This window comes from Podarcis vaucheri, assembly GCF_965113315.1.
Source record: "Podarcis vaucheri genome assembly, chromosome: 1".
Classification (NCBI taxonomy): domain Eukaryota; kingdom Metazoa; phylum Chordata; class Lepidosauria; order Squamata; family Lacertidae; genus Podarcis; species Podarcis vaucheri.
Genome location: NC_138759.1, coordinates 84,157,350 through 84,270,465, shown reverse-complemented (window position 1 = coordinate 84,270,465; position 113,116 = coordinate 84,157,350). Strand labels below are relative to the sequence as shown.

The 113,116-nt window shown below is 44.5% G+C and overlaps 7 protein-coding genes, 3 long non-coding RNA genes and 1 pseudogene across 12 annotated transcripts; 8 read left to right on the top strand and 3 right to left on the bottom strand.

Moving 5' to 3' along the window:
• Window positions 1-1,997: 1,997 nt before the first annotated feature.
• On the top strand, window positions 1,998-7,779 carry LOC309526779 (snaclec 3-like). The gene is made up of 6 exons (XM_082213016.1): window positions 1,998-2,154; window positions 3,579-3,694; window positions 5,612-5,758; window positions 6,014-6,128; window positions 6,639-6,711; window positions 7,060-7,779. The coding sequence occupies exons 1-6, from the start codon at window positions 2,103-2,105 to the stop codon at window positions 7,100-7,102; spliced, it is 546 nt and encodes a 181-aa protein (XP_082069142.1). The 5' UTR covers window positions 1,998-2,102; the 3' UTR covers window positions 7,103-7,779.
• A 756-nt stretch (window positions 7,780-8,535) lies between these two features.
• On the bottom strand, window positions 8,536-12,075 carry LOC309526818. Its single transcript, XR_014216956.1, has 2 exons — window positions 11,749-12,075; window positions 8,536-9,509 (listed from the first exon to the last, which is right to left on the bottom strand). It is a non-coding gene; the product is annotated as an uncharacterized lncRNA (long non-coding RNA).
• Window positions 12,076-12,210: 135 nt separating this feature from the next.
• On the top strand, window positions 12,211-20,052 carry LOC309526794. Its single transcript, XR_014216920.1, has 3 exons — window positions 12,211-12,225; window positions 14,728-16,801; window positions 19,656-20,052. It is a non-coding gene; the product is annotated as an uncharacterized lncRNA (long non-coding RNA).
• OSBP (oxysterol binding protein) lies at window positions 15,464-42,159 on the bottom strand. The gene is made up of 14 exons (XM_082211409.1): window positions 41,807-42,159; window positions 31,040-31,248; window positions 27,975-28,225; window positions 24,052-24,250; window positions 23,744-23,846; window positions 22,453-22,507; window positions 21,773-21,907; window positions 21,316-21,561; window positions 20,931-21,051; window positions 20,382-20,485; window positions 20,061-20,156; window positions 19,533-19,711; window positions 18,669-18,889; window positions 15,464-17,458 (listed from the first exon to the last, which is right to left on the bottom strand). Exons 1-14 carry the CDS (start codon window positions 42,142-42,144, stop codon window positions 17,316-17,318), a joined length of 2,400 nt encoding a protein of 799 aa, XP_082067535.1. The 5' UTR covers window positions 42,145-42,159; the 3' UTR covers window positions 15,464-17,315.
• Window positions 42,160-42,442: 283 nt separating this feature from the next.
• Window positions 42,443-44,916, top strand: LOC309526836. Its single transcript, XR_014216972.1, has 2 exons — window positions 42,443-42,955; window positions 43,201-44,916. It is a non-coding gene; the product is annotated as an uncharacterized lncRNA (long non-coding RNA).
• Window positions 44,755-63,957, bottom strand: PATL1 (PAT1 homolog 1, processing body mRNA decay factor). 2 transcript variants are annotated; one of them, XM_082211432.1, is made up of 19 exons: window positions 63,801-63,957; window positions 58,291-58,402; window positions 57,688-57,902; window positions 57,499-57,576; window positions 57,048-57,242; window positions 56,356-56,457; window positions 55,455-55,544; window positions 54,859-55,064; window positions 54,672-54,761; window positions 52,932-53,115; window positions 52,686-52,809; window positions 51,999-52,096; window positions 51,753-51,812; window positions 50,840-50,988; window positions 49,845-50,004; window positions 48,797-48,952; window positions 48,249-48,340; window positions 46,707-46,856; window positions 44,755-45,941 (listed from the first exon to the last, which is right to left on the bottom strand). In XM_082211432.1, the coding sequence occupies exons 1-19, from the start codon at window positions 63,813-63,815 to the stop codon at window positions 45,920-45,922; spliced, it is 2,298 nt and encodes a 765-aa protein (XP_082067558.1). In that variant the 5' UTR covers window positions 63,816-63,957; the 3' UTR covers window positions 44,755-45,919. The 2 variants fall into 2 exon arrangements, with proteins under 2 accessions (XP_082067558.1, XP_082067559.1); XM_082211433.1 differs by lacking the exon at window positions 55,455-55,544.
• A 13,848-nt stretch (window positions 63,958-77,805) lies between these two features.
• Window positions 77,806-78,747, top strand: LOC309517151 (olfactory receptor 10V1-like; the record flags this gene model as incomplete). Its single annotated transcript, XM_082196241.1, has 1 exon — window positions 77,806-78,747. The coding sequence occupies one exon, from the start codon at window positions 77,806-77,808 to the stop codon at window positions 78,745-78,747; it is 942 nt and encodes a 313-aa protein (XP_082052367.1).
• A 4,500-nt stretch (window positions 78,748-83,247) lies between these two features.
• On the top strand, window positions 83,248-84,183 carry LOC309517143 (olfactory receptor 10V1-like; the record flags this gene model as incomplete). Its single annotated transcript, XM_082196226.1, has 1 exon — window positions 83,248-84,183. The coding sequence occupies one exon, from the start codon at window positions 83,248-83,250 to the stop codon at window positions 84,181-84,183; it is 936 nt and encodes a 311-aa protein (XP_082052352.1).
• A 3,612-nt stretch (window positions 84,184-87,795) lies between these two features.
• LOC309517137 (olfactory receptor 10V1-like) lies at window positions 87,796-88,743 on the top strand (the record flags this gene model as incomplete). The annotated part of the gene is made up of 1 exon (XM_082196212.1): window positions 87,796-88,743. One exon carries the CDS (start codon window positions 87,796-87,798, stop codon window positions 88,741-88,743), a length of 948 nt encoding a protein of 315 aa, XP_082052338.1.
• A 7,562-nt stretch (window positions 88,744-96,305) lies between these two features.
• On the top strand, window positions 96,306-97,823 carry LOC309517131 (olfactory receptor 10V1-like; annotated as a pseudogene). The gene is made up of 2 exons: window positions 96,306-96,918; window positions 97,359-97,823. The product of its transcript is annotated as an olfactory receptor 10V1-like (transcript).
• Window positions 97,824-110,198: 12,375 nt separating this feature from the next.
• On the top strand, window positions 110,199-111,140 carry LOC309526889 (olfactory receptor 10V1-like; the record flags this gene model as incomplete). Its single annotated transcript, XM_082213243.1, has 1 exon — window positions 110,199-111,140. One exon carries the CDS (start codon window positions 110,199-110,201, stop codon window positions 111,138-111,140), a length of 942 nt encoding a protein of 313 aa, XP_082069369.1.
• Window positions 111,141-113,116: the final 1,976 nt, after the last annotated feature.

Below are 113,116 nucleotides of genomic sequence, written 5' to 3'. Positions count from 1 at the left end.
TTATTTGCAATTCCTCATTGCAAAACAGCGGTTGATATACAGCTGATTTTTTTGTTATTACAGTCCCCACCCCCTCACCTAGAAAAACACCACCTGTCAATTTTATCATCATCATCATCATCATCATTATTATTATTATTATTATTATTATTATTCCCCGCCACTCTGGGAGGCTGAAGCCCTTTAAGGCTTCCTTCTGTCCACTCTCTGTGAATTACCTGCCCGGAGCGGGTTTCTGGGGGGGGGGCGCTGCTGCCGGTGTCCTCCCCGTCGAGTCTCGCCTTGCCCGGCGCGTGGCGGCCGCCCTTTCCCACACTCTGCCGGCTGCGCTGCCAAGCCCCGCGGCTCGGCCTGTCAGCGTTACCGGGCTCGGTGGGCGGTAATTCCCGAAGAAAGCCGGCGGCGCTTGAAGAGCTGGCAAGCCCCCATTTGCATGTCTGTTTTCCGCAGCCCTTGGAGAGGATTAAGTTCCCTCCTTCCTGCCAGGGAACCTCCAAGCTTTGGGGGTGGGGGGGAGGAGGCAGCAAAGCGAGGCAGGAAGGAGAGCGCGGCTTGGCTCCTCGCCGCCGCCGCCCCGCCTCTCGCCGCCGGACTCGCCCACCTCCCTCCAGGCAACATCTCGCGGCACACCAGGCAACATCTCGCGGCACACTAGTGTGCCACGGAACAGTGGTTGGGAAACACTGTTCTAACCCACCACCCCATTGCTCTGTTCGCCATCTAGCCCGATGGTTGAACTTTGCACACTATTTTGCAATAGGTAAGCCTAATAATGGAATTGCCCTAATAAGGATGTGTGTTTTCCTTATGGTTCGGTGCCGCTCACTTTACTTTTACAATGCCTTTTAAAACAGGTGGCTAATCTGTGTCCCTCCAGGTTTTGCTGGACTACAACTCCCATCATTCCTATTGCCCATACTAGCTGGGACTAGTGGGGGATGTAGTCCAGCAACATCTGGAGGGACACAGGCTAGCCCCCCAGCCCCCCGTTTGAAAGCTGTCCATGTAATGCACCATATCAGAAGCACAAATCCCTTTCAAGGGGCTATTTCCCTCTCCTCCCCCTCGTGTTTTTTCTTAGTATCTGCCCTGAACAACTCTGCAACTCAAATGCTTGCTCATTCTTTTGAGACATTTGAGTTAGTCCCAATAAAGCATTGTTCAACTATTGGGCTGTTGTTGTTTTAATTAAATGGACCATTTCAAAAAGAAACTGATGTTCTTAGGCTGCAATTCTACACCTGCTTTCCTGGGATGAACTCCCGTGGAACTCAGTGCAGCTTACTTCTAGCAGACATGCAAAGGAGGACACAGTTGTTTAAGCACCGTCTCAGCAGCTCACTGAACAATGAGACACAATTTTCATGCTAACGTGAATACATTCTTATATTAATTCTCTCCTGCGATGTTGATGTATGGATCTTAACTTGTGTTTCTTTGGGGTGTTAGGAGGCACTGATATATCTCTTGGCTTAATCAAACTGAGAACACATCATCCAGCTTCTTGTTTGAAAGACGTGTTTGTTTTTTATTATTATTATTAATAATAATAATAATTCCTGAATACCTGGCACACCTGGACCGCAATAATCATATGGATATAGAAAAGCAGGGGGAAATGTCCTGGTAGCTCTATTGTGAATATCCCTGCTACGTAAGAATAGCCTTGCCTGATCAGACCAAAGGGTCCTGTTCTCCCCCCCCTCTTGTCCATCTCCAGCTAAGGTAGGGTCTTCCCTGGTTGGTTGGTTGGTTGGTTGGGTGTGTGTACCATTTTGTGGTTTGCCTCAGTGGCAAAATGTGGCCAGCTCTGGAAGGAGTGAAGTGTACTAATTCCTGGATTACACAGACCCTCTGATGTGTTGACTCTGCTGGGATAGTGTGGTTGTGAGATTAGGTAAGGGGAAAGAAACTGAACAAAAAACAAGCATTCCCCTGATTTGCATAGATCTAAAAAACGATTAAGAACTTCCTGAATCCGGTTCACTTTTTTAAAATTGCTCTTCTTGAAAGACAGCTGGCCAGCCTATAAAACAGGTCCCATTCCTCTCCACAGCACAGAGCAACTTTGGACTTCCACGCCTTCGCTCCTTCTTGCAGAAATGGGAACTTGGACTGCTCTCTGTGCCTTCCTTCTGATTGCCTTCATCCATGGTGAGTTTAGACTGATTTAGTGTTTTGAATAGGGAAAATAAGAATTCAAGGACTTTTAATAAATTGACAAGCTTTTTTACACCATGTACATCCTTAGCAAGTGTTAAGCACACAGGCAAATTAGGTTAAAACTTGAAGGTGATGTCAGTAATGATTGATTGCCCAAGAAAGTAATTAGGTGTTCATTTTCATTTGGATCCTGTGCATGCCTACCTGAAAGGAAGCTCCACAGAGTTCAGCAGTGCAATTGATTGGGGATGCATCCTGAAAACCTCTTAACTGTTGAATGCTTCTTTCTAACAATGGCAGGCCTATTACTCCACTGGTGGGCAACCTATTTGTTTTGTATTTGCTCTAATGGGCTGGTATATTTGCTCTCACCTTTCGGGAGAAACGTTTCTGAGCCAAACAGCAGCTCATAGCCAGAACAATATACCTTGTTCTTGTTTCTTGGAGGAAATCCAACAAAGGCTGCTGTGGGATGCTCTAAAGTACAGGATATCATGTCATCAGGGAGTGAGCTGGGCTAGATGGCATGTGGGATTCATTGGACTTGTGAATCAATAGCTCATAACTGACGTTTTTATACCATTTCTCTCCTGTGTGGAGCAATTCCTACAGTGCAAAGATTTTTAGCAGTTTGAGATAGCACTGGCTTAGCACAGGAGCCTTCAGTCTCTCAGCCTACCATCTATAGCATGGGAAATGATAATAGCAGACAGTGACCTATATTACAGCATTACCTCTAGTTCACACTCTACCCCCCCCCTTGTGCTCAGTTACTGTCCCATCCTGATTTGGGGAGTTTGCCCACTGTGTCTGAACTGGGGAAATTATGCTTGAAACCTCTCCAAAGCTGTGGTTTCTGATTATCCTTTGAAGGCAAATTATGATTTGTCCAAAGCAGCAAGGGAAACAACTGGAGCGTGAGAGATTTGTAGGCTTAGCACATTGAAAAGGAAGAGGGGGGAGGGGTTGCCACGGGTATGTTTACAAACCAGGGAAAGTATGAGTATTACATGCACAATGTACACGCATGCAAACACACACGGCAACCAAGCACATGCAATGTAATGACACAAATGCACGCTCACCTTCTCCCCACCAGCAGTGACACATTTCAGACAGGCAAGGGCACTCAGAGGTGGTGCAGGGATGGTCAGGTATGGGATGTGGCTTAAGGGGCAGAGATTGCCTGGAGAGTCTCTAGGACTAGAAAGACAACTGGAGGGCTGCATTTGGTCTCACTGGGGCAGAAGATAGCAGTGCCATTTGGTTTATGGCCACCATGTTCATTGGTACCCGTGCCTCTTTGTAAATGAAGAGAATAAGATTCTAGGAGTGTGCAAGAGTTTGAAAAGCAGGGGGCCAAATCATTCGACTTAACTTCTTAATTCCATCTTGGTTCCTTCTCTTTGCCTCAGGTACCTGTTCCCAAACATGCCTTTGTGCCCGTGGCTTTTGTGAGAGGGGCTGGGTGCAGTATCAGAATGCCTGCTATAAAGCTGTGACACAACCAATGACCTGGACCGATGCAGAGGCAAGTGATTGATGTGATGTCAAAGGGGACAGAAACAGACCGGTCACACGTCCTTGACTAGACCAGATTTGTAGGAGAAGTGGAGGCTGCTCTGTGGAAAAACATATTACAGAGGTCTTTGCTGTCCTTTTGGGGAAAATAAATAGTGATTACCTAGAAATACAATCGATTTGTCCACCAACCTTTTTATTTTTGGACATACTGTGGAAAACACAAAACTGAGGTCAGATTAAATGCCAACACTTATTTCCTGCCAGGCAGACACACAACTCTCTCTTTCCCCCTTGGCATATCATCTAGTGGCAATTACTTGTGTCATAATGATGCAATGCTCTGCCCCCCAGCTCTCCCCCCCCCCGAAGAGGACAGCCACTGATGTTTATCAGGGAGCAGGGAAATATGTCACCACGTAGCCAAGCACTGCCACATATTAACAGAAATTAAGCAGGAGCAAAGCAGGTACCATTCTCAGCCATGGATGTGCTCTGATGCCTTCACCCAACACTTCTCAATGAGATTTTCCCCACTGCTTTCCAAACCACAAAAAGTCTGTTTCTTCTTTCAAAGTTAATATGTTTGCATTAGTGCATTTTAGTCCACTTTAATTGTGCACACCTCAATACAATACAAATCTTTATTACGGTCATAGACCAGCATAAAAGGGTGGGATACAATCATTTAAAATCTGAAAAGTGTTTTGGAAAGCTAAAAGGTATTAAAACAGAAGGTGAATATAAAAGTCTGTAAGAATTTAAAAGAAGCTAAAAGAAGCTAAAAGAAGGGATAGGAGCACTGGGCAGGTGTGGAAGAGCATAAAAGGTTGATACATAAAAGACTTTAAGTATTAATTTACGGAGCATTCTGATATGTTCATTAAAACTGGTTTGTGGCATGGGTCATCCCCCGATGAATTCTGAGTGCTGCTGTGCAGAATCTAGCAACATTGTATGTTGTCACAGGATTGGTATCTGAGAGCAGCAGGGAGTTAGAGAATTGCCCTGTGAGCCCTGGGTACTTATGAAGTACTGGGGAAAGGCTACAGTAGGGAAATCAGGCTATATACCTCAATTGATGGCATGCGCTTGAATCCCTCCAGCAGAAAGGTGACAGTCTCCAGAGGCAGTCCTGAACACACAAAGAGCACCTCAATGCACATATACAAAGTGCAGGATTCCCCAAACACAAACACACGCAGTCACAGCACCCCTGCCTTTAAACCAACCACCCAACTACCCACCTGCTTCTGCTCCGCTGCCAGTTATTTTGCTCTGCACTTGCTAAACAACCGAGTGCTGAATGATTTGCCCTTCACAAAAGCATCTGATTAAAAGGTGATAGTTGAAACCATGTGAATACATGACGGATCTGCACCAAAGCAGTGAAGGGCAAGCTTTTCTAACATCCTTAATTTTGGGGGCAAAATTAAAAACAGCAAAATGATAAATGGGAAGCATATTTTGATGAGAGCAAGAACAGTTGCAACCAGAGGCGCTCTATACTTCATTACAAAGCAGTTATACAAATGAAACACAGATGTTCTACTTCATCAGATTGATCTGAAGTTTTTGTTGCTTCACCAGGTAACTTAGAGATCAGCGTGTAGAGATTTTAATATATTAAGTGGCTTATGAATGCCTATAAATAAATAACAAATAACTTCTCTCTATGTCAAGTTTCAAACTAGAAAGTTTTCAAACTATAAATAATGGAATTTTTTGAGCTTTCTAATGGTACTGTGCTGAGATACGCAGTTCCTATGGTTGTGGGGAAATGTCTGAAAGTATTTAGACACCAACTGCATTGATTTTCAAACTCTGCTTAAGAGGGAGGCATTGCACAGATATTTGGTTCTTGTGAAGCAGACCTTTTTTGTAATTAAGCAGGAAGTGAATTATTTCCCTCTGCATTTTCCCCCAGATGGCTTGCCAGAGGCATGACAGGGACTCTCACCTAGCCTCCATCCACAGCTCAGAAGAGAATGACTTCATTTTTCACCTGATGGGCAAGCCACTGGATCACACCAAAGGAAAGGCCTACTGGATTGGTGCTCATGACACTTTCAAGGTACACTATGCTGACTTAGCCATTCAGAATAGCCAAAAGTTCAGGTTAATTATATATATATTTATATATGCTGTTTGTGATCCACACTGGGAGGGCTTTGCCCTGAAAGGTGGCATATATCCCCCCCCATTTTTCCATGGCTTTTTATAGACCTAGTACAATATGCAATGTGTGTTTTTCCCCTCTTTTTTTTTACTTAGCAAGCCTTTCTTTCTGTGAATGTTTTAGCTCAAGATTCTGTTGATCTTTCCTTAGGAAGGAGACTTTGTCTGGACAGATGGTTCCAAATTTGATTACCGGACGTTTCCTCCTTCACAGCCTGATGGACTGGCAGGCGAACACTACTTGGGATCCTGGGTTTTGCAAAATGGTGAAAAACAAACTCCCCTCCCCTGCAAAGCGCTTTTTTGGGAGGGATCAGGGATTTGCTTAGGCATGTGTGTGTCTGTGTGTGCTCATACACTGGTAACAAGGATAATAAAATAGGAAGCAGACCCTGGGGGGGTAAAAGAATCCACAGAAGCTGAGTGGACAAAACATGAGAGGAGAATATTTTGTTAATGACATTGTGAAGATGCCCTATAAAAAGTGAGTGAACTGTTCTACAATAAATGTCCAGTATGGAAGCAGCCACGATTTCTCAGTAGTATCCTGTGGCTCCTCTGCTAGAAAACATGTGCTTCTTTTTTTTTGGGGGGGGCTCCTGTAAGAGAGTCTCATATATTAACTGTTTCATGGCAGGCTAGCATGATGCAGCAGTATGGATAATTAGTTGGAACCTAATCAAGTAACTCAGACCTTGGATCCATGCTTTGGAGTTGTTCATGGCACTGACAACATTTGTGACTTGACCATTCCTCCTTCTCTCTGTCTCTCTCAGGACTTGTGACCTGGAATGACTATGCTGTTTCCTGGAAATTCCTATCTGTTTGCAAATACTCCTTGGGAAGTAGGTGAGAACTGGGTTCAATCTCTTTGGAAGTTTGATCTACTCTTACTAGTCCAATGAACTTCTTGGGATGAGCACAGGGGAGCAAAACAGCTTCTAGCTAAAGTTCCTGCAGCACTGTTTCTCCAGTTAGGACAAGGGTCCCCAAACTGTGCTTCATTCAGGTGGTCCATGACATGTAACCCACCCTAGAACCTTATGGTGAAGTCCATTAAATTAATCGTAACCAGCACGAACAATAACTTTGGGGATTGTTTCTGTGTAAATATGTACAGGCTCTGGTTGCATACCAGGCTAAAGTCTGGTTGTCATGCTCTCATGTTTTGACCATCATATGTTCTTCTTCCTTAAGCCATGGGTGCTGTGCATCGGAAGGATTCGGAAGGGGAGACTGATGTGAAATTGCTGGTGTGAAAAAAGGCAGAAGGCGGAATCCTGGGATGTTTCTTCTTCCTGTTGCAACCTTAACTTGCTTCTTTGTTTCTTTGTCGAGCGTTGCAGCGTTATGCAAGGTCATTTTGAGATCAGAGCCCTGGCCAGTGGCTTCCATACAACAGGGAGAAATTGAGTTGTTGTAATTGGAGAACCTCTAAAGAAGAAGAAAAGGTTGCGGTCCAAATGAGCTTTTCCATTTGAGCCATGATCAGGGACCTGTCAGTGCCCTCATTTTGCTGGACTCAAAACTCCTATCATCCTTGATGCCTGCTGACTGAGTCAGATGGGAGCTAAGAGTCCAGTAGAATTTGGGTGGCTACAGGTTGCCCATTGCTGTAGTAGTAGGAGCCTCAGTGTTAGCGCAGCACAACAGGCATACCCAGTGGGTGATTTGGGTCAGTAGAAGTGTTGCACCCTGTCGACCCTGTCACATACTGTTTGGTTTCTGCCAGTCCAAGAACATTTGGAAAGAACCAAATCCCCCACCTCGGAAAAAGAACCATTTCTTTCCTTTCTCTGTTTACTTTCCGTCTTTTCCTCTTGCCATTTTGAAATGTTCATCTTTCATCTATGCGTTCCCATCCAAAACCAACACTGTATAATACCTATTCATTAAAGACCAACTCTTTTAGCACTGCTTTCTCTGAAAAGTTGTTTTCTGTAAATATGTACAGGGGGGGAAATGACAAAAGTGGAGCTGAGTTGAGCAACTTTGGGGGGAAGCATGACCGTAGCCAGGGAGGTGCAGGGGGAAGCAGCCCCCCCTAAATCAAGTAAATAAATAAAAATACTTAACTGACCAACTGCATCACAGATAACTTGGTTCTGCCCCCCCAATATAAAGCCTGCCCCCCCCCGCAATAAATCCTGGCTACACCCATAGGGGGAAGAGCTCTCATCGGAAAAGCTTAAAAGCTGAAATTAGTGGATGTTGTAGCCTTTTTAAGGATGAAACTTGGCACAAGAGGGTAGATCCACTTGCACACAAGATTTGGGTTTGCCTACAGAGTATATCCATAATATCCATAATGTATCATATTACAGCTTTAGTCCTCTGCTATTTGTAGAGCCAATCTGCTTTTTGATTTCTTCACCTTGTATCCAAGCTGATGTTCTTCACCACACAAGGAACTGAATGATTTTCTCAAAAAGGAGCATCCGGTGACTGATTTGGTCGGGGTGGGGAGTTGGCGAGCAATTTGAAGAGCAGCAGCAGCTCCCATTGGCTTCCATAAGATCCAACATTCTCTCAGGGGACTTTAGGGAGTCGGTGCTATTTCAGGAAGAGGAGTCCACGAGTGTTCCTCAGATACGTGCGAAGGATCCTGCACGAAGGATCTACAAGATGTGTAATTTTAAGTCGTTATCCACTGCCAATGAGAATCCAGCCATGCAACGTTTATGAGAAATTTATTTTGTGGGTGTGGGTGAGCGAAACATGACGGTCTCTGTAAGCATTTTCCTGCAACGAATAATTAATATATTTTGTAAGCGCAGCGTAGTAGCACGGGGAGAAAGAAACCATTTCAGCTGCCCAGAGGAACACTCTCCGGCTTTTCGCCGGAGTAGCTCAAACTCTTGCTATTTTATTTTTTCCCTCGCTAAATAATCCCACCCAGACTGCAGGCGCGGCTATTGAGCCTATGAAATCTTCCTTACCAGACTGGGCGCCTAGTGTTCTGGATAGCCGAGGGGTTCGGGCGCGGGGCTGCGGAGCCGAAAGGCGCCTCTGTCGCCGAGTTCGAGGTTCGCTGATGGGAGGATGCGGGCCCGCGAACGCCTGGCTTGACAACAAACCTGTGCAACCGCCGCACAGCCCAAACCACGGGAGAGATGAACCGCTGCTGCAGTTTCGTCACACTGTACCTTTCATAGGATCGAAGGGGGAGGGAAAGAACAAAGTGAGCTGGGAACCTCCCCCCCCAAAAAAAACCCCCCACAACATTAGATCACGCGTAAAAGTGTCCGACAGGCGACTTCCTGTGCAAAGCGAGTGAATTGGCAAAAGCAGGAAGAGCTCCGGATTTAGTTTTCCTTCAGGGCAACTCGCTCTATTTCAGCAGGAGACACAGCACAACGCGATGGGAAGTTCTCCAAGGGGTATTGGGATAGATCCGTGCGGGATTTGTTTTACGTCCTCAAAAGTGACTCTGGTGGGACTCGAACCCACAACCTTTGAATCGCTGCGCCACGCTAGAAGTCCAATGCGCTATCCATTGCGCCACAGAGCCGCGGGTCACGCTCTTCCCTCTGTCTCTTAAAAGGAGACTTACAGGTCACTTTAAGGAAATCCAGAACGTTTACATGGGGAGGCAGAAAGCACTTGCTTTGCGTTTGGAATTGCAGCCAAAGCTGGAGTGGCGAGTACTAGAACAAAAAAGAACCGACATGACTATTGGGGTTTTTAAAATGGACTAATAAGAGAAACAAAATCTGTGCACCAGAAGTGGGGTCCGAGCCCACGCAGGCTTACGTGTCGACTGGATCTCAAGCCCTACACCTTAGCCATGGTTTGCAGAGCGGCCCAGTGGCTAACTTTTATGACTCCTCAAAATAAGGTGAATACATTCAGCGTTCGAAATACGGGTTACTATGAAAGCGTCTTTATTTAACAAAGTTCACCAGCTATTAGCCAATGCTGAAATTCTGATGCCCATCTGCCTTAGTGAACCAGAAGTAGCAGCTGCTGCGCTTTCTGCCCTAATCTAGGAGTCAGGCAGACAGACAGGGGACTATTTCCTGCACCTGTAGATTTATTTATTTTTTGGGTGGATGGATCCATTTCTCCCTATAATACGCAGCTAGCTGAATGTTTCACTTTGAGCTCCCCCCCCCATGAAAACTTGGAAAGAGCTTTCCGGTGCCCCCTCGCGGGAAGCGGAGGAAACTTTCTCCGCCTCTTGCCGCGAGGAGACCTCCTTGAGTTTTCTCGCCGCTTTTGCTCTCTCCAGACCGCGGGATCAGATGCGGGGAGAGTTTCTGTCTTCCCGTCCGACCCGAGGCAGCAACAAATGCAAGTGAAAGGGGAAAAAAGCCTTTCCTCCTAGGAAAAAAATCCTTGTGCATGTATCCCCGGTAGCCGCTTTCCTGTGCTCGAGCCCGCCAGGGGGAGGCGATCATTCCCAGGTTCAGTCCCGGAAATCTCTGGGTAAAAGGATCAGAAAGAAAGCAGGGCGGAAGCCCTCTGGCCGTGACAAAGTAAAAAAAGCATCCCTGCCTGGACTCCATCGCAGGCCTTAGAACAAGAGAAAAGGAAGCCCAGGGGTCCCTGACTCTGAGATTCACCAGGGCTAAGAGACCTGCCTTCCAGCTTCAGTCCGCGACCCATCGGGGCAGCCACGTGGGCTCACACACCGCGAGAAGCCGCTCCAGCAACACGCGGCAAGGAGGCTTTTTACGCCACCTCTCCCAAGTTTCAACTGAGAACGGGCTGCCTAGGAAGGGCTTCCTCGCCCTCTTTGCCAGGACACCGCAGACCCCACGGGTCTCTAACCGCGGCCAAGTGGTCTTAGAGGCGCTTCTAGAGCCGCGGAACTGGTCCCGCTACTGCGGCTGCAACGCACCACTTCCGGTGGGCGGACGACGACTGCGCGGAGGACTAGAAAGAAACACCTATAGGGATCCAGCCAGTCAGTTGCCCTCCGGCCTGGCGTTCTATTTGTAGGGTTTTTCCTCAACCTGTGGGTCCCCAGATGTTGTTGAACTACAACTCCCATCACCCCTAGCTAGCAAGACCAGAGCTCAGGGATGAGTAGTGCTCCCCTCCCCTTTAAAAATGTTTAGGGGTCCTCTCATTTTGACTCAAGAAAATCGCCATTTCAGGAGTTCTAATCGGGAAAAATAAATACAGTAAATGGACAAAAGTACAAAGATTCACAAAATGTTTAGGGGAATGCGCCCCCCCAGAAAAAAGCACTGAATAGAAGATAATAAATACAATCAATATGGGGAACATTCGAACACGTGGGTTGCTCTTCTGCAACTCTTTTAAGTGCAAAAGCAGAAGCAGCAGACCCTGAGCCCAGACGGCGTCCCCGAGTGTTGCCTTCAGTCCTTTGCTCACTCCATCGCTGCTAATATATCGTAAAATGCCAGCTTCGTCCAAAAAAGGGATGCCCCCCCCCGGCCAGCGCTAGGTTCTCCGGCGCGTGATTGATACTGCGACCCTTCCATCATTGAAACCCTTTTGCCCCTTTTAACTCTTCGTAAGAACCCCCATTGCCAGCCCCGGAGCATTTCCAGCCTCACTGCCGCGAAGCAGCGGACTTTTAGTGCAAAGCCCGCAGGGGGGTTGGAGAGCTAGGGAGTTTAAGGAGATTCACGTTAATCGGACATTAGCTTAAACCACAACATAATGCACAAAATGTCTGGAATCAGCTCACTCGGAAGATATATAATAGCACAACTTAATGCAAATTCCCCATTGGATATTGGGATCTTTGGCGAATTTGTTTTCATCCTCAAAAGAAACCTGTGACTCTGGTGGGACTCGAACCCACAACCTTTGAATCACTTCACTACGCTAGAAGTCCAATGCGCTATCCATTGCGCCACAGAGCCGCGCGTTAGGTTTTCTCCTCTGCCTTAAAGGACACTTTTATGTTACCTTAACAGTGATCGCCATATGCCGGAAGTTTTCTTGGGGAGATGTAAAGCAGTTGCTTTAGGTTGGAAATTGCAGCTCCATCTGGGGCGGAGAGCAAGAAGAAAAAGAGTTAAAATGACTGGGGCGGGGGAGTTTAAAGCGGACTAGCAAACAAAAGCTCCTTCTCTTACCAGAAGTGGGGTTCGAACCCACGCAGACATATGTCTATTGGATCTTAAGTCCAACGCCTTAACCACTCGGCCATTCTGGTAATTATGGTCAAAGTTAAAAACACCATGAAATAAGCTGAATAACTTTAGCCTTTTGACGCGCGATACATCCGCCCCCCCCCCCCCCGCTGGACGAAGAGCGTCTCCATTCAAGAAGCTGCATCGAGTAGTAGCAGAAGTTCAAAACCCATCTCCTTGCTACCCTGTCTGCCAGGATTAGTGCGTACGACAGAGCACTACTGGAAGGGCACGTTTCACACGAACAAATGTAAGAGAATTCATTTAGCACTGACAACTATAGTTGGCTAACCAATAATAAATCTTACACTTTCACCAGACATGAGAAGGGTCTGTTTGGTGGGCGGGGGGGACTCAGATATGTTCTGCGGAAGCACGCCATTATGCTTGTTTGCTTTCATACTGGAACAATAGTAACAAAGTTTGATTTTCCCCCACCCCTTTTTCCCTTTACGTGTAGGTAGATGCATGCTCTCCGTCCCCCCTCGAAACATTCGTGCCATTCTCAAACGAGGCCGCAAGGTGGCAGCACAACGAGCTGCGTCAAAGGCAGCAGCGCGCTGCGGGCGATTCTTCCTGAACAGAACTTTTATCAGAAGCGAAGACAAAAAACATTGGGAAGAGAGCTGGTAGGTTTTCTTTCGCCCTCCACCGGAATTAGACTGAAATTCTAGACACACCTGCCTAGGAGTAACTACCGCTGAACTCAGTGGGGCTTACTTCTCAATAGACTTACATAGGATTGCAGTGGTTTTCTTCCAGAATCTTTTAAAACATACTGATTGCATTGTGCTTAATCTATTTTCAGTTATGTGCTTATATTTATCATGCTCGACTCCTTCCTTTCTTCCAAAGAGAAGAAGCAGAAGTCCTCGTTGCCTACCATGCAGTCCTGGTTAATTCAGAAGCAAGCCCCATTGAGTGCAGGGTAAATGTGCACACATAGGATTGCAACCTTGGTTAGCTGCTGTTGTTTGCAAGCAGGCATTATTCTATGGGGAGATTGCTAAGGTGCAGTGAAGGCACACCAGGAGAAATCATAAAGGATTTCAGTCTCATGCACAGGGTTCTTCAGCTTCCTGTGCCTGACTCTGACACTCCCACCTGTATTATCACATATCAGGGCCTGAGGTGGAAAACTCAAAAGGCACCTAAGTTTCATTTGACATAAAAGGAACCACGGTGGTCTAGTGGACTGCTGGGCAACCTTGCACCAGCCACTGCCTGCCAGCCTAACCTGCCATACATGGTGGGAGGGTCCAGAGATAATCCATAAAAAGCAGGTCTTGTAGGCACTAGTCCACAAGTCTTAAACCGCCCCCATCATTAATGTTCTGTGCTCATTGCAAATGCTATTTGAGATTTCCCAAATGGCTCCTAGTCCAGGGTTGGTGTGCCTGTTTTTCTTGCAACAGAAAAGTTAGCAAGTTGGATGTAAGAGGGTGGATGAAAGGAGGTACACACCACACTTTCACCATGTGCGTCAGTTTTCAATTTCCAGTGAAAACAACTTGCTTTGAAAAGTGCAAAAGCTACAGTTCCTGTGAACAGATTCAGAGCTGGGGGCCTGGATAGCTATCAGACCTCCTCCTCCAATACAGATCAAGTTGATCTTTAAGATCTTTTGGGGTGAGGGGAGACCCTCCTGTTTGCTATGTGACCAGAGCAGTATTTAGTCATTTGGTGAGAGTGCAGAAGCAGGCCTCCTTGATGATAGACCCCACCTTCTGCAAAGCCCTCTCAATCATTAGTAAACCAGACACAGGAAAGATCTTTGAAGAACCTTTTAAAAAATTGTTACCCAAATTTAATATTTTCTGTTTTGTACACTGCTTACCTGATAGCTTTGCTATTTATACCATTTTTAGAAAATTACTTTGCACTCATTTTTATGTATACCACTTTTTACTTTAAGCAGTAAAGGTAAAGGTATCCCTGACCATTAAGTCCAGTCATGACCGACTCTGGGGTTGCAGCGTTCATCTCGCTTTACTGGCCAAGGGAGCCGGCGTACAGCTTCCGGGTCATGTGGCCAGCATGACTAACCCGCTTCTGGCGAACCAGAGCAGCGGAAACGCCATTTACCTTCCCATCGGAGCAGTACCTATTTATCTACTTGCACTTTGACGTGTTTTCAAACTGCTAGGTTGGCAGGAGCAGGGACCGAGCAACAGGAGCTCACCCCATCGCGGGGATTCAAACCGCCGACCTTCTGATCAGCAAGTCCTAGGCTCTGTGGTTTAACCTACAGCGCCACCCACGTCCCTATTAAGCAGTATAAAATGTTAATAAACATATAGGTGGTACTGGCAAAGCACTGCTATTCTCTATCCTTCCAAAGAGGGTAAATTTCTTCAGGTAGCAGCAGGACAGAAATAGGGTAGCCAATTTGCAACCTAGAAAACCTCCCATTATTAATCAGCCATCCAGTGGAAAAGGAGAAAGCAGTCTCAGCTTTCCATTTTCCAAGCCAGCCACTCTTTGCACTTGGCTGGAGCAAACAGGTCTCTGTTTTTGGCCCCAAAGGTGGAAGAGGCCATAGATATGGGGCCAAAGAAATAAACTGGACTCTGTCAAATATTATACACAAGGAACCCTGATCAGCTCCCCAGACAAGATGTTAGGCACTGGAAGTATAAAGAGTAGGGGTGGGGAAATTCTTTTCAGTTTGGGGGCCACATTCTCTTCTGGGTAAACTTATAGAGGCCACACTAACATAGCCTTCTCCATCCTTCATCAAGGCAAGTAAGAGGCATCATCCAAGTTTGAGGACTGATTCCAGCCGGGCAAAAAACACTCAAGAAAGTTGTGAAGGCAAGGGAGTAGTGTGGACTGGGGAAGAGTGCTGGGGAGGGTGACTTTGAGAGTCCTGAGGCCAGTGACAAAGGTCTGACGTCCCACATCCCTGAGCTAGAAAGATACTCCATTTGTCATCCCTGTCATGCCATGGAATCAGTCACAACTGAAACAAGTGCTGCAAGCTTGCTTTCTAGGTATACTCAGTTTAAAAGCCTACTTTACCCTTATCCAGTCTAGAGTCCTAGCGTAGGGAAACATAAATGGTGATCATCCCCAGTATTTTCTCCACGGTCACTGATACTGACACACAGCACTGGGAGTGAAGGAATCCCAAGTCAAGTGAGATTGTTAGCAGGGTTCAACATTTAGCAGAAAGCAGGCGCTGTCTAGCTTCAGTAAGTAAACAAGGATTTTCTTGCCCCTGCAAGAAACAGGACACACGCCTGGTGAACCTTAGAGATTTCAGAAGAGCCTCGTCAGAACCAAGTCCAAATGAAAAGGCAGACCAACGTTTCAGGCCCTACTAAGGTGCCAGGACAGGAGGAGACAAAGGTTCAGAGGTATGTGTGTTCCCTTCTTAATCTTTGCCCCTTAGACCAGAATAAACTGACAAAACAAGGAAGAAGCTGAAAAGGACAAAGAAGTCAGTTCAGGCCTGATAGTTGAAGTGATACACACAAAAAGCACTCTTGGATATTTCGGGTTTTATTATTTAATTTAGTTTTCTTGGAAAAAAGACAATAAGGCAAAAAAAATAATCCAAAAATAGAATTGCAGGAATATTCTCTCTCTTAACACCTGTCAATATCCTATGCAAGGATGTGTCAGCCTCTACAAGCTGCAGAAAACAGGCTTCAGACAGGGACTGAGCAGCAAAGAGCGCAGAGACCCCACCCAAAACCCCTTTCCTTCCCACTGAGCAGCACTGTCCTTTGCTGCTGGGGATGGCAGGGTTCACGGCCTCATTTCTACCTGCCAGCAAGGTGATTCCATCCCACCCACAAGCATCCCAGGGCAGAAACGCCGCCACCTCTTACCCCTTCAGTGGCTAAAGTTTGGAAGTTGAAAGAAAAACACAGAAAAGAAAAAGAAAAAACGAGGATAGGAAACACAGAAGGAAGGCACCTCATTGTGTGATCCTTAGCCAAGGGCAGGGGCTGCCTTATAGTCCACACATACACATACACACGCACGCGCACCCCCCCCCCCGAGCGTTGGCTTGGCTAGGGCAGCCTCTGTGCCCTTGTCCACTTCAACACAGCGGCAGCACCTCTGTCAACCTTAGGATCCAGCTTTGGCAGCTGAGAGCAGAGCTGTCCCAAGGCCAGTTTGGGGAGTTCTTGCAGCCTCCTTATTTCACAGCGGAATCCATGGACACCTGGCTTGTGCCTGCACAGTGAGGAGCCTGATGCCAGTGAGCTCCAGCTCTGCATCAGATAGTGTTTTTTAAAATTTTATTTTAAAGAAGGCAAGGCAAGCAAACCATTGTTGACTGTCACGCTTTCTGCAGAGCGTCTCCCGGGATCCGGTGGCAGTGGAGGGGGACAGCTGGGGGCAAGTGTTACAAAATGGGGTCTGCAGGATAGGAGGTACAGGAGGGGAAAAACCAGAACAAAAATTATATCTCTTTTTTTCCTCACTCTCTCTCTCTACATATATATAATATACATATAAACAGGTGCGCATTAAGCCAGAGGTTGCTTGAGGCAGAGGGGAGGCTGTGTCCTGCATCGCCGCTTTCCACCCAAGTGTATGTGGGGAAAATCTGAAGCCTGCTATGGGGAAGGGAGAACAAGTAAGTTTTATTTCCTACCATCGTATGAACAGCTGGTGATGTCACAAAGGTGGGTTCCGCTGAAACCAGAGCTACCTGCACCCACCCACTGCCACCACCCTGTGCCCGCTTCTCTAGGGCACCATTAGTTGCTTTGCCACCTGTGTGAACAAAGAGACAGTGGCTCCTGGAGAGAACTGGCATCCACCTATCACCCTCCTCCTGCCCACCCGATGTTTCAGAAACTTCTCCTGTAGGTAGAGTGCCACACAGGGCTTGGGAAGGAGGAAAAAGAGAGCAACCCTTATGGTCAAAAGATCCCTGTATCTTCCCCAGCTATTCTCTTGGTGCATACATTCAAGGTCTTGACTACGGGCCCCTATCTGGAAGTAGAAAGGGAGGGCAATCCATGTAAGCATGGTGTGGCTCCCCCTCTTCCTCCCCAAAGGTGGGGGGCTGCGAGCAGAACAATACTCTCTTTTGGGTGGGGAAATGGAGGGCACAGTCCTCTATTTCTACTTGTCCCCAGCCATCCAGGAATCCAGACACCAACTTCAGCTTCAATCAGCTAAGGCAACCCAGCCAATCACCACTGCTGGATTCTGCTTTGGGTGATTGATTCAAAACAAGTGATTGGTTAAGACAGACAGATTCGGTGAGGAAAGCACTAGGCAGGAAGTCACATGATCAGCCGCTCCCCCTCCATCCTTCTTCCACTACCCTCTTCTTTCCCCTCCATCCTCGTTAATAGTCCTGCTGCTTCCAGCTCAGAAGATGTCAGGGCACATGCTCCAGTCCTGTTTGTCTTTGCTCTCCCAGTAGCCTCCCCTGTACACATGGGATACCTCCTTGGTGTCAGGATCCTTCTTCCGCTCAAACCACAATGCTTTGTAGGGATCATAAGGAGTTCCTGCAGGGGAGGAAGGAAGGGGCAGCAGGAGAGGGAGGGAAGGAGGGAGAGAGGGAGAATTCTCAAATTAACAACAACAAATGGCATTTGGCTGGCATTTTTGCTGGGAAGTCAGTGCTATGCTTTTCCCTTAGCGAGGGGCCATAGTTCAGTGATGGAGCAACTCTTGATATGTCCTCTGCCCTTGGAGGTTTGGAAGGCAAGGTGTGGCAGCCCAGGAGAGGGCCTTCTCTGTGGCAACCCCTAAACTGTGGAATTCCCTCTCTACAGAGCTGCACCTGTTCTTTTGATTGCAATCTGTTTTAACTGATTTTAACATTGTGCTTTTTACCCGGCTGTACACCCCCCTCCCGGGACCTTATGCAGAAGAGCTGGCAAGAATCCCAATAAAAAATCCCAATCATAAATAACGGCTTTGCAATGCAAGGCCCCAGACTCAATACCAGGCACCTCCAGCTAAAAAGGATCATAGGAAGCAGTGGACTACTGCAACGCGCTCTACGTGGGGCTACCTTTGAAGGTGGCCCGGAAGTTGCAATTAATCCAGAATGCGGCAGCTAGACTGGTGACTGGGAGTGGCTGCCGGGACCACATAACACCGGTTCTGAGAGATCTGCATTGGCTCCCAGTACGTTTCCGAGCACGATTCAAAGTGTTGGTGCTGACCTTTAAAGCCCTAAATGGCCTCGGTCCTGTATACCTGAAGGAGCGTCTCCACCCCCATCATTCAGCCCAGATGCTGAGATCCAGCGCCGAGGGCCTTCTGGCGGTTCCCTCATTGCGAGAAGTGAGACTACAGGGAACCAAACAGAGGACCTTCTCGGTAGTGGTGCCTGCCCTATGGAACGCCCTCCCATCAGATATCAAAGACATTCACAAGACAGCTTAAGGCAGCCCTGTTCAGGGAAGTTTTAATATGTAACGCTGTACTGTTTTTAACACTTGATTGGGAGCCGCCCAGAGTGGCTGGGGAAACTCAGCCAGATGGGCGGGGTATGTATGTATGTATGTATGTATAAATAAATAAATTATTATTATTATTATTATTATTATTATTCGCTCTGCCCAATAAGCTGGAGAGGCATTGACAGCCAAGAACAAACAAGACTCGGCTAGGAGGACCAAGCACCTCACTGTACTTAGGCTGCTTCATATGTTCCTGTTGCCTTTCTAAAAAATCAGTGCGGGGGCAAGATGGGCAAGCGCTTACCGTCCTCTGTCGCCTTCACGGCCTCAGCTTCACGTTTTTTGCGGGAGATGCGCTGCTTCTCCTCCAGGCGCTGCTTCTCTGCGTTGGCTTCATCCCAGCGCCCGTTCTCCATGAGTCGCTGGTCAGGCCGAAGCCTGCTGTCTGTGGGAGCAGTGCCACTTTCTGGGGCATTGAGCGTCAAAGCCAGCTCAGAGAAATAGTACATGTTCTCAGCGTTCTTCCTGCACCAAGGAAGGGGGGGGGGAGAGAGAGAACAAATTCAGATGGCAGAAAGGCTCTGAGTTGCACTGCAGTCTAAGTTCTGGGGTAGAAAGTGAGCTTAATCTTCCTCTTAGGGTGGCAGGAAAGATACGCACACATTATCTAAGACCCTAGGTCACCAACTCCTTTTCAAAGGGTCAGTATACTTGTACCCAGAGCTGTGTATTTCTTGTGACTACGCCACACAAACACAGAAGTCTGCAACCTGGAGGACTGTTTCCATTTTCTCTTAAAATAGGATTGCATGTGTGGACAATGCCTGATGGATAAGGGAGGAAAGGTGAGGCTAGATTTCCAGCCGCTTCAGTGTCCCAGTGTCCTCCATTCTTTAGCCCATGACCAGCAGCGGATTTCCTGCACCTCACAGGATCCGCACACTTGCCATAATTTATACAGGTCTCAACTCACTTTTTCTTGGGAGGAACACACACAGTACACAAAGGCATTGCTGATTACAAAGGCATGCTCTAAAAGCAACAACCATAACCATATTCTGCCATCCACAAAAGCCAGTTGAGAAGATAGTCATATTGGTTACGCAAAGGAGAGCATGGCCGTGCACCAGCTCCTCACGTGAGGAGTCAGGCTACCTCCCTTACTCACGGGAGTGGGTTCCTCTTCCACAGCATGACCCTGCTGTCCTCTGCTTCGTGCGCTCTCTGCCGGCTGTCGCCACCGTTCTCCAAACTGGTTGTCACCCTGAAACAGTCCATCTTCTCATCCCAGGTGCCCAGCAACACAAAGTGCACTCTTCCTGAGGGATCTAACACCTCTCCAGTAACCTGCCATAGAAAGGAGTTCAAGAAGGTCCAGCAAAGTTATGTACAAGCCCACCCAGGCGTCAGAATTGCATTATAGTCTCCCCACGGCTAACAAAGAAGCTGAAAAGCACCCAGAGCTGTTCTCAGAAGCTGGTCTGCTAGGACTCCAGAGTGCAGCTGCAATATTCAAAGAACATTCTCTAGAGGTACTGGCTTAGCTGCCTAGGTCACTGCTGTCCATGTGACTTTTCATCTTATGTAAAAGGCCCCTCCTACCACTAAACAGGCCTTTTACCTCTCTCTGTTGTAGAGGGGCTGACATTGTTCTTGCCATCCCCACAGTAAAATGCTTTAGTACAACATCTCTTACCTTTCTGGCCACATCTCTTGAAAAGTAGCTATATGGAACAAACTTGAGAATACACTTCTCACTAGTCTTATGGTTCAGAATTTCAATCTCACCAGACTGGAAAGAAAAAAAAGGGAGGAATAAAGTCAAGCAGGTTCAGGACTATTTATGCAGTCCACTAAAATGCTTCTGTAACAGCTGAGCAGATCATCAAGAGTAGCAACTCAATGGGAAATATGGAAAATGGACCTCTAAAGTCCTGGCTATCAGAACTACCCTCCAAGCACACTTTGGGCTGCAATGCTGCCTTCACAGTCCCCACCACCACCACTTTTAACTCACCTGGTCTATCCATAATTTGCCGACTATGATGTTGTGCACTGTGGTGGTAACCTTCTTCCATGTGTAGTGATTGCCAGATGCATGAAAGATACAGTGGATGGTACCTAGAAATAAGAATGTGCTTAGGATGATTTCACATTGATGCAGAATCCTTGCTAGGATGAAAAATACTTCGGTTTAGTGCACAACAGCATTTTGACTCAGCTTTGGTCGATCTAGGTACCAATCCCTGGTCAGCTAAGGATGACCTGATTTCCCCGTTCTCCACAAATGCCCATTTTATGAGCACCCAAGCTACGCATGTGTTCTTAATACCCCTGAGGGGCACACAGCAAGGGTGAATGTGCTAATGAATGCCCTAAAAGGTGCTGTGCATATGAGATGCCCATCGTAAGTGGCTCAGCTATGTCGCAGACAGCCTGACTCCAGGCTGGAGACCCTGGACTTTGGTAAAAGATGGGAAGCACAGATGGAATTCTGTCTGTCAATGGGCACCATTAGCTTTCCATGTCCCTTTAAAACAGCAGGCACCTCAAGGCAAAGACTCACCAAGGGGCATAATTGAGAGGTATTTGCCACGGAACTTGCTGGTGATTTTAATTTCCTGACGAAGGGTCCAGCCGTGCTTGGAATCAGCATGATGGGCAGCAGCTGGAGGATGGTGGCTCACCTAGAGGGCAGGACAGAGAGAAGTTAAGGAAGAAAAGTGTATTCAGCAGGCGAGTCACCAGGAATATGTAGAAGCAGGAAGAGCTGACAGCAGACATCCCCAACAGATACTGTCTTGGACCCTGAGCACACTGACTTGAAAGGAAGTGCTACTGAAACACAACATAACTTAATTTGCTTAAGACTGAAATGTATCTTCCATGCATCTGGAATCAATCAAGTATTCCAGCTCAAAGTCAGGCAAGGGATGTGCCCTGCTCGTCACCTGCTCACAGATGGAACGGTAGCCATTCTCCTCCAGCCGGTCTAGCTCAAAGGTTTCCCCTAAGAGAGGGTTGAATGGCTTGCTAGTGCGGAAGACTGTGGTGGAGTAAGACGATACGGTAAATGCAGCCACATAGCAGAGCTGCTCCAGAGAGCTTTCACACTTGGCTGCCCGGTCCAACAGCTCGTGATATTCCAGGTCCTCTGTGAGGCGCTGCAGCATAGATAAGGGCTCGTTGAAGTTCACCTGGAGGAAGAAGCAGCAGGTGTTAAGCAGGGCAGCCACTCTGGGGCAGAAGTATGCAAGGCAAGTCTGTATGCAGCAAGCACACTCCATGTTCATACAGAGTCTCGTTTCACAGAGCTTGTTGGGTTAGAGTCATGGCTTCCCACCCCTTTTCTCCACAGGACAGCAAGCCCCAGATCTTACTACTCAAGCTAGACTTAAGGGGACTCACTGGCATGGGAATCTTGGAGAGTTCCTTGCCAATACAGTTCTTCATGATGCTCCACAAGTTCAGGCTGTAATTTGGTTTGTGAGGAATTCGGGTTCTCTTCTCCTTCTTGGTGTCTTCCATAAACTGGTGTTTATACTTTGGGAGAGAAAGGAGACTAGTCAAGACAGGTGGGAAGGCATAAGCTGGACAGTGAATTCTATACAGTCTTGTAAAAGAGGTTCCCAATTTAAGTATAAGCCTTGGGAAAAGTCAACAACTCTTCCATGACTTCAGCACCTTCATCTATGCAGAAAGAGGTTCTTGGCCATGCCCAGAATCACGAAGCTCAGTGCAGGAAGACCTGTCCCAAATGGACAGAAACGTGGAACAAGGCAGATCCTGTGGCCAACATTACCCCTGCTTTCCCAAGCCTTCAATAAGCTCCATAATAAAGTATGCCTGAAAGTATATTGAGCACTTGTAGGCTTACAGGAGGACTAGTGAGACCCATCAACCCTCCAGGTGGTGCTCTGCATCCCATCGTCCATGCAGACTGTGGCTCATTTAGGGGATACACTGCTGAGGTACTCCAGAAGCTTGCGAAGGACCCACTTGTTCTAGCTATCTCCCTCTGCAGGGTCCCAACAGCATCTGGTGAAAAATATTGCTTCCCTCCCCCTCAGATCAAAGACATGGTCTACCTGCTCATCGAGGCTGATTTCACTGCTAGCACCACTGATGTTGCTTCCTGTTCGTCTAAAGGAATTACAGAAAGACACACCATGAGAAAACTAGGATGTTCCAGTTGAAATAATGTGCTATCAGGAAAAAAATATGCACAGAGAACAGTGCTGCCAAACACCAAACAGAGTATCTCGTTTGTCAGAGTTGGACAGCAAGTATAACCAGGGCCACCAATCTATGGATCTATTGATCTTTATTTATTAAGTTAAAAGGCAAAATAAAATTACCGAATGGTGCCCATGGACTACTTTTAAGGAGTCAGTGTAGTGTACTGATGTGCCAGGTCTCCTGTTCTACTTTCCTCATTACTATCCTGTCCCTTTACTAATTTAACCTGCAATTGGGGGTGGGGAATCACAGCAATTGTATGCTCTTACATCTAAATAACCTAGAAGCATGAATGAAACATGAGACTGTTGTCTGGTGACAGCTGTACATGTTGTTTGGGGGTGTGACAGAAATGTATTATTTCCATTTCTCTCTCCTTTGAAGCTATGCACTGCTTGCTTGAGCCTGAAGTCACTGGCAGCCATACCCAACTAAATTACTGCAACAATGTGTTCCAGAAACGTAAGCTGGCATGGAGCACAGTTGCCTAATTGCTGACAATGTAAGGTTGTCTGATCATGTTTCACCCACTCTGGAAAACAATGTTGTCTTAGCTTTCCTTGGGTGCAATTTCAGGTGCTAGCCTGGATCTTTAAAGCACAATGTCAGTGGCAACTAACCTGTGCCCCTCCAGATGTTGCTGGACTCCCATCAGCTCCAGCCAGCATGGTCAACGGCCAGGAATGATGTGAGCTGTAGTCCAGAAACATCTGTAGGGTCACAAGTTAAGACATCCCTGCACGAACTAATCTGGATCCTGAATATCTCAGGGAGCTCTCAGTAAGAGTGGACAGCATTGACTTAGGTGGACTAATCACTTTTATTTTATATTCAAGAGATTTCCTCTCCACCTTTTCCTCCACCCTCTCCATTCTCTCTTCCTTTTTCTCCTTTGAAGGCTGAGGCAGCAAGATGCCCCAGTTCTATAAAACACACTTAACAGGGGAGGAACACACAGAACCTGCTTTGGTATGTTGAATTTCACCCAGGAGGTTTGTCCCCCTCTAACCTATGGCACAGGCTATGGGAGTGGGAAAGCATTCAAGGTGAGGGCAACACCTCAGTAGATTCACAAGTTTGCAGTGCCAAAGGCTGATGGGTGCTAAGCTGTCAGCTGAATGGGAGAGGGGCGTCACTTACTTATGGCCCATGCTTTCAGGCATGGTGATGATTTCAGGAGCATCAAAGAACTCATTATCATCGTCTTCATCACTCATATCTCCCTTTGATGGGCAACATCGATCTGTAAGAGGAACACATGCTGATGTTATCTTTCTTGGTTTCAGTTACTAGTCCTTGATTCCAAATACTTTGGGACTTTGGGGCAAGCATCCCACAACAGAAGCAATTTTGAGTAGGAACCCACAAAGGAAAGGGCAATGGAGACTAGCAGAGGAGCTAGAGCTTGGCTGATAGAAGAGATGGAGGCCAAAGCCCTCCATTCCTACCTTTAGAAGAATCCATGCTGCCGGGGGCATTGGCTGGTAGAACTGTCGCTCCACGGAAGGCCCTTTCCAGGTGGTTGTGCTGCTTCGCCAACTGCTCCAGGGTCTCCTCTAAGCGGATGCGCTGGTCTCGCTCATACTGAAGGGACTTCTGCCATTTCTTGCTGTGCGTCTGGGCCAACATCAGGAAGTCTCGGCAAGCCTGTGGGGAGCACCAAAGGCGTGGGGAGGCGGCACTCACCACTCTGGCCTGTATGGGCCCCAGACGCTCGGCTGGCCCAAATGTCACTCCAGCTGTGAGGCCAACACTTCTTGTCTTGCTGTGCTAGTCAAACGCCAACTCCTGCCTTCATATAGTTCCCCCCATGGTGCCACCGGGTGATCACTTTGCTCTGTAGCATGGTAGGGCTGGCCCCGATTCTGGCCCAGATCAAGCTGCACTGCAGCGCTTCTTGCTGCCCCTGCTCTTAAAGTGGTGAGTGGGTCCTCTTGTGGGTTAACAGGAACTGCTGGGGACAGGTGCCCTTTCAGGACACTTTGCTCTTAACTGCCCCTCCCACTCGGAGACCCAATAAGCATTCACCAGTCTCCTAGCAACTTCACCATGGACACTCACTGAACAGAGATGCTCAGAGAGACATGGGCAGGGACACTCGTCTGCTAGAAGCCCAACCAAATATTCCATGCAAAAGGCTGCAAACACGCCTCCAGCAAATCAATCTGGGCAAATCCCAAAATACTGAAAATGTGACTCCTGGACCTTCATGAATTAAACAGAAGCTGTTTAAATGTTACCCCTAGTTGATTAATTTGTCCTAAGTGCAAAATGGAGCAGTAGTTACACAATAAAAAGGAAGGAAGGAGGGGAACTTCAACAACCAGTACTCAGGGGCAGGAAAGCTGAGACTGTGATCTGTATAGGGGGCAAGGAAGGGTCAAAAATGGGAAAACCTTCCCAGGCTCTGTTCTAAACTTGGAGACTTTAAGCGGACTGTTTTAGTTTGAGCATTTGGGATAAAATGCTGTAATTTAGTATCTGTCCAGAAGGTTTTGTGGAAAAGCACACACTTAAAAAGGCAAAATAAAAGAATGCTAAGAAATTTGCCTGTCTGATAAGATGCTCTGCATATCTGGCAATGGAAATGCATCAATACAAATCTTGCATCCTTGCTTAAGGCAGCAAAATGAACAGACATGTATGGAATACTGTATTTACTTGAATGTAACGAACATCTTTTTTGGCCATATTACATAGTGAAAATTAGGGTGCGCTTTAGATTTGAAGGTGCATTTATATTCGCCAGCAAATACTTTTCTCGCTTCAAGGTTTTGAAAACTGAGGTGCGCATTAGGTTCAATTGCACATTAGATGCGTGTAAATATGGTATTAATGTTGGTCAAAGAAAGGTAAGATTTTCAGACCAAGTAATCCTTTGCTCCTAAATATATACCAAAACAGGTCTTGCCTTCTTTTTGACTTCCTTTTGAACCCACCTAGAGGTTTGCTATATATCTGAGGGGCAAAGGTGGTTAACAACAGAATTTATAGAATGTAGTTCCTATTCAAATTCTTGAGTAATCCACAGTGGTAGGCTTTTGTGGTATAAAACTGTCCATGCTTAGTTAAAAACTTTCTGTTTAAAAGCTATTGTGATGTCATTCCATCTTCAAAGAAGTGTATTCCAGGTTTGTATTTAACAACTTCTGGTAGCCATAGGCAACCAGGAATTCCACATTGGCAAGGAAGTGCACAGAATTCCATGCAAACCAGTGAGTGGGCTGGTGGAGAAGGGATGGATTGTTCTGATCCTGGTATATACCCAGCAAGGAAGCATAGCCCACTAGCTTCTTAGCTGGCTAGTAAACAATTTTGCTAGTTGGTAATTCTTGTTGACATATGTCTAAGGCTGTCATATTCCCACTTTAAGGGAGGGCTTCACCTAGTGGTCAGCTTCATTGTTACAGTTCGCCAGTTGCTTCAAAAACACCAATGATAGCATCTACTTGCCTGAGCAGAACAAGCTATAGCTTTTCTAGGAATGACTTACAGAACTTTGGGACAATTTAAAGGTCTTCTCCATATTTCTGGAGTGTTTGCATAAATTTTTTGCTTTACAGTTTACTGTTTGCCCCAGGGTTGTACCATGCCCTGGTCAAAGCTTGAACCATACAGTGGTTGACCTGCAAAGGTGGGATGGTGTCACCTGATTTAGGCAAGGAAGGTGCACACTTATGTAAATCCCAGGAACATGGGATGCAGAAGGAAGACATGCAATACTGGCAGCGACCAGAGTTGAGTCCAAAGATAAACCCGTCTGCAATAGTCTCTACTGCATTAAAGTCATCCCAGAGTACAGAGTTTGAGGAGCAACAGTAGACCGGAATTTACCAATACTGTGAGACATTAGATGGTACTTTGCTCAAGTCAGCTGGTAACTACTGGAAACTGGAGAGAGGAGCAAGTTTAAGGACCAAGAACAATACTACACAAAGTGCAACTGCATGTAGCTGTTTGTTCCACTGTGCCCAGTTGAGCTCTCCCCCACAGAATTGTAGCTCAGAGCCTTTCTGGGATTCTGACTGCTCAGGGATCTCTTGCCCTCTTAGAGACACTTCTGGATAGATTGCTGCCACTTGAGGCTCAGGTGGCCTCGGTGGCATGGAGTGCCTTCCATCAGCTTCAGCTGGTGGCCCAGCTATGCCTCCATAAGGAACAGCCTAACTTCTCCATAAGGAACAGCCTAAATTACTGCAATGCACTACACATGGGGCTGTCTTTGAAGATGGTTTGGGAAATGCAGATGGAGCAGAATTCAATGGCCCAGTTGCTCACTGGGCAAGATGGTCTGAGCACATCACACCAATCCTGGCTTGACTGCACTGGCTACCAATTTAGTTTCCGACCCCAATTCAAAGTGCTGGTTTTGACTTATAAAGCCTTATGTAGCTCAGGACCCCAGTGCCTCCAGGACTGCCTCTCCTTATATGAATGAACCCAAACCCTGCAATTGTCATCTGAGGAGGTTCTTTATGTGCCCAACCTGCAGGAGGTCCGGAGGGCAGCAACACAAAAATGGGCCTTTTCAGTGGTGGCTCCTTGCTTGTGGAATGCTCTCCCCTTCATTGTGTATCTTTAGGCAGTAGGCAAAAACATTCCTTTTTTGTCAGACCTATGGCTTTTTTTGCATAGGTGAGATATTTTAATTTAGTTTTTTTAAGAATAGAATATTAAAAAGACTTTTTTAAAATGCTGGTTTAATGCATGTATGTGTTTGCTCAAAATACTTTAAGTCACATTGAGTTGCTGTGGCAAAAAAGCAACTAATAAATAATATTTATAATATTTATAATAATAGTAACCCCCTTGCAAAGTCCTCAAAGGCTGGCCTGATGGCAACCCCCAGTAGATGGGAAACAAAGCTACACCTGTGATGCCATGGGTCTGGTGATCAAGTCCGCAAAATCTCAGCATCCTACGGTCCTCAGCCCTTAATTCTTCTGAAGGCTTTCTCTTTACACTTCTCCTTTCTGGTTTGCTCCCCGATTGTAAAAATCTGATTTGATGTACTGTTTATGGATTACAATTCCCATCACGTCCTTTTCTTATACTGAGTCATGCCTTCAATGCAATTCTTTCGACTGGCCACAGTGTGGCCACACTGGGCTAAGAAAGCACAGCCAACTAACTACAGGGGATTCAGGACGAGCAGAAGCTTATATATTTTGCCAAAATGGGTGATGTCACAGACGGCTTATAAATCCAAAACCCACCAGATCACCTCTCTCTTCTCAAAAGAGGGAAATGCTGCAGTGGCTCTGAAAGTTCTACAATTAAAGCCTGCAGAGCCAATGATCTGGGAAACACCCAGCGGCCCCCTTCCCGCCAGCCGGCTCAGAGCCAGAGCGTCTGGCAGCAGCACACTTACATTGATCATGGCATTGGACGTGATGCGGAAGAGGGTGGCGCGCTCGTTGACCTGCTTGATCTTCTCGTTGCTCTCGGCAGGCAGCTTGAGGGTCTCCAGTTCGCTGAGCGAGCGCTGCAAGGCCGTCCCGTGCTTGGCAATCAGGTCGTTGCAGGTGCTGAGATCCTCCACCTTGCTGGAGAGGGTGCGCAGGGTGTTCTGCAGTTCCGTCTTGTCTGTCTGAGACACTGATTCTTCATCACCCGACTCGTCTGTGGGGAAAAGGCTGCAGCTGTTAACACCTTCAAGGCAAGGCTCACCCCAGAAGCAGATGCATTTCCAGGTCCTCCTTTATTCTCAGCACTGGCGCCTATCTTCAGGGGACTAAAGGGAGCCTGTTTCCTCTCCCCACCCCCACCCGCCATTATTATGTGATTCCTTCCCATAGTCCAGTGAAGATACTGGCCAATGTTGGGGCTACAGGGAGCTAACAGGGAAATCTCTCTTGCCAGTTCAGTGGTTTGTTGAAGCAAAGGACAGGATTTCTAATCCCACCCCTCCATTTTAGCAAGGAACTAAGGTGTAAATTGTGGTACTACAGATATTATTGATTTCAGGGTTGGTGGTGTTTTGTTTTTTTTAAATCCTTTTCTGAGTATATAGACAAAGCAGTGGAATCAAAGCAGAAATCTAACTTGCAGTGATAAAAAACAATAACCCCAAAGCTAATTGGGACCAATAAAGAAAGTATAAATATTCAAAGGGTAAAGATCATTGGGAACCTCTGAAAAGTAAGGTCTTAAGGTCTGATTTCACTATCTGTGCTCCTTAAAGCAGGCCTTAAGGTCTGATTTCACTATCTGTGCTCCTTAAAGCAGAAGTGAGAAATATATTGGCAAAACCAAGTATCCCACGCCTACTGTATGCAACACCTCCTAGTTGCAAGCCATGAGTCTATTTATAAGAGTTGTGATGTTTAAACACATTTCTCCACACTGCTAGATCATGCCATTCTCTGGAAAGTCTTACATTGTTCGGAGCCCAATCTCTTGTGTAACTTTCCTCCCTCCAACAGTGGGTTTATAATGTTAGGAATGCTCTGGCGAGTGTGTGGGTATAGGTCTTTCTCTTGCAATACCAGAACTCAAGGTTACCCTGTGAAACCGATTGGTGTTAAGTTCAAAACAGACAAAAGAAAAGTAGCTGTGTCTCTTGAAGCAGTTAACATATGGAATTCAAACACCGTAAGCAACCATTAAATAAAAATGGCCCCTTGTTTTTCTTTGAAAAAGACTGGACAAAATGAATTTAGAATGTGTCTTTTAGGTATTATTAGCAATGATACTTAAATGGAACTCGCATGCTCAGTAGCAAGATGTTGGAGATAAACAACAGAAGACCCATCTCTCTTTCTTTTTTTTTGGGGGGGGGGACATTGGAGGAAGACCATCACTTTTCATGCCCTGTTTGTGATCTTTCAGAGGCATATGGCAGGCTGCTCTTAAAATGAGGAACTAGATGGACTTTTGGTCCAACTCAGCAAGACAGTCCTTACATTCTAGTGATTAAAAAACACACACAAATGGTTGGCTCACTCTTGTGCTTCGTCACTACCAACAAGTAATGAGTCCCAAAGTAGAATGATAAGGAACTTACAAAAAACTATCCGATCGGATGGGGGAATGTCTGCTGCAAGCAATCAAGAGAAATACTATTCAACAATGAGACATGAAGTCGCTGAGAGGAAGAGCACATGAGAGCACAGTATCTAGACGGCAACATTTTGAGTGTCAACATAGCAGATAAATTAGATAGACACGCAAACAGAGAGAGAGAGAGCAGGTATTAACATTTGGGAGTCGGAGTTTCAGTATCATGAGCTTGGAATCTCGTGCTGTGGATAATGACGATGCACACAAATAAATGCCTCTCTCTCCCATTATTTCTTTAGCTTTAGGTTTAAAAGGGGATGGGAGACCAGGATAATGAAAATTCAACAGAGCTAAGAAGGGCTAATATTTGAAACTCTGATGCCTAAGTCACAACACAATCTAATGTTACTGGGCAAAGGACATTTTGTTTTGAAAACACTGAAGAAATTCTTTCTGGTAAAGCTGCCAGATACCTCTTCTTTTTCTTTAGAATTCTATGAAAATAAAACAAAACCCCCATCAGTAGCTGGTGGCACATTTTCCAATTCTTTCCCCTTCTACACAGAGCAAATATGTCCTACGGAGAAGAGACAAACATGTTTGAGACACCAGATGGGGGGACCCAGGAGTCGAGGGACCAAAACTCCTTCAATTCAATGCATGATTTATTCAATACAAAAATGGACATTGGGCACTTGCTTTTGACACTTATTTTACCTAATCAGATACATCAGCTACTGTCAGCTACTGACAGATGCTTTAGCTCAGGAGCCACCAGATTATAATGTGAGGCTCAGCTGATTGGGTAATGTGCAAAGCAGATTTGGTACTGACTGCTAAAATGCACTTTTGGTTTGGGAAACAGAAAGCTAACCATTCTGAAAAGCCTGATGCTTAAAAATATAGCCACATTTTCCAGAGGCCTCGTGCTATAAACCACAATGGCCCCAAGTGGCCTGTTTCCTTGGTATGTCACACGCACAAGGCAAAGGACACCGAGCAATTTGTATGAGTAACAAACATTTGGTGTTTGGCAGAAAACCTTGCCCCAAGGAGTTGGAGCTCTAAATAGGATGGAACAGGACAAACTGGAAGAGATGCGCCCTCATGTTAACCCCATGGCCTAGAATAGACTAGGAATTGTTCTCTGCAGGTATTTTAGCCTATATGCGTTTCACAGGTGAGGCCACCTACCAAGGGTAGCCCAAAATCACAAACAAACAGAGTTGGATGAGGAGAACAGAAGACTCAGCTACTTCCTGTTTGCCCCAGTGCTATTAGCCAACACCAAATCTGCTCAGAAGATCTCATTTCTCCATTTGTCTCCTTGATTTTCCTGGGTGTCTCCCTCCACAATAAGCTCTCTTGAGTTTCTCAGCGCTCACCCCCACCCACCTCCTGCTTCATTTGCACTGCCCTGAGCACACCCTTTACCTGATTCTGCCAGCATCTTGACAGCTTTGGCCTTGGCCAGCTCTAGAGCTGTGACCCAGCGCTGCCTCTCAACCTCCGAGTTGGCCTTCAGGTGGTAGGTCTGTGCCCCTCCGTTGGAAATGATGAAGTTGCAGGAGTCCTCCACTGTGATGTTAGCCGTGGCCAGGTTGATGGTTCCACGGCAGGTGTGTCGCATCTCTGCCTTCGATCTGCCGGAAGGACAAAGTAGGAGGGCGGTCACCAGGGCATGAAGAAGCACAAGCTTCAGAGGTCTAATCTCAAGACACAGAATAATGAGACAAGGGAACAGGCAGCAAGTGAGAGTCCTAGGTATCTATCCTTTCCAGGGCAATAGGGAATGATGGGTCAACAGCTACAAGGAAGAAACACCACTGTGTTTCCCTGACTGGTATGTAAGCTGTCTGCTGCTATTCCCACATGTAGGTAGCTGTCTGAGAATGTCCACCACAGCAGATTGCAGAATAGGAGCCACCTGATGCCATGAGATTCAAATAATAAAAAAGGCAGATGTCTAGTTCTTGGAACAATGGAAGTCAGCTAGAGGGGAGGGGGCAGAAATGTGCAGGTGGGATTTTTTTTCAAAATGTAAAGATTGAGAACAGGAAGGGGATTGGCTGGAAACTTAAGTGGACTGCGATAGTAGCAGAACGTCTTCTGTCTAGTGCAACTACCAATAAGAATTCTACTGTCTCGCATTTCTGATCCTTTTAACATATCTCTAACGTACAGGCACACCCTAAACTTCAGACAACCACTAGTTATCCTTTGTGCAGCACTGTTTTGATTTGCAAACGTTTTGGATGTGCTTTAGCTCTCTTGACAACCTGGAGAGGCAGCAATTTCCAGAAGGGCAGCAAAGACAAATACTCCTTTTGGTGAGGCAGGTGAATAATACTTTATGGATGGAAAAGAAACTAGCAACTTGGCTAATGGCGGAAATGGATTATGGAGACCTTAGTTTGACTCATTTAGGAGGCTTTTTAGATAAAAACAAACATGGCTGGATTATATACTACAGGTGATTGACATGGGAAGGATTCAGTCATATGATCTATGTATCTAGATATTAGCCTTCCCGCTGCCATATTAGTTTTCTTTGTGTAGGACTTATTGATGGTCCATGGAGGAACATGAAAATCAAGTGCAGACTGAGGTACTAAAGTCCAGGAACAGTTTTACCAGAGGGCTATTTGTCCAGAGCTGCCTCCTGCTTTCGACCGTATTAGCTGGGTTTCCAAGTCCTACCCCGTTTTCCCAAAATGATGCAGTGGTACCTTGGTTCTCAAACGCCTTGGTACTCAAACAGCTTGGAACCCAAACACTACAAACCCAGAAGTAACTGTTCTGGTTTGTGAACTTTTTTCAGAAGTCAAACGTGCTCTGTTTTGAGTGTTACACTTCCGTTTTGAGTGCCACACTTCTATTTGAGTGTTACGCTGAGGTCTGTCTGCTTTTGGTATTTATTTTGCGGTTTTGCTTCTGCGGCTCTTTTTTGTTTGTTTTTGTGACTGTGTGGAGCCCAGTTCAGCTACTGACTGATTGATTGTGACTGCAGCACATTGTTTATTGCTTTCATTTTATGGATCAATGGTCTCGTTAGATAGGAAAATTCATGTTAAATTGCTGTTTTAGGGTTTGTTTTCCAAAGTGTGGAATGGATTAATCCATTTTGCATTACTTTCTAAGGGAAGCGCGCCTTGGTTCTGGAATGCTTTAGTTTTGGAACGGACTTCCGAAACGGATTAAGTTTGAGAACCAAGGTACCACTGTATAACCAAACTGTCATTTGTCCAATGTATGGCAATCAGATACAGTCTGCACAAAGTTGTAGGCATCCTGTCACTTGCGTTGACTAATCATTAAACTGACGTGCTGAAAATTAGTGAGCAAGTTATTTGCCACTCACTTTCTCAAATGCTTGGCAATACTGCACAACCCAAATAGAAGTTGTTTCCTCACTTTACAAAATATGTAAAGAGATTCCCTGGCTGGGATTACCCCCTTGAGTGGGGCAGAAGGGAAGGGAAAAGTCTCCTCTCTGTTACTGTGATCACTAGTGGCAGGCATTTCTATTAATAGGGCAATCTCTTGAACTTTGCAGAGCGTCCTGATAATTTCAACAAGCTGGCCGTCCCAGCCACACACGCAAGAGCGGACAGGCCAGATGGTGGGGGATTTTACATTCAATATTGGGACTCGGCCAGACTTGTAGGAGTTTGGGGGCGTTAAAGCCAGAACTAGACGCAGACCAATGCATCTAAACTCAGAGAAAATGCTGGATTTTCAAGAAGCACATTCACAAGATAAGGGTGTGCATGCATGCGTGCGTGCGTTTGTGCACCACAGTCCTTCCCAAGCTACAAGACTCTTGTCTACATGCTCATTAATGCAATGCACACACACAAACATATGAATATTTATATTATGGTTTCATTCACTGATGGGTGTTTCAGATAAAGTGTAATGGTAATTCCACAACACAGAAAAATTCTCTGCGATTCCTTCAAATGTCCAGAAATTGGGCATTTTTACCCTCTCCCTCAAAACACAGGGAGAGATCTGTCTCAACACCAAACAATGAAATGAAATATTGGGCTGAGGGAATTACGGGGATAGACAGAATTTGCCGTAGCATCCAGAAAAACCAAGTTTAATATTGGGTCTACATGTAACCTATTGAACTTGAGCCACTCTACAATGGAAAACAGTAATATATCTATTATAGATATTATTATAGGTACAATTATTAAAGATATCATTATCTTTTATAGATATTATTCAACAGAGCAGACGCACTGCTCTGTTGAGTGTGTTATTTCAAGGGATCTACTCAGAGTAAAAGTTAAGTCAATTACCACCCAGCCGATTCATTTGCACATTTGTATACAGTATATGTGTATCACATATCCTCAAGACACAGGCCTACAGGGAATTCCAGAGCTTGCCAGGAAGTCTCATGGATGGGAGCCCAGCGTGAATGAGGCAGTTGGAATGCAAAAGGCCTCCAGACAGCCAGGCCACCATTCATTTCAGTCCCCAATTTTCTCAGCATTCCCTCTGCCCAAGGCTGCGCTTACAGCTTTCCCAGTTTTGCAGAAATGACTAAGTATACATTCCGCCTACCTTAAGGCTCGCCAAATCCCTCCCCACTCTCAGCCCAAGACAAGAACAAAGTTCCCTATGTATTGACCTGGTACAAGGCAGAGCCATCTCCTTTCCACTGCAAGGCTGAGTAGCACATAGGCAACAACAATGCACACACACAGCCCGCTTGGGGCTGGCACAGAGAAACTGCCAGAATGCTTCATCGCAGAGGCCCCGAGTTTACTGCTTCCTCCTAAAGCTTGGACAGAGGGTAACTTGGCATTCCTTCCTTCCAGCAGGCTGAGTCCACTGGGGAAATATGAGCCTGGCTTGCCAGCTATTCTTATCCTCCAGAGTCCAGTTACTTTATGAATAATACAGACCAAACTATAGGAGAGGGGCTAACAAGTCAGCCATCTCTGCCTAAGGCATGGCTCCCTCAAAATACCGTATTTTTCGCTCTATAACACGCACCCGACCATAACACGCACGTAGTTTTTAGAGGCGGAAAATCCGTAGGCATGCCACCTGTAGGCATTCCCTTCATAACACGCACAGACATTTCCCCTTACTTTTTAGGAGGAAAAAAGTGAGTGTTATGGTGCAAAAAATGCGGTATATGTGTGCTGGCTAAAAGCCAGGATGTCTACACAGGGGCAAATTCCCAAAGAAGTGGCACAGGGTGATTTTAATACCGTTGGCTAGATTTGGTGTGAGGAAAGGAAGGGTCTGCACTAACAATATAGGTTTGATGTCATTCAAAGATGAGTAGACAACACACTGATGGAGTCATTAATAAGAAGGGGCTGCAGACAGTCATCCATAGTATGTTTGTCTGGAGGCAGCAGACCCCGAATCTCAGCACCAATAATCCCATGGCATTCCCCTGACAGTAGCCAGTACTCCTGGATACTGGCTATTTTAGTCTTCCTTGGATGTTTGTACAAAACATTCCTTCCTATAGGATCGCTAAAGCCACCCTCCTTGCCACCCTCACAAAATATGGATCAGGAGATAAGTAGAGCACAACAAATAGTCCAAGTGAACATCACTATTGCAAGTACTTTACCAAAACCTCATCAGAAGGGACTTTGTGTCTCATTAGCACATTCTTATAGCAGAGGGCAGATGAGACTCATAGGAAAAAGACAAAGGTCACCCTACTACCTGTGCCTACAGCACTGCACAACTGATGTTGTGATACATTCAACCAATCAGTAAATATGTCATATATCCAGGCACGTCAGAGAGAAATAGTATGTAAAGTAGGCCAGGATCTGGAGGGGTAGCAATAACTCTGGAAAGGGACATGTCTCCACTACAAATTTAAATTGGTTTAACTATCACAATTCCTAACCAAGGGTTCCTGGAAATTATAATTATGTCCAGAGGCACCACCTTCCGAAGTACATTGAGGGGGTCTGATGCAACATCCTGACATCACTTGAGCCCAGCTGTGTTCAACCTCAACAATGCGAGCCTCGGCCCCCTCAAAAAAGTTACAGTTCAAAATCCTTTGCAGAAAAATGTGAAAGCTAACTCAAACTATTGCAGAGGTGCCTCGGTCCAGTATACCTGAAGGAGCGTCTCCACCTCCATCGTTCCGCCCGGACACTGAGGTCCAGCTCCAAGGACCTTCTGGTGGTTCCCTCACTGCAAGAAGTGCAGTTACAGGGAACCTGGTAGAGGGCCTTTTCGGTAGTGGCACCCGCCCTGTGGAAAGCCCTTCCACCAGATGTCAAGGAAATAAACAACTATCTGACTTTTAGAAGATATCTGAAGGCAGACTTGTTTAGGGAAGTTTTTAATGTTTGATATTTTATTGTGTTTTTAATATCCTGTTGGAAGCTGCCCGGAGTGGTTGGTGAGGCCTGGCCAGATGGGTGTAGTATATGTAATAAATTATTATTATTATTATTATTATTATTATTATTATTATTACTAAGTTAGAGACTAACTCTCTTACGTTTCTGAGGAGCATACAATTCACATCAGAAAGAAAGATAAAACTGGCCATGTATTAGATATGCATAATTTACTGTTTACTATCAGTCAGAAGCCACAGCACCACCCTCATAATCCTTCTTAAACATGGAAGTGGCAATAAGGTATGTATGGTCCATTAACACAGGACAACCCAAACCTGGCAAAAGCATAGGATATTAACTGCAACACCCCAATATATGTGTCACACCATCACATATATAAGCAAAAAGCACCGTCTTTTCCTTTTCACTTACGGGTTTCTAAACCACCCCATGGATCTAATAAGACTAATAAGACCCCATTCCAAAGTCTATAGCATCCAATTTAACTGATCAAGAATAAGAGCCTCAGTTTGGCTGTACTGATTTAAATCAGTATTGCCATTTTTAAATGTATGCATTTCTTGAACAAGCAGGTAGTAACTAAACAGAACCTTTGTACAACCTAGGATCGACCAAAACCTTTGATCCCGAAGACAACATGCCTTTTGCACTGCAGAATTATATCTGTTCAGAGAGAAAAAAAGATTTCTGCTTGGCCTTCTCTGTTCAAATGCCAGATCACTTACCTGAAGACTAAAGGCTGCAATCTCTATGTAGATTTACTTGAGATTAAATTCCACTAAACACAATGGGCACTTACGTCTGAACAGACATACAGTGGTACCTCGGTTTAAGAACAGTCCGGTTTAAGAACGATTTGGTTTAAAAACTCTGCAAAACCGAAAATAGTGTCTTGGTTTGAGACCTTTACCTCGGTCTAAGAACAGAATCCGAATGGTGGAAGAACACCGGTGGCGAGAGGCCTCATTAGGGAAAGCACCCCTCGGTTTAAGAATGGTTTTGGTTTAAGAACGGACTTCCGGAAGGGATTAAGTTCATAAACTGAGGTACCACTGTACATAGGTTTGGGTTTTAATGCTGTAATCCTACTCATGCTTATTTGGAAGCGGGTCCCATTGAATCAAGTGAGATTTCCTTCCAAATAAACATGCGTACAGTTGAGGTATAATGGTGTCCAGAACTTTCCAGGAGCAAGAGCTGGTACTTAATGGACAAAACAGTGTTTCTCCCTGCATTAGAAAGAAATAATATCCATGCTGCTTCCTTAAAGCCCTAAACATCAACATTTAACTGAACATGCCACAGGACTCATGATGTTAGGAGGGTAGAAAACAGTACAATCCAACCCGTAAGGGTTCTGGATATTTGTGGTGTTATACAGTATGACATTACCTAGATCCTCATGCATTGGATAACTGGACTCCAATACCAACAGGAAGACACTGCAATGTATCACGTTTATTGCTTGATCTCTGATGTTGAATAATTTTCTAATAGACCTTGTTTTTGCATAGAAAAGCAAGCTGCAAATCAGAGGGCTTAATAGATGGCTATGATGAAGTTTTAGAGATTATGTGTAAGCATTCACTTGCTTGTTCGTACGGGCACATCTCAACTTACACAGGGGTTAAGTTCTGGGGATAGTGCATAAAGCCAAAATTGCATATGGTCAAAACACATTGGGTTCAATGGTGGGTGGGATTGCCAAAGTATTTTTCCCCAAACACCTGCCCTTCTCCACTATATATACCATACCAGGCATGTCCAACAGGTAGATCGTGATCTACCGGTAGATCACTGGCTCCCCCCAAAGAAGCTGAACAACTGTGGCTCCCCTAAAAAAAAGCTCAACAACTTTAACCTGAATCTCCCAAAAGGGGGTAGGTCACTGCCAGTTTTTAACTTTGTGAGTAGATCGCAGTCTCTTGGGAGTTCGCCACCCCACCCATGATATATACAGTCATACATTAGAACCCGAACAGAATCCATTCCGGAAGTCCGTTCAACTTCCAAAACATTCAGAAACCAAAGTGTGGCTTCTGATTGGCTGCAGGAAGCACCTGCAGCCAATCAAAACTCACGGAATCCGCACCGGACATTCGGCTTCCAAATATAGTTTGCAAACCGGAACAGTCACTTCTGGGTTTGCGGTGTTCAGGAGCCAAAACGTTCGAGAACTAGGATGTTCGAAAACCAAGGTACAACTGTATATATATGTATATATCATGTAAACCTGCATGTGCACAATTTAAATGTGTGTTCAGTTAATATTTTCTTTAAAATCCAGTTGCTTTAAAAGAGAAACACTATAAATTAAATATTAAAAAGAAAAAAATGATTTGGCAATATCCAACAGTAGTCATATTTAAGAGACGACCCATTGAAATCTTGGGTCTACTCAAAATTCAAAGCAGTTGGATTTTTCTTCTCCATTTTTAGCTGCTCTGAGCTTCAGGTTTCCAATTATGGGCTCTCTGATGTTCCTCAGCTGCCTGGTCTAAAGGCATTTATGACCTACTATGTGATACCAGAACAGATAAGCTAATGGCAGCCAGAAAAGCCATAAACCCCAATGTGTGTATCAGAGCAGATCAACCAACAAGATGTCACTGGTTGAAGAGGACAATGAAATAAGTTGCAAGGTCAGAGGACAAGATTTATTGGGTGAATGAGTACACAGTCTATGAGTGAATGAGAACACAGTTCAGATGGGCCCTTAGCTAGTTATGAGTGAATAACAAGAATTTCCTAAACCTGGGCGAATAATCTTTCCTGTAACCCACTAGTGAAAAGGGGCTCTTTCTCTGTCAAACTGGTCACCACCATATATTAGTCTGTTGTAACATACACATCAAAGTCTTGTGGCTATTTAAAGACTAATGGATTTATTACAACCTTGCATTTTGCAACAAGGACTTCCATGCAGGTAAGTGAACAGGTTGGTGGAAGAAGGAAATGTGCTACTCCTCCTTCACTAACCTGCTGCATTTCATGCTGGCCACAAACGAAGGGGTTACACACACACACACACATACACATGCCTGCTAAGATGCCACTAGCCTATTTTCCCATGCTGGCCATGGAGGAGGAGCTTCTAGCCTCTTAGCAGGCATTTAACAGGCTGATTTATTATGGCAAAAGCTTTCAAGGTTGGAGTCCTGATGCATTTGACAAAGTGGACTCCGATCTACGAAACCTTCCTTATGCAACAATAAATTTGTTGCTTTTAAGGTGCCACAAGACTCCTTATTACTATTTGACCACACTCTTTATTCCCTTTACTACTGCACCTTCAAGGTCTGTTTCTGAAAAAGCATACTTTTAGTTCAAAATGTTAAGTTAACAGAGGCCCCACAAAAAATGTGCAAGGGGAAAGATGTTGAAGGAGCCTCATTCGCACTCCAGACTTAACAGCAATGCAAAAGAACATCAACAGAGAAGAAAAGATGCATATGGCATAGTAAGGCAACACCTGCTACACAGCTAATTATTACAGGACACTGGATTAGGCTCCACCCACCTGTCAACCTTGACCCACAAGAGGTGGGGAAAATAACAATCTGGCTCATTGGCCAAATCTAGTTCTCCACCCATGGATTAGGGCTGCTATCCTTGGATGCAAGTGTCATTGACTATAATGAGAGCAAACATGCGTAAGATTGGGAGCCCAGATTCCAGAAACACTTCTCATTATTCCATATCTCCATTCACCCTCCCACTACTTAGATTTCCGTTCTCTTTAGGAAATAACACAGCCGAAGAGCAAAGCAGGGGCAAAAATGAGAACTTGAGCTCTCTCCCTAAAAATCTCAGAGGCATTCCATTAAGTTAGTTTCAACATACTTTTGATTAGTAAGGTAGCTGGAATAATAGTTTTTCTCCAGAAGTTCTGTTTGATATGCTGCTTGACAATCCTCCTGTTTTATGAGTGGAATACAATTAGTTGAAGTAAGCATAACAGGTGCAAGCTTGGGCAGTGTGTATGGAGATCCTGGGCTGCCCAGGCAACAAAACCCTCCTCTTAGCCTCACTGCTGTGGTCCAAAGGAAAGCAGAGCAGTATGTTTGGCACCAGCTGGGCTGCAATTGTTTGAAGAGATTTGTCTAATTCACAAATATATGTTCACTTAACATGCAGAGGTAGCTGGAATAGGAATGCACATAGAGTTTGGAAGAAAGTAGGTGAAAACTGCTGGGGCTTTACTATTCATCAGTGATATGGAGTAACATTTATGTGAAAACACAAGGGTGGCGCAGACATACAACACAGCACTGAAAGCTATGAAGGGTTGCTTAGAGAGACAGGCAACATATAATGCTAAGTATTTGTTTCTGCATTTGCAGAAGACTCATGAAACTGAAGCATTTGAAGAAAAGTTTTGAAGCACGGATGGTTTGGGAACTCACAGTTTAAGTAAGTAACTCAAGGTAGGTTTCGTCATAAATAAAAGGCCTCATTGTTTGGTTTCGTTACATTTGTAACACAGCCTTCCTTTATGGAGTACAGCAGCCCCCCCCCAACTCGGCCCTCCATATGTTTTTGGGACTACAACTCCCATCATCCCTAGTTAACAGGACCAGTGGTCAGGGATGATGGGAACTGTAGTCCCAAAACATATGAAGGGCCAAGTTTGGGGGTGCCTGGAGTACAGGGTTATCCTAATTTTTTTCACAATGAGGATGATTAAGTTGAGAGTTAAGTTACTTGCCCCAGGCTACCTGTTGAGCTCCACAGCCAAGCAGGAATTTGAACATAGCTCTCAATCCTAACAAGGGAAGGATGCATAGGGCAAATACAGCTTATGTGCAGCTTCTAACCTGCTGGGAAGAATTTCTCTCCTAACCAAGGAATGTTAGAAGCAGTGATTTCAGAAAAGCTATTTCTATTCCCAGCTTACATGGCCCCACCGCTACCATTGCCTGTGATAGTTACCTCTGCCAAATCCGCCACACCCAGAACACAGGTCTTTTGGAAAGATGGCTTGTGACCATCATAGCATTATATCAACAGGCCTACATTTTTTGCATTTCTTTTTAAGTATCAAGTACTGTACACCAAAACACATCACAGAGGATGTATCTCTCAGACTGTGTGTTGCCCATGCCATTGGCTGCAACAGAGAATCAAAAAGATGTGGCCCAGAAATGCTGCCAAGGATGTGGAGGAGGAGGAGGGTGTCTTAGAACACATTTGGCTTCTCTGCTGGCTGGCATCAAGGGAAGGAGAAAGCCGCAGAATGTCGCAGGTGTGGAGAAAGGGGAAATAATGCGGCTATCATCACCCTCATCTTCATGTCAGAATGCAGTACAGTGGTACCTCGGGTTAAGAACCTAATTCGTTCTGGAGGTCCGTTCTTAACCTGAAGCACCACTTTAGCTAATGGGGCCTCCTGCTGCTGCTGCCAGAGCACGATTTCTGTTCTCATCCTGAAGCAAACTTCTTAACCCGAGGTACTATTTCTGGGTTAGTGGAGTCTGTAACCCGAGGTACCACTGTACATGCCATGCATATCTGAGGTGGGGGTAGGAATGTAAAGCAGAATAGCTGAGGGGAGACTTAGAGGTGTGGAAGCCCCCTGATGCTTCTCAAGACGTGGCTAAGCCGTGACACCCTCATGCCACGTGGCAGTGAAGTGGCTGCTCCACACAGAGGAGGCTACTGCTGCTGCTCCTGCCACGCAGGCTTGGCCAGGGGGAGGAATGCCCAACCGGGTGCAGGCCGGGCAAAGGGAAAGAGGGTCACAGGCCTTGGGAGGCGCCCTGGGTGTGACCGGAGCAGGAAAGGGGCGTGGCCGGCCACCCTGGCAGGGCCGGCAGACGGGGCGTGGCCTCACCTGTAGTAGCTCAGGAGCCCGTTGCTCAGCACGAACCAGCGCCGCTGATACCCTTTGATGTAATTGGTCCATTTGAAAAGCCAGCCCTCGCGGGCTGACCCGGAAGTGGAGCTGGTGGACCCGGAAGCGGAAGTAGAGCTCCCCCCTGGAGTGCCTGTCACCCCCCCTGGGGCCGGTCCCCCAGGGCCCAGGGTGCCTCCTCCGCCGCCAGGCCCGGGAGAGGGTAGCGGGGGCGCTGGGCCGGGCCCACAGGTCGCTCCTGGGGCGGAGGCGATGGGGCCGCCCGCTCCGCCAGGCGTCGTCGCTGGGCCGGGTCCCGCCGCTCGTAACTCCGACATGGCACCGCGCAGCACCGCCGCCGCCTTCGCGAGCCCCGAACTGCCTCGGCCAACGAGAGACCAGGAACCGCCGGAGGCTGAGCGCCTCCCTCCTTCTTGGCTTCTCCCTCCCCCCAAACGATGGGCGTCGCGCCGTCACCCAACCCTCCCCATTAGCAGCGACGCCCACTCCAGGGGCCGGAGTCCCGCTTGGCACCGCCTCCGCGGCTGCTAGTGGTCCAAATATGCCCAGGGGGCGTGGCTTGAAGCTGCATTGGCCGGTGAGGCGGCGTCGTTCGCTTCCCAATAGGCTTCTTTCTCGCCGCTCCTATTGGCCTCTTCTCTTGTCCTTTGCAGGTAAAAACCAGTAAGCAGCTCATGGAGGGGGGGCGTTGCAAAGACGCTGTCTCTGACGTCATCGTGGAACGGGAGCTCGGTTGGCTAGATGGCGAATGACATTTGAGAGCCAACGGTAATGGGCGCTTGTGAAGAGGACGAGCCAGAGCTCCAGACCCAATGCCATTTGCACCCTAGCTGCCCAATCCTGTTCCTGTTTACCAGGACACACGTCTAGCGGGTTCCAGGGGCGCGCATAAGATTCCAGCCTCACTTAAGGTTCTGGCCCCAAATTGCCTGACAACTCCGTTTTAAGAACTTAACTTTCAAGCAAATGTATTTAGGTCTTATTCCTCCAAAAATTGGCTTAGGTAGGAGCTCAAATATATGGCTGCAAAAACTTACACTGAAGGGGTACTACAACACGTTATGGGATAATCCTGCCGGCATTGGGCTAACAGGACCAGCTCCCTTATGGATCAGTAGGAATAAAATGGTGAGTTCTTGGCAAAGGAAAGTGGGGGCCCCCAAGGATCTCTTGAGGTTGGTGCTTTTTACACAATCTAGAGTTAGGGATAACCGTGTTTGCTTTAGACATCAAATTATTCAGGGTGGTAAAACACAGATTGTGAAGAGTTCCAAGCAGATTGCTCCAAACTGGGTGACTGGGTATTGAAATGGCCAGTGTGATGAACTCTTAAGCTGGCAGTGACAATCGTTGCGCTTTCTCCTCCTGAACAGATTACCAAAACCTTGAGAGATAAACTGCTGGGTTGCTCCATCTTTCCATTTTATTATTTGTTTTAAGTTATTTCAAATGGTTACCACCTCAAGTGCACACAGAAAGGCAACATAAATGCAGTAATAAACAATTGTTCAAATGTATTTTTCTTACGGCTGTTGTTGCCCTACCACTGTTAATAAATCTGCACCTGAATTTCTTACAAGAAAAACCATTTAAAATCCAACCTTGTTAATCTTAAATGGCAATCTCGTTTGCTCTTTGCTGCAAGAGCTGGCTAACATGTTGTGGAAAAGGGCTGATTTCCCTTAAGCTTAGTAACTGTTGCCCCTCACAGTATCTTAATCCTAACCTAGCAATGTAACATTTAGAAGGAGCTCAAGAAATGTTAAGATAGCTCGTTTGTTTTTTGTTAAAGGTAGCCAAGAACACAAACTGAAAAACACTAATGGGGGGAATATGAAAAGCTAGCATTGTCTACATATAACTAGTCTTAGAGCAAGGCCTAATTTCATGCAGGTGGCAAAAGGAAAATCCTGAAAGCAGAAGAGGATGGTACAGGAGAAGGGGGGGGGGCGGGGAGAGAAAGGGTATTCTGACCACCCTGGCTCTCAGATTTCTCTCAAGGGAATGCAGCCCTCGACAGAAAAAAAAAAACCTTTACATAGACCAGGGATAGGGAACATTTGGCTCCCCACAGTGCTACTTTTCTAACAAAAGAGGTGCCGGAGCTCACCATGAACTTCTCCCTTGTTCTTTTAGAATGGCAGTGGCACCCACCTAAGAGATACTAGAGCTGAGCTCTGGCTGAAAAAAAAAACTCTGGTTCTCCAGATGTTAAACTACAGCTCGTCGTCCCTGGCCATTGGCCATGCTTGCCAAGGCTGTTGGGAGTTGTAGTTCAGCAAAATCTGGAGGGGGCAAAGGCTTCCCAGCCCTGACAGACAGCTGTACAGTGGAACCTCGGGTTGTGAATGTGATCCGTGCCAGAGGCACGTTCGCAACCCACAGCGCCGTGTCTGTGCACGCATGGGTTGCAATTCAGCGCATGCACAAAGCCCGATTTAGTGCTTCTGCGCATGTGCGAGCACCAAAACCCAGAAGTAGCCCGTTCTGGTACTTCCAGGTTTGGCGTGGTGCGCGACCCGAAAACACGTAACATGAAGCAGCTGTAACCCAAGGTACCACTGTACCTGAGTACAATTAAGCATAGTGGATATGGCAATGGATAAAACCCTGAAGTGCAGCTCCAAGGGATATGCCAAATTCCTGGGCCAAGGTGTGCTCTAATCCCTGCCAACAAGCCATTCCATGGCAATGAGGAAAAATGAAGAGAACTGATGTGGGGTAGTACCACCTAAGGCAATGTACTTAACTGATTCATGCAAAATGTTTATTTTTTCTTAGAGGCTTTATTCACACTTTACTACTATATTAGATTTGTCAAGCATCAGCAGCCCATACGGAAACACCTGCTGTTTGGGCCTGAATGAGACAGCCCCCTAGTTTATAAAAAGCAAAATCCATACACAGAACACTATGCACACTCCCCACAAGTATAGAATTTTTTTTTATTTACAATACCCTATAAAAATGTAAATTTAGAAATTTCATTAATCATAACCAAACCAAAAAGTAAAAGCACAATAATAATAATAATAATGGACCACTTGATCGTGTTTATGGAGAGGAGTAAAGAGTAGAGGAAAAGGATTAAGAAAGGTTGAAAGGATGTAGGAAAAGGGAAGGTGTGAGAAAGTAAGTTAGAAATCTGGATTTAAGGGAGGTGTAAGGAGAATACTGTGGAGAGGCAGCCAGTTAGTAACAGGCGTTTACTGGTTGTAGAATACCTACATGTGCAAATTGTTTTTAAAAGCAAAGAAAGAATAAAAAAAAAAACCTCACCACATTCCAAAAAAAAGGAGCAAGAAAACAGCAGGACCTAGCAGTGTATGATATTGAAACTCACTAAGATTAATCTGTTCCAGGAAAATTCATTCCTGGTACCTTATTGGTTAGTCTACAAGGGATCTTGGCCAGCTGGAGCTTGAAGCAAGGTGTAGGTCAGACAAAAAGCTCAGGTAGAAAGTGAGTCTCAGGAAGACTAGACAAATGTGCAAAGATGACATTGCTTCATCACAAGGTTCAGAAAAGGCGGATCAGTTTGCAGGACTGGGTGACGCCATACTGAGGCATGTGGCACTGGAAGAGGTGGGGAGACAGAGTCACCAGTGGGCCAATCAGAGGGACTTCCCGTCATTTAAAAACACTCCCAACATAACGGAGACACCAACAGGTCTCTCCATTTCCACAATAAATGTGGACTATTCACTTCCTCCTACCCAGGCCGGTGTTCTTAGTGACAGGAGACAGAAAAGCGGAACTACTTTCCTTGCTAGTCCATCAGTAGTGCGCTGAGGAGAAAGGGGTCTGTGTAGGGAGGGAAAGCTATTGTGAAAGTGCTGAGGGAAAAGGGGGGGGGCTTGGGGTGATTCAATGCAGCAAGGACATGCAGAACTGCAAACTAGCAATGAGGGGCGGAGAAGGTAAGCACATCCCCAGCCAAGCTCAGAGCAAGAGAGCAATCTTCTGTGCTGGACCAGAGACACAATCCCACAAGGATTTATTCTGAGAAGGCACTGCCTCCTCTTCACCCTCTAAAATACTCTGGAGGTGGCAGCAGTGATGGAGACCAGTGTGGCAGCAGTTTGAGGCCTTCTATCGTATTCCTTGAATTAACCTGAAACAGAAAAAAGCAGCAAGAACTGTCAAGAATGTGTACCCTTTCTAGCCACTGCAGCCAGATTCCTTTTTCCCCCAGCTCAATTTTGTTTCATATCCGTATAAAAGGGGTGCAGAGCCTGTGGACCTCCAGGTACTGCTGGAATACACCTCTCATGATTCATGACAACTGGCTATACGCCAGCTTTTCTCAACCTTGCGCCGCCAGATGTTCTTGAACTACAATTGCTATTATCCCTGATCACTAACCATTCTGGCTAGGAATGATGGGAGTTAAAGCCCAGCAACATCCAAAGTTGAGAAAGCCTGGGCTATGCCGGCTGGAGCCGATAGGAGTTGGAATCCAGTAACATCTGAAGAACCACAGGTTCCCCACCCGTGCCAGACAGCTTCCTCAAAACTTAAATATTACAAAAAACTACTATATTACAAAAAACTACTATATTACAAAAAACTACTATATTACAAAAAACTACTATATTACAAAAAACTTAAATATTACAAAAAACTTAAATATTACAAAAAACTACTACTAGTCTCATTCCAGCCAGTCCTTATTAGTGCACTTCCAACGATTAGTCCCACTGTGGAACTATTGTGAGTGTGAGAATCAGTGCCACAGCAGTATCTTCTCCACTTTTCTCCATTTTAAAATTTTTATTGGAGAAATCGTGTCTCCAATATATATATTGGATTTCTCCTTCCCGTTCTCCATTTCCACACCTGACTTCTATTAATGTGTGGATAACATGACAATACTTACTGCAACTTTGTCTCTAGCACATTTAGTTTCTGCTGATCAACATAGCGAGAGAAGAGAGATAGGAGATTAGAGGGGGTGGACACTGGCTTGGCCAAGGCTGCCTGAGGGATCCGGAGAAGCTCTCTGGTTGCCATGAACATCAGTTCCGTCCTGCCAGAGACAAGGAAGTAATGGTCATTGTAAGAATGGCTTGCAGGGCATGGAAGTGGAGGTTTGTCAAGAGAGGCGCTTGAGTTTACATGCCTACCACATCATAGGATTTAATCTGTAACCCACTCTAGAATTGTATTTGCAATGTAGAGCAGGTAAAATGTTTTTTACCGTAAATAGATGGGATTTACTACTGGGAGATAAGAGACAATTACCCCATGTTGACAGATATTTTAGGAAACAAGGATGGACACAGCAAGATTGACAGTACTTCACACCACATGACACTGTTCTAAAATCAAACTTGATCAATTCAGCAGGGGCACTGCTCTCAGAACATTTGTCTTTGGCCACAACTTAGATTTGACTACCAATTGGTGACCATTTGGTACATGAGACCATTTCTGGAAAAGTTGTTTCCTTAGCACGATCCCATTTGATATTAAAGGAGGCTGAAAGGGCAAAAAGGAATACGGTGATCCAAGTTTACGGAAGACAGCTGAGAGTCCTCTGGAGCTACAATTATAATCAGGAAGTAACCTTGACAGCTTTAGCAGACACTAAAAAAGCCATGATCAATATTCCAGCTACTGATCTTTTGCAAGGATGAGACAGGAGGAGGAGGAGGAGAGAGGTCTTGAACCTATCAATGTGGGTATTTACAATAATTGGTTACAGTGCTAGACTTTCAGAAGAGGATGCTGCGGCTTTCTGCCTCCCCCTCTACTCTTTCCAGCAATTTTAAGATAAAAATGTTCCTTCCCCTTGGGATCCTTCTCAAGGAAGGTTCATAAATGTAATAAACTATGGCTCTCACATGCTATATGGCTGAGATGAAGAGAACAGGTCCAAGTATACTTAGTCCTTAAGTTGTACAGTACAAGATCACCAGAGCTGCAAGCTTGCTGCCCTACTCCTAGGTGTAATTTGACAGACTCTTAAGCACATGGTGAGCCATCTCTGTGCAAACTTCAAAGCAAGGACTACCAGCCTCAACTTATCAGCTAAAGAACCTGCTTTGAGTGTTTGAGTAAATACAGAGTGCTTTTCCCTCACCAAGCAAACACAGCCAGCATGGTGGCAAAGACAAAATGTGCACTGAAAGAAGGGCAATAAACAGATGAGCAATCAAATGTCTCCACACTCCACCCCACATGCAGTACAGCAATGGCAATTGTAACAGTATGGAATCAAGGGGGGAATTGTGCAAACCTCTAGAGCTAAGTAACTTGCTTCTCATGTGCTACCAACATGTACCAGAAACTATGCAAACTACTCTTCACTTACTGTTGTGGATTATCTGCATTCGTCTGAAAGCAGACGAATTCATTCATTTTTGAAGAAATACATTTGAAAAGTAGACACAGCAAATGCCAGGCTGCCCAGACTCACCACTGGTTGTCTTGCAAGAGCTCTGTAGTAGAATCTGAACTCTGCAGTTCCTCCCCACGGCTCAAGACCAAGTACAGCAAAGAGAGGCCAAACTTAAGTGGAAGGGGGGGGGGGGAGAGAGAACAGAAAGGAAAATTAATGCTGCAACCCTGTGTGCACCTCCAGGAAAAAGTTATTCCCCAGTTAAGTCCATCTTACTTTAAAGAATGACTAAATTTCCATTTAGAATTAAAAGGGCCAATCTGTTTTTTTTTTAAAAAAAAAAAAGTAAAATGGTCAGCTGCACAGAAGAGACAAGGCAAAAGAAAAGTAACTGATATCAAAAATCAAGAGATGTGAGAGCAGCTGCCTAGGAACAAGATAGTGACTCCAGAGCTTCATTCAGGTGAGGGAGCAAGGGCACTCCTTGCATCCTAGCAAATCTTTGTAAGCAGCTGTGCCTTTAAAGCCTCATCATTAACACCTCCTCTATCCTGAAGCAATGTCTAGCCATAAAAAAGTCTAGTGGTACACTAAGCACTGATAAAAGTGGAGTAGAGAGAAGAAACCTTGTTCTGGAGCACATTTGTGAGGTGCAGGTTGGCTGATGCTGTCGTCGTCGTGCTCTGAGGTAGGTTCATTAGCTGCTGCAGGATGCTGGCGACAGTTCCCAGCGGAAGATGATAGAGAACAAGGGAGAAGGGCCTCAATAGGCAGGGTAGCACCTGAGGAAAAGGTTTTTTTAAATGCCATGCTTTTGTCACAGGACAAGCCTATTCCACACCAGAGACTGACATCCTAATTTCTGAGTCTAATCATTAATATATTGCAGTAAAACTCCTTTATGCTGAGTGCTGTGCATAGCATTGCTATAGCACTGTGTTTGTTTTTGTTTTAAAATGCTGGTTTATTGTTCATTGTATTGTATCTGGTACTTTTTATATTTTATTATCAGGTGGAAATGGTTTTTATTGGAAACTAAGCTGCTTTCTGGAGGAAGCTCCTCAAACATTGGGGTATAATGGATAAATATAAGTTTAAAGTGGGAGAAAGAGACTCTCCATCTTCATTTTCCTACCCTTTCAAGAAAGCCACTTTCTAACTGGTTTCTTGAACTTTTATCAGCCTTTGTCTTGATAAATACAATACATTCTCAGGTTTATGCCTCTGGTACTTAAACATGTTATAAACTTTCTTACAAATGCTAGTTAACACCCCACTTTAAAAGACTAGGAAGGAAATGGAACGACTGGAAGAAGAGATGTGCTCTATTTGTGGTTTCGGCCTCTCCAGATTATCAAGGGAGACTGCCAACAGGAGCTGGAATCTGTCTGTAAAACCATGGCTGTCATGGTTTACAGAGGATTCCTATGTTTAAGTCTTGCTAAGTCCAATGGGGCTTACACCCAGGTAAGCATGCACAGGACTGTAGCCTTAGTCATTTTGTTGAAATACCCTTGTCAATTCCAAAAAAAGACTAATCCTAACACACACAAACAGGACTACTGTACTTTCCTCTTACTTTAGTAAGAGAAGGCATTAGTTATGCAAGTGAACTCTTCCATTCCTGTAACACTCAAGACAACTCCTTAGTGGCCTCTCTTCAGCAGTGTTTACCTCATCCTGAGCATCCTTCTTAATTAGGAATGGCAAGTTCCTGGCTGTGGCCATAAGTATATCAGCGGCTTGCTCAGTGGACAAGAAAGGTAGGATCCGGGCAACCAGACGTTTTCCTTTCCGAATACACATGATCTGCACAAAAGCATCATCACACAGCCTGTCAGAAAAGAGCACACAAATCATTGTTAGGTGGCGCCAGAGCATGTGATTCTTCTGCCCCACCGAACTTCCTCTCTAAGTGGCATGCAGAGCTGGGGTAGCTTTGAAAGTCACAGCCTTGCTCACAGTCACAACACTCTTCATGAAAGGTATAGCATCTAGCAACCTATGCAGAGTTCTTCCAAACACCAAGAAAGTCTTTGGAAAAGCAGAGACCATTTCATCGGGAGCAGTAACCTCATTAAGGTCAAATAATTATTTTGAGCCAAAACAGCTTTAAAATCATATTGGGTTGGCAACTAGGGGGCTCCCTGGGCCAGGAATGGCACTCTAAGGGGGAACATCCACTTCACAACCTAGAAGTGAGGGGTAATTATGGAGGAGGCTACAGTTGTGTCCCCACCTCAGGCCAGCAGGCTGCTAAAACAAGAAGCCTAGGTGAGGAAGCGGGGAATGACACTAAGTTTATTACCAAATAGTCTGTCCTAATATCTTGGAAACAGGTTGACAAGTATGGTTTGCCATCCCATTTCCCTCCAGAAGCAAATCTGTACCAACTAGTTTTTGAAACTTATTCTTGCAATGCTTATTCCATCAGCCCCAATACTGCCATTATCAGTAAGGAAACACAATCCTGCCTATCTAGGCTTCGGCTAGTGGGGCATCCCGCTTAGCAGAGTTGTGTTCATGTGATGCTCCCCCGTCTGTGGAATTGGGGGAGAGGCCAGTTGTCACTAATTCCCCCTACAGCCGCTTGTGCTCCTGAGTATCTGCTCTGTCACATTGGGAGGAACTATTTTCTTTTGGGAATTGTACAAGAATCTTACTCTTACCTTTCCTGGTTGGGCGTTTTCCCCTTCAGGTTGTCATACATGTCACAGATCTTCTGCTTCCTCTCCTCCATCAAAGCCAACCTGTCGCCCTCAAGGCTCAAAAGGTAGCGCCTCTCATAGTCTTCTACATCCAGGAGGAGGCTGTATGTCTAGTAATCAAGAAATGGGCTTTAGACAGGCATCTAAACTCAATGCCCTATGTCACTTCTTATATGACTACAGTTCTAATGCATGAATAACACTGCCAAATGGATAGGCTGGGCCATCCCCCCACCTTCCCCCAAAACTTTAGACTAGGCCAAGTCAGATAATTAGAATGATAGAATTGTAAGTTGGAAGGGACCCCGAGGGCCATCTAGTCCAACCTTCCGCAATGCAGGAATCTCAACCAAAGCATCCCAGACGGATGGCCATCCAACCTCTGCTTAAAAACCTCCACGGAAGGAGAGTCCACCACCTTCTGAGGGAGTCCATTCCAGCTCAGTGTCAGAAAGTTCTCCCTTCATTAACTTCATTTAAAAGTATCTGAAGAAGTGTGCATGCACACGAAAGCTCATACCAAGAACTAACTTAGTTGGTCTTTAAGGTGCTACTGGAAGGATTTTTTTTATTTTGACTATGGCAGACCAACACGGCTACCTATCTGTAACTGGATTCATTTAAAAGGAAACTACACTAAGTAGGAAACTGAGACCCCAAATAGAAGCAGTAATCATGGCTAAACCACCAAAAGGATGTACAAGTGATTTCAACAGTAGCCCCTCTATTCTAAATCCAAGATGGCATAACCCATCATGCTTAAACTGCGCTGCCACCAGTTTAACCACTAAGGGCTGAGTTAGTAGCTCCCCTTTCACCTTGTACTGGATGATTCCCGCTTTCCAGGGAAAACGCACCAAAGACTCAGACTTACCTTCTCAATAGTGAAGAGAGTCTGACGCCTCTTATCTCGAACCTGCTTCTCCTTTGTCTCCTAAGGAAGAGTGCAAGACATGCTAAGAAAAGTTCCCACTGAACAGGAAAGTTCCCCTCTGCAACCTGAGCAGGAGCAAGGTTTGACAACGGCAAGAACCCATATTTGAGAAGAAAGATGACAAACCCATAGCATTATGCTATCTATGGAAGGGAGCCCCAAGTAATCCTAGCCAGGGAAACTTACATCTTCTTCCCCTCGTAACGTCACAACAGCATCAATCATCTTGCGGGGGTTATTCACACTGGAGACTGTGAGCTTCCCCAGTGAGCCTTCGAACTGCACTGCAAACATAAATAAAAGGCAATGCAGGTGAAATTGCATGAGCGAACCTACCTGCCCTAACATCTTGCTATTGCTACACAAAATTATAATGTTCCCATCCCTTCCCAATTACATTTTCACTCCATCAACCAACTGTGCTTTCCTAATCAACCATCTAGGAAATGAGGCTATATTTTGGGCTCAAATACATGCAGACCTACAAGGAAATCTGTTCCTTGTGTCTAAGCTTGCCTTCCTTTACTCCCCAGCCCTAGAATAGTATATAGGGTGAAGTTTTCATATGCAGCAGAATGAGATGGTAGAATCCTGAGGGAGCAGAACAGGTTAAATCACTCCCAACAAGTAGCGGGAGGGAGGGGAGTATGTTTCTAATGATCCTCCATATTAAAGACACCACGTGAATAGAAGCTTAGCACAAGGAACACATCTCCCCATGTGCTATTTTTCTATTTGCAGGGCATTCTTTGCCTACCCCACCCCACCCCATGCAAGGCTGAAGTAGCACAGTCCTCCCTTCCACATCTGGATTCTAGTTCCTCCTCCTGCTACATGCACTCAGATCAGTCCTTGGTGCACAAGGGTACTTACCTGGCTTGTAGGCATGCTCTAACTTGGCAACTTGTGGGGTGATTAGTTTGGTGCGCTCTTTTTTGGGACCATCACCATGCATTTCCTCAGCTGCAGATAATTTTTCCAGCTTCTGAAAATAGTTCTAAAGGAAGAGAAAGCTGGTTAGAAACCTAGAGGCACAGAACCCTTTAACCCAAGATTGGAAACTTGTCCCCAGCAAGACAAGAAGCAGAGTGCTACAATGGGCCTCCATGAAGCACCAACCTGATAGTAGAAGTCATCTAGGTATGGATCAGTGCTTTGCAGTTGCATCATCTGGATCTTGGACACCCAGTCCTTTTCCCGCTGCAGCATGAGATTGGCGTAAGGGTCCTTCCTGATCTGCTCCTGGTGGCTATTCCGGTGGCTCCCTCTGTCCCCTGCTGACCCATTTAGGCTCCGGTGCTGACTGAAAGGGGTGCCACAAAATTCAGGAAAAGTACAGAGCAATTACAGTGGAACCTTGGTTCCCGAACGGTTCAGTTGCTGAACACATTGGCTCCCAAACACTGCAAACCTGGAAGTAAGTGTTCTGGTTTGCAAACGTTTTTTGGAAGCCGAATGTCCAACGCGGCTTCCGCTTGAGTGCAGGAAGCTCCTGCTGCCAATCAGAAGCCGCGCCTTGGTTTTCGAACAGTTTCAGGAGTCAAACACTCCCAGAACGGATTAAGTTCAAGAACCAAGGTACCACTGTACACAGTAGGACACAGCGTGCAAGTGCTCCAGGACAGCGGCCTGGGATTTATACGAAGTCTCTTGGCACAAGACAAGTCTGAGAAGAACAGATGCACTCAAGCAAATTCCTTCAGCTGTATTTTTACATGTCCCAAGAAACAACCTGGGGTCAATCCAGCATGCAAGTTCATGGCTCTGAGCTTCCAAACTTAAGAGCAGGTAAAAGAGAGGCTAAATTTCTTCTGAATAAGCAAATTTCACCCCAGTCACCAGTTTGCTCTGTTGTGACAGGCCATGAAGTTACTTGCAGGATGTTCCTTGAAGGGGTGACCAGAATAACCACAGGATGTTGAGAAATACCTCCACAGAGAGGCACAGTACTCAGGGGTATGATCACTGTGCCAAAGACCGCATCAGAAAAACTGACAATAGCCCTCTTTAAAAAACAAAATTCTCATCCTGGTTACAGAGAGAAAGCCAATACACGCAAGCAGATTTGGGTGAAGGCTTAAAACAATAGAAAAGCAATAGATAGGGAGTTAGCTGCATAGGATACTGAGGCCTATCATCCTAAGAATTGTCTTGCAAAGTAAAGCTAAACATCTGTTGAGTTTGCTTCCAGTGGCAAACCAGATGTTCCAAAAGAGCTTAGTGGCGATAGGTATCCCTTTTTGGTCTCTGCACCTCCTCCCTGGAGATACACTGCCCCCAACATATGGAGGTTCAATTTCCAGCCATTTTGGCTGTAGTGCTATCAATACAGACCCATGAACTGTCTAAATTCCCTTCCATCTAAACTAGCAGCTATCTTCCACTTGAGGCAACTAATTTTGTTAAGATTATGAACTGCCTGAATTAATCATTCCTTTTCCTATTCCTACTTCTTTTTGCCACTCCAGCTCCATTCGGAAGTCCAGGACAATCTCCAAGTCCTTCACAGAATCAGAGTGGAAGGTGTGTCAGAAGGCCATCAAGCCCAACCTTCTGTTGCTGCAGGGAATCCACTTCTGTAGAATCAGTGGAAAATGAGGGCTCCAATGAACAGGAATGAGTTGGATGCCCACCAAATTATTCTTCCAAAAAAATCTGATTTTATGTAGATTTTTTGCAGCAGACATACTGTAGGCACTTGATATATATTTATATACAGGCTACATCAGACACAGAAACAGCTTTTCCTTGACACCAGGTATACACAACCTTGGCAGAACTTTGCTTCTTGTGCTGGGAAGGCATTTAAGCTTTCCCTCCCTCCACCAGCAGAAGCACACAGATTCACTCAACACTCACTTCCTGTTCTGCTGCTGCCTCTGGTGCAAGAGCCGCCGGTGCTGTGGGTGAAGGTGGGTCGTATCAGGCCGGAACATCTGCGGTTGAGGCCTAGGGAATAAAGTTCTCTCAGGAAAGGGCAATGAAGAACCCACACGCAATTCAGCTTAGCTGTCTTACTGGAAGAAAGGTGAAACAAATAGGATACCTTAAATTCTGCAGGTGGGCTCCAGGACATGGGGAATGGTGTTGCGATGAAGGGGCAGGCGGTGCCCCAAAGTAGGCACGAAATCCACTAGCTGGAGGCATCATCTGCCCAACTCGGCCCTGGAGTAGTTTGGGGTTCATGGATGCAAGAGGGTTGCTGACAAGTCCAGAGACACGTGCAAACTGGCTGGGAGACAGCCTCCCTGCCTGTAGGGAGAAGCAGGAGAAAACAGCACCATCACTGCAAGAACTTTATCTGCTAGGGTATGCAAGAGAGAGAAGCATACCAATGCAACATTGCTGATGGCTCCTCTGAATATATGATCTGGCAAATGAAGCAAACACAAGAAGCAGGTATACGGAGGAAGAACTTGCATAGTAGAGCAAAAGCCCATAGGCCAGGAGTGAGGACCCTGTGGCCCTCCAGATGTTGCTGAACTCCAACTCCTATCATCCCTGAGCATTGGTCATGCTGGCTAGGGGCTGTTAAGAGTTTGAGTCCAGCAACTTCTGGAGATTCACAGGTCCCCCACCCCCGCTGTGGAGGATGCAACCACAAAAATGCAAAGGAGAGCAAGACAGTAGTCAGATGTTTACCTGCGCTCCTCCTAGCAGCTGTGCTCTTTGAAGGTGGGTGAGAACAGGAGTAACATTGGGAGGGAATGGGTGGCCCAGGAGGGAGGAGTTCTGGAAAAAGGAAAATAGAACACACCGACTGTAGAAACAGTCTGACACAACATGAACATTCCTATGTTCCTCCTTCTGGATATTACTGAGATGACAGAAAACAGAAGGCAGGAGCAGTGCAGAAGCTAGAAGCGTCTGAAACAAGCAAGACGAGGCGTTTAAATAACTGGTCATTCCTATCATACAGGACAAGACAAAATAATTCATTCTAGCATTAGGCAAACAGTATCATCATCACATCTCAACACTGGAGAGCCATACTGAGGATCTCTTCTGAAGGATATTACAAGCTGCAATACTGCTAAATTGCTTTATGATTAAAAGGGTACACCAGACCACTAAGGAGCAGGAGCACTAAATTTCAACTGTTGTATGTGCTGTCCTTTCAAGGGCAAAACCCAAGTATCTTAATACATGAAATTGGGTGTCATGAAAATTAAACAGAAGACAGGAGATTTGAGCTCTTTCTCCTTTTAGGCTTTTTTGTTTTAGGCTTTCTTGTCTAACAATGAACAATTATACCAAAAGCCAAACTGAAGGTCAAGTAAACCTTACAAACACACAAAAGTGCACTGGGAATCTCCTGTAGTTGACAGGCTCTGTGTTGCCCCCTAGGGATTCTGAATGTGTTCAAGGCCAGAAGGCGGTTTATTTCAGAACTAAGCAATACAGAAGAGAGACTGAAGGTTACATTGATGAGTAAAGGCCTTCATGAACATTTTTAAATAGCGAGGAATGTTGGGGGAGAGTTAAGGGCAAGAACAGTTGTTAAACCACAAGGCAACACAGAGATTTGCTCAGTCAGAACTACCGTCATATTGCAGAGCTGGTTTGGAGACATTCTCTCACTGAAGGGGCTTGGGTAACGCTGCTGAATGGGGACTCTAATGTGAACAGGCTTTGGACATAGGATCTATTGAAAGAGAAGAAAAATGAAAGCAAAATAAGCAAATCAGTAGAGTTGAGATTAAACCTCACCACCAAATGCTTCTTTCAACTCCAGGTACCAGACTGCATCCTAACCATTAAGATAGCATGTTTCTAGCAATCACCTTCATTGCATTTGAAAGGGAACAACAAAAGCAAACAAGAGCACTTCTTTCAATAGCAGATTGGACCCACATTTCACTGAACATTCAAAACGCCACTGAAGAGAAAGTCACATCCTTGAAAGGGCATCTGTGTTACATTTTTATGAAAAGTTTCAGATATTTAATTAATGCTGTTTTCCCATTTTGTCAGAGACAGGCAGATGGAAGACAAGCTTCTATCATGGGAGAGTTTGACATCTAGAGCAGCAAAAGGGCAAGTAAGCAAGCATTCCAAGGGGACAAGGGCGCAGGTGGAAAATAGCATTAGCCTTTGCAGATGCTAAACTGAGACCTCTGTGGCAACCTCTGTGCTACACAATGCAGCAGAGTGCCTTTTGCTTTCATTCTGTTCTTTGCTGAAGCCCCCATCCCAGATCCACACACCCTCAATTCCAGAAGGAAGAAGCAATACCTGCTGGTTAAAGTTGGGCATGTTGGGCTGCTTAGGTGGCGTCCCAATAGGAACAGCACGGACAGGAGGGCTGCCAATAACTGGCGAGGATGACCGCCTGGGCAGCGCCCGCTCCGAAAGGTCCTGCTCCTCTTCTCGGGCCTGCGGAGGTCTTTGTGGAAGGGCATATTCCAGCACTGACACAGAGGGGACCTCCTGCGCAGAAGGGGAGAACACACCAGCAACTTACTTTAAATATTTATATATTTGGGGAAGAGACACAGGCAGAATGTAGGCTATTGAACTTAAGTCTGCAAGTCTCCCATGCAAAGACAGTGTCATTATCTTCTGTACAGTGCACTAGAGAAAACATTAGATAATGGAAGCCGGAGGGTGGGGTGAGAGGCAGGAGGAAGACAGTCACCTTTACGGAAAAACCAAGATTCCCTTTAGATGAAACAAAGCACTGCACCTGATTAAGAAGCGGTCCCCTGATGCGCCTGAGAACTGAAGGCCCGTCCCAGATGCTCGAGTTGAGCCCACCTTGTTGCTGGAAAGAAGGGAACACAGGGATTAAAAGTCACATGGAGGTCCCTCCACCTATGCAAGCTACCAAAGAGATGAGATTGCTCTTTCCCCACCACTATCACTTGCTGCACACCTGGACAGGAGGCCGAGTTTGCACAGCCTGCATGATGGCTGGATCTTCCAACTCATTATCAATCACCATCTTGCTGAGCCTCTCTGCCAGGTTCTCTTCGTGGTCTCCCAGCAGGTCCATCTCATCGGCAACTCCCGGGTCCACTTGCTCTCCTCCTGGTGCAGGCTTCTCTTCCAGCTCTGCCAACCTTTCATGAGCTTCTTGCCAGTCATCATCTGCAAAGGAATGACAGGAAGGATATTTATTATTATTATTATTATTACTGCTGTTGTTGTTGTTTTATTTTTATACTAAAATTTGTATACCGCCCTACACCTGCAGGTCTCAGGGCAGTTCACGGGATATATTTCTTTAAGATCCTGCCATTCTTGCCATATCACTCCCTCCTTTTTCTACAGCTGCAGCAGCATCTGCCTACAACTCCAGGGGCAAAAGATTGGAACATCAAAGGGATTTAACAAGCAGCCAAAATATCAGCAGTGCAACTTTGGAAGAAATAAGGATATTTCAGCACAGTAAGGATATTATTTTAAAAGAAGTATATATAAAATAGCCTCCGGCATATGAATAAAAAGGCAGGGTACACTTGTTAGACAAACTCACCAATTGCACCAGCTCCAAATGTGTCATCATTAAACTGGTCGATATCTTCATCTTCCTCAGCCAAGTTATGAAAGCCTTCTTCATCCTCATCCAGAGGGCAGTCCTCAAGGGACTTAACAGAAAAGAAACCCACAGCATTGATTTCAGGAACTAGAAAGGCATCTCAACATCCTCTTTAGTATTCCAAAGCATTTCCCCACAAACTCTTCCCCCTCCTCCCCAGGCATGAGTCATAATTTCAGTAGATGGGTCCCCATCTTCATCCTTCCAACAAGTTCTTCCTTCGCCCTTCCAAGACATATGCAACCACTATCCCTTCCACCCACCACCAAAGCACCAATTCTGAATTAACTAGGCACAAAATCCCCACACAAACCATCACAGCCTGCAGCTTTCTGAAAGCCACTTCCTATGTTACGAGGCAAAATTAAGTACTCATCCATTTGCAGCTTCAAATGCTACGGTGCAGCACTGTTATGGCAAAAAGCCTCTCAAAAAGATCAACTTGTGCCAGATCATACCAAAACTCACCACTTTTAATTTTGCTACCCCCACAGCAACTTAACTCTTCCACAGTGATTTCCTCCCACTCCTTCCCGTGTTGTAATATTGCTACACCAACTCCTTATTATGAATATAAAATTCTGTAGGTGTTATGAGATTCAAAAAGGCAAAGGGGGCTGTTGACATGTGGGGGACACCTGGTCTTGAGCTGTGTGCAAAAGTCAAGTGTCTTTCTATTCCTGTTTGGAACAAGCAGATAAGTAGTGTAGGCTGCAGCACACTCATAGTTCACTACCTGTATTTTCAGAGAACTATATGAATGTCAGAGAACTATATGAAGCCATTGTGCTATCCTACAAGAGGCTGCATCCACAATCATTTACTCTGCTTTAAAACTGCAGAGTTAAGTGGCTCAAAGACCGAAGACTGACTATACCATGCTTTCCACATTGATCTTCCCTGTAACAAGAAGGGTAACACACCTTGTGCAAACGATTGCATAGTTTTGGTATTCTCATGCTCTCACTTCCTTTCTGGCATGCCAGAAAGAATTTCATCCAGGGAGTGGTTTTACTCATGAGTCAGTTCAAGCTAAATTTGGACCGGAGCACCTTTCAAAGCATAAACCAGACTTTGCTCTCTAGTTAGGTAAAACAATACGACCCGAATTGTGTCGGATACAGAAAGAAACTAAACAAAGTATCTGCACTGAGCAGAAAACAAAAGTAATAGGAAGAGGAACAGAAACCAGCCAAGAGTTTTTTTCTGAATGAAGAATCATTTCACATGGTTTACTTTACAGACAGATCCTCTGGCAAATAAGCCAATGTGTATGAAAATCCAGGATAAGAAAAGAAAATGTCTATCCAAATAAGTATTCCTCCAGGATTAAGCATTTGAAAGAGGCAAAACATATTTGGTCAACTCACCAGTCAAATACTCATTTAAATATTGTCAAGTAATGGTAAAATATCTTAAGAGTACTAAATTTATTAGAAAAGGAAATGGAACACTTTAAACAGATTTGATGCTTAATTACAAGAACAAAATAGTTGACTGTTTATGACCTGGTTCACACATCACAGCAAGCCATACATAGTCTGAAATACTCAACTCAGCTTACTGCAAATGGGCAAGTGTGCTAGTGGATGCTGCTCAGTTATGCCGCCAAGAGACAAAAACATGGAACTGACTTAGCAGTAGGTGCAAAGCAGGACTCGTGATTTGTTTCTTTTCAAACAATCCATGAGACGAAGCCAAGTTTTGTTTTTGGCTTACTGCTCATAGTTTGTTGGGAAGAACAAACCACAACTGCTGGCTTGCATGCATCACAAAGCCATCCCCTCCCTGATCAGTTTCTCAGCTCCAAGGTGGGTAGGGCAAAGTGATCATGACTGAGCAGCATGAAGCAGCACACTGTTCATTCATGGTGAACCATTGCTTTGCTTTTATCTATGACTTAATGTTATGTGCAAACAGAGCCATGGTGAAAGGATGAAATAGTTTTTTTTTTAAAAAAAACCACCACCCTATTTTAATAACATTAAACAAGTTTGTAAAAATCTTAATATTCACATAATATCAGATATAGATTCTTTATACGCAGTCAAAGAACAAAATAAAGCCAACAACTGTACAAGTAAAACCTGGTAAACACATGAAATACATTAGAGAGTTTTGTAACACATAGATGATTATACATTATCAGGAATATTTAAAATATGCCCAATATTAGATAATAGATCTTCTCTGACTTTTATCCAGAACTTTGAAACCAGCAGTTTTTTGTTTTTGTTTTTCAAAAATGATCTTGCAAGAATGAAATTAAAACAGAAAGTGAAGTGAACTTTTAAAAAGCCGTTGTAGAGGTAAGATGCCACCCAGACAACAGCATTCCTGGTTTTAAATATCTTTACCGTAGGGACCAATATTTGACTGGTCAACGGATTTGCATGGCAACCCATTACCTACCAGAGCATACTAATACATTTGGGCTTAATGCACAGTAACTACAATTCTATCAGCCTTGTTCAAGCCCCTTGTTGCTCTATACCAGTCTATATCCTGTCTCCAAAGGTTACTGGGTTGGAAGAGCAATGGTCTGTTGCCAAAACAGCAGAGTCTGCTTGGAAGTGAGGGAAAACAGCAAGATAGGAAGTGCAATTTACTTTTTCTGGCCAAAAAAGAAACTATCAGTTTCACTTGCATCAGCAAAAGAGACTGAGAAATGAAAGTGTGGTTTATTTTTTTAAAAAATTGTTTGCAGCTTCCCGATGATTCCAGCTTAAGACTCTAGGAAAAGTCTGGAGAGCTTTTTGACTGTTATACCTTGTGTAGCCAACAGCCATTAAATCACATAAAAACTCACAGCATAACAGAGGAGGGTGGACAGTAGTAGTGTGTCCATTTAGTGGTGATAAGTTAAGAGAATATGGAAGAAATCTAATTTCCCCCATAGTCTGATTTAAAAATGAGACATCTGTCAAACAGTAGTGAAACCTCAAATGTGGATTTATGCAAACGAGTAACAACTAAGCAGTTCTTCCACACACAAGAGCATGTGGAAAAGGCCTTCTCTGCACAGTAATAAAACAAGAACATCTCCCTTGATTCCTACATGGTGTTCAGAATGTGAAAAAGAATGCCTACCCAATGCTCCCAGTGTCCACGCAAGCTAGGAGCTTCTTTTCGTTTTATTTCTAGTCACTTTCTTGTACCATACACAAGATGATACTCTTGCATTTCATGTTGACAAACTTAAAAGAATTAAACTCAGCCACCTAATTTCAAGCTTTCAATCACTTGTGTAAATTGGAATTGCTAGACCCTTGTTTTGAATCAAAAGTGAACTATTCCTGAAGCTCTGCAAACACCATCTTGGTAGTCAAGATAACCCCACAATTAATTGATACCTGTAGTTGTTTTAGCGATGAGTTCATATGTTTATATTCACTTGCTTTGATTTAGGCTAATTGGCTTACTTTTATGTTATCCTTATCTGGGGGAGAGGGGGGGCCTGGGGGGCTGGGCTCCAAGCCCAGAAAGGAGAACTATCTGTAAGATTTGGGTATTTGCCACCTATGCCATCATCTTAGTCAGGTGGAATGATGGGGAGTCCTGGCCAGAGTGTACTATGCTGCTTTGTGTATAAAGAACATAGGAATGTTTGCTTGGGTGTGGACAAGCCATCTCTTTGCTGCAGTGTCTGTCCTGTGTCTGTAAAGGCTGGAAGACCTGGCAGGCTGATTTGCTCTAAGTCTACACCTTTTATTTAATAAAGCAACAGAACTGATCACTCAAGCATTTTTTAGTCCTCCTTTGGGCCTGCAGTTCAGAACCACCCTGAAAAGAAAGGAGCTGTGCTTTTACCATCTTTGCCGCAAGACAAAGTACTAAAAGAAGATTAATGGGGTAACTATCCCAAGTTAGGTACCTTGACTCTGCACTCTTAAACGACTATCCCAGGGGTGTTAAACTGCTGCTTAAGCCACCTAAATGTAACACAAGAAGAGCCTGCTGGATTAGGCCAATGGCTCATCTAATCCAGCAACCTGTTCTCACAGTGTCCAACCAGATGCTTGTGGGAAACCAGCAAGCAGGATTCCGGCACAAGGGCACTCTCCCCTCTTTTCCCACTGCACAAAGGATAAAGAATCACATCTGTTGTCCCGCCTGCATTCAGTTCTTGCCCTGCCCATCACTGGCATGCAGCCCCCAAAAGGTTTGTCACGAGAGAATGAGGCCCTCAGGCTGAAAAAGGTTCCTCACTCCTTGCTTAACTACTTCAGATTTTGTCATGGGAGGAGCTACACTGGAAGAAAGATGGAGAAGGAGCTCCAGCCTATTAAGTTCCCCATAGAAAAAAACCTAGCATACTTTAAAAAGGACGTGGAACCGACATGCCTGAATCACAGAACACAGTCCTTCAAATGAATGCTGCAGGCTACTGCCTCAGTGCAATCCAGTATGCCTGTACACTAAATTACATGACATTTTTCACACTACTCTATCCTAAAAGTCTCACAGTGATCTGTTCCTCGGAACACAGTATTCTTCAGTTCCTATCAACAGCTCTATCACACGTTCTGTCTACGAGCAGAATCCAAATGTAAACACTGCACAGAAAATATGCAAGAATTCTCAGTTTCTGCTTTTTTACCCTCCTTTGTCAGTTTTTGCAGACAAAGGAGAACTCCTGTAACTTTGCAAGAATATCTTACTGAATAGATAATATGTGCAAGCCCAATTAAATCCCCCAAAGCACATGTCCAAAAGCCAATCAATTATATATATTATTCCTTAATACAATGTAGTTTTGCGCGCAGTGATGCGAACCTCCATTGCATCCCCGAATTTCCTTCTATAGTTCAAACCCCAATGTCTCACTGGGGCAAGTCATTCCACATTCACCTGGTACATTCTTCCCACATGACTTTCCTAAGGGATTCCCAGAATAGCAATGGATTTGTGGGTGCTCCATACACAAACTCCATCTATGCTGCAGATGACTGACCCCCCTCCCATGTTTCTGGCATGGAAAGGGCCCTCAGGAACCGAAAACACAAATCAGCACCTCAGAACAGACCCTTCCCCAAAGGCCACTCCACATGAAAGCAGCTAGTTATTCGCTTGTTTAGGGCATAGGCAGCAGAGTTGGGGAAAGGATGCCACTCTCCTTCGCACATCCTAACAGGGCACCCAACTGGGAGACCCGCCCCCCTTGAGCTGAGGGAACGGGAAGGGGCTGCTCTCCCCCCCCCCTCACCCACAGACTAGATCAGCCTCCACCCAGGGGTCCTCCTGGGTCATTGTCCACAGACTCCTAGAGCGGCCCCTCTCTTCCAGCACGCGGCGCCGGACAGCTTGGGGGAGGGGGGAGAGAAGAGAGCCGAGAGTTCCAAATACGGGTCAAAGGTCACGGCAAGGGTGGCCCTGGGCGCTTCCGCCCGCCCGAGCGAGGGAGGGAGGCCCGGCAGCGCCCACACCCCGACAAAGCGTTTCCTCACCTGGTAGCGGAACATGGTTCGCGGGGCGCGGAGGCTCCCTGCCCCCCGACGCCCCACGCAGCGCCCGGGAGGCTCCGCGCGGATCCTTCTCCAGCTCCGGGACCCCGCCCCCTGATGCGTGCCCTGCGTCTTGACGTAGTCCCATGAAGTCCACCACACAGGTTTCCTCTTGCGTAGATCACCGAGGCGCGCATGCGTGCAGGGAGTCCCGTTCTATTCCCGGTCCCGCTATGAGGAGGAGGACGCTGCTTTATTCCCTCCCCTGCGTAAGGAGGCGTTGCCCTCTTAAAGGGCCAGAGCGCGGTTATTCTTGCAGAGGAAGCGGGCGCTGAGTTTTATTTCTTGTTATTTTTTATTCGAAAGCAATTGGTAATGTTGCGAATCATTCCTGTGCATACCTTGTGCACATTTGAGGTTTTGCAAAATAAATAGAACCTCTGAGATGCTACGACCACAAGATAAATAACTCTTTGCAGTTATTTATCAAATTTAACGATATAGCCATTTGTTTGCTTATTTTAACTGCTAATTTTATATATTCTTTATTCATTAAGCTGCCCCAAGAGCAGAGAAAGCTGGTGTTTAAAGTTCACTCCTCCATGATGTGCACTTAAAGTAGCTTCCAGATTAAAAAAACACAAATCAGGAAGTAAACACAATAAAACACAAACAACAGCACCACATAAGCTGTCCCAGCAAAGAGCACCTTTAAAAAAAATTAATTCAGAATACTGGAAGTTCAGTTTCTATTGTTCTGCAACTTGCATTTACTTATTTCTTACATTTCTATCCTACCCTTTCTCTCAAAGACATCCATAGGAGCAAAAATCAAAAAGTTAAAGCAATACAGTTCAAAAATTAAAACATTTAAAAACAAACTGAAAACAGCTAGAACCATTTAGAACATTTATAAGCAACAGCATAATACCATCACAGTCACTAATCTCAAAGTTGCCTTGGCCAGTGTCTTTCAGCCATCAAATGCCTGGGTAAACAGGCATGCTTTTAAATTTCAACTACAGTTAATGAGAGAGACTGATACACCACAAGAGGAAGACCATTCCTCAAACATTCCATGCCCCTTTCACAAGTCAAATCAGGCAGCAAATCATGCAAACTACAGATCATGTATATAAATAATATAATATGATTTATGTCTATTATCTCTATAGGCTGCATAATTTTATTTCTCAGTGCCAAATATCTCATGGAGTTGCCACTGCCCCCTACATTACCCACAGGTCAACAATATCTATTTTACTTGACTTCAGCCCTGTGAAATCCATTACAAGTATATAGCCAGTGGCGTAGCGTGGGGGGTGCAGGGGGGCGCGCTCACACTCGCAGCTCTCTGCCCCTACCTGGCTCACCCACGGGTTAGGGGGCACAAATTACTTGCCTTGCCCCGGGTGCTGACAACCCACGCTACGCCCCTGTATATAGCCAATAACTAAAAAAGGAGCCTGTTTATGCAAAGTCTGGCCTCAGTAGGAGAGGGGAAAACATTAGTTCACCAAGAAGAACCCCCACCCCAGACACACACTGACTTCCCAAATTTAGATTTTTGTAGCTTTTGGCGCATTAACATAAAGCCCTTAGCTAAATTTGGATGGACAATCTGACTCCATAATCTCATGTACACATTAACAATGGATAGAGTTTACATCCACTTCATTAACTGGAATGCTGACGAGAATAAAGCAAAAAGCATATGACGAGAATAAAGCTACTATGTTTGTGCTACAATATTTGTTTGAAAGATCTGCCATACTTTTCCGTGTATAAGACGAGGTTTTTTTATTCTAAAAGAATGTTTAAAATTGGGGATCCTCTTATACATGGGTAGTGCATAGTGGGGACGTGGGATTGGTTGCTGCCGTGAGCAGGAGATTGTCAGCGGCGATTGGGCAGTTTATTGGTGGCTGAGGCAAGGGCTTTTGTCGTTTTGCTGTTGCTGCGGCAATTGGGCGGGTGAATAATTTTCGGCAATCCCCCCAAATGTTCAACAACCCTGGGCAATCGCCTCCCATTTTCTTAATTAGGAGTCTCCAAAAATTGGGGGCGTCTTATACACGGGGGCGTGTTGGGCATGTTATACACAGAAAAATATGGTATGTCCCCTCCTTCAAAAATGGAGCACATGACAACTTACAGCAATAGCTGTGGCTCATTGGTAGGGCATCTGCTTTGCATGCACATGGTCACAGGTTCAATCCTCAGCATCACCAGGCAAGGCTAGGAATGGCCCTTGGCTGGAAACTCTGGTGAGCTACTGCCGGTCAGTGCATACAATGCTGAGCTAGATGAACCAGCAGTCTGACTCAGTAAGGCAGCTTCCTATGTTCCTAATGATAAGAAACACAGTCATAATAATTCTTAAAGTCAACAAACAAAATTGAACAGCATCATTCAGAATAAACAGGCAACCCAGAGGAACTCATAATTGATCATTGCACCCCCCAAGAATCCTTGCACTGTACAAATAAAGTTCTTCATCCATACAACAATTATGTACTTTTTACTACTTTCTGCCTACTAATCTACCAAAGACAGGTCCAGAATGGCAGGGAAGGGGGACAGTATATGTTGGAAGCATTGCCAAGACCCATGTTCAGGAGTGAGGAGAAGGGCAGAAGCAGCACAGCGCATTATAGGGCTGTCAGTTACATGTTGCCAAAAAGGAGGTAATGCATCAGGAAAAAAGGATGTAGAGTTGCATATGCTAAATGATATATATATATAGACAAGCACATTTAGTAATAATTATTATGACTTAAATGGAAACACAAATGCAGCTGCTGGTTGGGGCATGGAGAAAGAATAATTCCTTTTCAAGGCCAAGGAGAGTCTAGGGTGACATGGGAACATAGACAGGCTTGAAGAAAAAGGATAGGCTCTGACTGTTGCTCTGGCCATGGCCTCTGATGAGACAGGATGTGTGGAAGAAACAGAAGAACCCTCCACTCTTAGCTCCTTGTCCTCCTTCAACAGCCATTGCCATGGTAGCAAGTTGAATGAGGTGGGACAAGGGAGTAAAATAGGACAGTGATGAGTAGCTTGAACTTGCTATCCTTTATTCCATCAACCTTACCAAGAGCCCTGCTGGATAACACCAGAGGCCCATCTAGCCAACATCCCATTTTCCCACAATGGCCAACTGGACATGCCTCTAGGAAGCCCCAAGAAGGAGAATCCTCTACTGCTATTGTCCTCCAGCAGCTGCTACTCAGAAGCAAATATAGAAATAGGATGGCCCAGTATTTCCAGCTCCGTCTAGTGTCCTCTTCTTCTGCCATTTGTCCAGTATACTGAGAAGTGGACAACAGCCTTCTTTCTTCCTTTTACTGAGTGATGGCAGTTAATTGGGGTGGGGCAGCAGCATGGCCAAAGCACAGCCGAGGTCTCCCCCATCACACTCTCTTTCCCAAAGCCAGCTCACCACTACTGCCTGCCCCTTCCCACTGCACAGCCAGATTTGGGTAGGCAGTAGATGGGGACAATAAGCTGTGCTAACGAGGTTTGGGGAAGGTTTAAAGTAGCAAAATACACAGCATTTCATAAATAATTTAAAAAGAAACCCGAATTACAGCACTACTTGGAAGTCTGCTCCACTGAACTCAGCAGTACCTACCTCTAAACAGACACAGAGAAGAGTATGCCATTGGGCATCAACACAAATCCCCAGCACTGCTGCATCTGCAGCCCTGAAACACACCCCTCCCAGGGCAAAAAGCAAGCTAATGCCAGATCCCATCGAGAAAGCTAGCCAGACTTACAGGACCACAGACAGCTCTAGGTGAACAACTTGCTCCAGTAAAGGTTAGGAGCAGACTGAGCCTATTTAAGCTCTGCACTCAGTGCAACTTCTCTCAGACTCCACCCACTTGTGAGTAACTCTAGATTCTTAAAAGGGCCATGCCTCTGGCCTGAAGACGAGCACTCCTCCATTGTTCTCTCACTTCCAACTTGTATAGTGCTCCCTGTATTGCTGGACTAGTGAGGAGGTTCTGGGGGAGGCATTTGGTTCCTCAGGGGAAGGCGCCCAAGAAGGTACCCTGCAGATACAGGAGATTCTTCTGGGGGTTCATGTTCCTCAGTCTCCAGCAGCTGCATCAGAGCTCTGCGCCTGATCTGATCTGAGCTGGAAAGTGTGCAGCCTCTTGGCTGCTGCTAGCCTGAAGCTGCCATGTGGGGCCACCTTGGGATCCATCAGATTTTGGGCTGGCTCAGCCCCTTCCCACTGCTCTTCTGGAACACTCCTTTGGGACTTTCTGTGGACTGTCATTGCAAACTCAGTAGGTATAACCTTGAATTCTGTGTTGGCAGAATGGCAGTGGTGTCACATTGCAGGTAGAAGCCAGCAGGACTGGGCAGAGGGACCCTTCTACCCAGTACACACACACCTGCATGCCCAGGACAAAGGGGGGTTGGATTGCAGAGTTGGACTGTTACCCAAAACATATTTACTAGGGAGTAAGGAAAGATGCATTAAACATTAGGAAGAACTTCCTGACAGTAAGAGCTGTTTGACAGTGGAATTTGCTGCCAAGGAGTGTGGTGGAGTCTCCTTCTTTGGAGGTCTTTAAGCAGAGGCTTGGCAGGGGGTTGGACTCGATGGCCCTTGTGGTCTATTCCAACTCTATGATTCTATGATTCTGTGATTCTATTCTATGCTTAGGATTACATTGTAAGAAAGCACTGTGAAATTTGTGCTGAATGCACCCTGTGCCTTTAAAGCACATTGAAGCATGCATTACCCCTCTAAAAACTTTGGCCACTGCAGTTTGTCAAGAGTTAATCAAAACTCTGGGAGAAGCAGGGCTAACTTTTTTTCCCTCCATAGACCTAACTCTAGCCTCAAGTGAGGGGCAAATTAGACCAGAAAACAGCTTGAGGAAAAGGATTAAGCAATTCCTTCTTCAGCACCACTGCACAAATCAAATTTGAAGATTATTGCACTTATTTTAAAAGTGGTTTCAAAAAGTCAGGAATCCTGATCATGGGTTTCATGCATCATGTACAGTGGTACCTTGGGTTATAGACGCTTCAGGTTACAGATTCCGCTACCCGGAAGTAGTACCTCAGGTTAAGAACTTTGCTTCACGATGAGAACGTGCGGCGGGAGGCCCCATTAGCTAAAGTGGTGTCTCAGGTTAAGAACAGTTTCAGGTTAAAAACGGACCTCCAGAATGAATTAAGTTCTTAACCCGAGGTAAAACTGTATGGTCTGGGGCTGAGAGAGAAAAGGAAATCAGTTTGTAAACAAAATATTTGAAATAAGCCTTAGTGGCAAAGTATCATGTTTGGGTAATCCTGAAGATGTCATATTTATTCCCATTACACTGAAAATACAGTTTGCCTTTGGGATGAATCTGTCTTTACTTTATACTTAGAGCAAGAGTTGGGCAGACTTTAATCACATAAATGGCTTGCAGGAAAGAAAATCTCCCTGCCATTTCTTGTATACTTGGCATCCAAATTGCAAGTGCTAGAAACTGTCATCTGGCACCAAAAATGTGTTGCTGCATGCAGAACATGCCAAGTGACTGCAATGTAGGAGTTCTGTTTTTCAAGCATTTTCAAACCTGAGGGTTACCTCACTTTTGACCCTCCATCCAGCTATTCTTTTTTTTAAAAAAAATACGATCACTGTCTATGTGGAAGAGAAATCAGAGGGTTGTTATTTGTAATACAGCCAAGCATTCTTTCTGACCAATACGTTTCACAATCAAATTACAAATGTGTCTGGAACAAGAGCAGCTTTAAGCTTCCCTTGTGTAAAAACAAATGCCGGCTTTTTATTTAATGATGTAGTACAGCAGAGCCAAATTGCTATGACTGCCATCTGCTGGACAAGAAATACCCTTCAGAGAAATCTGCAACGCTGATGAAGACCTCTTTTAAAACGAATCTCTGTGCTGTATTTAGCACAATCTGTAAGAGATGTATGTGATCTATCTTGTCCAGTGGCAAAATCCAGACTCACATGATTTGAGAGCACAAAGCACACTACCCCCATGTCAGCATCCTAGAGAAGGCCAATTCATTGCCTCTGAAATGAATGAGAACTTTTTCTGCAATGCCTCTGCTGCACATAGATGCATATTGGAGCCGCAGGAGGGTGAAAGAATTAAAGCCTGCAACCCCCATACTAGGGTCCTGATCTGGATCCTGCCTCCCTCTAGTATACAGCTATTCTAGCAAAATACAGGACAGAACACAGTGGTGGGCAGGTGGTGTTGGGGTGACCCCCCCCCGTGCTGAAATAACTTCAGAGCAATCCATTACAATCTATTGCTGCCTAACCAGATGGCCCCTCTGGAATTTCTTTCTTTCTCTCTCACACACTAAAATGCCACAAACCTTTTAAGTTTTATTTAGTGTGTGTGCATTCAATATGGGATGTGGCTATTTTAAATATACGTAATATAAGTCACCTTGAGCACCAGGACCCATCAAACATTTAGTTTTTATTTTCTTGATATTTTTATTATGGAATGTAACAGTTTTAAATATGGCTATAAGTCTCCACAAGCATAGGATGTGGCTAGATGATCTATGTTAAAACTCTCTCTCTATCTCTCTCAAATTCATAAGGGTTTTTTTCTGCCAACAGTTCAATATTGACATGGTAGCGGGATAAAAATAAAATAAACGCACCACTAGAGGGCAGTGAAGGATAAAGAAGAAAGGTGATGGATTATATCATCACAGTCGCTAGGTGCAGGGCAGGTAAAGAGACGGCTGAGCCAAAGGGAGTTCGCAGGCACTGCAGATCAGCTGATGCTCTGCAAGTCCCAGCAATCAGCTGATCACCAGGATTTGCATACTCTGCAAGCCCTAACAATGGGCTGATCATTGGTGCTTGCACAGCATTGCACGTGGCACTTTGCAAATCCTGATAACCAGATGATGGTTGGGTCTTTGCAGGAGCTGCCAATCAGCTGATGGTTGGAGCCTGCAAACCCCTTTGGTTCAGCTGTATCTTCACCTGCCTCACCTCTGATGTCAGAGGGTGTGGCTTGGTCAAATGGCCCAAGTTTACAAAATGCCTGAAGCAAGGATGTGTGAGGATATGTGCATCAAACAAAAGCTCTTCCTTCAAAGCTCTTTCAATTTGCTGGAAAAAAGGGCAAAGTGGTGTTAGTGACCAGCAGCCTATGGTCTAAAAATTGTCTCCAGCAGCTACGGTTATCAAATGACAATTTCCTGCTCAGCCCTTCACTAGAATTTAGGCCTTAGTTCTTTCTCGTTTTCTCAATTATAACAACAGCCATGGCATAGGACAGGCCTTTGCTGTGTCATACTACAGTTCCCAGAATTCCTGGAGATTCATTCCTGTTTTCTGGTATTAGTTTTGTCCTTCACTTTATCCTGGAGAACTACGCCTTGAAGAAGACTCAAGTTACAGGACTAGACTTCTGGAAAGTTCAGTTCAAGAGAAGGCAGCATCTCAGAGAGAATCCTTGGCTGAGACAACGATTTCTTCTGCTATGTCCAACAGACTGACCTAGCTAGGCTCAGATGCACAAGATCCCCAGACAAAGGGGAGGACAGGCAGATGTATTGATATTAATCAATATATTGTTTTAATAAGTGTGTCCTGGACCTTATTCTAGACAGAGTTAGAATGCATGAGTTAGAGGCAACCAATACACGGTTTTTGAGCAGTAATTTTGTGAAAATCTCCAGTAACTATGAGTAGACCATAACAGCGAATAAAATATTCAATATATTTTACAGGGATAATAGCCATTTTGTAACTGAAGGGAAATCCTAGTCACAAAAATAATTTGGAATATGGCCTCAGCTTTATAGTTAATGCTTTGTGGTGGAATCTCAGTACCCATATTTGTTACGATATAGAAGCAATGCAGCTGCAAGCTGCTAGCTTGAAAACATCACATGATGGAATGTTGGGACTGTTCCGTGGGAAACAGAGGGACAGTCAATTCACAGGGCAATGCACCGGAATTAGCTCAGAGTGTAATATGAGCTCTTCCTCTTGTTCCTGTACAGGAAGTGTTGGTCTCTCGACTGCTGGAGCTTGAAGAGAGCAGTCATGTTTTCTGTAATGCTGCAAAGACAGAAATAAAGGAATGTAAATATGTTTCTGTCTATCTCTTTTCCCTGCCGGGGGGGGGGAGGAGGAAAGAGGGGGGGTGTTCTTCTCACGCTGAGAAGAATCGCCTATTGCGACCTAGCCTGGATCTTGCTGGGGAATGCAGCCAGGGAGGTCAACAGGAAAGCAAGCCGGGTGCCTGGGAGTGCTGCCAGTTACTCCTGATATAGGCTTGATTTCCGAATCTCAGTACCCATATTTAGGTTAAGGAAGGGCACATCCTTCTCCCTTACTGTCTTTTTCATTTCCTGTGTTTCTGTATTTCTTTGTCACTTTTTCTTCCTGTCTCTTCCTTCTTCCTCCTTTTAGGTTCAGGGGTGAGCAGTGTGCTGGTTTCTTGCACAATGCAGGTGGGGGGGGGGAGAGAATAATAGAACTGTACAGTTTGATGAATCCCAAGGGCCATCTAGCCCAACCCCCAGTGATGCAGGAATCACAACTCAAATGTCCCTGACAAACAGCTGTCCAACTTCTGCTTTAAACCTCAAGTGAAGGAGAGATTGTCAGAAAGTTACCATGCATAAGTGAAATCTATGCCAAATCTCTGCTTATTAAATTGGAAGAATGGATGCTGACAAAAGGTCTACCTGGTAAAGAGCAGGCTGGTTTTAAGGCAGGCTCGTCAACTCTTGACCAGTGTCTAGTGTTAAGTCATCTTGTGGATAAATATGTCATGAGAAATAAACGAAAACTCTTTGTGGCATTTGTGGATTTAAAAAGTGCCTTTGATTCGGTCGACCGCAACAAACTATGGACTAAACTAGAACACCTTGGTATCGACCCATATCTACTTACATTGATTCAAAGTTTACATTCAAATAACCAAATATATTTTAAAGTATAAAAAGATGGTAGACCTGCAGGTCCTATTCTGAATAATTGAAGAGTTAGGCAAGGCTGTATCTTGGCCCCTATCCTATTTAATCTTTTTTATCTGACCTACCAGTATTTCTTCAAAACGCAACCACTCATACTCCTTATTTAAACAATAGCCCACTCTTTTTATTACTCTATGCAGATGATGCTGTAATTATTTCACTCTCTGTTTTGGGTTTTAAAAATTTATTTAAGAGTTTCTCAAACTACTGCTCTCTCAATAATTTTAAAATTAATTATGATAAGACAAAGATTATGCAATTCAGAAAGAGAGGGAACCCAAAAGGCTGTATAATTAATGGGCATCTAATACAGGAAGTTAAGCACTTCAATTATCTGGGAATCACATTTAAAAATAATATGAATTGGAATACACATATATGTGCTGCAATAGTTAAGGCCAAAGTGACAGCCCACCATATCAAATCCTATTTTTTTTCCCTCCAGTAGGAAACAGATTTATTCCAGCTGTATTGCAAGTGATTGACATGAAATTTGTGCCCAACTTCTATATGGCACACCAGTGTGGATTTCAGGTGACCTCAAGAGGTTGGATAAATTTCACGCATCCCTTCTGAGGTCATTATTAGGACTTGCAAACTATGTAAAATATGAAACAATATGTTGTGAGCTGGGAATATTGCCTTTATCAGTAAGAGCATGGTTGAGGACCTTGAAATATTGGATCTTCCTCCATTATAGAGCCCTATCTCCTAATTCTCTACTTTACGATCTTTTAAATGATAGTGTAATCTACAATCTATCATTGATCTGTAGGAGAAAACTGGATTCGATAGGGCTCACTCTAACTGACTTTGAAATCTCTGATCCCAAAGAAACATGGGAAATTACCAGGAAGACTCTCACAGAAAAAAGTGTTCTCGCCATGCTTGAGGTTGCAAGGCACAGCACCTGCTCTCCTATCTACTTAAATCTCCCTTTGTGTAGAGATTTCCAAAAGGGATACATGACAAATCTGAAGAAACATGAATCGTGTAGGCTGTTTATGTTGGCCAGATTTAACATGTTTCCCTCGGTGGTAGTGAGAGGAAGATACTTAGCTATCCCAGAATCAGAGTGTCTCTGCAAATGCAGAAAACAGGAACCCGATACTCTAGAGCATATATTCTTTTCCTGTGATTTCGGCAGTTATGCCAGAAAACAATTATTTGAGGCCCTAAAATTTAATAGACAGATTTTTAAACAACCAACTGTTCAGGACCTGCTGGCGGACAGCGATGACCAAATTACTTTAATTGCGGCTGAATTTTTAAGTGCTGTCCATGAAGAAAGAATGGGCCGTGATAAAGAGACTTAGTGGTTTTTAATGGTAGGTGATGTTGCTGTGTTGTATTATATTATCTATGTACATTGATTTATTTCTTGGAGTTAAGAATAGGACTGGGATAAATTGTGTTCGCTGAGCCCGTATTTTATACAGTCTGTATATGATGTTTGTTTGTTAATGTGTGGTATGCTATGCCTAATAAAGGATTTTGAATTTAAAAATTTGTCAGAAAGTGATTCCTAATCTTTAGTCAGAATCTCCTTTCTTGTGAAGCCTAGAATAAATCCTGATTCTTTCCATGTTTATTGTAAACTATGCTGTATGCTGTTCTTTAGCCCAGGAAATGTGGCATATGTTTGTCAACATTGTTGTAAAAGACTGGAAATTTGGGCACAAGGAGATCAATAGAGGAGGAGGAGAAGAGGAGAGGAGTTTGGATTTGATATCCCGCTTTATCACTACTCCAAGGAGTCTCAAAGCGGCTAACAATCTCCTTTTCCCTTCCTCCCCCACAACAAACACTCTGTGAGGTGAGTGGGGCTGAGAGACTTCAGAGAAGTGTGACTGGCCCAAGGTCACCCAGCAGCTGCATGTGGAGGACTGGGGAAGTGAACCTAGTTCACCAGATTACGAGTCTACTGCTCTTAACCACTACACCACACTGGCTCTAAAGCGGAGAGAATAACACACACAATTTTTTTTGTATTAGTATGTGGCAAAGTTGCTAAACCCCTTTGATTACTAGCTATGTGGGTAGGATATATCTGAAGTGGGACATGCCTTACTCTTCTCACACTTGCAGCTGATGACAGAATCAAGTTTTGTATTCATGAAAAAAATTAGAGACCACAGTTTTCAAATGGGATTGAGACAAATATGGAGCTGAGTTTGGGCTCCAATTAAGAGGATTATCAGAGCACTGGTTGCCTCTATAGAGATCACATGTGGGAGCAGTCAACTCTTGTAATATTTAAGTGGTCTGGCAAGATACCTATGCTCAACCTGTATATTTGTAAATATTATGAAATGCTATAAGCCTCCTGTGGCATTCCCCCAAAGGTATCTAAACCCAGGTCACCACTGCATCTCCCAGAACTTCTCGCCACTCAGAGAAGTCATGTGAGTATACTAATAGTTAGAGTCTTACTTTTTTATCTCCAAGTACTTCACACTTCCTTCTGTTCCTTTGTAAGAGCAGCCACAAGAGAGTTGACACTCTCATATAAAGCCTAACGCCTGCACTTCAGGAAAGAAAGTTTCCCCCCTCACTCTCGCTTCCTTAAGAGTCTTGGCATGCTTTCTAAAGGAAGAGCTTCAGAACCAGGAAAAAAGATGGATGATCAAAAGTGCTGTTCTCTTAGCCCTTCCTTCCCTACTTGTGAATTTTGCCACTATTCGTTGTGAAAGGAGCAGTTGTGAACTTTGCCACTATTCGTGGTCCATCACCACCACTCGCATTTCCCTTTCTGGTTGAAGAGCAGAAGCAAATGCCTTCAGATTTCCCTTGGCAGTCCAGCATCAGGAGTATCCAAGTAAGTCATTTCTGTGGATGTGGATTCTGTTCACTTGCCTACTTCATAAGCCTTTCATTCTCTATTCAGCATGTTTTCTATTCAGCATGCGTTCTCCTTTTCCCCCCTTCATCCTTAGTGTATGAGATTCCAGACTCTAGAATCAAAATGCATACGTTGCATAGACATCATGCATGTAAAGGGCATTTATAGCATGTTCCCCACCATCCTAGGAACTGCAGTTTAAGGGTGCTGGGAATTGTACCCCTGTGATGGGTAAAATGTACAGTTCCAAGGATTCTTTTTTCTGGGACATGGGGAATGTGGTTAAAATGTATGATGTGTACAAAACCAGACTGTGCAGTGAAAAAGAAAAGGGAGAAGAAGCTTCAGATTTTTCCTGATCATAGCCAAAATACTGTTGAGGTTGTTCTGAATAAATGGAAAAGCAGATACTTGTTCATTCTTCAGCTAACTGCAATTTGTTTTCTAAATTTCTTTTCCTCGTGAACCAAGATTTAACCATAAACTCATTGAGATGGCAGTACTGAATCGGTGACCCATGTCCTTCTGGCTTGCACACTTTATAAAGATTTGAGGAGTGAGGTTACCACCCCTCTATTATTGTCCATTCTGGGTCGTCCAACTACTGTTATAGTGTAGTTTCTTTTGGCAGATCAAGATGAGCAGATGACAGCAAAGGTTGCAAGGTTTTTAGCTGGGGCAATTAGAATGAGATCCAGTATTTGACTATTGATCCAAACCCCCAAAATGTATTTTATATAATTGATTTTTTACCTTTATCCTCTGTATACTGCATTCTGTTTGTTTTATTGCTATGGCTGGTGGCTGATTCAAATAAAGATTCAATCAATCAATCAGTCATAAATACATTAAATGGAGCAGGTGCTTTCAGCCATCAGTTCCTGTTCATTGACTTTCAGTGTTTTGATTGAATAAGATCCTTAACATATCCTAAACTTGACAAATGAATCCATGCGGATTTCACATCCAGTGCTTTTCTGAAGAGGTTTGGCTACTTTATTTTATTTTTTAAAGTGTGATCTACTTCCCCTACAATCAGATGCATACTCCATTGGAACGGCCACATTATCAGAGCCAGAAGACTCCCCATTCCAGCTTAGATGAGCATTAGATGCCATGAACAGAATAGTCTGGAGATTTTTCTTAGAGTACATTGGTGCTTTGCTGTCACATCTAATGTGCTTCAAAATTACTTGAGCCAAGGTTCTAACCCAGTACACATTTCCCATTGAACTCAGTCAACTGAGCTACATGTAAAATGCCTATCTGCCTTTATTAATTGGGCATTTTGCCTAAAAAAATTATCCTAAAATGAGTGCTATAAACCTGAATGGTTACCTTTGTACGTTTCTCTGTACAGTTATAGTGGGATAAATAATCATACTGTACTCCTCAGAGAAGTATAAAATATAGAGGGTTAAATTCAACTCCATAAATTTAGCTTGGAGTACTAACACCCACATCTATTGATAGAGCAGAGCTTCCAATGCAAAGTGAAAATTTCACAAGTGGAAACAATTAAAAAGAGTCCAGTTTGTCACATGGCATGTTGCCTTCAGTGCTGTGGATGAAGCATAGCAAGAAGCACACACAGATGAAGCACAACACTCCAGATAGCATGTAAAGTCAATTGCAGTTTCCCTTCTAACTTATAATGGCAAAAAATTGATTGGCTGATGCCAAGAACCATAGAAGTGTAAGTAGCTCATGTCACTGTCTTCCAGTCATTATTACACATATCTTCTGTTTTGGTCCAACTTGAATTTGTATTTTGAAATCAGCCATGATATGCAGACTTAAGTAAAATACTATTTTGCCATTTAATTGACAAGAGCAAATGATTCCTTTGGACAATAATGTGCAAAACATTAACCAAGCATACTTATATTTGAATAATGTCTGCAAAAAGAGAACCAAATTTAATATATGAATTGTACCAGTACAGGAATTCGGTCCTCTGAGGAAAAATAAAATGGATTGCTGAAGGAATGCTCCCCATCTGAATGCTCTACATAACCTTGTAATAAGAACTGAAAAGAGTTGGTGCAGACACTTTATTTTAGGAAGCCAGGTTGTGCAGTATGAGCGTATCCTCACTGCTGGGCTAAGGAAACTCATTGACTCAGATCTTTATTTTCCCTTCAGGTCCTCTTTACCATCTTCATGGGATATGAAAATCATACTGAATTCTATTTCCGTCCCTTCTCAACCTTGCTTGAGACACAGCTGCTCATTTTCCTTCTCTTTCTGCTCCTCTACGTCCTCAGCCTCTGTGGGAACGCTGCTGTCGTGCTTATTGTCCATGTCGACCACTCTCTCCATAACCCCATGTATTTTTTCTTGGGCAACCTGGCAGCTCTGGAGATCTGCTACTCTTCTGCCATTGCTCCATTGGCTTTGGCCAACCTTCTGTCCAGGAAAAGTGTCACCATTTCCTTAAGTGGCTGTGGAACCCAAATGTTCTTCTTTGTTTTCCTGGGAGGAGCTGACTGTGTCCTACTGGCCATCATGGCATATGATAGATATGTGGCAATTTGTCATCCACTGCGCTACATGCTCATCATGAACAAAACAGTATGTACTTCCCTCGTAGCGGCATCCTGGCTGCTGGGCTTTCTGTTGTCTCTACAGCTGACAATCCTTATTTTCCGTTTACCATTCTGTGGCCAAAATGAAATCAATCATTTCTTTTGTGATATCCCAGTCATTCTGCAGTTGGCTTGTAGTGACACCCACATTCACCAAGCTGTTCTCTTCATAGTTAGTGTTGTAGTCCTCACCATACCTTTCCTTCTAATCTGTATCTCATATATCTTCATTGCAGTGGCCATTTTGCAAATCCGTTCTGCTGAAGGCCAGCAAAAAGCTTTCTCCACATGCTCCTCCCACTTGATGGTTGTCCTCTTACAGTACGGCTGTTGCAGTTTCATATACTTACGGCCCAACTCTAGCTACTCACCACAGGAGGGTCGAGTGGTGTCTGTGGTCTACACCTTTGTCACTCCCCTACTGAACCCTCTGATCTATAGCATGAGAAACAAGGAACTGAAAGAGGCACTGAGGAGAGCCTTTCGAAGAAGAGTGTTTTCCCCCAAAAGAGTTTGACAGCTAGCAGTCTTCTTTAAAGTTAGACCATGGGGATGATAGCAACAGGCTAGGCAGCAGAGGTAGGTAATGTACAACCCCCAGGGCCAGATTTAGGTTTGATGAGGCCCCATAGCTACTGAAGGTAATGGGGCCTTTTATATGTCCAGCTGTCCTTTGTCAACAACAAATTGTTGCTGTTTTTTGTGCTGAATATATGCTAAATGGTAATTTATGGACCTACACAACACAACACAAAACAAAACATTGTTGCTGTATGTAGGTTTTATTTTCTTTGTTTTTTATCTTATATTTTGGAAATGCACATCCAGTTGTTTTTTTCCTTTAATTTTTTTGGGGGCCCCCAAAAGAGTGGTATCCTAAACTATAACTTGTTTAGCTTATACATAAATCCGGCAGTGGCAACCCCCATGCAGCATCTGGCCCCATGGTCAGTGCTTTTTTTTCTTAAAAAAATGTTTAGGGGTACTCTCATTTTCCTACTCATATTGAAATACTGCCCTTCAACGAGGCCAAATTTAGATTCACAAAATGTTTACTGGTATGCATACCACTGTGTCCTCCCAGAAAAAAAGCACTGCCCATGGTAATACCTATAGGTAGGGGGTGTCACACAAGATTGTAACAAGGGAGAGGAAATCAATGCAATTCTACGGTCGTCATCATTACCACCATTCCTTTCATTTCTATATTGCTTTATATTTTCAAGCAAATAATCTCAAAGCGGTTTACAACACATTAAAATATCAGACAGAACAATCCAGTATAAAAGATTACCAATGAAAGCCACATATAAAAAATATATTTTCAAAGCAACATAATTAACAGGAAACTAAGACATTATCTTAAAGATTTCAAAATAAAACATTACGAAGGAGGTCAGAATGAATGTCTAATGCAGCAAAGTTTACAAAAAATACCATAAGCATTTCAAAATTAAATGTTAGTAAAGGAAGTCAAATATAAACCGCTTAAACCAGTACAATTAACAAGAGAATAGAATATTATCTTAAGCATAGAATGTCTCTGCTGCAGTTTCTACCAATCCCGTCCGTGGTGGTTCATGACAGGCGGTGGCTGTGGAAGCTGAGGCTGTGTCTGCCAAGATGGCCATATCATTTAATGAACCCCACACCTTATGCAAAATGGTGAGAGAGGTATTTATACATTTTCTTACAAAACTATACTAATACTGCCTGTGTGGGGATCCACACACATTGAATCAGATTTATTCAAATGCACAAAAAATTCTAAAGATGTAAATGCCTCCAAGCAGACTGTCCAATAATTCAGTTTAAGTGGCAGACAATTATGGAATTTAATAATTAATTGGAAATTCAACATCACATGATCTCAAACGCCTCTTACTAGGATATTTGAAAAAACATAGCCCTGAGGAAGATTTAGAAGTGGCACCAAACTATTTGGCCGCAAAAATATGTATTGCTGGGCGGGGGGCAGACCACAGCTCATTTAGTCTCTCACTGGTTTGAGAAAATCTGGGATGTAAACAGTGATTAAATTGATATGTTTCAGAGTAACAAATAACAAACTATCACATAGATTTGTAGAAGGGTAGTCTCTTTTTCATTCTGGAACAACAAATTCCAGCATAATATGAATCCTTGGAACCTTTTTGCTTTATTGTAAAATGTATCATATATGTAATTATTTTTGGTATTAACTTATTTTGTTTTATTTGCTTATTCTGTATTTACTTATAATCTGCCTCTATTCTAAGATTCTGTATGTATGTATATATTAAATAAACTGAAATGTCATGAAGCGCCATAATTCTCCTGTGAATTATTACCAAAGGCATCTAAACCCAGGTGAACACTGCATCTCCCAGAACTTCTCAGAGAAGTCATGTGAGTATACCAATAGTCAGAGTCTTACTTTTTTATCTCCAAGTACTTCACACTTCCATTCCTGTGTAAGAGCAGCCACAAGAGAGTTGACACTCTCATATAAAGCCTAACGCCTGCACTTCAGGAAAGAAAATTTCTCTCCTCACTCTCGCTCCCTTAAGGGTCTTGGCATGCTTTCTAAAGGAAGAGCTTCAGAACCAGGAAACAAATGGATGAGCCAAAGTGCTGCTCTCTTAGCCCTTCATTCCCTAGTTGTGAACTTTGCCACTATTCATTGTGAAAGGAGCAGTTGTGAACTTTGCCACTATTCGTGGTCCATCACCACCACTCGCATTTCCCTTTCTGGTTGAAGAGCAACAGCAAATGCCTTCAGATTTCCCTTGGCAGTCCAGCACCAGGAGTATCCAAGTAAGTCATTTCTGTGGATGTGGATTCTGTTCACTTGCCTACTTCATAAGCCTTTCATTCTCTATTCAGCATGTCTTCTATTCAGCATGCATTCTCCTTTTTTTCATCCTTAGTGTATGAGATTCCAGACTCTAGAATCAAAATGCATAGGTGGCATAGACATCATACATGTAAAGGGCATTTATAGCATGTTCCCCACCATGCTAGAAACTGCAGTTTAAGGGTGCTGGGAATTGTACCCCTGTGATGGGTAAGATGTACAGTGCCAAGGATTCTTTTTTCTAGGACATGGGGAATGGGGTTGAATTGTATGGTTTGTACAAAACGAGACAGTGCAGTGAAAAATAAAAGGCAGAAGAAGCTTCAGATTTTTCCTGATCATAGCCAAAATACTGTTGAGGTTGTTCTGAATAAATGGAAAAGCAGATACTTGTTGATTCTTCAGCTAACTGCAATTTGTTTTCTAAATTTCTTTTCATTGTGAACCATGATTTAACCATAAACTCATTGAGATGGCAGTACTGAATCGGCGGTCCATGTCCTTCTGGCTTGCACACTTTATAAAGATTTGAGGAGTGAGGTTATCACCCTCTATTATTGTCCATTCTGGGTCGTCCAACTACTGTTACAGTGTAGTTTCTTTTGGCACATCAAGATGAGCAATGACAGCAAAGGTTGCAAGGTTTTTAGCTGGGGCAATTAGAATAAGATCCAGTATTTGACTATTGATCCAAACCCCCAAAATGTATTTTATATAATTGACTTTTTACCTTTATCCTCTGTATACCGCATTTTGTTTGTTTTATTGCTATGGCTGGTGGCTGATTCAAATAAAGATTCATTCATTCAATCGAACAAACAAACAAACAATCAGTCAGTCCGTCACTCAATCATAAACACATTAAATGGAGTAGGTGCTTTCAGCCATTAGTTCTTGTTCATTGACTTTCAATATTTTGATTGAATAAGATCCTTAACATATCCTAAACTTGACAAATGAATCCATGTGGATTTCACATCCAGTGCTTTTCTGAAGAGGTTTGGCTACTTTATTTTATTTTTTAAAGTGTGATCTACTTCCCCTACAATCAGATGCATACTCCATTGGAACGGCCACATTATCAGAGCCAGAATACTCCCCATTCCAGCTTAGATGAGCACTAGATGCCATGAACAGAATAGTCTGGATATATTTTCTTAGAGTACATTGGTGCTTTGCTGTCACATCTAATGTGCTTCAAAATTACTTGAGCCAAGGTTCCAACCCAGTGTGCATTTCCCATTGAACTCGGTCAACTGGGCTACATGTAAAATGCCTATCTGCCTTTATCCATTAATTGGGCATTTTGCCTAAATTTTATCTTAGCATGAATGCTACGAACCTGAATGGTTAACTTTGTATGTTTGTCTGTATAGTTATAGTGGAATAAACAATTGTACTGTACTCCTCAGAGAAGGTTAAAAAGATACAGGGTTAAATTCAACTCCACAAATTTAGCTTGGAGTACTAACACCCACATCTATTGATAGAGCAGAGCTTCCAATGGAAAGTGTAAATTTCACAATTGGAAACAATTAAAAAGAGTCCAGTTTGTCACATGGCATGTTGCCTTCAGTGCTGTGGATGAAGCATAGCAGGAAGCACACACAGATGAAGCACAACACTCCAGATAGCATGTAAAGTCAATTGCAGATTCCCTTCTAACTTATAATGGCAAAAAATTGATTGGCTGATGCCAAGAACCATAGAAGTGTAAGTAGCTCATGTCACTGTCTTCCAATCATTATTGCACATGTCTTCTGTTTTGGTCCAAGCTGAATTTGTATTTCGAAATCAGCCATGATATGCAGACTTAAGTAAAACACTATTTTGCCATTTAATTGACAAGAGCAAATGATTCTTTTGGACAATAATGTGCAAAACATTAACCAAGCATACTTATATTTGAATAATGTCTCCAAAAAGAGAACCAAATTTAATATACGAATTGTACCGGTAGAGGAAGTCCAGTCCTCTGAGGAAAAATAAAATGGAATGCTGAAGGAATGCTCCCCATCTGAATGCTCTATATAACCTTTTACAAAGAAAAGAAAAGAGTTGGTGCAGACACTTAATTTTAGGAAGCCAGGTTGTGCAGTATGAGCGTATCCTCACTGCTGGGCTAAGGAAACTCATTGACTCAGATCTTTATTTTCCCTTCAGGTCCTCTTTACCATCTTCATGGGATATGAAAACCATACTGAATTCTATTTCCGTCCCTTCTCAACCTTGCTTGAGACACAGCTGCTCATTTTCCTTCTCTTTCTGCTCCTCTACGTCCTCAGCCTCTGTGGGAACGCTGCTGTCGTGCTTATTGTCCATGTTGACCACCCCATGTATTTTTTCTTGGGCAACCTGGCAGCTCTGGAGATCTGCTACTCTTCTGCCATTGCTCCATTGGCTTTGGCCAACCTTCTGTCCAGGAAAAGTGCCACCATTTCCTTAAGTGGTTGTGGAACACAAATGTTCTTCTTTGCCTTCCTGGGAGGAGCTGACTGTGTCCTACTGGCCATCATGGCATATGATAGATATGTGGCAATTTGCCATCCGCTGCGCTACATGCTCATCATGAACAAAACAGTATGTACTTCCCTCGTAGCGGCATCCTGGCTGCTGGGATTTCTGTTGTCTCTACAGCTGACCATCCTTATTTTCCGCTTGCCATTCTGTGGCCAAAATGAAATCAATCACTTCTTTTGTGATGTCCCAGTCATTCTGCAGTTGGGTTGCAGTGACATCCAAATCCACCAAGCTGCTATTTTCATAGTTAGTGTTGTAGTCATCACAATACCCTTCCTTCTAATCTGTATCTCATATGGCTTCATTGCGGTGGCCATTTTGCAAATCCGTTCTGCTGAAGGCCAGCAAAAAGCTTTCTCCACATGCTCCTCCCACTTGATGGTTGTCCTCTTACAGTACGGCTGTTGCAGTTTCATATACTTACGGCCCAACTCTAGCTACTCACCACAGGAGGGTCGAGTGGTGGCTGTGGTCTACACCTTTGTCACTCCCCTACTGAACCCTCTGATCTATAGCATGAGAAACAAGGAACTGAAAGAGGCACTGAGGAGAGCTTTTCGAAGAAGACTGTTTCCCCCACAAAAGTTTGACAGCTAGTGGTCTTCATTAAAGTTAGACCATGGGGATGATAGCAACAGGCTGATAGCAGGAGAAGTAGCGAATGTACGACCCCCATGCAGCATCTTGCCCCATGGTAATACCTATAGGTAGAGGGTGTCATGTGAGATTGTAACAAGAGAGAGGAATCAATGCAATTCTACTGTCGTCATCATAATCATAATTCCTTTCCTTTCTATATTGCTTTATATTTTCAAGCAAATAATCTCAAATGGTTTACAACACATTAAAATATCAGACAGAACAATCCAATGTAAAAGATTACCAATGAAAGCCACGTTTAAAATATACATTCAAAGCAACATAATTAACAGGAAACGAAGACATTATCTTAAAGATTTCAAAATAAAACATTACGAAGGAGGTCGGAATGAATGTCTAATGCAGCAAAGTTAACAAAAAATGCCTTAAGCATTTCAAAATAAAATGTTACTAAAGGAAGTCAAATATAAACCGCTTAAACCAGTACAATTAACAAGAGAATAGAATATTATCTTAAGCACAGAATGTATCTGCTGCAGTTTCTTCCAATCCTGTCCGTGGTAGTTCATGACAGGCAGCGGCTGTGGAAGCTGAGGCTGTGTCTGCCAAGATGGCCATATCATTTAATGAACCCCACACCTTATGCAAGATGGTGAGAGAGGTATTTATACATTCTCTTACATAACTATACTAATACTGCCTGTGTGGGGATCCACACACATTGAATCAGATTTATTCAAATGCACAAAAAAATCTAAAGATGTTACTGCCTCCAAGCAGACTATCCAATAATTCAGTTTAAGGGGGCAGGCAATTACGGAGTTTAATAATTAATTGGAAATTCAACATCACATAATCTCAAATGCCTCTTACTAGGATATTTGAAAAAACATAGCTCTGGAGGAAGATTTAGAAGTGGCACAAAACTATTTGGCCGCAAAAATATGTATTGCTGGGCGGGGGGCAGACCACAGCTCATTTAGTCTCTCACTGGTTTGAGAAAATCTGGGGTGTAAACAATGATTAAATTGATATTTTTCAGAGTAACAAATAACAAACTATCACATAGATTTGTAGAAGGGTAGTCTCTTTTTCATTCTGGAACAATAAATTCCAGCATAATATGAATCCTTACAACCTTTTTGCTTTATTGTAAAATGTATCATATATGTAATTATTTTTGGTATTAACTTATTTTATTTTATTTACTTATTTCTGTAGTGTGTGAATAAACAATAATCTCCCTCTAAGATTCTGTATGTATGTATATACTAAATAAATTGAAATGTCTTGAAGCGGCATAATTCTCCTGTGAATTATTACCAAAGGCATCTAAACCCAGGTGAACACTGCATGTCCCAGAACTTCTCAGAGAAGTCATGTGAGTATACCAATAGTCAGAGTCTTACTTTTTTATCATCAAGTACTTCACAGTTCCTTCTGTTCCTTTGTAAGAGCATCCACAAGAGAGTTCACTCTCTCACATAAATCCTAATGCCTGCTCTTTAGGAAAGAAAATTTCTCTCCTCACTCTCGCTCCCTTAAGGGTCTTGGCATGCTTTCTAAAGGAAGAGCTTCAGAACCAGGAAACCAGATGGATGTTGCAAAGAGCTGCTCTCTTAGCCCTTCCTTCCCTGATTGTGAACTTTGCCACTATTCGTTGTGAAAGGAGCAGTTGTGAACTTTGCCACTATTCGTGGTCCATCACCACCACTCACATTTCCCTTTCTGGTTGAAGAGCAACAGCAAATGCCTTCAGATTTTCCTTGGCAGTCCAGCACCAGGAATATCCAAGTAAGTCATTTCTGTGGATGTGGATTCTGTTCATTTGCCTACTTCATAAGCCTTTCATTCTCTATTCAGCATGTTTTCTATTCAGCATGGATTCTCCTTTTTTTATCCTTAGTGTATGAGATTCCAGACTCTAGAATCAAACTTCATAGGTTGCATAGACATCATACATGTAAATGGCATTTATAGCAGGTTCCCCACCATCCTAGGAACTGCAGTTTAAGGGTGCTGGAAATTGTACCCCTGTGATGGGTAAAATGTACAATTCCAAGGAATCCTTTTTTCTGGGACATGGGGAATGTGCTTGAATTGTATGGCATGTACAAAACCAGACTATGTGCAGTGAAAAAGAAAAGGGAGAAGAGGCTTCAGATTCTTCCACATCATAGTCAAAATACTGTTGGGATTGTTCCTAATAAATGGAAAAGCAGATACATGTTCATTCTTCAGCTAACTGCAATTTGTTTTTTCCTCTGAACCATGATTTAACCATAAACTCATTAAATGGAGCAGGTGCTTTCAGCCATCAGTTCCTGTTCATTGACTTTCAGTGTTTTGATTGAATAAGATCCTTAACATATCCTAAACTTGACAAATGAATCCATGTGGATTTCACATCCAGTGCTTTTCTGAAGAGGTTTGGCTACTTTATTTTATTTTTTAAAGTGTGATCTACTTCCCCTACAATCAGATGCATACTCCATTGGAACGGCCACATTATCACAGCTAGAAGACTCCCCATTCCAGCTTAGATGAGCACTAGATGCCATGAACAGAATAGTCTGGAGATTTTTCTTAGAGTACATTGGTGCTTTGCTGTCACATCTAATGTGCCTCAAAATTACTTGAGCCAAGGTTCCAACCCAGTACACATTTCCCATTGAACTCGGTCAACTGGGCTACATGTAAAATGCCTATCTGCCTTTATCCATTAATTGGGCATTTTGCCTAAATTTTATCTTAGCATGAATGCTACGAACCTGAATGGTTAACTTTGTATGTTTGTCTGTATAGTTATAGTGGAATAAACAATTGTACTGTACTCCTCAGAGAAGGTTAAAAAGATACAGGGTTAAATTCAACTCCACAAATTTAGCTTGGAGTACTAACACCCACATCTACTGATGGAGCATAGCTTCCAATGGAAAGTGTAAATTTCGCAAGTGGAAACAATTAAAAAGAGTCCAGTTTGTCACATGTCATGTTGCCTTCAGTGCTGTGGATGAAGCATAGCAAGAAGCACACACAGAAGAAGCACAATACTCCAGATAGCATGTAAAGTCAATTGCGGTTCCCCTTCTAACTTATAATGGCAAAAAATTGATTGGCTGATGCCAAGAACCATAGAAGTGTAAGTAGCTTATGTCACTGTCTTCCAGTCATTATTACACATATCTTCTGTTTTGGTCCAACTTGAATTTGTATTTCGAAATCAGGCATGATATGCACACTTAAGTAAAATACTATTTTGACATTTAATTGACAAGAGCAAATAACTCTTTTGGACAATAATGTGCAAAACATTAACCAAGCATACTTATATTTGAATAATGTCTGCAAAAAGAGAACCAAATTTAATATATGAATTGTACCAGTACAGGAATTCGGTCCTCTGAGGAAAAATAAAATGGATTGCTGAAGGAATGCTCCCCATCTGAATGCTCTACATAACCTTGTAATAAGAACTGAAAAGAGTTGGTGCAGACACTTTATTTTAGGAAGCCAGGTTGTGCAGTATGAGCGTATCCTCACTGCTGGGCTAAGGAAACTCATTGACTCAGATCTTTATTTTCCCTTCAGGTCCTCTTTACCATCTTCATGGGATATGAAAACCATACTGAATTCTATTTCCGTCCCTTCTCAACCTTGCTTGAGACACAGCTGCTCATTTTCCTTCTCTTTCTGCTCCTCTACGTCCTCAGCCTCTGTGGGAACGCTGCTGTCGTGCTTATTGTCCATGTCGACCACTCTCTCCATAACCCCATGTATTTTTTCTTGGGCAATCTGGCAGCTCTGGAGATCTGCTACACTTCTGCCATTGCTCCATTGGCTTTGGCCAACCTTCTGTCCAGGAAAAGTGCCACCATTTCCTTAAGTGGCTGTGGAACCCAAATGTTCTTCTTTGTCTTCCTGGGAGGAGCTGACTGTGTCCTACTGGCCATCATGGCATATGATAGATATGTGGCAATTTGTCATCCACTGCGCTACATGATCATCATGAACAAAACAGTATGTACTTCCCTTGTTGTGGTATCCTGGCTACTGGGCTTTCTATTGTCTCTAAAACTGACCATCCTTATTTTCCGCTTGCCATTCTGTGGCCAAAATGAAATCAATCACTTCTTTTGTGATGTCCCAGTCATTCTGCAGTTGGGTTGCAGTGACATCCAAATCCACCAAGCTGCTATTTTCATAGTTAGTGTTGTAGTCATCACAATACCCTTCCTTCTAATCTGTATCTCATATGGCTTCATTGCGGTGGCCATTTTGCAAATCCGTTCTGCTGAAGGCCAGCAAAAAGCTTTCTCCACATGCTCCTCCCACTTGATGGTTGTCCTCTTACAGTACGGCTGTTGCAGTTTCATATACTTACGGCCCAACTCTAGCTACTCACCACAGGAAGGTCGAGTGGTTTCTGTGTTCTACACCTTTGTCACTCCCCTACTGAACCCTCTGATCTATAGCATGAGAAACAAGGAACTGAAAGAGGCACTGAGGAGAGCTTTTCGAAGAAGACTGTTTCCCCCCCAAAAGTTTGACAGCTAGTGGTCTTCATTAAAGTTAGACCATGGGGATGATAGCAACAGGCTGATAGCAGGAGAAGTAGCGAATGTACGACCCCCATGCAGCATCTTGCCCCATGGTAATACCTATAGGTAGAGGGTGTCATGTGAGATTGTAACAAGAGAGAGGAATCAATGCAATTCTACTGTCGTCATCATAATCATAATTCCTTTCCTTTCTATATTGCTTTATATTTTCAAGCAAATAATCTCAAATGGTTTACAACACATTAAAATATCAGACAGAACAATCCAATGTAAAAGATTACCAATGAAAGCCACGTTTAAAATATACATTCAAAGCAACATAATTAACAGGAAACGAAGACATTATCTTAAAGATTTCAAAATAAAACATTACGAAGGAGGTCGGAATGAATGTCTAATGCAGCAAAGTTAACAAAAAATGCCTTAAGCATTTCAAAATAAAATGTTACTAAAGGAAGTCAAATATAAACCGCTTAAACCAGTACAAGAGAATAGAATATTATCTTATGCATAGAATGTCTCTGCTGCAGTTTCTGCCAATCCCGTCCGTGGTGGTTCATGACAGGCGGCGGCTGTGGAAGCTGAGGCTGTGTCTGCCAAGATGGCCATATCATTTAATGAACCCCACACCTTATGCAAAATGGTGAGAGAGGTATTTATACATTTTCTTACAAAACTATACTAATACTGCCTGTGTGGGGATCCACACACATTGAATCAGATTTATTCTAAAGCACAAAAAATTCTAAAGATGTAACTGCCTCCAAGCAGACTGTCCAATAATTCAGTTTAAGGGGCAGACAATTATGGAATTTAATAATTAATTGGAAATTCAACATCACATGATCTCAAACGCCTCTTACTAGGATATTTGAAAAAAACATAGCTCTGGAGGAAGATTTAAAAGTGGCACCAAACTTTTCTGCAGCAAAAATATGTATTGCTAGAAGAGGGGCGGACCACAGCTTATTTAGTCTCTCACTGGTTTGAGAAAATCTGGGATGTAAACAATGATTAAATTGATATGTTTCAGAGTAACAAATAACAAACTATCACACAGATTTGTAGAAGGGTAGTCTTTTTTTCATTCTGGAACAATAAATTCCAGCATAATATGAATCCTTACAACCTTTTTGCTTTATTGTAAAATGTATCATATATGTAATTATTTTTGGTATTTACTTATTTTATTTTATTTACTTATTCTGTATTTACTTATTTCTGGTGTGTGTGAATAATCAATAATCTGCCTCTAGTCTAAGATTCTGTATGTGTATATTAAATAAACTGAAATGTCATGAAGCACCATAATTCTCCTATGAATTATTACCAAAGGCATATAAACCCAGGTGAACACTGCATCTCCCAGAACTTCTCAGAGAAGTTATGTGAGTATACCAATAGTTAGAGTCTTACTTTTTTATCTCCAAGTACTTCACACTTCCATTCCTGTGTAAGAGCAGCCACAAGAGAGTTCACTCTCTCACATAAAGCCTAATGCCTAATTTCTCTCCTCACTCTCCCTCCCTTAAGGGTCTTGGCATGCTTTCTAAAGGAGGAGCTTCAGAACCAGGAAACAAGATGGCTGTGCCAAAGGGCTGCTCTCTTAGCCCTTCATTCCCTGGTTGTGAACTTTGCCACTATTTGTGGTCCATCACCACCACTCGCATTCTCATACTGTTAAGTTGTGGGTGAACATATCAGACGACACAGAGATTCTTGAAACAGCTCTTGTTTATTCACAGGCCAGAACAGAACAGAACAGAACAGAACAGAAGGGTTCAGTCAGCCTGCTTATATAGAGCTCCAGTACAACGTAACTGTAAAATTTTTCTAAAACTATCCAATCACTGAAAGTCACTTTCGATCCCTTATTTGCATAACTAACTATAGTATCCCCCTGCTGGCCCAGGGTGAGAACTTCAGTACATAACACATACAAAAGCCAGGCTCCTACACTTTAGGAAGGAAGAAATTTGTGCTCCTGTTTCTCATTCCCCATAGCGATCATTAAGAGTAAAGAAGGCCAAAACTTTAAAGATCAGAGAGCAGCAAGTCTCAAGCTGCTTTCATACTGTGGTGCATGTGCTTCAGATGGTTTTTGCAGAAGATGAACACTTTATGAACTAAAAAGTTTGTTTGAATGAATGTGAGCAGAACTAGTTTGTCTTATGAAAGGATGAACTTGAAATGAAATGAATTTTCCCAACTCCTCAAAGTGACAGCTCCTCTTCACTGGCTACCAATATTTTGTGATGGGCCAGGTGTTGGGTTGGGGGCTTGGAGGGAGAATACCTGAACATTGTTGCAAAGAAGAAAAAATGTAAGAAGATGAGAGAAGATGACAAATGCAAAGGAAAATAATAAATGTAAGGAGGAGGAGCATCTGAAAAGAAGCAAATAAAATGAAAGCAGGGTTGTGGATGGAAGGTGAGTGCAAATGAAAGGAATAAATTTTAAAATAAATGCAAGGGTTTTTTGGGAGCATCTCCTTCTGTACCATCTCCATACTATTTGGGAGCCTGGGGCTTAATGCTGACCTTAATGCTGCCTCTAATACTACTGTGTATATCAGAGGGGAAGTTCAAAGTAGGTTGGGAGGTAATTTTGAAAGCTGCTTCACTTCTTGACCTGTTTTTATCTGAACCTGACCACTTTTTGTGCTTCTGACCGCACCTGCAACAGTTTCCCCAGCACCAAATGCTGCCTGCAACCCAAATAGGGCTGGCAATGGCTCTCCAGCAATTGAAACAGGGATCCTTCCCAGCTGCAGAAGCCAGAGAGGGACCAAAACTGTCTGCATGCTAAGTATGTGCTCTGCCTCTGCCCCTAAGCTATGGCCTACCTGAATCGCATATATAGTGATCATTATAAAGAGGATCAGAGAGCAGCAAGTCCCAAGCTGCTTTCATACTGGGGTGCATGTGCTTCAGATGGTGGTTGAAACACTGGAAGGAGAAATGGTGCAAGTAAAAGCATTTACTTTTAGGGTGTTATAAATTATTCTTCTATGCAATAATAGTAATCGCCAACCTTCACAAAAGACCAGGTTTCTGCTGGATTATTATTGGGAAATGGGTTGCTGGCCCTGTTCATTGGAGACCAACCTTTGTTTGGGGGTGCTTTTTGAGGGGGGTGACTGCTATTTATCCATCAGAATGTTTAGTATAGACTGTCCCTCTTCCTCGATTATAAGACAGTAATTAGTTCTTTCAAATTCTAATATATTACATCTCTAGGGAAAGTGATGCTAACAAACGCTGCAACAGCTACTGTTTTCTTTAAGGATGAGAAATAACCTTGAAATTAAATTTTCCCTCTCTTAGGACCTTGAGATTCTTTCTCTTATTTTGGGAAGTTCTGTAGAACTTTTTAAAATATAAATAAGTAACATCCTATTGGGATTTATGGATAAAATGGTGATAAAAGTTGTTAAGGAGGCAAACGTTCTCTCTCCGCACCCCCCGCCCTCTGTTCAGACAAATAATTTCAAGACAGAATGCCTTAGAGGCTTGTTAAAACAAAGAGATCTCTTATGAGACATGCACAAATTAACATAATTCTCTGATGGCCATGAAAGATGCTTTAGGACATTACAAGTTCATGCATCAGAGAAAGATACTTGGTCCCCCAAAGATAAAGTTGTCCCTTAAGAGGAGGCAATTGTTGATCTGGGCTAAGAGTCTTGCACATATATGCTTCAATTCTCAAGGCATGTTCACCCTCAGAGAACTGGCTGTAAGTTTATAAAGTTTCAATTCTCCAAGGACAATTCTGGTGTAAGTAAATATTTACACTGCCACTTTCAGACTCAACTCCATATCTAAGTGTAGTTCAGTGGAGAAAATGGTTGGCTTGCATATGGAACACCTAGGTTGAAAGCTCAGATTGAGTAGTATTGGAAAGTCATTGTTAACTTCAATTCCTCATAAGGAAAATACATATAAATACATATACAACACATATCAAGTCATGCCGTTAGTCCATCTAGCTCATAAGTGACCAACTTGTAGCCTGTGGGACATGTAACTCTTGCCCTTTCGGCCAGCTGATTGCTCCCCCACTGCTGCTATTGTCCTTGAACTTAACTCCACTTCCAAAACTGCCACCAAATTTGCTCAGGCTATGCAGAAATTCCACCACCCAAAATCTTAATTTTCAATTGGTTTTATCTTTCTCCATTGCAGCACTGAACTCATCAATGATTGCTTTCCCTTGCTGGCTCTTGCTGCTGCTTTTCTTTTTCCACCTATAGACACGCCAGGTGGACAATCTACTCATCAGCGAAACTCTACCTTGCACACTCCAAGGTCACCTCTTGCCACTACTGCTCTCAGTACTGATCTGCACTGAATTGAGAATAACAAGATTTTTCTCATAAAGGTTCTTATTTCTGGCCTACATATGAACCTAGTGCTCCAAAGTTTCTCAACACATATCCTGCCCCTTTCTTCTTATTTATTTCTCTCAGCCTCTATGGATCCCTAATGCTATTTCAAGACTACTTTGCAGTGCCATACATCTTATAAAAAGATTCTTTTCGTTCATTAACATGGAACAATACCTTTCCTTTTTGCATATTTTAACTGTATTAAAATCTGGAAACTTCTTCAAAGATGGTGACAAAGAGGGCAAGACTTGATTTAAAAGGATGGATTCCTCTTGGCCAATCCAGAATGAAGGTGATACACGGGAAGAGGAGATGTAGAAGTTATTACTGGATAATTAAGAGCTGTTTCATCTTCAGGAAAGAGCCCCAACAGCAACCAATAACTAAACTATGAAAAAATACAACAAATACAACTGCTGGATTCACAGGTGGCCTATATGTGCAGCAAATCCAAACCCTCAGTAAACTTCCAACCAGTGCTTAGAAAGTTCATTTCAGTTCAAGTTCGTCCTTTTATAATACAAACTAGTTCTGCCCACATTCATTCAAACAAACTTTTTAGTTCATAAAGTGTTCATCTTCTGCAAAAGAACAAAAACCTTCAGCATTCAGAATGTTAGAAGTTCCTGAGCTGAACTACAGGGTAATCAGGGACCACACACAAGATGCCTAATAGAGAGAATGTTAAAAGATGAACCTTTCCACATAATTGTATTTCCATACTACAAATGGCTTACTCTGCTTTGTGCCAACAAAACATCATTTGCTTTGTTCCTTTGCTTTATTTGTGCTTTCTGCTGCAAGCTGCTCCTGTTGGAAGAGAGTGACTCTCTTCAGCAGAGAAGATACAGAAAATGCCATGCAATCCTTTATTATGGTTGCTTAGCAAACGTGGTTAAGTGACCAAGCATTCTTAGCAACAGCAGCACCTCTATATCCACCTAATAAGACTTTGGACATTGCTTCCACAGCTTGCTTGCTTTGTAGATGTCTGATGGACTTTTTTTAATGAAAGCTAGGAGTCTGGGCCTATTCCTGGAGAAGAGGAGGGAATAGACAAGAAGAATTGGAGATTGAAAAATGGAGAGATCTCCTTATGTGGAGATCTGAAGACCTAAGGATTACAAACTTGCTTAAGTATCTGAAGAAGTGTGCATGCACACGAAAGCTCATACCAAGAACTAACTTAGTTGGTCTTTAAGGTGCTACTGGAAGGAATTTTTTTTATTTAAACTTGCTTAAGGTGGAAGTTGGAGCTTTGGGGACATTTGGACTTGAAAGGAGTAAGAAACAAGATTTGGGCTCCACTTTTAAGTATGGAGGCCTGGCTGGAAGAAACATGGATCCCGTTGGGCCAGAGCTTCTCCGAGATTTGGTGTTCAATATTAAGGACTATAAAAAAAAACCGGCAGAGAGGAATTGAGAGAGAATTAAGAGCCTTGGATGTGAGATCTCCAGGCTGATAGCAGATTAAGACTGATAGACATTTATTGGGGACTGAAACCGGGAAAGGGGAGGGTGGAGTTTGGGAATCCAAAGGGTACATAATTATAATTTGTTTGGTTTTTATTTTGTTTTGTTATTTGTATGGAAATTGGGAAATTCGTGGAAGGGAATTTGGATCGACTTTAGAAAAATTGTTTTAAGAATGTATAAGTATTGATGTTTAAGTTTGGATAAGGTAAAATTGGTTTTTTAAAATGAACTAAATTAAATGAAAATAAGGTTAGCAAAAATAAATTGAGGAAATGGATGAAAGAGAAAAAATAAAATAATAATATGTTAAATTAAATTATTAAGTTAAAGTTGAGAAATAAGTAATAAGGATTTGCTGAGCTAATAATTTGAATTGTAATACAAGAAGGGAAGGTGTGAGGAGGTCTGAGAAATAAGTTAAAAGAAATAAGCAATTGAAACTTTATGTGTTTTTAATTGTTTTTAAGTTTTATATTTTTGTATGTTTGTTATATTTTTTTCCTCTTTTGTTGTGGTTGTTTATTTTTGTTTTTGTTTCATTATAGAAAATGCTAATAAATATATAATAAATAAATAAATAAAAGTCTGGAATGCCGGGAGGTGTGAAGAACAGATAGCAGCTGCTGATGTCAATGCAGTTAAGAAAGACACACACATGGAAGCACAGATCTTCTAAAACGGCTGCATGTGTTGACCCCAATGAGAGTGTTTTACAAAGGAAAAAAGGGAAGGAAGGAATAATTTTGAATTTAACAGCAACAATAGGAAAGAAATATTCATATCCAGGTTGCTGCTCATATGTTAAGCCAACTGAAGAAGAAAAGAGAAAAAGATACTTCATTTAGCAAGTTTTCTTGACTGTACCAGGGTAGGAAAGTAGGTAGATTTTTTTTAATGTACTAATAAATGCCTATCCCTCCAAGAAAGTACAAACAAAACAAATAAAATATGTACAGATATGTCAAATGCACACAAACACCATGCAGTGAGAGTTAGGGAGAGAGGGTAAAAAATAAGCTTCAGGCTTCTTCTTTTTTTGGGGGGGGGGGAATGGAGACAGACTATCACATGCCAGAAATCAAAAACCAAAACCTCACCCTATATCCAGAATGCAGGAATTGCATAAAGAACACCCTAACCGGAGAGATAAACCATGATATGCTGTTGTACTTTTCCATGTATAACACGTCCCTGTGTATAAGACGCCCCCTATTTTGGGGGACTCCAAATTAGGAAAATGGGGGGAGATTGCCCAGAGTTGTTGAGCTTTTTTCTTTGGTTGAGCTTTATTATTTTATTATTTATATCCTGCCCATCTGTCTGGGTTTTCACAATCACTCTAGGCGGCTTACAGCACATAAAAAATGTAAAACATTTCAGTATCAACCTAGCCATTTAGAGGCAGTCTAATAGTTGCTCGGTTTTAATGGATGTAGACACCTCAGTGAACAACCTACTCTAAGAACCTGGTCTCATTCTTGTTAATAGCTGCCTACAGAAGTCTGAACTTCAGTATTAAAGAATATGTTGATCAATTACTTTTTCACTATCAGCCAATTTTGCAACATCTTCCCTGTTTGTTGCAATTCAATTTATTTCTGTTACCTAATTTCCTGGTTGCCCAATGCAGGCTTCTCAGTAATGTTCTCCTCTCTCCTCTTAACCCATAGCAAGCTGATGTGCAGGTTTATATGGAGACTGAAAACCAAACTGGAATTATACAGTTCCACTTCCAGCCATTCACAACGCACCCAGGCATGAGGCAGCTGATTTTCTGGACTTTTCTGCTTCTCTACTTGCTCAGCCTGTTTGGGAATGCTACCATTGGTCTCATCATCTACACCACACATTCTTTTCGCACCCCAATGTATTATTTCTTGGTTAACCTGACATGTCTGGAAATTGCTTATTCTTGTACCATTGCACCCCTCACTCTGGCCCACGTAGCTTCTGCAAGAAAGGTCTCCATCACCTTGGCTGGCTGTGGGACCCAAATGTTCTTCTTTACCTTCCTGGGAAGCTCTGACTGTGTCCTGCTAGCAATCATGGCATATGACCGCTATGTGGCAATCTGTCACCCGCTCAGCTACACTGTCATCATGAACTGGAGTGCGTGTGTGAAAATTGTTGTTGGGACCTTGGTCATGAGTTGTTTCTTTGGCATTCAGCTTTCTATCCTGATATTGACTTTGCCTTTCTGTGCCAATAAGGAAATCAATAATTTTTTTCTGTGATGTCCCTGTTGTCATGAAACTGGCATGTGGCGATACCCATTTCCACCAAACTGCCCTTTTTATTACCAGTGTTATCATCATCTGTTGGGATTCAAGCCATTATCAGGAGAAACTGGCCACTCTCCAGGCACCTGGCTTGAATCACCGGTTGACCTCCCTGTCTGCATTCTCCGGCAGGATCCAGGCAGAGGTCACGATCGGCGATCCTCCTCAGCGTGAGAAGGACACACCACTCTTTCTTGCCCCCCCTGTGGGCAGGGGAAAGAGATAGACAGAAACGTATTTACATGTCTTTATTTCTGTCTTTGCAGCGTTACAGAAAAACACATCTGCTCTCTTCAAACTCCAGCAGCCAAGAGACAAACTCCTTCTGTACTTCCTGTACAGCCTGTACAGCTCATATTACACTCTGAGCTAATTCCGGTGCTTCGCACTGTGAATAGACTGTCCCTCTGTTTCCCATGGAACAGTCCCAACATTCCCATTTATGTTTTGCTTTCAAGCCACCAGCTCGCTGCCGCATTGCTTCTATATTGTAACATAATCACCATCCCTTTCCTCCTAATCTGTATCTCCTATGCCTTCATTGTGGCTGCCGTCTTGAGGATCAGCTCGGCCACAGGCAGGCAAAGGGCTTTGTCCACCTGTTCCTCCCACTTAATGGTCGTCCTTCTACAGTATGGCTGTGGCAGTTTGATATACCTTCGCCCAAGCTCCAGCTACTCACCGGAAGAAGGCCGGGTGGTGTCTGTGGTCTACAACTTTGTCACTCCTGTGCTGAACACCTTAATCTATAGCATGAGGAACAAAGAGTTAAAGGATGCACTAATCAGAGCCTTAAAAAGAGCTGTGCTGCCCCGAAGAAATGACAGCACTGAATCGCAGCCAGGGAATGGTACACCGTCTACTGCCATCTGTTGTAATGGTATGGTGGAACTGAAACCACAGCTCAGTGATGGAAGGATGCATAGGTAGGCTCTATGTCTAAGCTGCAACTGTGCCTCAAAAGGAATGTTCTTTGCCTGTAGCAGAAGTTGCATTGTGTGGCCAATTGACCTGAATTCGGTATAGGTATTCTTGAAGGAAATGAATCAAATGCCCGATTGAAAGCAAGCAGATCAACAGCTACACTAGCGACACTGAGTTCTGTTTTGATGGGCAGGAGAACCTGGACAAGTTTCCAGCCACAGAGAGAACTAATACATTTCATTCAGGGGCCTGAAGATATTGTGAGGTAACAGAAGAAAAAATACCCCAAGAAGAGGCTGGAATGATGTCATCAAAGGAGGGTAGCAAATGAGGCAGACATTAACCTCAAACCAGACTAGCCAGAAATGCCTGATGGGACTGGCACGGGGATTTTGGACCTCATATTCATCGGGAGACAACTTCCACTGATGAATTGGACTGATGATTCTGTTTTTTGTTAATAAATGCACAAACAGACATGCACCCAAAGAGAGTTTATGATGTTGTTGTTGTTGATTTGACCTCTGAGCAGAATGGGACAAGGAATGACACTTTCTGTGTGACATTCCAGATTATAAAAATAAGAAGACCACAAAAATTATCGATTGCTGTTCTAGTATACAATACACAAGGTTATAGTAACACAAAATTCCCTAGTATTTTGGGCGAAAGTAGGGTGCACTTTCAGCAGAGACACGGAATACTTCACACTGCACACAATTTTCCCTACACAAGATGTGATATGAGCACCAATTTTAATGCAATTAGACATATTCATGGTTAAGGTAGCAGTGGTGGTGATGACATGTGGATGTACCAGAAACATCATTGTTGGTCCATTTAGATGTACCTCCACTGCCCTCCTGTTGAAGTGATTTTCTGCCCACCCAAGATGACACTAGCAGGCTTTAGCCTCATAGGACATGATCCCATAGACCAGAGGTGGCTAAGCTGTAGCCCTCCAATGGTCTTGGACTCCAACAACCAACAAACCCATCAAGCATTGCCAACAGTAAGTGTCGAAGGATGGGAAGGGTCATCCAGCAATGACCAGATGTCCACAGGCTTCCCAGCCCTGCCATAGGACTAGCACTGATATACTAACATTCCTTGGGTGAGTGAGGCTGGGGGTCATGCCTAGTAAGGCGTAAACAAGGTCCTATATATGCAGATTAAAACAAAACATGAAAGCAAACGCTCATGTATATATCTAAGCTGTGGCTGAAAGTGCTGTGTGTTTCCAATGGGCAGACAACATTCTGCTTGAGATCTGCTGCAGAGGCCCTGCTGATAGTTCCAGTTTTGAGCAAAACGTCAGGGTCGATTACCTATTGGCCTTTATAGTGCCATACCTACTAACTACCGATGTGATGTGATATTTTCATTGTTTTTTTATGTATATGCTTGCTGTAACCTGGTCTAGGTCCTGCAATGAATGATAGGGTATACACTTTTAAAATAAATAAATCATGTTCATGTCAGAGAATGTTCCATGTGTATAACATCAGTGCCCCTGGATATGCACTAGAACCATTGGACAAGGAAAATGAAGAGTGGGTTTTGGGGGGAGGGAAGGGGAACCAATGGACAAAACGTCTTTATAACTGGCCTATAAATCTAATTTACTTTTTCAAAGGCAAAAATGTAGACCTGCAAAAATGTGTAGCTTGTGTGTGTGTGTGTTCTGCGTCAGTTCCTCACTGACATCTTCACTCCCTCCCTCCTCATCAATTCAAATTCATACCACCATTCTCAATGCTGCTAGTGAAGTCATCCAATTGCTATCTTGCTTATAACTATATTTATTTATACAAGAATCAATTCCCACGAGGCATCCTTACGCATATTAAAAAAAAAATTTAAACACACATATAAAAACTGTTAAAACTGTTGTATATATTAAAAAGCAACCATACTTTCCCGTGTATAGCATGCCCTCATGTATAAGACTTGAGTTTTGGGGGACTCAAATTTAAGAAAATGGGGGGGAGGGATGACCCAGAGTTGTTGAGCTTTTGTGAGGGGGGGGGGAAGCATTGCCCAGGCTGGTTGAGCTTGCTTCGGGGGGAAATCAGAAAATCACTAACCCAAATCACACATCGATTGGTGCAACCAATCACGCGTTGTCCCCCCAACCCACTATCCGTGTATAAGATGTGCCCCCCCTTTGACATTATTTTATAGTAAAAGACCCTCATCTTCTACACAGAAAAGCACAGTGCTTCTAAAGCCATTATATATTAAAATCACTACAGGTACCAATTGGTACCTGCATGCACTAAGAATATGAGACACCATTTATATTCTTACTAACTTGCGATTCTGGTGTGAGGTGAAATTATTATTATTTAAATTTACATCTCACACTTCCTCTCTAAGGAGCCCAGGTGTGATGGCCTGGGATTCCGAGTCTGAGAGCGATCCGGAGGAATCCCAGCCGGCACAGGAGTCCCCGCCTCCAGGGCCGGCTGAACTGGGGCAAGGCCTAGATGCTGAGGAAACTCAAGAGCAGGCACCAGGTGAAACCATTCTGGCCCCAGAGGTGCTGGATGACTCAGTGGCCACAGGTGAGCCTCCTCCAGGGCCCAGTAACCCTTCGGCCTCTCCTGATCTGCAGAGGCTTAGGGCAGAGAGGCGAAGGGAACTGGTTGCCCCCAGGAGGAGTGCTCGCCTTAAGGCCAGAGGAGGCGGGGCTCCTGGGGGTCGGGACCGCCCCTGACCTTAGAAGAGGATAAAAGCCCAGTCAGGCCGGCCCCAGGTTGCGGGAGCAACGTCGTTGTTGGCTACGGACCTTCCTGTGTTCTTGATCCCTGCTCGGCTTCCTGTTCCTGACTATCCAGTACTCCGGTTCCCTGCTCGGCCTCCTGTTCCCGACCATCCGGCGTTCCTGTTACCTGCTCCGCCTTCTGTTCCAGCGTTCCTGTTCCCCGCCCGGCTCTCTGCATCGGACCTCGCCCCTCTTCGTGTGGACTCTGCTACACTCACGGTACCTTACCCCTGGGACCAGCACAGTTTGCTCCCGCCCCACCCGCACTCCCCCTTCGTAGGGGTGTGTTCGGGAAGAGTCAGAGGCCATGGCCGACCAAGTGGCTACACTGTTGGCAATAGCCCAGGAGAACCAGGCTTTGAGGCACACCGTGCAGCAGCTCAGTAACGTGGTTACGGCACTGCAGCAGCGTTTGGACGCCCTACCGGCTCCTGGGGCCGACGCCCCGGCTTCTGGCAAGTACCCAGTGGCTTTGCCTGAGAAATTTGATGGGGCCCCGGCCAGCTTTCCCATGTTCCTTGCCCAGGCCAAGCTGTATATTCAGGGGCGCGCCCGGAATTTCCCTGACGACCACACCAAGATGCATTTTTTTATTAGTTTGTTAAAGGTCCAGGCGGCCAAGTGGGCGTTGCCGCTGCTCAGGCAAGACTCCCCCTTGCTGACAGACTACGGGGGGTTTTGCAATCTGTTGGAGGCCGCGTTCGGCAACCCCCAGAAGGAGAGTCAAGCCAACCGGGCGATTCGGCGGTTGAGGCAGGGCAAGACCACGGTGGCCGCATACACCACAGAATTCCGGCTGCTGGCACAGGACTTGACCTGGAACGACTCGGCTCTCCGGGACCAGTATCTCGAGGGGCTTTCAGATGAGATACTGGACCAGCTGGCCACAATGGAACGCCCCACCACGCTAGACACTCTTATTCATTGGAGTCTACAGATTGACGATCGGCTAGAGGACCGGCGTCAGGCTCGGGACCGCCGGCACCTCCAGTTCTTGGCCCCAGTGTCTACCAGCAGCCCCACGGGCCCAGCTAAGTCATTGGAGGAACCTATGCAGCTTGGGGCAGTGCGGCCACGCCTCTCCCCCGCAGAGAAGTCGCGGCATCGGGAGGGGAATCTATGTCTCTATTGTGGCGGAAGCGGACACTATGCAAGGTCCTGTCCTGAGAAACGCCAGCCGCAGGGAAACCACCAAACCCCAGTAGCTGATGACCCTGGCTACCTGGGGTCCCAAACAGCACAGAATGGGGCCGCACCAATTGAATTACAACACCTTATGGTTCCGGTACATCTATACCCTCCAGGAGGGCCATGGATTCTTACCCATGCGCTGGTGGATTCGGGCGCAACCCGCTCTTATATGGACGCTGCTTCTGCTGCCCAGCATCGGGTGCCACTTCGGAACAAGCCAGAACCGGTGCAGGTGGAGGCAATCGACGGACGGCCCCTGCGTTCGGGTGCCGTCACTCAGGAGACCCAGCCCCTGGTCCTGTGCCTCCAGCAGCACCGGGAGATGCGAACTCTGGATATTGCCTCCATGCCCCGGTTCCCCCTGGTGCTTGGGATGGACTGGCTGGAGGCTCACAATGTGCGGATCGACTGGGTCAAACGGACTGTACACTTCCCAGACCCCAGTTCTCCTGCTGAGACTGAGATGCTAGCAGCTGCGCCCACTGAGGAGGTTGCTGCAACGCTCCCCGCTGAATACCGGGAATATCACGACGTGTTTGAGGAACGGGGGGCAGACCAGCTGCCGCCGCATCGGTCCTTTGACTGTGGCATAGACCTCCAGCCCGGAGCGCCTCTACCGGTGAGTCGCTTATACTCGTTAACAGAGCCAGAGCGCGAGGCTTTACAGGACTTCTTGCGCAAGAACCTGGAGCGTGGGTTCATTAGGCCTTCTACCTCGCCCACTGCTGCGCCAGTGCTCTTTGTTAAAAAGAAATGTGGGGAGCTCCGCCTTTGCCATGATTACCGGGCCCTGAACAAAATTACCATCCCGGACCGGTACCCCTTGCCCCTTATTTCGGAGTTACTGGAGCGGGTGCAAGGGGCGCAGGTGTTCACCAAGCTAGACCTCCGGGGTGCCTACAATTTGATTCGGATCCGCGCCGGGGATGAGTGGAAGACGGCATTTGGGACCCGGTACGGACAGTTCGAATACCTGGTTATGCCCTTTGGTTTGTGCAACGCACCTGCTGTGTTCCAACGGTACATCAACCACGTGTTCCAGGACTTACTAGACAAGTACGTGGTGGTGTACTTGGATGACATTCTGGTTTACTCCCGTGACCCGGCATGCCACGAAGGCCATGTCCGGACCGTGCTGCAGCGCTTGCGCGAGCATCGTCTGTATGCAAAGCTCAGCAAGTGCGAGTTTCATCAGCGGTCAGTGGACTTCCTGGGTCACCGACTCTCACCAGGTGGGGTGCAGATGGATCCTGGGAAGGTGGCAGCGGTTCGAGAATGGGCGGCACCTCGGAACCGCAAGGACCTACAGCGTTTCCTGGGGTTCGCCAACTATTACCGGACTTTCATTGTGGACTATGCTCACCGCACCACCCCGTTGACCCGACTACTGCGCCCCAAGACGCCGTTTTCCTGGGACAAGGAGGCGGAGGAGGCGTTTCAAGGGTTGAAGGCCTGTTTCCAGAGAGCGCCAATCTTGCAACATCCGGATCCTTCTCGACCCTTTGTGGTAGAGACTGACGCCTCCAGTACGGCTCTCGGTGCCGTCTTGTCTCAGCAGCACGGACCGGAAGCGCCACTTTTACCCTGCGCCTTCTATTCCCGCCAGCTCCTCCCAGCGGAGCGTAACTATACCGTGTGGGAGCGGGAACTACTGGCCATCAAGGTGGCCTTTGAGGTTTGGCGCCATCATCTTGAAGGAGCACGACACCCGGTGGAGGTGAGAACCGACTACCGGAACCTGGAATACCTCCAGACCACCCGCAAGCTGAACCAAAGGCAGATCCGGTGGGTGTTGTTCTTTTCCCGGTTCCAGTTCCGGATCCGCTACATCCCTAGCTCCCAAAACCAGAAGGCGGATGCCCTGTCCCGGAAACCCGAAGACAACGTAGACACGGTTCAGCAAGCAGCACCCACCACGATCCTACCACCAGCGGCATTCCTGGCCACCCAGGAGGTTGAGCCACTGCAGGCTCGGGTGCGGGAACAGCAGCGGGTCGACGCTTGGGCCCAGGAACGACTCCGGGAACTGGCTGAAGGATCATGCCCTCAGTATCCAGGGCTGGTCTCGCATCAGGGTCTTCTGCTGCACCACGGGCGCCTGTACATCCCATCAGGGCCGCTGCGGGCTGAGATTCTCCGGATGACCCATGATGCGCCAGCGGCGGGGCACTTTGGGCGGTATCGGACCACCCATCTGGTAAGCCGTGAGTTTTGGTGGCCCCGTTTGAAGGCCGACGTGGCTCGCTACGTCGCTGGTTGTGACGTCTGCAGGCGGGCCAAGGGGCCTATTGGGCGACCTCCCGGCCTCCTTCAGCCGTTGCCGGTTCCACCACGTCCTTGGCACACAGTTTCTTTGGACTTTGTAGTGGAGTTACCCCCGTCTCGTGGCTGCACCTGCCTTCTAGTTTTCTCCGACCACTTCACGAAGATGGTGCACTGTGCCCCCTGCCCATCCGTACCCTCAGCTAAGGAAACCGCGCAGCTGTACCTTCAGCATGTCTTCCGCCTGCATGGCCTACCTGAGCGTGTAGTGTCCGACCGTGGCGTTCAGTTCACGTCCCGGTTTTGGCGTGCTTTGCACCAGGCCCTTGGGACAGAGGTCTGTCTCTCATCTGCTTACCACCCACAGACTAATGGCCAGACGGAACGGGCGAACGCGGTCATGGAACAGTACCTCCGGTGTTACTGCAGCTACCAGCAGGACGACTGGGTCGACCACCTAGCATTGGCGGAGTTCGCTTATAACAACGCGGTGAATGCGTCCACCCAGCAGACCCCGTTCCAAGCCAGTTATGGTTTTCATCCACGGTTGTTTCCGGATGTGCTGCCGGCATCTGCGGTCCCTGCGGTGACAGAGTGGCTTCAGGAGCTCCAGTCCCAGCAACAGCTGTTGATGGAGCAGCTGCGCCAGGCCAAGGAGGCGTACAAGGTCCAGGCCGACCGCCACCGCCAGGTGGGGCCGGAACTTCACGTCGGTGACCTGGTGTGGCTTTCCACTCGCCACCTCCACCCTTCTCGACCTTCGCGGAAGCTGGACGCCCGGTTCACCGGCCCGTTCCCTATCGTGAACCAGGTCTCGCCTGTGGCTTTCCGTCTCCGGTTGCCAGCACACCTGAAGGTTCACCCGGTATTCCACAGGTCCCTTCTGAGTCCGGTGGCCCCACCCGATGAGTTCCACCCGAACCGTCCCCGACCGCAGCCAGTTTTGGTGCAGGGAGAGCCTGAGTACGAGGTGGAACGCATTCTGGACTCCCGATACCGCAGGGGAAGGCTGCAGTATCTCATTGACTGGAAGGGGTATGGGCCAGAGGACCGTTCCTGGGAACCAGCGGCCAACGTCCACGCGCCTGCCTGCATCCGAGAGTTTCATGCGGCGTACCCCAGCAAGCCGGGTCCGGACCCTCAAGTGAGGGGGGGCCTGGGAGGGGGGATGATGTGATGGCCTGGGATTCCGAGTCTGAGAGCGATCCGGAGGAATCCCAGCCGGCACAGGAGTCCCCGCCTCCAGGGCCGGCTGAACTGGGGCAAGGCCTAGATGCCGAGGAAACTCAAGAGCAGGCACCAGGTGAAACCATTCTGGCCCCAGAGGTGCTGGATGACTCAGTGGCCACAGGTGAGCCTCCTCCAGGGCCCAGTAACCCTTCGGCCTCTCCTGATCTGCAGAGGCTTAGGGCAGAGAGGCGAAGGGAACTGGTTGCCCCCAGGAGGAGTGCTCGCCTTAAGGCCAGAGGAGGCGGGGCTCCTGGGGGTCGGGACCGCCCCTGACCTTAGAAGAGGATAAAAGCCCAGTCAGGCCGGCCCCAGGTTGCGGGAGCAACGTCGTTGTTGGCTACGGACCTTCCTGTGTTCTTGATCCCTGCTCGGCTTCCTGTTCCTGACTATCCAGTACTCCGGTTCCCTGCTCGGCCTCCTGTTCCCGACCATCCGGCGTTCCTGTTACCTGCTCCGCCTTCTGTTCCAGCGTTCCTGTTCCCCGCCCGGCTCTCTGCATCGGACCTCGCCCCTCTTCGTGTGGACTCTGCTACACTCACGGTACCTTACCCCCGGGACCAGCACACCAGGGTGGCAAATGCATAAATCCCAAAATACCGGTAACTAAAACATCTAAAAACAATTCCAGCATAGATGCAGACTAAGGCCTGAGCACACACAGCACTGTATAGTTCATTAGGCTAGATCCCCAACACAGGCTATCAAAATCCATGCTCTCATGGCCCTAACACTCTCCCCCTCCTTGTCACTGATCTTCTGGTTTACACTTGCCTTGGGACAGGAGAGAAAATGGATAGGGGGGCCACCAGGTGGTGCGTTGGAAGATGGCCGACAATAACATCTCTCTGACCCATACGAGGTACTATGGGGCTGCTATGGGAAGTATGCAGCCTTCCTTTTGCTCCCCCAGGATGTGGGGGAGTGCTGTCCTGCCAGCGGTGTTCACAATGCACCCCCTGAAACGAGTGATGGGGGTGCTGAACACTTGGCACAGGCCCTCGGTGAAGTCAGCTCTTCCTGAAGCCGATTCCAATTAGCGCGTGCTGGTTGCTGCAGCTTGGAATTATAATTGGAAACATACGATTGGAAAGGAAGCTGAAAGCACATACATCAAGTAAAGCTCGACCGATAAGGCTGCTGATTTATGGATCTCTGCGACCAGGAGTGACGGATGGATAAGTAAATCTTCTGATGAACTACCATAAGGAGACTGTATGTTTGGAACAAAGGGGGGGTGGAGGAAAAAACTCTTTCCCCCCCTGCATGATGTGACATTAATAACCCTTCACCCCAGAAAGAAATAAGATCGTCACGTTTCTATGAACCACAGGCAGGATTTTAAGAACTATGTGGGAGGAAAGAAGACTGGAGAACGGTGAGAAAAGAGGAAAATTTTTATGACGCAGTTAAAAAATGGCGTCTCGCCAGGACAGGTCTGCCGGAGGAAGAAGGACTGGGGGAGGAGAATCAGGATTGTTTGATGAGAAGGAATGTTGGAATGGTAGTTTGCCCTGACAGAACCCCCAGACTCATTTGATTTATTTGGTAAGCCTGAGAAAAATAAAGGACAGATCGGAGATTAATTTTGTTTATGGAAGCGTTGTACGGAGGCTGTCCCGGATCGATATGATTTTTGGAAGAGTATAAAACCCACATAGAATGCCAGCTTTCAACCTGCTTGTGAAAATCATCAGAGATCGCAAAGAAAGGAATTTATGATAACAACAAGAAGAGAAAGGAAGTAATAAAGCTGTATCCGGATCAAACTGGACAGAACTGTTTAATTAATGCAGTAAGAAAAGTGATGCTGTTTTGGACTCAAGCCGAGCTTGATGTATGGGTACCCCCAACAAAATTTAAAATTTGGCTGTATAATTTGGAATCAATGTGATATGGATAATGTGATGTGATTGGCCTGTTAATAAAAATTATTTTTTTTATAAAAAAAGGAGAGAAAATGGCTAGAGCACAAGTGGTGAAAAACCTGAGCTACACTGAGCAAACGTGGCAAAAAGGCTCCTTGGTTGGTGGAGATGGCCACGATGAAGTATTTTTGCATGCTGAGAGAGCAATTGGTATTGAATGTCCTCCCCTCTAATGGAGCAGTGAGTTGACTCCTTGTCTCCCTCCCTCTCTGCTGCCCTTTGTCCTCAGAGAGCAGGGACCTCTACTCTTGTTGTGATATACTTTTATGGGGAATTTGATGCACCACTGAGGGATTGGGATTACCTTGCTCCTCTAAGGATCTTGCAAGGCTTATAAAGCCCTCAGAGCTAGAGTTCTCTTGTGGAAAGGGCAGCGGCATCCAATATCAGCTTGGACAACAGGTTAGTAAGATTATCCCAGCCAGTCAGCCAGTAAAAACTGTTCTACCCTTCTCACAATAAAAACAGTTGGGCATACAGTTGAAGTAAATCAGGGCCAGAATGGTACTGCTTGCAATTGTCAAAAGAGTTTAGACAACATGTCGGGTGTGGACATTGAATTAGTTGTGAGCAAGAATAATGACCACAACGTTGAGCATTGTTCCAGGCAAATGCTTTCCTAGGAGTGGTGCAAGGTTCTGAATGGGAAATATTCTGGAACATTTCCTTCTACAGAAATGTTGCGGTTCCCCTTTGTGTATCAAGAGGTTTAAGCCTAAATGGAAGTTGCTTTTGCCATCTCTTTGTATCACTTTCGTTGCCTCCTAATGAAGCCAACACTGAAATAATAAATAATGCTCAGTTATTTACATTTGACATTCCTATTTGCAGGTGATGTGGAAAGTGTTTCTAGACTATGGCTGTGCCATAGCATACAATTTCACAGGCACTAGAACAGGAATAGACAACACAATGCCCTCTAGATGTTGTGAGACTCCAGCTCCCATCTGTCCCAGCCAGCATGGCCAGTGATGAAGGGCAACAGCATCTGAATGGCACCACGTTGGCTACGCCAGTGCTAAAAAGACAACTGCTGTCTTTTAAGGACATCCAAATCTTATTTTGCAAAGAGGGAGGCTTCCACCTTCCAGTCGAAATGTAGTTTTCTTGGCCATTAAAATGAAAAATGCATGCATACTCGCCACCTGTACTCCAAAATAGTGAGTAGAAGAGGATGGTGTGGCAAATTCTGCATTGTCATACTAACAATAGCTTAAACAATAACAGCAAACACAAAAGTAGTAAGACAGTAGAATTAAAAATAGAAACAATTAAAAACATCAAAACACGTAGAGAACATCTAAAAACATAAGAAAAAATTATAACACTAGTAGGAATGTTCAGCAAAAGTTAGTCAATCCTTCTTTTCCTGATGCTCAGGCATGAGAGATGGTGCATACATTTCCAAAATGACACCATCTCCACACAAGGAAAAGGAAGTATCAGTAACCTTGTGGGGACAGCAAGACTTTTATTTTAAAAATAAGATTTTATTAAAGCTGTTTCATAATACAATAAGATAAATAAAGTAATCCAGACAAAAACAAAAACAGAGAAAGAAAGGGAAGGGGGACCACAAGATTTTGCAGAGGGGAACTAAGGGGAGAACCTTCCCCAACAGTCCAGTGAATACTGGTAGACACAGAATGCTGATTGTTGTGGGTGGCAAACAGAAAACCAGGGTGGGACTGGAACACATTATCCTAGAAGACAGCATTGCTGGCTGGCTGGAAACCTGAGCAGGACCACTCTACACTGCAACATTTTGTCATGGGTCCCACTTGTCACAACCGCTTCCATTCAATAAAAACAAAATAGGATTTGAGTACTTTTGGATGGAGTGTCTATTTAATTTTAATGGAGTAAAACCACAGGAACTCTGACATGCAATTGTTTTGCAATCCCTAGCTCAGTAAAGCAAGAGCAATGTACAGTGCCAGTGTAACGGCTATTTATTGTTTATCTACGGTAATTTTGTACTGGAAGCAAATACAAAATACACAAGTGACACAGCTTGCAATCTAAGCATCTGATTCTAAACACATTTCTCTGGAAATTCCATTGATTTCCATTGAACTTCCTTCTACAGAAAATCCGCAAATAAAATTAACAAGGCAACAGCATAGGGAGAGATGGGTTTCGTAAAAGATTTAGTGAAGATAGTTCAGGGAACCGTTAACTGATAGCAGAAGGAGCAGGAAAAGTGAAGCTACAGTGGTCTGTGAAAGGATTGCCAAAAGACGTGCTTGCAGCATGTGAAATGCTTTACAGTCCTGAAGTTTAAACTTACTCATTATTTGCAGAAGCATGAACTGAAATGCCTTCTAGATTATGCCTGTGCTGTACAATTTCATGCAAGCCAGAAAAGAGGATATTGACAAGCTGGAATGTGTGCAGAGGAGAGCAACCAAGAAGATCAGAGATCTGGAAACCAAGTCTTATGAGGAATGGTTGAGGGAATTGGGAATGCTTAGCCTGGAAAAGAGGAGACTGAGAGGAGATATAATAGCTATCTTCAAATATCTTAAAGGGCTGCCGCATGGAAGATGGAGCAAGCTTGTTTTCTCCTGCTCTGGAGACTAGGACCCAAACCAATGGTTTCAAGTTACAAGAGAAGAGATTCTGGTGAAACATCAGGAAGAACTTTCTGATGGTAAGAGCTGTTCAACAGTAGAATGGATTCTGTCAGAAGGTGGTCTTTAAGCAGAGATTGGATGGCCATTTGTCCTGGATGCTTTAGTTAAGATCCCTGCATTGCAGGAAGTGGGACTAGATGACTCTTAAGGTCCCTTCCAATTCTATGACTCCATGATTCTAAGACAGCTGTTGTCTTGCGAGACGGAGATCTTTTTTTGCAAAAAGGGGGAGTCTGCCCTCCAGTGGCTGCTTGGTTTATTGTACATGTTTAGAAATGGAAGTGGCCTGTTGATATCTTGGTGGTGATATCACTTTCTCCGTCATCGGTCTCTCTTTTTATCTCGTGCCAGGTCATATGTACCAATTCCTATGGAGAGTGAAAACCACACTAGCCTGACCCATTTCTACTTCCACCCATTCTCAACAGTCCCAGAGATGCAGCTGTTGCTTTTCTGGACTTTTCTGATCTTGTACCTACTCAGCCTTTTGGGAAACTCTGTGGTTGTGTTCATTGTCCGTACAGAGCGCTCCCTCCACACTCCCATGTATTTCTTCTTGGCTAACCTGGCAGCCCTGGAGATTGCTTACTCCTGTGTCATTGCCCCACTCACCCTAGCCAACCTCCTCTCTGCGCAAAAAGTCTCCATCTCTTTGGCAGGATGTGGCACACAGATGTTCTTCTTTATCTTCTTGGGAGGTGGCGACTGCGTCCTGCTATCTGTTATGGCATATGATCGCTATGTGGCAATCTGCCACCCACTGCGCTACACTACCATAATGAGCTGGAGGGTGTGTGTGAGTCTTGTAGCTGGGACGCTAGGCATGAGCAGCGTGTTTGGCGTTCAGCTCTCCATCCTGATACTGCGCCTTCCTTTCTGTGGCAATAAGGAGATTGACCATTTCTTCTGCGACTTCCCTGCTGTCCTGAAGCTCGCATGCAGCGACACCCAGATCCATCAGACTGCCCTCTTTATTATCAGTGCTGTAATACTGACTGCCCCTTTCCTCCTAGTTTGTGTCTCCTATGCCTTCATTGTGGCAGCCATCTTGCGCATCCGCTCTGCCTCAGGTAGGCAGCGGGCTTTCTCCACCTGCTCTTCCCATTTAATGGTTGTTCTTCTGCAGTATGGCTGTGGCAGTTTGATATATCTGCGTCCCAGCTCCAGCTACTCGCCGGAGGAAGGTCGAGTGGTGTCTGTGGTCTACACCTTTGTCACTCCTGTGCTGAACCCCTTGATCTATAGCATGAGGAACAAAGAGTTAAAGAACGCACTCAGTAGAACACTAAGGAAGGAAGTGCTGTCCCAGTGAGAGCCTGGGATATTCTAATGTGTTTTGCACTGTGGTAGGAATTCACAATACAAGTAGCCAAACACACATCGGTTTTTATGTGGCTGAGGACTTATTTGCACATGTACACGAATCACTAAATGTTTTGTTTATTGAACATTCGTCCTAGTTTGTTTTCAGGGACATTAGACAACCTTGGCTGTTAAATGAGCATTTTTGCTGATTTGTTTGTGGGGAAGTTAGATGAAGTTGCATCCAAGCAAGTGTTCTCCCCACATTTCACTTCCCTTATCGCAAAAAAGGCTGATTTTTTGGGGCAGCAGGTTTGTTGTGCACGACCTCACAATCCATTATAATTGCATGACCTGAGTTTACCAGTATGTGATGGAATCCCACCCCAAACTAGCAAGAGCCTGGATAGTTCTGTCTACAAAGGCTGACCTTTGATTTCTGGACTCTGTTCTTCATATTGCCATCATCAACATGGTAAATATGAAAAGACTTTTCTATTTGTAGCAGAAAGTGGACTGCTTCTCCTCTTTGTTTGCCATCACATAATGGAACTGAAACACTAAATTGGAGAAGGAACTGAGAACATGCTTGAAAACCAGCCATCTAAGAGTGAAACAGATATTGTTGCCTAATGTTGTCAGAAGGTCCATTGCATATACCGGTACTTCCTTTAACTGGCATACAGAATGTTAGTGTCTGCTGAAAGGAGTGGTCTTAATCTTATTGATTTACAAGAGAATGAGGGTTAATTCCTACCATTATGCAGTGATATAAACTGAGATTTCTATTTTTTTTTAAGTTCAAAATTCTTTCAAAACTTGACATGATCTACTTTTGACACATACACCCCCCATGGGTAAGATAGATAAAATCTGAGCCCAGAAGAAGACAATGGACGTGGTCTCTGCCTCCCATTCTGTTCCCCACTCTAGACTTCAGCTTCAACTCTCTCTCAGCCCTGGACACAGCAGTGGGCCTTTCTTTCTTTCCTGTCCTAAGGGCATCCTCACGGAAAAGTGGCATTAGGTAGCTGATACTGAAAGTGACATTAAATGGAAGGAAATTGTTGTCTGATTTACTGTGTTGTTCATGTGCTAGTATGCCCCCCCTTTCTTTTTTTCTTTTTTTGCTGCTCCACATAAGGCAGTAAAATGTATTGGGCCGGCTTTGGAGTCAGATGGCAACTCTGCTCCTTCCTCTAGCACACCATACATTTAAAGCAGCACCCCCCCACACACACACACATAAAAGAATGGGAACTGCAATTTATCCCTCGCCATGCTACATCCCCCAGCACCCATAACAAACTACAGCTCCCAGGATTCTCTGGGCGAGTGGGTGTGCTTTAAATGTATGTTGTGTACACTGCCGAAGTAAAATGGTTAAAGTAAAGCCTACCTAAGTATAGTGTGTATGCAGCCTTACAAAATGCATCAATACCAGAAGGAAGCTGTGAAGCCACCTGAAAGATCCCATATGGAGTCACCAGCCTTTTTGTGTCTATGGACACACTTGGAATTTTGAGAGGGTGCTGTGGGCAACATTCTCTTCTGGTTGTTTCTCTCCTCTCCTCCCCCAGGTCAGTTTTCCTTTCTCTCCCCACCCCACCACCCAAAGAGAAAGAGAAAGAGCACATATGCACACACACTTTGTGTTAAATTGTGGGTGAACATATCAGACGACACAGCGATTCTTCAAACAGCTCTTGTTTATTTACAGGCCAGAACTGAACCGAACTGAACTGAAGCCAGCCTGCTTATATAGAGCTCCACTAGAACGTAACAGTAACCACTTTCTGTAACTATCCAATCACTGAACATCACTTTCAATCCCTTATTTGCATATGTGGACCTGAGTGAAAACTATCTACAGTATCCCCCTGCTGGCCCAGGGTGAGAACTTCAGTACATAACACTGCTTTTCCAAAGCTGAAGAAAAGTCAGCTCCGATTGAATTACAATGGGTTATCTTGAATTTGTATGATT

What these genes read in the sequence shown, in the direction of transcription:
- LOC309526779 (XM_082213016.1), top strand. Translation starts at nt 2,103, where the DNA reads ATGGGAACTTGGACTGCTCTCTGTGCCTTCCTTCTGATTGCCTTCATC. An exon ending in TCTGATTGCCTTCATCCATG is followed by an intron (nt 2,155 to 3,578) that starts GTGAGTTTAGAC and finishes TCTTTGCCTCAG; the next exon opens with GTACCTGTTCCCAAACATGC. An exon ending in AAATACTCCTTGGGAAGTAG is followed by an intron (nt 6,712 to 7,059) that starts GTGAGAACTGGG and finishes TTCTTCCTTAAG; the next exon opens with CCATGGGTGCTGTGCATCGG.
- OSBP (XM_082211409.1), bottom strand. Translation starts at nt 42,144, where the DNA reads ATGTCGGAGTTACGAGCGGCGGGACCCGGCCCAGCGACGACGCCTGGC. An exon ending in CCTGAAAGCATGGGCCATAA is followed by an intron (nt 22,508 to 23,743) that starts GTAAGTGACGCC and finishes TAATTCCTTTAG; the next exon opens with ACGAACAGGAAGCAACATCA. An exon ending in CGTGAAGGCGACAGAGGACG is followed by an intron (nt 17,459 to 18,668) that starts GTAAGCGCTTGC and finishes CCTCCCCTGCAG; the next exon opens with GAACTCCTTATGATCCCTAC.
- PATL1 (XM_082211432.1), bottom strand. An exon ending in CTCTCTTCACTATTGAGAAG is followed by an intron (nt 50,989 to 51,752) that starts GTAAGTCTGAGT and finishes CTTGATTACTAG; the next exon opens with ACATACAGCCTCCTCCTGGA. An exon ending in AGAAGGATGCTCAGGATGAG is followed by an intron (nt 48,953 to 49,844) that starts GTAAACACTGCT and finishes CCTTTTCCTCAG; the next exon opens with GTGCTACCCTGCCTATTGAG.